Source organism: Bombina bombina, chromosome 1, assembly GCF_027579735.1.
Source record: "Bombina bombina isolate aBomBom1 chromosome 1, aBomBom1.pri, whole genome shotgun sequence".
NCBI lineage: Eukaryota > Metazoa > Chordata > Amphibia > Anura > Bombinatoridae > Bombina > Bombina bombina.
Genome location: NC_069499.1, coordinates 1,447,111,933 through 1,447,233,828, shown reverse-complemented (window position 1 = coordinate 1,447,233,828; position 121,896 = coordinate 1,447,111,933). Strand labels below are relative to the sequence as shown.

The 121,896-nt window shown below is 38.1% G+C and overlaps 1 protein-coding gene across 1 annotated transcript; it reads right to left on the bottom strand.

The window, feature by feature from the left end:
• Positions 1–12,301: 12,301 nt before the first annotated feature.
• Positions 12,302–83,630, bottom strand: LOC128652630 (cholinesterase). The gene is made up of 4 exons (XM_053705564.1): positions 83,605–83,630; positions 38,886–40,380; positions 14,374–14,540; positions 12,302–12,664 (listed from the first exon to the last, which is right to left on the bottom strand). The coding sequence occupies exons 2-4, from the start codon at positions 40,373–40,375 to the stop codon at positions 12,657–12,659; spliced, it is 1,665 nt and encodes a 554-aa protein (XP_053561539.1). The 5' UTR covers positions 40,376–40,380; positions 83,605–83,630; the 3' UTR covers positions 12,302–12,656.
• Positions 83,631–121,896: the final 38,266 nt, after the last annotated feature.

Below are 121,896 nucleotides of genomic sequence, written 5' to 3'. Positions count from 1 at the left end.
TAAGATTCGGCATTTCCCCATAGGAAACAATGGGAGTTTCGGCTGAAGAAAAACTAACACCGCAGCCCCATTGTTTCCTATGGGGAAACACTAAGTCTGCACCTAACACCCTAACATGTACCCCGAGTCTCTAAACACCCCTAATCTGACACTTATTAACCCCTAATCTGCTGCCTCCGCTATCGCTGACACCTGCATTATTTTATTAACCCCTAATCTGCCGACCGAATATCGCCGCCGCCTACATTATAACTATTAACCCCTAATCTGCTGTCCCTAACACCGCCGACCCCTACATTATAGTTATTAACCCCTAATCTGCCTCCCCCAACGTCGCCGCAATCTAACTACAAGTATTAACCCCTAATCTGCCGACCCGATATCGCCGCCGCCTACATTATAGCTATTAACCCCTAATCTGCTGTCCCTAACACCGCCGACCCCTACATTATAGTTATTAACCCCTAATCTGCCTCCCCCCAACGTCGCCGCAATCTAACTACAAGTATTAACCCCTAATCTGCCGACCGCAAATCGCCGCCACTATAATAAATGTATTAACCCCTAAACCGCCGCACTCCCGCCTCGCAAACACTATAATACATTTTATTAACCCCTAATCTGCCCTCCCTAACATCGCCGCCACCTACCTACAATTATTAACCCCTAATCTCCCGCCCCCATCGTCGCCGCTACTATAATAAGGTTATTAACCCCTAAACCTAAGTCTAACCCTAACCCTAACACCCCCTAACTTAAATATAATTTAAATAAAACGAAATAAGTTTACTATAGTTAAATAAATGAATCCTATTTAAAACTAAAGACTTACCTGTAAAATAAACCCTAAGATAGCTGCAATATAACTAATAGTTACATTGTAGCTATTTTAGGATTTATTTTTATTTTACAGGCAACTTTGCATTTATTTTAACTAGGTACAATAGTTATTAAATAGTTAATAACTATTTAATAACTACCTAGCTAAAATAAATACAAATTTACCTGTAAAATAAATCCTAACCTAAGTTACACTAACACCTAACACTACACTATCATTAAATTAATTAAATAAATGAATCATATTTAAAACAAAATACTTACCTGTAAAATAAACCCTAATATAGCTGCAATATAACTAATAGTTACATTGTAGCTATTTTAGCATTTATATTTATTTTACAGACAACTTTGTATTTATTTTAACTAGGTACAATAGCTATTAAATAGTTATTGACTAATTAATAGCTACCTAGTTAAAATAATTACAAAATTACCTGTAAAATAAATCCTAACCTAAGTTACAATTAAACCTAACACTACACTGTCATTAAATAAATTAACTACAAGTACCTACAATTATCTACAATTAAATAAACTAAAGTACAAAACCCCCCCACTAAATTACAAAAAAAACAAACACTAAATTACAAAAAATAAAAAAATATTACAAGAATTTTAAACTAATTACACCTAATCTAAGCCCCCTAATAAAATAACAAAGCCCCCCAAAATAAAAAAAAATGCCCTACCCTATACTAAATTACAAAAGTTAACAGCTCTATTACCTTACCAGCCCTGAACAGGGCCCTTTGCGGGGCATGCCCCAAAGAAAACAGCTCTTTTGCCTGTAAAAAAAAAACACAATCCCCCCCCCACATTACAACCCACCACCCACATACCCCTACTCTAACCCAAACCCCCCTTAAATAAACCTAACACTACCCCCCTGAAGATCTCCCTACCTTGAGTCGTGTTCACCCAGCCGGGCCGAAGTCTTCATCCGATGCGGGGCAAGAAGAGGTCTTCCATCCATCATACAAGTACCAAAATACAAACAAACACTAAATTACCAAAAATAATAAAATATTACAATAATTTTAAACTAATTACACCTAATCTAAGCCCCCTACTAGCTATTAATATAGCTTCAATATAACTAATAGTTACATTGTAGCTATTTTAGGATATATATGTATTTTACAGGCAACTTTGTATTTATTTTAACTAGGTACAATAGCTATTAAATAGTTAATAACTATTTAATAACTACCTAGCTAAAATAAATACAAATTTACCTGTAAAATAAATCATAACCTAAGTTACAATTACACCTAACACTACACTATCATTAAATTAACTAAATAAATGAATCCTATATAAAACTAAAGACTTACCTGTAAAATAAACCCTAATATAGCTGCAATATAACTAATAGTTACATTGTAGCTATTTTAGCATTTATATTTATTGTACAGGCAACTTTGTATTCATTTTAACTAGGTTCAATAGCTATTAAATAGATATTGACTATTTAATAGCTACCTAGTTAAAATAATTACAAAATTACCTGTAAAATAAATCCTAACCTAAGTTACAATTAAACCTAACGCTACACTATCATTAAATAAATTAACTACAAGTACCTACAATTAAATGCAATTAAAAAAACTAAACTAAAGTACAAACCCCCCCCCCACTAAATTACAAAAAATAAAAAAATATTACAAGAATTTTAAACTAATTACACCTAATTTAAGCCCCCTAATAAAATAACAAAGCCCCCCAAAATAAAAAAAATGCCCTAACCTATACTAAATTACAAAAGTTAACAGCTCTATTACCTTACCAGCCCTGAACAGGGCCCTTTGCGGGGCATGCCCCAAAGAAAACAGCTCTTTTGCCTGTAAAAAAAAAACACAATCCCTCCCCCCACATTACAACCCACCACCCACATACCCCTACTCTAACCCAAACCCCCCTTAAATAAACCTAACACTACCCCCCTGAAGATCTCCCTACCTTGAGTCGTGTTCACCCAGCCGGGCCGAAGTCTTCATCCGATGGGGCAGAAGAGGACATCCAGACCGGCAGAAGTCTTCATCCAAGCGGGGCAAGAAGAGGTCTTCCATCCATCAGAAAAGTACAAAAAAACAAACAAACACTAAATTAGCAAAAATAATAAAATATTACAATAATTTTAAACTAATTACACCTAATCTAAGCCCCCTACTAGCTATTAATATAGCTACAATATAACTAATAGTTACATTGTAGCTATTTTAGGATTTATATTTATTTTACAGGCAACTTTGTATTTATTTTAACTAGGTACAATAGCTATTAAATAGTTAATAACTACCTAGCTAAAATAAATACAAATTTACCTGTAAAATAAACCCTAACCTAAGTTACAATTACACCTAACACTACACTGTCATTAAATTAACTAAATAAATTAATCCTATATAAAACTAAATACTTACCTGTAAAATAAACCCTAATATAGCTACAATATAACTAATAGTTACATTGTAGCTATTTTAGCATTTATATTTATTTTACAGGCAACTTTGTATTTATTTTAACTAGGTACAATAGCTATTAAATAGTTATTGACTAATTAATAGCTACCTAGTTAAAATAATTACAAAATTACCTGTAAAATAAATCCTAACCTAAGTTACTATTAAACCTAACTCTACACTATCATTAAATAAATTAACTACAAGTACCTACAATTAAATACAATGAAATAAACTAAACTAAAGTACAAAAAAAACAAACACTAAATTACAAAAAATAAAAAAAATTACAAGAATTTTAAACTAATTACACCTAATCTAAGCCCCCTAATAAAATAACAAAGCCCCCCAAAATAAAAAAATGCCCTACCCTATACTAAATTACAAAAGTAATCAGCTCTATTACCTTACCAGCCCTTAAAAGGGCCTTTTGCGGGGGCATGCCCCAAAGAAAACAGCTCTTTTGCCTGTAAAAAAAAACACAATACCCCCCCCCCACATTACAACCCACCACCCACATACCCCTACTCTAACCCAAACCCCCCTTAAATAAACCTAACACTACCCCCCTGAAGATCTCTCTACCGTGTCTTCACCCAGCGGGCCGAAGTCTTCATCCGATGGGGCAGAAGAGGACATCCAGACCGGCAGAAGTCTTCATCCAAGCGGGGCAAGAAGAGGTCTTCCATCCATCAGAAGTCTTGATCCAGGCGGCATCTTCTCTGTTCATCCATCCGGAGCGGAGCGGCAGCATCCTGAAGACATCCCACGCAGAGCATCCTCTTCTTTCTTGATCCGACGACTAGGTGACTGTACCTTTAAGTGACGTCATCCAAGATGGCGTCCCTTGAATTCCAATTGGCTGATAGGATTCTATCAGCCAATCGGAATTAAGGTAGGAAAAATCTGATTGGCTGATTTAATCAGCCAATCAGATTCAAGTTCAATCCGATTGGCTGATGGAATCAGCCAATCAGATTGACCTCGCATTCTATTGGCTGTTCCGATCAGCCAATAGAATGCGAGCTCAATCTGATTGGCTGATTGGATCAGCCAATCGGATTGAACTTGAATCTGATTGGCTGATTGAATCAGCCAATCAGATTTTTCCTACCTTAATTCCGATTGGCTGATAGAATCCTATCAGCCAATCGGAATTCAAGGGACGCCATCTTGGATGACGTCACTTAAAGGTACAGTCACCTAGTCGTCGGATCAAGAAAGAAGAGGATGCTCTGCGTGGGATGTCTTCAGGATGCTGCCGCTCCGCTCCGGATGGATGAACAGAGAAGATGCCGCCTGGATCAAGACTTCTGATGGATGGAAGACCTCTTCTTGCCCCACTTGGATGAAGACTTCTGCCGGTCTGGATGTCCTCTTCTGCCCCATCGGATGAAGACTTCGGCCCGCTGGGTGAAGACACGGTAGAGAGATCTTCAGGGGGGTAGTGTTAGGTTTATTTAAGGGGGGTTTGGGTTAGAGTAGGGGTATGTGGGTGGTGGGTTGTAATGTGGGGGGGGTATTGTGTTTTTTTTTACAGGCAAAAGAGCTGTTTTCTTTGGGGCATGCCCCCGCAAAAGGCCCTGTTCAGGGCTGGTAAGGTAATAGAGCTGATTACTTTTGTAATTTAGTATAGGGTAGGGCATTTTTTTATTTTGGGGGGCTTTGTTATTTTATTAGGGGGCTTAGATTAGGTGTAATTAGTTTAAAATTCTTGTAATTTTTTTTATTTTTTGTAATTTAGTGTTTGTTTTTTTGTACTTTAGTTTAGTTTATTTAATTGTATTTAATTGTAGGTACTTGTAGTTAATTTATTTAATGATAGTGTAGTGTTAGGTTTAATAGTAACTTAGGTTAGGATTTATTTTACAGGTAATTTTGTAATTATTTTAACTAGGTAGCTATTAATTAGTCAATAACTATTTAATAGCTATTGTACCTAGTTAAAATAAATACAAAGTTGCCTGTAAAATAAATATAAATGCTAAAATAGCTACAATGTAACTATTAGTTATATGCTACAATGTAACTATTAGTTATATTGTAGCTATATTAGGGTTTATTTTACAGGTAAGTATTTAGTTTTATATAGGATTAATTTATTTAGTTAATTTAATGACAGTGTAGTGTTAGGTGTAATTGTAACTTAGGTTAGGGTTTATTTTACAGGTAAATTTGTATTTATTTTAGCTAGGTAGTTATTAACTATTTAATAGCTATTGTACCTAGTTAAAATAAATACAAAGTTGCCTGTAAAATAAATATAAATCCTAAAATAGCTACAATGTAACTATTAGTTATATTGAAGCTATATTAATAGCTAGTAGGGGGCTTAGATTAGGTGTAATTAGTTTAAAATTATTGCAATATTTTATTATTTTTGCTAATTTAGTGTTTGTTTGTTTTTTTGTACTTTTCTGATGGATGGAAGACCTCTTCTTGCCCCGCTTGGATGAAGACTTCTGCCAGTCTGGATGTCCTCTTCTGCCCCATCGGATGAAGACTTCGGCCCGGCTGGGTGAACACGACTCAAGGTAGGGAGATCTTCAGGGGGGTAGTGTTAGGTTTATTTAAGGGGGGTTTGGGTTAGAGTAGGGGTATGTGGGTGGTGGGTTGTAATGTGGGGGGGGGGGATTGTGTTTTTTTTTACAGGCAAAAGAGCTGTTTTCTTTGGGGCATGCCCCGCAAAAGGCCCTGTTCAGGGCTGGTAAGGTAATAGAGCTGTTAACTTTTGTAATTTAGTATAGGGTAGGGCATTTTTTTTATTTTGGGGGGCTTTGTTATTTTATTAGGGGGCTTAGATTAGGTGTAATTAGTTTAAAATTCTTGTAATATTTTTTTATTTTTTGTAATTTAGTGGGGGGGGGTTGTACTTTAGTTTAGTTTTTTAATTGTATTTAATTGTAGGTACTTGTAGTTAATTTATTTAATGATAGTGTAGTGTTAGGTTTAATTGTAACTTAGGTTAGGATTTATTTTACAGGTAATTTTGTAATTATTTTAACTAGGTAGCTATTAAACAGTAAATATCTATTTAATAGCTATTGTACCTAGTTAAAATAAATACAAAGTTGCCTGTACAATAAATATAAATGCTAAAATAGCTACAATGTAACTATTAGTTATATTGCAGCTATATTAGGGTTTATTTTACAGGTAAGTCTTTAGTTTTATATAGGATTCATTTATTTAGTTAATTTAATGATAGTGTAGTGTTAGGTGTAATTGTAACTTAGGTTATGATTTATTTTACAGGTAAATTTGTATTTATTTTAGCTAGGTAGTTATTAAATAGTTATTAACTATTTAATAGCTATTGTACCTAGTTAAAATAAATACAAAGTTGCCTGTAAAATAAATATAAATCCTAAAATAGCTACAATGTAACTATTAGTTATATTGAAGCTATATTAATAGCTAGTAGGGGGCTTAGATTAGGTGTAATTAGTTTAAAATTATTGTAATATTTTATTATTTTTTGTAATTTAGTGTTTGTTTGTATTTTGGTACTTGTATGATGGATGGAAGACCTCTTCTTGCCCCGCTTGGATGAAGACTTCTGCCGGTCTGGATGTCCTCTTCTGCCCCATCGGATGAAGACTTCGGCCCGGCTGGGTGAACACGACTCAAGGTAGGGAGATCTTCAGGGGGGTAGTGTTAGGTTTATTTAAGGGGGGTTTGGGTTAGAGTAGGGGTATGTGGGTGGTGGGTTGTAATGTGGGGGGGGGGATTGTGTTTTTTTTTTTACAGGCAAAAGAGCTGTTTTCTTTGGGGCATGCCCCGCAAAGGGCCCTGTTCAGGGCTGGTAAGGTAATAGAGCTGTTAACTTTTGTAATTTAGTATAGGGTAGGGCATTTTTTTTATTTTGGGGGGCTTTGTTATTTTATTAGGGGGCTTAGATTAGGTGTAATTAGTTTAAAATTCTTGTAATATTTTTTTATTTTTTGTAATTTAGTGTTTGTTTTTTTTTGTAATTTAGTGGGGGGGTTTTGTACTTTAGTTTATTTAATTGTAGATAATTGTAGGTACTTGTAGTTAATTTATTTAATGACAGTGTAGTGTTAGGTTTAATTGTAACTTAGGTTAGGATTTATTTTACAGGTAATTTTGTAATTATTTTAACTAGGTAGCTATTAATTAGTCAATAACTATTTAATAGCTTTAGTACCTAGTTAAAATAAATACAAAGTTGCCTGTAAAATAAATATAAATGCTAAAATAGCTACAATGTAACTATTAGTTATATTGCAGCTATATTAGGGTTTATTTTACAGGTAAGTATTTTGTTTTAAATATGATTCATTTATTTAGTTAATTTAATGATAGTGTAGTGTTAGGTGTTAGTGTAACTTAGGTTAGGATTTATTTTACAGGTAAATTTGTATTTATTTTAGCTAGGTAGTTATTAAATAGTTAATAACTATTTAATAACTATTGTACCTAGTTAAAATAAATACAAAGTTGCCTGTAAAATAAAAATAAATCCTAAAATAGCTACAATGTAACTATTAGTTATATTGCAGCTATCTTAGGGTTTATTTTACAGGTAAGTCTTTAGTTTTAAATAGGATTCATTTATTTAACTATAGTAAACTTATTTCGTTTTATTTAAATTATATTTAAGTTAGGGGGTGTTAGTGTTAGGGTTAGATTTAGGTTTAGGGGTTAATAACCTTATTATAGTAGCGGCGACGATGGGGGCGGGAGATTAGGGGTTAATAATTGTAGGTAGGTGGCGGCGATGTTAGGGAGGGCAGATTAGGGGTTAATAAAATGTTTATAGTGTTTGCGAGGCGGGAGTGCGGCGGTTTAGGGGTTAATACATTTATTATAGTGGCGGCGATTTGCGGTCGGCAGATTAGGGGTTAATACTTGTAGTTAGATTGCGGCGACGTTGGGGGGAGGCAGATTAGGGGTTAATAACTATAATGTAGGGGTCGGCGGTGTTAGGGACAGCAGATTAGGGGTTAATAGCTATAATGTAGGCGGTGGCGATATCTGGTCGGCAGATTAGGGGTTAATACTTATAGTTAGATTGCGGCGACGTTGGGGGAGGCAGATTAGGGGTTAATAACTATAATGTAGGGGTCGGCGGTGTTAGGGACAGCAGATTAGGGGTTAATAGCTATAATGTAGGCGGCGGCGATATCCGATCGGCAGATTAGGGGTTAATACTTATAGTTAGATTGCGGCGACGTTGGGGGAGGCAGATTAGGGGTTAATAACTATAATGTAGGGGTCGGCGGTGTTAGGGACAGCAGATTAGGGGTTAATAGCTATAATGTAGGCGGCGGCGATATCCGATCGGCAGATTAGGGGTTAAATAATGTTATTATAGGGTTTGCGATGTGGGGGGGCCTCGGTTTAGTGGTTCATAGGTAGTTTATGGGTGTTAGTGACTTAGTGTACTAAATGGGTGTTAGTGTAGTAAAAACATACCGAATTTCGGAACGGAATAGAACCGAATTCAGCCGAATCCGAATAAATCCGAAACGAATTTATTCGGATCCGAATAAATCCGAAACGAATTTATTCAAATTTTGCCGAATCAGATTCGATCCGAAACGAAATTCTAAAAGTCCGAATCGATCCGAACCGAAAACGAACCGAATTTTTTAGCGGTGCACATGTCTAGTGTATACAACCCTGAGAGACAACATTGGGCAGTTAAATCCTTTGTGAGAATGCTGTACTGAGAGGAGTGAAATTTATTTATATTTTATCTACATAAAATAAACTCTTCAGCAGCAGCCTGGAGTCCCTCACTCCATATGGAAACAAAACAGAGGCTGGCAGTAATGGGATGGTATATCTATGAGGTGAAGATGCAAATGTCTGCCTGGTTCTGTAAAAGACTCCATACTTCAATAGTACCTCTAGGATTTCAGCTCAAAATAACAATTATTTATTATTTTATAAACAATGTATGTCATACTAACATTATAACAGTGACGAGCTTGTTGTCTGCTTCTCTAAATAAGACAAATGGTGGGGGGAATTTGGCTAGCGAGAAACAATTGCTCCAAACAAGATCTTAATTTGTTTTAAAAAGCAAAAGAACAGAAATGTATTGTATACAATGTGTTTACTGTCCCATTAATAGATCATTTATATTATATAACTTAATTAATTGAGTTAAAAATACCCTTGTAGAAGGGAACTTTTCTGGTTGGTAGTTATGATAGGTTGTGATATTAAAGGGATATTCCAGCCAAAATGGGAAACCACATGGGTGCATTTCGGTATTGAACAGAAGCAATTTTGTATTATACATGCATTAGCAAAAATGCTTCTAATAAAAGCTATAGCTGTTTCAAAAGTGTATTTAAGTATGCAACGTGCACCAGCATTTTAAACTCATTATTTGCTCAGAGAGCTTAAGATGCTTGTACCATCTGGTATTGACTCAATTTGTCAATTGCTGACATGATACAAGCCCCACTGATGATATGAGCAGCTGCATTATTTAAAATGTGGGTGCAGTGACAATATCCAGCTATGCTTCACATGTACGTGCAGAGAAAAATGTTACAACTAAAACAGTGATAACTTTTACTAGAAGTATTTGTGCCAATACAAGTATATTGCAAATATGTTTCCATTCAAAGATCTAATTCATCTATGTGCATTCAAATTTTGACTGGAATGACCCTTTAAGGTTCAGCATAAGCTGTGCATAATCTTATATTTATAACAAGATTTTTATGGAGCACTTTGCCTCTGACTAAGTTCTCCCTCATTTGTAGTGACTTTTGGCTCTAGCTGGAAAGTAGTGAAATAATATTAGTACTGTACATTTCTGAGAGGTTTAATTTGTACCACTTGATATACTGACATGGCTCCTGTTGTTTCATTGCTATTTTAGGGACATCTTACACTACCTGGATTTAACTGCACTTCAAAAAATTCTTCATATATTTCTACCAGCAGCATTGGATTTTGCAACAGCAGTTACCTATTATTTTAGTACCCCTGTAACTAGTGATGGCTACAGAGGTTTGAGAAATGGACATCTTAGATTCAGCTATTGTATTAATACTTTACTTTGTCTCAAGGGAAGAAATGGCTCAATCCCTCATGTAGAGAAACACAGAATATTGTGATACTTTGAAGAATGTCCTGCTTGGTATATACACCATCTTGTGGTTTCTGCCTGTTAAGTCGCTGAATGGTAAATCTCTTGGATTCAAGCTATGAGGAAGCCGAAGTTTGCCTGATCATGTGACCAAAACCTTTTTTTATGACTTAGGGCTGATTTGGTGATTGTTTCACCTGTTCTTTGTGGCTTTGTTAAAGGAGAGTGGTCACACGATCAGGCTACACATCTCAAATGAGTGACAAACATTATAAGAGACTTACTGGAGATACAAAATTCTCCCATATGTGAAGCCTTGCTTTCTATGTTTATGATATTTACACAGTCTGTGTTTAAGGGGCTTGGCACATAGAAGTGTTAATTATGTCCTAAATTGTATTACACTATGAACCTTTTTTATTTCTTTTGTGGTATAAAGAATAAATAATAAGTTTTGAAACAACACAGGAAACAGCTGCTGATAACATCAAAGGTGAATGTTTCAGCAAATATGAACGTTTCTAAAGCTAAGCCCATTTGTGCACATGGATTTCACTATACATTTTTTAAATTGTGTGTATTACTGGTTTGTGTAACTAAAATATTTGTGTTTTTGATCACAGATTGATCTAGTACCGACAATGTTCCTTTGCCCCTTTATGTACATATTTATTTGTTTTATCACTTACTTACCGGCTATGACATACTGCAATTGTAGATTAGTTTAGGAATCTACGGTTGCATGTATATAAACAGTCACAATATTACTTAAATGGATTACATATTTCATGGCATTAAACAAAGTGTCTTTCCTTATAAAGCTGCCTAATTATTTTTCACTTTTAACCCCTCCATGACAAGGACACATCTTAATGCCAATGGGATCACATGATTCCAAAGCTGGTATCAGATCCTGGGGGACTGCCTACAATGCTAGGCACGTCCCCCAGGTGGATCTTGAACTTCATCAAAGCAGGAAGGTGCAGGACACCAATAATGGTAGGACATTCATTGTCATCCTAACAGCATTAAAGCCCAGTGCTTTAGGATGTAATGGAACGTCCTAACATCGTTAAGCTGTTAAAGTCATAGTTATATGCAAAAAATTAGGTTCAGAAATAGTCTCTATTACATGCTTTATTATTCAGTCTACAAAACATAATTGTTAGGTGTTGGTTTCAGGAGGGGGGTGTCAGTTCAGGACTGGGCATCGGGCACTCCATACCAGCTGGAAATTATCTGTTCAGGATGTCCAGGAGAATAGATTTCAGACCACGCAGCTATGATTCCAAAAGCTATTCTGTTTATTGCAAGTTGAAAGGCACTGTTTTATAGCCAAGAGTTACAGCATATAGGTTTAACAAGTGACGTATTCATAATTACATCATCTTACATAGTATTTCTATAAGAACAAAGAAACTCATAGAAAATATAAATGGAAGAAAAGGAGTGTTAGGGAGTAATTTCTACAGAAATACCTAACTACAGATAAACAGTAACTGGGCCTCCTAGCCCAGCACAAATCACAGCCGTTTGACATCTTGTAGAGATAACAATGCATCCAAGCACATCGTCAGGGTCATTCTCAGGGCTATTATATCTATGCAAGTCTCCCTAACATCAGCATATTTCTTACTACATAATAAACCACTATAATAAAAGATTCATTACACAAGATGGATGCCTAAGACAAAATGGCGGCGAAGAACAAGATGGCGCTAGTCATGCTAACAATAATTCCTAACAATAATCATATGTTAAAAACTATTTAATCATAATACTATTAGCAATGCAGCCATGCTAGCAGTGTATTTCTTAATATTTCAAAGTACTCTTTATATATTGTTTAGAATATTTATTATTGATCCAGATGCACTGAGCAAGTCGTATTGTATTAATGAAAGTATAAGAGCAAAGGCAATACAATAAATCAATCACATCTTTATTATGCTTAACATTTTTAAGCCATGTTCTCTCCTAAGGACTGACGAACAAAATCTTTGTATATATGTACTTTATGTATCTCTCATTAACATCCTGAGCTGTTCATACCTAAATAAACAACTCTTAAGCAAGAATGTGTATATCTAGATTTTATTGAGGTTCCTCGCTGTACTGAGTTCTTAGATAATCTTGTCAGAACAGAGCTTTAGATCATCAGGCAAATAGACATTTTTGTATATATATTCCCACTTCAAGCATTAAAATAATTTGGTCCATGTGATGATTCAATTTAAGTTCTGTTTAGTTCTTCAAAATATCCAAATAACTTGTAATTATGGAGCTGCAAAGAAAGCATTAAGAAATATAAGTTTCAAATTTTATCACAGGATATGAGTACATGTTGTGCAAGTATAACTATGTTAAAATATACAGTATATAAACATACATATATATATATTATGTTCCACAGGTTTTTTTTTATATATACAAGGTGGTAAACTTAGGGGGCTTACATTTAGTCTGTATTTTTAATGGAAGCAGAAGTAATGTAAAGGGGATTTACTTATAGGGGACAGTCTAGGGTGTTATTTCAAGTTGGAGGGGTTAATTAAAGGTTTAGATTCAGTGAGAGGTTCTGATGCAGAATAACCATATAGCAATGGGTTGCAATTATGGTTAGGTAGAATTGCATCAGCAGCAGTTGGGGTGATTTGCAGAAGGGAAGAATTGGTAAATGCTGGCAGAAGTCAAATCAGTGTGGAGAATAATTTTCAAGTGTCATGGGATACTGATGCTATTATGTTCTAGCAACTCCCATAGAAAGTAATAGCCAAGACTTGAGCAATGAGCATTGCTTGAACCATTCACCTTTTGAGAAGTTTAAGTGTAATGGCCTCGATGAGTAGCAACTGTTCTGTCAATATGCTTTCCCCTATCAATATCAGTACTAACTTGTGTAGAAATTGGGCTTTTATTTTTATATATAAAAATGTAACTCTAAGATGCTTAAACATTATTATAGTATGTGACTGGTATGAGCAAGGAGGTTACTTGTTTAGGGCTAGACTACAAGTGGTGTGATAACTGTAGCATGCAAGCTATGTCAGGTTTTTCTCAGCTTTTTGTGTGCAATGGAAATAGCATGCGTATTACAAGTTGAAAGTAAATGCATTTACTCAAGAGCAATCATGATTTAGTGTGACTTTAGAGCTCATGTAAAGGGTAGGGAAAGAAAAAAGAATTGCTAACTTCAATGCATGTTATTAAAACATTACATTTAAAATATTAAAATATATTAATAAAGCTATTGAAAATGACTAGACATACTGTAAAAAATATATACTGTATATATTCTATTGATTATTTAGAATATTCTACTTTATGTATAATAATTTTTAATAATTTTTATTAATATTTTTTTATCTTTTATATAAACACGCATTTAAGTTAGCAATTCTTCATGTGTGCTAATCCGACTGTGTTAGTCCTAAATTGCGAACCCCGATGTGCGTTACATTCCTATGTTCTTCCCATTGAAAATAATGTTATTATTTTTATTAATTAAATATATATATATATATATATATATATATACACGTTTGGTCTGAGGAAGGGGTCTGCAAACCCTGAAATGTTACCACATATTAAATAACTAATATTTTATCTAAATCCAGCGAGTCCAGTCCTTGAAACCTACTGATATATTGACTTTGGCACCCTGGTTGTTGACTAAGCGGAATTGTGAGTGCAGGTACACATGGGAGATATGTATATATATAATAATAATGTTAATGTAAAATATATATCTATATCTATAGGAAAATATATACAGGTATAGGTAAATATATATATGCACTTTTTACTTTCAACTTGTAATACAAACACAAGCTGACATGCACAAAAAGCCTCCATCTAGCGAAGTCAACGTACAAGCGGGAGCACAAAATAGCGCTCCACTTGTAATCTAGCCCTTAGTCAATCTTTTCTCTTTAGATTCAGTTGGACTACTTACACTTAATATTTTAGCAAAGATGAATCATGTGAGCTTACCTAGACGTCTGACTAGTTTTGGAAAGTAAGAGTTCCAAAACTGGCAATGATGACTTTTCAGCTTATGGTGAATTTCTGTATTGTTCAGCTTCAGAACAACATATTTTTGTTCTTCATTTGAGTAAAGTGGCCAAGTAAATCCTACTTCTTCATGAGCAGTTGGAGCACTGCGGAAAAAAAGAAAGAAAAAAAAAAGAAAACATTTTTGTACCTATGTGTATGAATGTACAGTACTGTCCTAAATTAAAGTTTTTGAAGGTGTAACAATATAATTTAAATGTATAAAGGAAGCACTGGCACAAGATGCAAAAGTCAATGTACATTACCCTAAATAACTACAGTATATATAAACATTTTCTATATACATAATCAATAATTAAAATGAGGATACATAATTCAGAATGCTATTCCTATTGTTTTAAGCTATATTTTGAACTGTCTTTATATTTCTTTAGACTCTTATTAACTCTCAGCAAGTGAAAGGATATCCACACAAAATCAGTATCAGAACAAAGGCAATAACATTAATTATGGAGACTGATTATATTGTATTATTTCTATGCCAATACGAATTGCACTTTTTATAAGATTTCTAGTAATATTACAAATACACAATCATTCAAATTAACTCTTTATGAGCTTAAGGATCAAATAGAATAAAAAAATGGCCTACTGATGGATAGGAACATGTTAAAGGGGCAGTGAAGTAAAAATGAAACATTCATGATTCAGATAAAACTTTCAATTTAAACAAATTTCCTATTTATTTTTATTATCTAATCTGCTTTGTTTTCTTTATATCATTTGTTGAAAAGCATACCTATGTAAGTGTTAACCCCTTTTAATAGCTTTGAACAGTTTATTATTATTTTTTAAAATAAATATGCTGATATTGTTATTGTATGTTACTGTAAAGTACTCTTTCTTTCATGTAATTGGCAAGAGTCCTTGAGCTAGTGACATATGGGATATGCAATCCTACCAGGAGGGGCAAAGTTTCCCAAACCTCAAAATGCCTTTAAATACAGCCCTCACCACACCCATAATTCAGTTTTACAAACTTTGCCTCCTATGGAGGTGGTGAAGTAAGTTTGTGCTTGATTTCTACGTTGATAGGCGCTTCTCAGCATTTTGAAGCCCGATTCCTCTCCGAGTACAGTGAATGTCAGAGGGATGTGAAGGGAGTATCACCTATTGAATTCTATGGTTTTCCTCGCAGGAAATCTTTTTCATAGGTTCTCTGTTATCGGTCATAGAGATTCATCTCCTACCTCCCTTTTCAGATTGACGATATACTCTCATATTCCATTACCTTTACTGATAACCGTTTCAGTACTGGTTTGGCTATCTGCTATATGTGGATGGGTGTTTTTCAGTAAGTATGTTTTCATTACTTAAGACACTCTCAGCTATGGTTTGGCACTTTATGTATTAATATAAAGTTCTTAATATATGTATTGTACTTATATTTGCCATGAGTCAGGTTTATGTATATTTCCTTTTGCAGACTATCAGTTTCATATTTGGGAAAAAACTTACGGCTAGATTACGATTTTTGCATTATGAGCGGCGCAGTGCGCACGTTATTGTCACCGCTCACTTACCTACAGCGCTGGTATTACAGGTTTTCATAAACCCGGCGTTAGCAGGCAAGAAGTGAGCATAGAGCAAAATTGTGCTCCATACCACACTCCAATACCAGCGCTGCTTAAGTCAGCGGTGAGCTGGTTGTACGTGCTCGTGCACGACTTCCCCATAGACATCAATGGGGAGAGCCGGCTGAAAAAAAGCCTAACACCTGCAATAAAGCAGCGTAAAGCTCCGTAAAGCAGCCCCATTGATTCCTATGGGGAAACTAAATTTATGTTTACACCTAACACCCTAACATGAACCCCAAGTCTAAACACCCCTAATCTGTTGCCCCCGACATCGCCGCCACCTACATTACACTTATTAACCCATAATCTGCCACCCCCAACATCGCCGCCACCTACCTACACTTATTAACCCCTAATCTGCCGCCCCAATGTCGCCGCAACCTACCTACACTTATTAACCCCTAATCTGTTGCCCCCAACATCGCTGACACCTACAGTATACTTATTAACCCCTAATCTGCCACTCCGGACATCGCCGCCACTATAATAAACATATTAACCCCTAAACCGCTGCACTCACGCATCGCAAACACCAGTTAAATATTATTAACCCCTAATCTGCCGCTCCTAACATCGCCACAACCTACCTACATTTATTAACCCCTAATCTGCCGCCCCCAACTTCGCCGCCACTATACTAAATTTATTAACCCCTAAACCTAAGTCTAATCCTAACACCCCCTAACTTAAATATAATTAAAATAAATATAAATAAAACCTACTATTAATAACTAAATAATTCCTATTTAAAACTAAATACTTACCTATAAAATAAACCCTAAGATAGCTACAATATAACTAATAGTTATATTGTAGCTAGTTTAGGGGTTATTTTTATTTTACAGGCAAGTTTGTATTTATTTTAACTTGGTAGAATAGTTACTAAATAGTTATTAACTATTTACTAACTACCTAGTTAAAATAAATACAAATTTACCTGTAAAATAAACCAAACCTGAGTTACACTAACACCTAACATTACACTACAATTAAATAAATTACCTAAATTAAATACAATGACCTAAATTAAAAAAAAAAACACACTAAATTACACAAAATAAAAAAAGAAATTATCAGATATTTAAACTAATTACACCTAATCTAATAGCCCTATCAAAATAAAAAAAGCCCCCAAAATAAAAAAAAAACCCTAGCCTAAACTAAACTACCAATAGCCCTTAAAAGAGCCTTTTGCGGTGCATTACCCCAAAGAAATCAGCTCTTCTACCTGTAAAAAAAATACAAACACCCCCCCAACAGTAAAACCCACCACCCACACAACCAACCCCCAAATAAGCCCCCCCTAAAAGCGCAGTTGTATGGGCATTTAGCTCTTTTTCAATTGCCCAAACCCTAATCTAAAACTAAAACCCACCCAATAAACCCTTAAAAAACCTAACACTAACCGAAGATCTACTTACAGTTTTGAAGACTGGACATCCATCCTCAACGAAGCCGGTAGAAGTCCTCAGCGATGCGGCAAGAAGTCCTCAACGAAGCGGGAGAAGTCTTCATCCAAGCCGGCAGAAGTGGTCCTCCAGACGTGCAGAAGTCTTCATCCAGACAGCATCTTCTATCTTCATCCATCCAGCGCGGAGCGGGTCCATCTTCAAGACTTCTGGCACGGAGCATCCTCTTCTTCTGACGACTAATGACGAATGAAGGTTCCTTTAAATGATGTCATACAAGATGGCGTCCCTTGAATTCCGATTGGCTGATAGAATTCTATCAGCCAATCGGATTTAAAGGTGAAAAAATCATATTGGCTGATGCAATCAGCCAATAGGATTGAGCTTCAATCCTATTGGCTGATCCGATCAGCCAATATGATTGAGCTTGCATTCTATTGGCTGATTGGAACAGCCAGCAGAATGCGAGCTCAATCCTATTGGCTCATTGGATCAGCCATTAGGATTTTGTCACCTTTAATTCCGATTGGCTGATAGAATTCTATCAGCCAATCGGAATTCAAGGGACGCCATCTTGGATGACGTCACTCAAAGGAACATTCATTCGGGAAGAAGACTTTGTTTGAAGAGGATGCTCCGCGATGGATGTCTTGAAGATGGACCCGCTCCGTGCAGGATGGATGAAGATAGAAGATGCCGTCTGGATGAAGACTTCTGTCCGTCTGGAGGACCACTTCTGCCGGCTTGGATGAAGACTTCTCCCGGCTTCATTGAGGACTTCTTGCCACTTCGCTGAGGACTTCTTCCGGCTTTGTTGAGGATGGATATCGGGTCTTCAAAACTGTAAGTGGATCTTCGGGGGTTAGTGATTTTTTAAGGGTTTATTGGGTGGGTTTTAGTTTTAGATTAGGGTTTGGGCAATAGAAAAAGAGCTAAATGCCCTTTTAAGAGGAATGCACATCCAAATGCCCTTTTCAGGGCAATTGGGAGCTTAGGTTTTTTTAGTTAGGATTTTATTTGGGGGGTTGGTTGTGTGGGTGGTGGGTTTTACTGTTGGGGGGTTGTTTGTATTTTTTTTTACAGGTAAAAGAGCTGATTTCTTTGGGGCAATGCCCTGCAAAAGGCCCTAAGGGCTATTGGTAGTTTAGTTTAGGCTAGGGGGGGGTTATTTTGGGGGGGCTTTTTTATTTTGATAGGGCTATTCAATTAGGTGTAATTAGTTTAAATATTTGATCATTTATTTTTTTATTTTGTGTAATTTAGTGTTTGTTTTTCTTTGTAATTTAGGTAATTGTATTTAATTAATTTAATGTATTTAATTGTAGTGTAAGGTTAGGGGTTAGTGTAACTCAGGTTAGGTTTTATTTTACAGGTAAATTTGTATTTATTTTAGCTAGGTAGTTAGTAAATAGTTAATAATTATTTAGTAACTATTCTACCTAGTTAAAATAAATACAAACTTGCCTGTAAAATAAAAATAAACCCAAAGCTAGCTACAATGTAACTATTAGTTATATTGTAGTTAGCTTAGGGTTTATTTTATAGGTAAGTATTTAGTTTTAAATAGGAATTATTTAGGTAATGATAGGAATTTTTATTTAGATTTATTTGAAATATATTTAATTTAGGGGGTGTTAGGGTTAGACTTAGGTTTAGGGGTTAATAAATTTAGTATAGTGGCGGGGATGTGGGGGCGGCAGATTAGGGGTTAATAAATGTAGGTAGGTGGCGGCGATGTTAGGAGTGGCAGATTAGGGGTTAATAATAGTTTACTAGTGTTTGCGAGGCGTGAGTGTGGCGGTTTAGGGGTTAATATGTTTATTATAGTGGCGGTGATGTCGGGAGTGGCAGATTAGGGGTTAATAATTTTATTTTAGTGTTTGCGATGCAGGAGGGCCTTGGTTTAGGGGTTAATAGGTAGTTTATGGGTGTTAGTGTACTTATTAACACTTTAGTTATGATTTTTATGCTACACCTTTGTAGTGTAAAACTCATAACTACTGACTTTAGATTACGAATCTTGCGGGATAGGCTGTACCACTCACTTTTTGGCCTCCCAGAAAAAGCTTGTAATACCGGTGCTATGGAAGTCCTATTGAAAAATGACTTTACGCAAATTGCGTAAGTTTAGGTGCCCCTAAACCTGCAAGGCTCGTAATATCAGCGGTAGTGAAAAAGCAGCGTTATGAGCCTTAACACTGCTTTTTCACTCATACCGCAAAACACGTAATCTAGCCGATATTTAGGAAAATATTTTTCTTACCTGGGGTATAGACTTTTTTCAAATTGACTGCTCTTTCATAAAATTTTCGTGGGCAAAATTAGGCTTGCAAGGTCGTAAAATGCTGAAGTTTATTGTGTCATTTTTGGCGAGAGAATTTTTTTTGGCGCGAAGGTACGTCCGGTGACGCAAATTCGTCATTTCCGGTACCTTAGTTGACACCGAGTTTCTTTGCACAAGGTTGCGTCTGCAATGACGTGAGAGTGTGTCTTTTACGGATGTTGTTAGCTCCAAAAAATTTCATTTTGCGTTGTGCGTCATACTTGGTGCCAAATAATATTCAGTATTTAAAACCCCATTCCTATATGCCTCTTGCCTTTTTCTATGTCAGAGGGCTATGCTGTTTGCATTTTTCCCATTCCTGAAACTGCCATATAAGGAAATTGATAATTTTGCTTTATATGTTGTTTTTTCTCTTACATTTGCAAGATGTCTCAATTTGATCCTGTCTCAGAAACCACTGTTGGAACCCTGCTGTCTGATAACAGCTCTATCAAAGCTACGTGTATCTGTTGTAAATTTGTGGAGATTATATCTCCAGCTCTGGTATATAATAGTTGTCATGATAAGCTTTTACATGCAGAGAATGTATCCATCAGTAATAGTACAATGCCTGTTGTTCCTTCAACATCTAATGTACATGATATCCGACAACATACTGAATTACCCTCCTCTGATAAGGATCTATCTGATTCAGAAGATCCTTTCTCAGATATTGTCACTGACAAATCTACTTATTTATTTAAAATGGAGTACATTCGTTCCTTGTAAAAAGAGGTGTTGATTACATTGGATATTGAGGAAACTGGTCCTCTTGATACTGAAAACTAGTAGACGTTTAAATTCTGTTTATAAACCTCCTGTGGTTACTCCAGATGTTTTTCCAGTTCCTGATGCTATTTCTGAATTGATATGATTTCTAAGGAATGTAATAAGCCTGGTACTTCTTTTATCCCTTCTTCAAGGTTTAAAAAATTCTATCCTTTGCCAGCAGTTAGATTGGAGTTTTGGGAAAAGATCTTCAAAGTTGATGGGGCTATTTCTACTCTTGCCAAACATACTACTATTCCTATGGAAGATAGTACTTCCTGTAAGGACCCTTTAGATAGGAAACGTGAATCTTATCTTAGGAAAGCTTATTTATATTCTGGCTATCTTCTCAGGCCTGTCATTTCTATGGCTGAGTATAGATCAAATGTATAGAGGCGCTGGTCTTGAATCTCGTGTATATTGACGTGCACACTGAAGAAAGAAACTTAACTTGTGATTTGCAGGAGTTAACAACAAAATAATGTGCAGTATACTCACTCCGAAAAATTTCAGAGTTCAGCTTCTTCAAAAGGATCTCTGTCCCAGTTTTCCCACACTGTGCTTTAGTATCTGTAGATAATGGAAATTGCACTGCAGGTAATTGTATCTTTTGCTGAATAAAATGTGCAATATACTCACTCCGATAAATTCGGAATCCGGCTCCTCAAAAAGTGGTAGGTAGCTTTAAATTACTTCCAAGAAAGGCAGCAAAATACTTGTTGTAACAAACAAATATTTATTAAAACATAATTAAAAGGCTCTTTTTTGGCTTGGCTCTACGCGTTTCAACGACTGAATCGTCTTTTTCAAGAGCAGTAAAAAACAATTGGAATTTACTGCTCTTGAAAAAGACGATTCAGTCGTTGAAACGCGTAGAGCCAAGCCAAAAAAGAGCCTTTTAATTATGTTTTAATAAATATTTGTTTGTTACAACAAGTATTTTGCTGCCTTTCTTGGAAGTAATTTAAAGCTACCTACCACTTTTTGAGGAGCCGGATTCCGAATTTATCGGAGTGAGTATATTACACATTTTATTCAGCAAAAGATACAATTACCTGCAGTGCAATTTCCATTATCTACAGATACTAAAGCACAGTGTGGGAAAACTGGGACAGAGATCCTTTTGAAGAAGCTGAACTCTGAAATTTTTCGGAGTGAGTATACTGCACATTATTTTGTTGTTAACTCCTGCAAATCACAAGTTAAGTTTCTTTCTTCAGTGTGCACGTCAATATACACGAGATTCAAGACCAGCACCTCTATACATTTGATCTATATTCTACTCACAGTCCTGTTGGGAGAGACTGTTAGAGGGCGGCGGTCACTTAAGAGGGGAGTATTGTGCTCTATTCTAGTCATTCTGTACATTGTGTTGTTAACATCTAACATATCTGTATAGTCTTTGTTATTTCTATGGCTGATGTTGCAACTTTTTGGTTGGAAAGTTTAGCGCAAGAGGAAATGGATCCTGATTTGTCTAGCATTGTTTGCTTGCTTCAACATGCAAATCATTTTATCTGTGATGTTATTTTTGATATCATCAAAATTGATGTTAAATCTATGTCTTTAGCTATTTTAGCTAGAAGAGTTTTGTGTCTTAAATGTTAAAATGCTGACATGGTATCTAAGTCTAGATTACTATCTCTTTCTTTCCAAGCTAATAATTTATTTGGTTCTCAGTCGATTATTTCAACTGTCACGGGGGGAAGGGAATTTTTTTTGCCTCAGGATAAAAGACCTACCGGTAAATCTAAAGCTTCTAACTGTTTTAGTTCCTTTCGACAAAATAAGGAAAAGAAACCTAATTCTTCCCCCAAAGAATCTGGTTCCAATTGAAAACCTTCTTCAAGTTGGAGTAAATCCAAACGTTTTAAGAAACCAAAGCCAGCCCCCAAGTCTGCATGAAGGTGCGGCCCTCATTCCAGCTCAGCTGGTAGGGGGCAGATTAAGATTCTTCCAAAACATTTGGGCAGATTCTGTCCAAAATCAATGGATTCAGAGTATTGTCTCTCAAGGGTACTGAATAGGATTCAGAGTAAGACATCCTGTGAGAAGATTTTTTCTCTTACGCATCCCAGCAAATCCAGTAAAGGCTCAGGCTTTTCTGAAGTGTGTTTCAGACCTGGAGCTTTCAGGGGTAATCATACCAGTTCCGTTTCAGGAACAGGGTCTAGGGTTTTATTCAAATCTATTCATTGTCCCAAAGAAAGAAAATTAATTCAGGCCAGTTCTGGATCTGACAATTTTGAATCATTTTGTAAGAGTGCCAACTTTCAAAATGGTGACTATAAGGACTATTCTGCCTTTTGTTCAGTAAGGGCATTATATGTCCACGATAGACTTACAGGATGCATAGCTTCATATTCTGATTCATCCAGACCACTATCAGTTTATGATATTCTGTTTTCTAGACAAGTATTACCAATTTGCTGCTCTTCCATTTGGCCTAGTGACAGCTCCAGAATCTTTTCAAAGGTTCTCGGTGCCCTACTCTCTGTAATCAGAGAACGGGGTATTGCGGTGTTTCCTTATTTGGACGATATCTTGGTACTAGCTCAGTCTTTACATTCTGCAGAATCTCACACGAATTAGACATGTGCGTTTCGATTTGGAACAAATCGAAATTCGGACGAATTTCTTAAATTCGGAGATTTGGATCTATTCGGATTTCCGAATTACGGTAGTACCGAATCTACTGAATAAATCTGAATTAGTTTGGATTTATTCGTTACATTCGGATGGCCATGGATTACACTAGTATTGTACAGTATATTAGGTTATACTCACTCTGCTATGGGTTACACTTAATATACAGTACATAATACTAGTCTAATACACAGCATATCCCACCTAACACATACCAAAATTCTGAATTTCCGAACTGAACTGAATCCAGCCAAATTTATTCTAATCCGAATGAATCCGAAACGAATTCATTCAAATTTTTCCGAATTCGAATCGATCCGAACCGAAATTAGAAAATATCCGAATCGATCCAAACCGAAACGAAACAAACTTTTCGGCCATGCACAAGTCTAACGCGAATCAACTAGTGTTGTTTCTTCAAAGACAGGGTTAGAGGATCAATTTACCAAAAAGTTCCTTGATTCCTCAGACAAGGGTCATCTTTTTAGGTTTCCATGACTCTGTCTCTAACAGACAAGAGATGATTAAAATTGGTTTCAGCTTGTCGAAACCTTCAGTCTCAATTATTACGTTCAGTAGCTATGTGCATGGAAGCTTTAGGTCTCATGACTGCATCATCGGACGCGATCCCCTTTGCTCGTTTTCATATGAGATTCCTCCAGCTTTGTATGCTGAATCAATGGTGTAGGGATTATACAAATATATCACAATTAATATCCTTAAATCCCAATGTTCGACTCTCTCTGACTTGGTGGTTAGATCACCATTGTATAGTTCAAGGGGCCTCTTTTGTTCGTCCAACCTGGACTTTGATCACGACAGATGCATGTCTTTCAGGTTGGGGAGCTGTCTGGGGATCTCTGACAGCACAAGGGGTTTGAAAATCTCAAGAGGCGAGGTTACCAATCAATATTTTAGAACTCCGTGCTATTTTCAGGGCTCTTCAGGTTTGGCCTCTGTGGAAGAGAGAACCGTTAATTTGTTTTCAGACAGACAACATCAGAACTGTGGCATATGTCAATCATCAGGGTGGGACTCACATTCCCCAAGCTATAAAAGAAGTATCTCAGATACTTGTTTGGGCGGAATCCAGCTCCTGTCTAATTTCTGCGGTTCATATGCCAGGTGTAGACAATTGGGAAGCGGATTATCTCAGCCGTCAGACTGACATCCAAGGGAGTGGTCACTCCATCCAGATGTGTTTTCTCAGATTGTTCAGAGGTGGGGTCTTCCAGAAATAGATCTGATGGCTTCCCATCTAAACAAGAAACTTCGCAGGTACCTGTCCAGGTCCAGGGATCCTCAGGCGGAGGCGGTGGATGTGTTAGCAGTTCCTTGGTGTTAGCAACCTGCTTATATTTTCCCGTCTCTAGTTTTTCTTGTGATCGCCAAGATCATCATGGAACAATTGTTTGTGTTGCTGGTAGCTCCAGCATGGCCTCACAGGTTTTTGTATGTCCAGTTGCCAACCTTGGCCACTTCCTTTAAGACCAGACCTTCTGTCTGAAGGTCTGTTTTTCCATTAAGATCTCAAATCATTAAATTTGAAGGTATGGACATTGAATGCCTAGTGCTTAGTCATAGAGGTTTCTCTGTCTCAGTGATTAATACTATGTTACAGGCTTGTAAGTCTGTTTCTAGGAAGATTTATTATCGAGTTTGGAAGACTTATATTTCATGATGTTCTCATAAATTTTCCTGGCATTCTTTTAGAATTCCTAGAATTTTACAGTTTCTTCAGGATGGTTTGGATAAAGGTTTGTCTGCAAGTTCCTTGAAGGGACAAATCTCTGCTCTTTCTGCTTTATTTCACAGAAAGATTTCTAAGCTTCCTGATATTCACTGTTTTTTACAGGCTTTGGTCCATATCAAGCCTGTCATTAAATCAATTTCTCCTTCTTGGAGCCTTAATTTGGTTTTGAAGGCTTTACAGGCTCCTCCGTTTGAGCCTATGCATTATTTGGACATTAAACTACTTTCTTGGAAAATGTTGTTCCTTTTGGCCATCTCTTCTGCCAAAAGAGTTTCCGAATTATCTGCTCTTTCTTGTGAATCTCCTTTTCTGATTTTCCATCAGGATAAGGCAGTTTTGCGGACTGTATTTAAATTTCTACCTAAGGTTGTGAATTCTAACAACATTAATAGAGAAATTGTTGTTCCTTCTTTGTGTCCTAATCCTAAGAATTCTTTGGAGAGATCCTTACATTCTTTGGATGTTGTAAGAGCTTTGAAATATTATGTTAAAACTACTAAAGATTTCAGGAAGACTTCTAGTCTATTTGTTATCTTTTCTGGTTCTAGGATAGGTCAGAAGGCTTCTGCCATTTCCTTGGCATCTTGGTTAAAGCTTTTGATTCATCAGGCTTATTTGGAGTCGGGTCAGGCCCCGCCTCAGAGAATTACAGCTCATTCTACTAGATCAGTCTCCACTTCAAGGGCTTTTAAGAATGAAGCTTCAATTGATCAGATTTGCAAAGCAGCAACTTGGTCTTCTTTGTATACATTTACTAAATTCTACCGTTTTGATGTATTTGCTGCCTCGGAAGCAGTTTTTGGTAGAAAAGTTTTTCAGGCAGCTGTTTCAGTTTGATTCCTCTGCTTATGTTCAAGTTTTTTCTTTTAATTTATGAGAATAAACTTATATTTTGGGTTGTGGATAAATTTTTTCAGCGGAAAATTATGTTATTATTTTTATCCCTCCTTCTCTAGTGACTCTTCTGTGGAGTTCAACATCTTGGGTATTACTATCCCATACGTCACTAGCTCATGGACTCTTGCCAATTACATGAAAGAAAACATAATTTATCTAAGAACTTACCTGATAAATTAATTTATTTCATATTGGCAAGAGTCCATGAGACCTACCCTTTTTATGGTGGTTATGATTTTTTGTATAAAGCACAATTATTTCCAATTTCCTTTTTTGATATATTTTACTCCTTTCTTGCATTTTACTCCTTTCTTTATCACCCCACTACTTGGCTATTCGTTAAACTGAATTGTGGGTGTGGTGAGGGTGTATTTATAGGCATTTTGAGGTTTGGGAAACTTTGCCCCTCCTGGTAGGATTGTATATCCCATACGTCACTAGCTCATGGACTCTTGCCAATATGAAATAAATGAATTTATCAGGCAAGTTCTTACATAAATTATGTTTTATTTTGGGGGGGCGATTGGCGCAACTTTTTTCATTAACCAGAGATCTGATCTCTGGTGAATGATTTCTTGCGCTAAGTGTAAAAGTGAGCTCACGGTAGCATTAACCATCCACTTGTAATGGCTGGTTATTTAAAGGGACAGTCTACACCAGAATTTTTATTGTTTAAAAAGATAGATAATCCCTTAATTACCCATTCCCCAGTTTTGCATAACTAACACTGTTAAAGAAATATATATTTTACCTCTGTGATTACATTGTATCTAAGACTCTGCAGACTGCCCCCATATATTTCAGTTCTTTTGACAGACTTGCATGTAAGCCAATCAGTGCTGACTCCTAGTTAACTCCACGGGTGTGAGCACAATGTTATATGACACACATGAGATAACACCCTCTAGTTGTGAAAAAAATGCCAAAATGTATTCAGATAAGAGGCGGCCTTCAAGGGCTAAGAAATTAGCATATGAGCATACCTAGGTTTAGCTTTCATTTAAGACTACCAAAAGAACAAAGCAAAACTGAATGTAAAAGTAAATTGAAAAGTTGTTTAAAAATATATCTGAGTCATGAAAGTTTTTTTTTTTTTTACTAGACTGTCGCTTTAACATTCCCTGATAAAGGGACAAATTTGCCTCTTTACCAGCGAATGTTAAGATAGTGCCTCACTTGTAATCTAGCCCTTTAAAAGCAGAACAAGAAAGTATGTTTTTCATACAAACAAACAAAGAAAAAAAAAGGGTTATGACCCCTGGAGATAGAGAGGCCTTCTGGTTTTCACATGGGTTGGTCCATGGTGTAGTGTTTCCTAACTTATTTGAGGCAGGATTTGTAGTATTCCATATGAGAAGGGCCTGAATTCTCTGTAAAAAATAAACCCATACACCTATGAGATGCCTCAGTTAAAAGAGATTATATGGTGCTGTAGAGACCACATAGTAAAAGAAAAACTGATGATTTCTAAAAAAAAAATGTGACATAAAAAATATTTTGAAAGTAGTTGAGAACATTGGTATATGTTATAGAATTAAGCAATTTAATGATATAAGTAAATTATAAAGTTGTTTAAAATTGAATGCTCTGGGGTCGAATTATCAAAGACTGGCGGACATCGCCGAATGCCGCTGCCAGCATTTAGCATTGCACAAGCAGTTCTGTTGAACTGCTTGTGTAATGCCGCCCCCTGCTGTTTCTGGCCAATCGGCCGCTAGCAGGTGGTGTCAATCAACATGATTGTATCTGATTGGGTTAATTGCTGTCCGCCACCTCATAGGCGGACTAGTTAAGGAGCATTGGGGCCGATTGACCGCTTGGTAAATGGGCCCCAGAGAGCAAGTTTGTGAGTACTGTGCGTAAGAACTTTTTATAGAAATGGTAGTTTATTCATGTAATAGGCTTACAATGTCATTGACAAATACTATAAAAGAATTAAATAATGCCTGACCTATGCACTGGGCTCTAGAGGTTCTTTCTAGACTTCATTAACATCCAGGTTTGTTTTCCTTAAAGTTATGGATACTCTATTGTGAGTGAAGATGTGGGGTGGAGTTTGACTATGATTGCTACTACATAGAGTATGGAGGTTGGAAACAGTGATAAATCAGTCTCTGGCATTATGATTTTTAATTTATTTATTTAATTATTTATTTATTTCATGAGGGAGTTCAGCAAGGTAAATTTACTAATAACGTAAAGATATTCATTTCCGCTAATTCTTTAACTAAATGAGTGATACATTTCCTGATTATTCATTTTGATAATTTCCCTTTATAATAGTCTCAGAGTCTAATGATCTAAATGTCTCCACTCAAACAAAATGATCTAAAATGATCCATCAGTGCTATGAGGTCCATTATAGGATGATTTAAAGGCACATTTTTAGCACTGTGCATCTTGATAAGGGGTGTAACTTATATTTCTGTATGCCAATGCAAGATACATTCATACAGGTTAATGCTCAACACAATTCAAAAGCACTGTAAAATTCATAATCATGTAATGCCTACAAACTTGTAGAATAGTACACATCCTAATATGTGTTAAAAAAACTGCTACAAAATTCAAATTTACTTTATGCCATACAAAGTATCCTTAAATTGCGCAAAAAAAAAAATCATATTCAATGTAAATGGTAAAACTTGTATTTAACGTACATGGTAGTAAATAAGATGTGAAGATTCAAAGGGATCTATATATTCCCATTGTGAAATATTTATTGCAGCATTAGTGAGCATGCTGAACTGGGTCGTTCCTTGGGCGTTCATGGAGTTTCCTTGCAATTGGTATTGGAATTATCTAATAATACAATGCCTGTAAGTCTCAAAGTTTTGTATCACCTACTGTAGGCTGGTGTATTTGTTTCAAAATACACATAATGCTTATTAATGTGAAGAAAAAAGACAAGATATTATTAGCATAACTGAAACCTGGTGGGATGATTCACATGACTAGGTTGGGTGGTAGGATTCTCTGAATAGAAAAGTCTTCAGTAGGCAATAAGGCCTACCTTATTTAGGGATAGGTGTAACAAATTCCGACCTTAGACCTACAATTTATAAAGATACAAGTGATAATGTAGAGATACTTTCTGTGGAACTAAAGAGTGGGGGGGAGGAAATAAATATGATTGGGTACATGGTACAAGCCCATCAACATGTGGCATGGAGGAAACTCAACTGCTAATGCAAATAGAAAAGGCTGCTAATAATACCAGTGTTTTAATTATGGGAGATTTTAATTTCCCTCCAAATAAATTGTGCCAATGAAACTAGCAATACAACTGAGGGGGATATATTTTAAAATATGCTCAAAGATCACTTCATGCCACAATTAATAGAGGAGCTAACTAGAAATAAAACTATACTGAAAGAAGATTTAGGCAACAGTGTTTAACCCTTTGGCTGCTAAACCATTTCCCACCTGGGTGCTAATATTTCCTTTTCTTGTTTTTCTTTTTGAAATTTTTTTTTTTACTTTTTTATCTTTTTTTACAGACTCTCAAGACTTAGACTGTTGGAAAGGTTAGGCGATTACCTTTCCAACAGTGGGTCTTGGGGGTCTGTAGCTGCTTAGATGCCTGAGATACAGGCTTCTAAGCAGCATGCCCCCTCCTCCTATACTTAACATTGTTAAGTATAAATAAAGTTGCACAGTGACGTCATCACGTAATTGCACGTGACGTCACCGCGCATCACGTGAAGCCCCGGCAATGCCTGTCACTCTACAGGCATGATCGCCGGGGTAGGAGCAGTAAGGAGCCCCAGATCTCCCTCAAGGTGGGAGAGTGCTCATGACGGCTCTGAGCCGTCATTAGCACCAGAGTGAGAAACTCTGTGACAGCTCAGAGCCGTCATTAGCACTCAAAGGGTTAAAACACGGTCACATTTGAAATAACTTTCCATAAGCAGTGTTATAATGGTTCAACCAAGACTTTTAATTTTAAGAAAGCAAACTTAAATAGCATAAATTGGGACAAATTATTCTCAAATAAAAATGCAGAGGATAAATGGAGAGCATTGAAAACTTTCTTAAATAAATATAAACATTAACACATACCACATGGTTATAAAGGTAAAGAAATCCATCCAAGCCAATGTGGCTGGATACAAATGTGTTAAGATAAATTACCAAAAAACGTAGGGCGTTTAAATTATTTAAAGAAAATAGTACAGACTTAACATTCCAAATTTGGGCCAGATTACAAGTGGAGCGCTATTGAACACTCCCGCTCGAGCATTAACTCTGATAGAAGTAAGTTTTTGCGCGTGTTGGGTTGTGCTCATATTACAGGTTGAAATGAAACTATTTTCCCCTGCGCGCTAACCCGATGAGTGCAAAAAGCCAAACTTACAATATCATGTGTGCGATAACCTATTTCCCCATAGATGTCAATTGAGCAAAAAGAGTGGAAATGACCCTACTTATGTGCAAACCTGATCACATATACATACATATCCATATATATATATAGTCCATATGTAGAAAGTAACAGCACCACTGCATCAATATTCTTAAAGGTGAATTATTTCTTTATTGGTGATATCACAACCATTAAAACAGCGACGTTTCGGACCTACATGGTCCTTAATCATGCATAGTTAAAACACAGTAAAACACACATTTAAAAAGGGTGGTTTGACCAATCAGATTTCAGCTCACATTATTAATTGAATTAACCCATACCTATCCAGGCATGATAATACAAGTATTTACTTTTTCTATTAGTGGCCTCTAGTGGTACCATATTGAATGTCACCCTATTTCAATATCAAAATTCATAAAAACAAATACAAATCATAGTCCCTATTCAGACCATAAGGATGTAATGTATTTAATTTCTTGATCCACCAGACCTCCTTTTGTTTTAATTTAAGTTCTCTGTCGCCCCCTCTTCTATGTATAGGAATGTGATCGATTACTTGGAAGCGCAGCTGACTAACTGTATGTCCCATTTGGGTAAAATGTGCAGATACTGGTAAAGACATGTCTTTAGATTTAATTGATGCCTTGTGCTGACTAAACCTATCCCTAGCAGCCTGAGTGGTCTCTCTGATGTAACAGAGGCCACATGGACATTTGAGTAGATAGATTGCATAATTTGTTTGACAAGTGTATAAACCATTGATGGTATACTGTTTACGCTTATCATTCTGGGCCAAAAATGTACCTCTAATTACTGAATTACATTGTGCACAGTGGAGACATGGATAACATCCTTTATTGGGAGTGGTCAAATAATTAATATCAGACTGTTTAGTTGTCCCCACATCTGCCCTAACTAGATTATCCCTTAGGTTTCTCACCCGTCTGTATGATGGCATTGGTGGTAATTTAAAAGACTCAATTTCTGGATTAAATTTTGATAGTAGATGCCAGTGTTTCCTCACTGCTTTGAAAATGTGTTGGCTTCGCTGGCTATATTCCATAGTAAGCACTAATCTGTTTACATCATTTTTGGTTTTGGGTTTAGCTTTACTTTTATCAAGATCTGTAATATTTTTATTGATAATCTCCTGAGGATAACCTCTTTGGATAAACTTATTACCCATAGATTCTAACCTGTAAGGCAGTCTATCCTGATCACTGACTATCCTCTTGGTGCGTAATAACTGACTTCTTGGGATAGAATTGTCTGCAGTTAGAGATTGACAAGCAAAAAGGATTAGTGCTGGAAGCAGAGCGGGGAATGGAAACAAAATATACGTTGGAAATGTTGAAAACCACTAAAGAAGAAATTGATACATTGTTGGCTCAATATCGCTCAGATCTTGAGGAGAGGAAAAGATTGAAGTTTGTACGCGATGAGCTTGACTACACCAATCACAGAGTATACAACTGGTCACATGACCACACGTCAAGACAACGTGAATCACGTGACGTACCACACTGGAGGAGAATGCCGAGAGCGCTAACAGAGCAGGACAGAATGGCCGAAGGATCATCTTCTGGGGAAAGTTTTTTAGATTCTGGCTCGGAAGGAGACACCGGAGGGGAGGGCGGAAGCACCCCTGATCCCAAAGAGCAGCGGATGTATACACGGAGCTCCTGGAACCAAAACCGGCAGATGCCGAGACGCCAGCGAGGAGGGAGGTTCCGGCGAGGTATGCGGAAATAGAGGTAAATGAACTGCCTGATTACATTTCCCCCATACAGGACAAGGAGAGTCTGGTAATCAATATCTCGGAATACAAGCTAACTGAGACGGAACATAGTTTGTTAATGAAAGGACTTTCCTTCTGTCCTACTACGGACTGTCATGAATTTGAAGTCGATAAGGACTTGTACAAATTTTTTAGAATGCTCAGGCTAAAAGCTATGTATGGTGGTAATAATACAAATAATGTGGGTGTTGAAAGCACAATAAATGAAGGTGTTATGCAAACAAATCCCCTTGATTTGAAATATCTTAACTTATATAAAAAGTCTCCATTTATACCTCCTACCAGTAATTATGGTGTGCAAACTTTTATTAAGTTTGTGCAACAGGATATTAGTAACTTGATGAAAAAAATGAATTTAAATCCAGAAATGAAAAATTATAACTTAACAAGAGAAGAATATAAAGCTATGTTGTCCTTAAAAAACAACAAGAATATTACAATAAAGAACGCTGATAAGGGCGGAGCTGTTGTAATATTGGACACTAAATATTATATTCAGGAAAATTTACATCAACTCTCTGATGGAGGGGTTTATGAAGTATTAGACCATAATCCTCTTGTGGAAATACAAAAAGAGTTAAAAACAATTCTTGATAGGGCATTCCAATGTAGTACTATAACTAAACAGGTATTTGATTTTCTTTATAAAAAACATCCCATAACACCAGTTTTTTATACTTTGCCCAAGGTTCACAAGAATATGTCATCCCCACCAGGGCGGCCCATTGTGGCATGTACAGAGTCTGTTTTTTCAAATGTGTCAATATTTCTGGATAGAATTCTTTTTCCAATGGTTTAAGAACAGAAGTCTTTTATAAAAGACACTAATGATTTCCTGATAAAATTAGAAAAGGTAAAAATGGAAGAAAATTGGTTTATCTTTTCTCTAGATGTGGTTAATCTATATACATCTATCCCTCACGAGGCAGGCCTTGACACCATAAAAAGTTTTTTGAACAACAGTAAATTGTATGATCTAACACAGATAGATTTTATTGATGATCTGTTAAGACTTGTCTTATACTGCAATTATTTTCTGTTTCAGGACACTTACTACATGCAGAAGAGAGGTACGGCCATGGGCTCCAATGTAGCCCCCTCATATGCCAATTTGTTTATGAGTGGCTTTGAAAATAAATTTGTCTATGCTAATAAGTCATTCAATCACTGTTGTAAGCTTTGGCTAAGGTATATAGACGATATTTTTGGCATATGGGGGGGCTCATTGGAGTCCCTGATACAGTTTGTGGAGGAAATCAATGCCTCAATGATAAACATCAAATTTACATTGACATATTCATCACATGAGATTAATTTTCTTGATACCACTATCTACATACAAGATGATAAATTGAACACTGATCTCTTTACTAAACCCACGGATAGAAATACCCTTTTGAGGTATGAAAGCTTTCATCCTGAGACAGTGTTCAATTCTATCCCAAGAAGTCAGTTATTACGCACCAAGAGGATAGTCAGTGATCAGGATAGACTGCCTTACAGGTTAGAATCTATGGGTAATAAGTTTATCCAAAGAGGTTATCCTCAGGAGATTATCAATAAAAATATTACAGATCTTGACAAAAGTAAAGCTAAACCCAAAACCAAAAATGATGTAAACAGATTAGTGCTTACTATGGAATATAGTCAGCGAAGCCAACACATTTTCAAAGCAGTGAGGAAACACTGGCATCTACTATCAAAATTTAATCCAGAAGTTGAGTCTTTTAAATTACCACCAATGCCATCATACAGACGGGTGAGAAACCTAAGGGATAATCTAGTTAGGGCAGATGTGGGGACAACTAAACAGTCTGATATTAATTATTTGACCACTCCCAATAAAGGATGTTATCCATGTCTCCACTGTGCACAATGTAATTCAGTAATTAGAGGTAAATTTTTGGCCCAGAATGATAAGCGTAAACAGTATACCATCAATGGTTTATACACTTGTCAAACCAATTATGCAATCTATCTACTCAAATGTCCATGTGGCCTCTGTTACATCAGAGAGACCACTCAGGCTGCTAGGGATAGGTTTAGTCAGCACAAGGCATCAATTAAATCTAAAGACATGTCTTTACCAGTATCTGCACATTTTACCCAAATGGGACATACAGTTAGTCAGCTGCGCTTCCAAGTAATCGATCACATTCCTATACATAGAAGAGGGGGCGACAGAGAACTTAAATTAAAACAAAAGGAGGTCTGGTGGATCAAGAAATTAAATATATTACATCCTTATGGTCTGAATAGGGACTATGATTTGTATTTGTTTTTATGAATTTTGATATTGAAATAGGGTGACATTCAATATGGTACCACTAGAGGCCACTAATAGAAAAAGTAAATACTTGTATTATCATGCCTGGATAGGTATGGGTTAATTCAATTAATAATGTGAGCTGAAATCTGATTGGTCAAACCACCCTTTTTAAATGTGTGTTTTACTGTGTTTTAACTATGCATGATTAAGGACCATGTAGGTCCGAAACGTCGCTGTTTTAATGGTTGTGATATCACCAATAAAGAAATAATTCACCTTTAAGAATATTGATGCAGTGGTGCTGTTACTTTCTACATATGGACTGTATTTGTTTGGGTTTTTGCTGATAGCCCATTGTAACGAGCACACAGCCAGGTAAAAAAGCTCAATAGTGCTGGACTCTATCTGTTTATTTTGTATATATATATATATATATATATATATATATATATATATATATACATGAACTGAGATCTCATATGTTTGAGCCCTTATAACTAAGGATGGGTGAATGTGCTGAAAGTGTAATTAGTTTTGTAGAACGAATAGTCCTGTGGACATTCGCTTTGGGCAAACGAATGTTGATAAGAATGAAAATCCATTAAAATTCGATAATCAAATGTTATTTCTGGTTTTCAAATGTTACTTTAATGTTTGAATATTCATAATTAGATACTATTCGAGTGGGGAATATAGTAAATTGATACATATAGATAGAAATATATAAATGTGTGTGTTTTTATTTTGAAAATATTGCATAATTCGAATATTACATTTAAATAAAGCATTAGAAATACTATTACAAATATATCAATTCAAATGTTTCGAATTTGAATACTGCATATTTCCAAGGCAGTTCTTTGGGACAAGAGGTCACAATGTAAGGCTAGAGGAAAGGAGATTGAATCTCCAGCAACGTAAACATTTTGTCACTGTAAGAACAACCAAAGTGTATGGCTTAGATAGATTTCTGGCTATAAACAGAATTTAGGGATATAATTGCTTGTGTTCATTTTTTTGGGCGTGAAGAAAATTGGAATGTAAAATTTACGTAACACGCTTCAGGTTGTGCTCTTTATGTCTAATGTGGCATTGAGTTAGTACACATGCAAAATTAGTTATTTTAAGGTGTGATATTTAAATATTAAATATAAAATATTTACATTAATTATTAATATTTTTCAATATTTTATATTTTTATAAATACATAATTGTTTATTGTAAGCTCAGTTGTCAGCTTCTTTAATGTAAGTCAGGTAGCCTTTATATGTTGAACTTAATGGACTTCTTTCATTATGAAGTAACTGGGTGGAGGCAGTGTAATATTTTCTAATATTATATAATTTTCTGCCATCCAAAGCAGAAATTAATTGCATAATTTAAAATAAATGTATTTAATGATAATTTCTGCAATGAAAATTGAATATGTTTAAAATTAATTAGCTAATTTTAGCTTGATATTGGCTAACATTTTAGTTGGGTGGTCAGTAAAATCAGCCGGGGGCTGCACCCGCTATAAAGGTCCTGGGGAGAACACTGTACTATGTTACAATTTTACATATTTGCAAAACTAGAAAGAAAAGCAAAGAAACACAGGTTGAGAAGAGAATAATTTGATATGGTTTTTTAAGAACAAACATCTAACAAAACGTGTCGGTCCAGTTCACAATCAAGTTGGATATTTAAGATTGGTAAAGTCCAAATATCTCCATTGGGTAACAGCTGGCAGTAAAAGGTAAGAGGAGAGGGAGGGAGAAAAGGGTTAAATAGTGGGAAAAGGAGAAGGGGCGGGGACGGAGGCAAGATATTTTAAGGGACATCTGGTTGAAGGGTGAGAGCAGTCTGTAAGTCATTTTTACTATTTTCCCATGTGAATTTAAGGTTGTGGAAGAAGGGGTAGGTTGTTAGCTTTATAGGACCCATATTCTTCTAAAGTGAGTGGATTTTCCATGTGCTCTATCCAGATATTTTTATTATATATATATATATATATATATATATATATATATATATATATATATATATATATATATATGATAATGGTAATGCAAAGTATATATCTATGCAGATGTATCTATAGGAATAGATATACAGGTATAGATATATTCAGATATATATTAGAATGTCTATTTAAAATAAAAATTCTGTATGTGAAGAACACTGGAATGTGAAATATGAATAACTCATGCGAGCGATAAGTGCTAGGTTTGTTTCCTCTTCGCTTTCCATTGACTTCTATGGGGAGAAAATGTTAGTGCGGTCATGATATCTGAAGTCCTTTAGTTAGCGCATGTTAAGTTTCGCTTGCACGCAAACGTTTTACTTTCAACTTGTAATAAGTGTGTTAATCCGCGCTTGCAAAATCTTTATTTCTGGCGGTGTTATCACTTGAGGGAAAGCCCTTAATATTTTGCCACTTGTAATCTATCCTAATTATGGATGTTTGACATGCCCTGTTCTCATACAATTTATTTTGTGAGAGTGGGGGGGGGGGGGGTAGGGGTTGGCACTGTATTTCTGCTTAGATAAATGTGGGGTGCGGATGTTACCTTACTAAACTTGAATGTAGGTGGACAGGTTCCATAGATGAGAACACTGTTTACTTGCAGATGGATAGAAGGGGGTAGATACTTACTCATATACTGTAATCATATTATGTCTAGTGATGTCGCAAATATATGCGATGTTCGATCCGCCCCCTATTCGTCATCATTGAGTAAACTTTGAACCTGTATCTCACAGTCTGCAGACACATTTCAGCCAATCAGCAGCAGACACTCCCTCCCAGACCCTCCCAGCTCCTGGACAGCAGCCATTTTAGATTCATTCTGATCCTGCATTCTTAGTGAGATGAGGGATAGTGTAGCTGCTGCTGATTTTATAGGGAAATTGATAGCTAGGCTAGTGTATTCAGTGTCCACTACAGTCCTGAAGGACTCATCTGATCTCTGCTGTAAGGGCAGCACCCCAAAAAGCCCTTTTTAGGACTAGAACATCTTTTTTTTTTTTGTCTGTGTAATTTTGACTGTGAAACATCAGTCTGCTAGTGTAATCTAATTGCTGTTGCCTGCTTGCAGTGCCACCACTCATATCTGTTGTAACAGTAGTGTAAATTTTGTAAAAAAAAACTTTTTTGACTGTGAAACATCAGTCTGCTAGTGTAATCTAATTGCAGTTGCCTGCCTGCCAGCGTGTGTGCCAGGCCTACTTGCTAAGTACCACCACTCATATCTGTTGTAACAGTAGTGTAAATTTTGTAAAAAAAAAACTTTTTTGACTGTGAAACATCAGTCTGCTAGTGTAATCTAATTTGCGTTGCCTGCCTGCCTGCCAGCGTGTGTGCCAGGCCCACTTGCCAACTAGTGCCACCACTCATATCTGTTGTAACAGTAGTATAAATTTTTTTAAAAAAAAACTTTTTTGACTGTGAAATATCAGTCTGCTAGTGTAATCTAATTTGCATTGCCTGCCTGCCAGCGTGTGTGCCAGGCCCACTTGCCAACTAGTGCCACCACTCATATCTGTTGTAACAGTAGTGTACATTTAAAAAAAAAAAATTTTGACTGTGAAACATCAGTCTGCTAGTGTAATCTAATTGCAGTTGCCTGCCTGCCAGCGTGTGTGCCAGGCCCACTTGCCAACTAGTGCCACCACTCATATCTGCTGTAATAGTAGTGTAAATTAAAAAAAAAAAACTTTTTTGACTGTGAAACATCAGTCTGCTAGTGTAATCTAATAGCAGTTGCCTGCCTGCCAGCGTGTGTGCCAGGCCCACTTGCCAACTAGTGCCACCACTCATATCTGTTGTAACAGTAGTGTAAATTTAAAAAAAAAAACTTTTTTGACTGTGAAACATCAGTCTGCTAGTGTAATCTAATAGCAGTTTGGTCTGTCACTGTGAAGCAGGCGTAACCCTTACACTACCTGAACGATACAACATCATACCTGATGTTTTAAAGCACGTTATTCCAAACAATTTAGGAATTTTAGGTGATTTATGCCCTTTATGGCTTAAAAACAGACTCTGCATCAACTATGTAATTTTCCATGGGAGTTTTGCCATGGATCCCCCTCCGGCATGCCACAGTCCAGGTGTTAGTCCCCTTGAAACAACTTTTCCATCACTTTTGTGGCCAGAAAGAGTCCCTGTGGGTTTTAAAATTCGCCTGCCTATTAAAGTCAATGGCGGTTCGCCCGGTTTGCTCGTTCGCAAACTTTTGCAGAGGTTCGCGACATCACTAATTATGTCTGCAGGTCTGGCAGTTTTATTTGTAGTGAATTTAACCTGTGTTGGAGGCAAGTTAGAAAACATTGAAAACACAATAAATTGATTCATATGTTTTTAAAAAAATTATGGTTATAAATGTCAGCTGCATCATGATTGCGTGTTTCTCCATTGCAGCTGGGACGAACATTTATGCCAATTGGGGGAATAGCAACACAAAGGTTGGAATACACATCATTTAAGGTCTTTTGAAAGAAAATTTCACAGCCTACATATTTAAAAAAAAAAAAAAATGCAGCGAGAGGAAGAAAGAGATGATTGAGGGGAAAAGAAAGCCAGAGAGTGATAGGAAAGAGAGAGATGGTGGAAGAAGAAACTGTAGATAAATATATCATACCCATATCGTGCAAAATTGGTCCAGAATTTCATGATCCTTTTGCTAAATACCTTTTCTGATTCTGTATAATTATTACTTGCAATTAAAGGTTTTCCAAAAAGTATAGGTAATTCTGCACCATGCACAGTGCCCATCCACTCAGGCCAAACTTCGTTAGATATACGATGATCATATACATAGAAGTATACACTGTTTTTATGCTCTGACAACTTGTTTGCAAACAACTTTGTAGGGCAAAGGAAGAAATGGTCTGTTACAACCTGTTCCATAGCCTTCCGATTTTTTTCTTGATTATCTACATCCTCCCAGTTTGTATACTGCAATAGTATGGACTCTGTAGCGAGGTCCCCAAATGAATGAAAGTAATGCCTCAATCCTGCCTGAAGCTGTGTAAATGTAATCAAACTCTCATTTTTTAAGCTAAAACCGGGAACCCCCATTATTGCAAACGGGTTTCCATCATCCTTTGTTACTCCTAATAAAAGGCTTTTTTCTTTTAATGTCTGGTTAATTAGTTTATTTAGATAGTCACTTAGGAAGTCCTTATCTATAACTGGTGCAAATATTAGTAGACTGTCACTATTCTTAACTGAAAGTTGCTTTTCAGTTAGTTCCATAGCATCTATATTTTGCAAACATGTCACTACTGCATCATCATCTTTAAGAGGGCATCCGAGGTATTGTGCTAATTTAAGAGTGGATCTTCTTACCTTATCATGTAATCCAAAATCTGCAAAAACTGAACCACTTTGGATAATTGCATTTGTAAAAAAAGCATGACTTCCAGAAGATATCACATGGTATGCAACAGACAGTGCTCCAGCACTATGTCCAAACAGTGTAACATTGTGTGGATTTCCGCCAAATACTTCAATATTTTCATGAATCCATTGCAAAGCTAACATCTGATCAAACAAACCGGCATTGCCAGGAGCATTTTTGTTTTCTGGCAATGCCAAAAATCCAAGTGCCCCAACTCTGTAGTTCATCGATACAACAATTACATCTTCATAATAAGATAGTATATGTCCATCATAAATATCTAATGATGTTGTACCTGACACAAAACCTCCTCCATGTATAAATACCATTACTGGGAAAGGTTTAGATTTTGATGAAGGGACCCAAATATTGAGAAATAGGCAGTCTTCACTCATTTCATTATTTACTAGCCACATTGCTGTGCCAGTAAATTCACTGTAGATGTCTTGCTTATTCTGGTAGCATGATCTGCCAAATTCTGTTGCGTTATATGTGCCTTGCCAAGGTTTTCGAGGCTCTGACTTTTTGAACCGCTGGGCTCCTGTTGGTGGTTCTCCATAGGGAATTCCTAGGTAGGCTGTTACAGAACCAGACAAAACTGGTAAGTGAATGCCACTTACTTTTCCTTGTTTTGTTTGTACAATTGTGTCATCTTGAGCTTGAGTATATAGAGCATATGTCACAAGAAGATATATCTTTAAAAATCTGACCTTTCTAAGTTCTAGCATGGTTTCTGTAATGTGAAAAGATATTAAATGGTTAGCATAATACACTAATAATTTATAAATATACAAAAATGTCTTCAGTTTATAAAGAGATAATACCCCCCCTTTAACAAAGCATGGATGGACAAGGTTCTATGAACCTGCACTGCAATGGCTACAAAAAAGCTTAATAAATGGAGCCTTATAATATTCTAAAACAGCAACAGATTTGCTAACATATTTTTCTTAAAACTTATACTGTATCAGCTAGATTATGAGTTTTGAGCTCTATAGGGAAATTAATGACCGCAACATTTTCGGCGTTATTTCAGCTCCCTATAGCGCTACTATTACAGGTTTTAAAAAAGCAGGCTAACGCGGGCTTTGACGTGCTCGTGCATGATTTCCCGTTAGACATCAATGGGGAGAACCGGCAAAAAAAGCCTAACACCTGCAATCGCAGAAACAAAAGCTCTTTAACACAGCCCCATTGATGTCTATGGATAAATAAAAAGTTACGTTTAAACCTAACACCCTAACATAAACCCCAAGTCTAAACAACCCTAATCTGCTGCCTCTAACATCGCCGCCACCTACATTACAGTTATTAACCCCTAATCTGCCGCCCCCAATATCGCCGCCTCCTACATTACAGTTATTAACCCCTAATCGGACACCCCTGATATTGCCGCCAACAACATACAGTTATTAACCCCTAATCTGCTGCCCCTAACATCGCCGCCACCTACATTACAGTTATTAACCCCTAATCTGCCGCCCCCAATGTCGCCGCCACTATAGTAAAGTTATTAATCCCTAAACCTAAGCCTAACGTAACCCTAAGCCTAAATTTAACCCTAACCCTAACACCCCCTAACTTAAATATAATTAAAATAAATCTAAATAAACCTTACAATTATTAACTAAATAATTCCTATTTAAAACTAAATACAAACTTACCTGTAAAAAAAAACTTAAGCTAGCTCCAAAATAACTAATAGTTATATTGCAGCTATCTTACGCCTAGATTTAGAGTTTTGCGGCCAAAGGGGTGCGTTAGCTACGCATGCTTTTTTCTGGCCGCACCTTTTAAATACCGCTGGTATTTAGAGTTCACAGAATGGCTGCGTTAGGCTCCAAAAAAGGAGCGTAGAGCATATTTACCGCAACTTCAACTCTCGATACCAGCGGTGCTTACGGACGCGGCCAGCTTCAAAAACGTGCTCGTGCACGTTTCCCCCATAGAAAACAATGGGGCTGTTTGAGCTGAAAAAAAAACCTAACACCTGCAAAAAAGCCGCGTTCAGCTCCTAACGCAGCCCCATTGTTTTCTATGGGGAAACACTTCCTACGTCTGCACCTAACACTCTAACATGTACCCCGAGTCTAAACACCCCTAACCTTACACTTATTAACCCCTAATCTGCCGCCCCCGCTATTGCTGACCCCTGCATATTATTTTTAACCCCTAATCTGCCGCTCCGTACACCCCCGCCACCTACATTATCCCTATGTACCCCTAATCTGCTGCCCTAACATCGCCGACCCCTATATTATATTTATTAACCCCTAATCTGCCGCCCCCAATGTCGCCTCCACCTAACTACACTTATTAACCCCTAATCTGCCGACCGGACCTGAGCGATACTATAATAAATGTATTAACCCCTAATCCGCCTCACTCCCGCCTCAATAACCCTATAATAAATAGTATTAACCCCTAATCTGCCCTCCCTAACATTGCCGACACCTAACTTCAAGTATTAACCCCTAATCTGCCGACAGGATCTTACCGCTATTCTAATAAATTTATTAACCCCTAAAGCTAAGTCTAACTTTAACCCTAACACCCCCCTAAGTTAAATATAATTTTATTCTAACGAAATAAATTAACTCTTATTAAATAAATTATTCCTATTTAAAGCTAAATACTTACCTGTAAAATAAATCCTAATATAGCTACAATATAAATTATAATTATATTGTAGCTATTTTAGGAATAATATTTATTTTACAGGCAACTTTGTATTTATTTTAACCAGGTACAATAGCTATTAAATAGTTAAGAACTATTTAATAGTTACCTAATTAAAATAATTACAAAATTACCTGTAAAATAAATCCTAACCTAAGTTACAATTAAACCTAACACTACACTATCAATAAATTAATTAAATAAACTACCTACAATTATCTACAATTAAACCTAACACTACACTATCAATAAATAAATTAAATACAATTCCTACAAATAAATACAATTAAATAAACTAACTAAAGTACAAAAAATAAAAAAGAACTAATTTACAAAAAATAAAAAAATATTTACAAACATTAGAAAAAAATTACAACAATTTTAAACTAATTACACCTACTCTAAGCCCCCTAATAAAATAACAAAGACCCCCAAAATAAAAAAATGCCCTACCCTATTCTAAATTACAAAAGTTCAAAACTCTTTTACCTTACCAGCCCTTAAAAGGACCTTTTGTGGGGCATGCCCCAAAGAATTCAGCTCTTTTGCCTGTAAAACAAAACATACAATACCCCCCCCCAACATTACAACCCACCACCCACATACCCCTAATCTAACCCAAACCCCCCTTAAATAAACCTAACACTAAGCCCCTGAAGATCTTCCTACCTTGTCTTCACCATGCCAGGTATCACCGATCGTTCCAGGCTCCGAAATCTTCATCCAAGCCCAAGCGGGGGCTAGACATCCATCATCCGGCGGCTGAAGAGGTCCAGAAGAGGCTCAAAAATCTTCATCCTATCCGGGAAGAAGAGGCGATCCGGACCGGCAACCATCTTGATCCAAGCGGCATCTTCTATCTTCATCCGATGACGACCGGCTCCATCTTGAAGACCTCCACCGCGGACCCATATTCTTCTTCCGACGACCTCCCGACGAATGACGGTTCCTTTAAGGGACGTCATCCAAGATGGCGTCCCTCGAATTCCGATTGGCTGATAGCATTGGATGGAATCAGCCAATCAGAATCAAGTTCAATCCGATTGGCTGATTCAATCAGCCAATCAGATTGAGCTCGCATTCTATTGGCTGTTCCGATCAGCCAATAGAATGCGAGCTCAATCTGCGGCTGGAGTTTGGTCGTTAGATTTCTAACGCTCACTTCAGCCACGACTCTAAATACCGGCGTTAGAAAGATCCCATTGAAAAGATAGGATACGCAATTGACGTAAGGGGATCTGCGGTATGGAAAAGTTGCGGCTGGAAAGTGAGCGTTAGACCCTTTCCTGACTGACTCTAAATACCGGCGGTAGCCCAAAACCAGCGTTAGGAGCCTCTAACGCTGGTTTTCACGGCTGCCGCCCAACTCTAAATCTAGGCCTTAGGTTTTATTTTTATTTCACAGGTAAGTTTGTATTTATTTTAACTAGGTAGACTAGTTAGTAAATAGTTATTAACTATTTACTAGCTACCTAGTTAAAATAAATACAGTTACCTGTAAAATAAAACCTAAGCTACCTTACACTACAACCTAACATTACAATAAAATTAAATAAATTAAATTAATAAAATACTGAAAATTTACTAACTTACAAACCCCCCCCCACTAAATTACAAAAAATAAAAAAACCACATTATCAAAAATAAAAAAGAATTACTCCTAATCTATTAGCCCTATCAAAATAAAAAAGCCCCCCAAAAATAGGGCCTTTTGCGGTGCATTGCCCAAAGAAATCAGCTCTTTTACCTGTAATAAAAAATACAAACACCCCCAACAGTAAAACCCACCACCCACTCAACCAACCCCCCCCCCCCCCCAGATAAACCTAAATAAACCTAAGCAAAATATTGCCCTGAAAAGGGAATTTGGATGGGAATTGTCCTTAAAAGGGCATTTAGCTATTTTACATTGCCCAAAACCCTAAACTAAAAAAAAAAACACCCAAAAAACCCTTAAAAAAAACCTAACACTAACCCCCGACGATCCACTTACAGTTATCGAAGTCCGGACATCCATCCTCATCTAGCTGGCAAAGTCCTCATCCAAGCGGCAAGAAGTCTTCATCCATGCGGCCTCTTCCATCTTCATCCAGCCGGCGAAGTCCTCATCCAAGCGAGAAGAAGTCTTCATCCAGACGGCATCTTCTATCTTCATCCATCCGGCGCAGAGCGGGTCCATCTTCAAGACATCCGGCGCAGAGCATCCTCTTCTTACGGTCGTCACCGTAAACTGAAGGTTCCCTTTAAGTGACGTCATCAAAGATGGCGTTCCTTTCATTCCTATTGGCTGAACGATTTCTATCAGCCAATAGGAATTAAAGGGGAAAAAATCATATTGGCTGTTAAAATCAGCCAATAGGATTGAGCTCTCATTCTATTGGCTGTTCCAATCAGCCAATAGAATGAGAGCTCAATCCTATTGGCTGATTGGGTCAGCTAATAGAATGAAAGCTCAATCCTATTGGCTGATTGCAACAGCCAATAGGATTTTTTCTCCTTTAATTTCTATTGGCTGATAGAAATCTTTCAGCCAATAGGAATGATTCTTTGATGTTTCTTTGATGACGTCACTTAAAGGGAATCTTCAGTTTATGGCCATGACCGTAAAAAGAGGATACTCCGTGCCGGATGTCTTGAAGATGGACCTGCTCCGTGCCGGATGGATGAAGATAAAAGATGCCGTCTGGATGAAGACTTATTGCCGCTTGGATGAGGACTTCGCCGGCTGGATGAGGATGGATGTCCGGACTATGATAACTGTAAGTGGATCGTCGGGGGTTAGTGTTAGGTTTTTTTAAGGGTTTTTTGGGTGGTTTTTTTTTTTTAGGTTAGAGTTTTGGGTAATGTAAAAGAGCTAAATGCCATTTTAAGGACAATGACCATCCAAATGCCCTTTTCAGGGCAATGTTTAGCTTAGGTTTATTTATGTAGGTTTTTATTTGGGGGGTTTGTTGGGTGGGTGGTGGGTTTTACTGTTCAAGGTGTTTGAATTTTTTATTACAGGTAAAAGAGCTGATTTATTTGGGGCAATGCCCCGCAAAATGCCTTTTTAAGAGTCATTGGCAGTTTAGTGTAGGCTTGGGATTTTTTATTTTACTGGGGCTTTTTTTTTTTATAGAGCTATTAGATTAGGAGTAATTCTTTTTTATTTTTGATAATGTGTTTTTTATTTTTTTTTATTAAGTGGGTTTTTTTGTTAGTAAATTGTATTTTATTAATTTAATTTATTTTATTTTATTGTAATGTTAGGTTTTAGTGTAAGGTAGCTTAGGTTTTATTTTACAGGTAACTTTGTATTTATTTTAACTAGGTAGCTAGTAAATAGTTAACTATTTACTAACTAATCTACCTAGTTAAAATAAATACAAACTTACCTGTGAAATAAAAATAAAACCTAACATAGCTGCAATATAACTGCAATATTAGTTATTTTGTAGCTAGCTTAGGGTTTTTTTACAGGAAAGTTTGTATTTAGTTTTAAATAGGAATTATTTAGTTAATAATTGTAAGGTTTATTTAGATTTATTCTAATTATATTTAAGTTAGGGGGTGTTAGGGTTACGTTAGGGTTTAATAATCTTTAAATAGTGTTTGCGATGCGGGAGGGCGGCAGTTTAGGGGTTAATAGGTTTATTATAGTGTCAACGATGTCGGGGACCGGCGGAATTGGGGTTAATATTTTTTTTTAGTGGTGGCGATGTTCGGAGCGGAAGATTAGGGGTTAATCATCTTAGTGTTTGCAATGCGGAAGGGCGGCGGTTTAGGGGTTAATAGGTTTGTTATAGTGGCAACGATGTCTGGGACCGGCGGAATAGGGGTTAATAAAAAAGTTTAGTGGTGGCGATTTCCAGAGGTGAAGATTAGGGGTTAATAATATTATTTTATTGTTTGCAATGCGGGAGGGTGGCAGTTTCGGGGGTTAATAGGTAGTTTATGGTTGTTAGTGTACTTTTTAACACTTTAGTTATTAGTTTTATGCTACAGCTTTGTAACGTAAAATTCATAACTACTGACTTTAGATGGCGGTACTGATCTCTGTGTTCATAGGGTGTACCGCTCACTTTTTGGCCTCCCAGGCAAACTCGTAATACCGGCACTATGGGAGTCCCATTGAAAAACGACTTTAATAAAAGTGCGGTACTGACGTTGCGTGAAAGCCAAAAAGGTGTGCGTAAGGGAAAAAGCAGCGTTATGAAGCATAACGATGCTTTTTAACTCATAATGCAAAACTCCTAATCTAGCTGTATGTTTTTTGTGTTTTATTTTTTGTTATTGTTATTTGTTTCTTTTTTATAGATATTTTATATATATATATACAATTTTTATATAATATACAGGGAGTGCAGAATTATTAGGCAAATGAGTATTTTGACCACATCATCCTCTTTATGCATGTTGTCTTACTCCAAGCTGTATAGGCTTGAAAGCCTACTACCAATTAAGCATATTAGGTGATGTGCATCTCTGTAATGAGAAGGGGTGTGGTCTAATGACATCAACACCCTATATCAGGTGTGCATAATTATTAGGCAACTTCCTTTCCTTTGGCAAAATGGGTCAAAAGAAGGACTTGACAAGCTCAGAAAAGTCAAAAATAGTGAGATATCTTGCAGAGGGATGCAGCACTCTTAAAATTGCAAAGCTTCTGAAGCGTGATCATCGAACAATCAAGCGTTTCATTCAAAATAGTCAACAGTGTCGCAAGAAGCGTGTGGAAAAACCAAGGCGCAAAATAACTGCCCATGAACTGAGAAAAGTCAAGCGTGCAGCTGCCAAGATGCCACTTGCCACCAGTTTGGCCATATTTCAGAGCTGCAACATCACTGGAGTGCCCAAAAGCACAAGGTGTGCAATACTCAGAGACATGGCCAAGGTAAGAAAGGCTGAAAGACGACCACCACTGAACAAGACACACAAGCTGAAACGTCAAGACTGGGCCAAGAAATATCTCAAGACTGATTTTTCTAAGGTTTTATGGACTGATGAAATGAGAGTGAGTCTTGATGGGCCAGATGGATGGGCCCGTGGCTGGATTGGTAAAGGGCAGAGAGCTCCAGTCCGACTCAGACGCCAGCAAGGTGGAGGTGGAGTACTGGTTTGGGCTGGTATCATCAAAGATGAGCTTGTGGGGCCTTTTCGGGTTGAGGATGGAGTCAAGCTCAACTCCCAGTCCTACTGCCAGTTTCTGGAAGACACCTTCTTCAAGCAGTGGTACAGGAAGAAGTCTGCATCCTTCAAGAAAAACATGATTTTCATGCAGGACAATGCTCCATCAAACGCGTCCAAGTACTCCACAGCGTGGCTGGCAAGAAAGGGTATAAAAGAAGAAAATCTAATGACATGGCCTCCTTGTTCACCTGATCTGAACCCCATTGAGAACCTGTGGTCCATCATCAAATGTGAGATTTACAAGGAGGGAAAACAGTACACCTCTCTGAACAGTGTCTGGAATGCTGTGGTTGCTGCTGCACGCAATGTTGATGGTGAACAGATCAAAACACTGACAGAATCCATGGATGGCAGGCTTTTGAGTGTCCTTGCAAAGAAAGGTGGCTATATTGGTCACTGATTTGTTTTTGTTTTGTTTTTGAATGTCAGAAATGTATATTTGTGAATGTTGAGATGTTATATTGGTTTCACTGGTAAAAATAAATAATTGAAATGGGTATATATTTGTTTTTTGTTAAGTTGCCTAATAATAATGCACAGTAATAGTCACCTGCACACACAGATATCCCCCTAAAATAGCTATAACTAAAAACAAACTAAAAACTACTTCCAAAACTATTCAGCTTTGATATTAATGAGTTTTTTGGGTTCATTGAGAACATGGTTGTTGTTCAATAATAAAATTAATCCTCAAAAATACAACTTGCCTAATAATTCTGCACTCCCTGTATATCATTTATTTATTTCATGGCTTTTTTAAACTTGGAATTAATTTGCTATGATGTAGAGCACAGCAATTGTATTAAGATTATTATTATTATATAATAATATTATTAAATATCCTTTTAAAATTGCTTTGTAGAAACCTATTTTACTAGATAATCAGTTTGTCAATTACTAGAAAATTGTAAAATCTAAAGTAAATTTGTCATGTAGTTTTCTATAAATGTAAAGGAGTACATTCTAAAACCTAGAAGCCTGGATTGCAATCAAAAGCATTAGAAAAGCCAGTATTTTTTTATTGTGGTTACCCACTTGTAAGAAGACCTAATGTTCTGGTTATATGGCATTAGTACTTTGGATGGCTCTTCTTATTAAAGGGCCACTAAACCCAAAACCTTTCTTTCATGATTCAGATAGAGAATAGAAATTTAAACAACATTACAATTTACTTCCATTATTTATTTTGCTTCATTTTTTAAATATCCTTAGTTGAAGAAAAAGCAATGCACATGGTGAGCCAATCACACAATGCTTCTATGTGCAGCAACCAATCAGCAGCTAGTGAGCATATCTAGATATGCTTTTCATCAAAGAATATAAAGAGAATAAAACAAATTAGATAATCTAAGTAAATTAGAAAGATGTTTAAAATTGCATTCTCTTTCTAAATCATAAAAGAAAAAATGTGGGTGGCATGTCCCTTTAAGGACTACATTTTTTTTTTTCATCATTGAGCACCCAGTTGCGCACATATTACAGGTTGCAAGTAAAACTTTTGCGTTCTTGCGGTTGCATCCTCGCACAGAAAAAAGACTTTTAAAAGTTGCAAACCCAAGATCGTATTCCCCATAGATTTTAATGGAGTCTCGAACAAAAAAAATAACAGCCGCCAGCTCGCGCAAGCACAGAATTGTATGTATTTCTATACATATGGATATCTGTATTTATTGCATATATATTTATACATGTGTTCCTATGGATCCCTATGTAAAAAGCACTTTTGCCCTGTTTTCTTTTCCAACACCTGACATCTTATATCTTTGAGTCGTTATAACTTTTTTGTGCAATTTTTATTTTAATTTTTTATTATTAGATAGTGTTATTATGAGGGTAACTGCTTTTAAATGTATTATTTTTTTAAAAAATTTTTTATTGAGATTGTTAGCATTCACAATATGAAACATACAATTTACAATAATTATAATAGTAAAAAGTATACAATCAGTTATAGGGGCCGATTTATTAAATGTTTGGGGGACCATGATGCACTCAGCGGATCACGGCTGCCAGACATCGCTGAATGCAGACAGCATACGCTGTCAGAATTTAGCATTGCACAAGCAGTACTGGTGAACTGCTTGTGCAATGCCGCCCCCTACAGATTCGTGGTCAATTGGCCGCTAGCAGGGGGTGTCAATCAACCTGATCGTATCTGAGCGGGTTAATTGCTGTTTGCCGCTCAGAGGCGACGGAGGATTAAGTTAAGAAACAGCTGTCTTAAGACTGCTGCTTCTTAACTGCTACATTGGGGCCGATTGACAGGTTGTTAAATCCCGATTGACAGATTGTTAAAATCCCGATTGACAGGTTGTTAAAATCCTGATTGACAGGTTGTTAAATCTGCCCCAAAGTGTCATGTTAGCAGAGTTTAAAAAAAAAAAAAGACTTTGCTGCACTAGGCGGAGAAGTGTTAAATACAATAACAGTATGTGAACCTCTTTTTTTTGCAATATTATTTCCTCTCAATCCTCAAGGCGTCACTCATGGGCTCATTTGTACACTGAATACATGTAGAGGAATTTAACTGAAATACACGGTCGCTCTTGGACCTTGACAGTAATATTTAAATTAGTAAAGATATCTGAAATGTAAACAAACAATTAATTAGAGGAATATCATTTCACTTAGTAACTTAAAAGAGAAGATATCTCCAACTGCAAAATAAGATAGGTGCCCTCTTGGATTTGTCCTATTGTATGGAAGTGAGGGAGCGTGGGTTACAGTAGCTTCCTTTAACCCCTTAATGACCACAGCACTTTTCCATTTTCTGTCCGTTTGGGACCAAGGCTATTTTTACATTTTTGTGGTGTTTGTGTTTAGCTGTAATTTTCCTCTTACTCATTTACTGTACCCACACATATTATATACCGTTTTTCTCGCCATTAAATGGACTTTCAAAATATACCATTATTTTCATCATATCTTATAATTTACTATAAAAAATATTATAAAATATGAGGAAAAAATGGAAAAAAACACACTTTTTCTAACTTTGACCCCCAAAATCTGTTACACATCTACAACCACCAAAAAACACCCATGCTAAATAGTTTCTAAATTTTGTCCTGAGTTTAGAAATACCCAATGTTTACATGTTCTTTACTTTTTTTGCAAGTTATAGGGCTATAAGTACAAGTAGCACTTTGCCATTTCCAAACCACTTTTTTTCAAAATTAGCGCTAGTTACATTGGGACACTAATATCTTTCAGGAATCTCTGAATATCCATTGACATGTATATATTTTTTTTTAGAAGACATCCCAAAGTATTGATCTAGGCCCATTTTGGTATATTTCATGGCACCATTTCACCGCCGAATGCGATCAAATAAAAAAATTATTTTACTTTTTCACAAATTTTTTCACAAACTTTAGGTTTCTCACTGAAATTATTTACAAACAACTCATGAAATTATGGAATAAATGGTTGTAAATGCTTCTCTGGGATCCCCTTTGTTCATAAATAGCAGACATATATGGCTTTGGCTTTGCTTTTTGGTAATTAGAAGGCTGCTAAATGCCACTGCGCACCAACCGTGTATTATGCCCAGCAGTGAATGGGTTAATTAGGGAGCATGTAGGGAGCTTCTAGGGTTAATTTTAGCTCTAGTGTAGTGTAGTAGACAACCCCAAGTATTGATCTAGGCCCATTTTGGTATATTTCATGCCACCATTTCACCGCCAAAAGCAATCAAATAAAAAAAAATTGTTCACTTTTTCAAACTTTAGGTTTTTCACTAAAATTATTTACAAACAGCTTGTGCAATTATGGCACAAATGGTTTTAAATGCTTCTCTGGGATCCCCTTTGTTCATAAATAGCAGACATATATGGCTTTGGCGTTGCTTTTTGGTAATTATAAGGCCGCTAAATGCTGCTGCGCATCACATGTGTATTATGGCCAGCAGTGAAGGGGTTAATTAGGTAGTTTGTAGGGAGCTTGCAGGGTTAATTTTAGCTTTAGTGTAGAGATCAGACTCCCACCTGACACATCCCACCCCCTGATCCCTCCCAAACAGCACTCTTCCCTCCCCCACCCCACAATTGTCCCCGCCATCTTAAGTACTGGCAGAAAGTCTGCCAGTACTAAAATAAAAGGTATATAAAAAAAAAAAAAATAATTTTTTTTAAGCATATTTACATATGCTGCTATGTAGGGTCCCCCCTTAGCCCCCAACCTCCCTGATCCCCCCAAAATAGCTCCCTAACCCTCCCCCTCTGCCTTATTGGGGCCATCTTGGGTACTGGCAGCTGTCTGCCAGTACCCAGTTTGCAAATAAAAATGTTTTATTTTTTATGTTTTACTTTTTGTTTCTGTAGTGTAGCTTCCCCCCCACAGTCCAATACCCCACCAGCCAAACCGATCACCAAAAAAACCATATTAACCCCTTTGATCCCCACTTCTAACATAAACATTTTCTGTAGCGTAGTGGTTCCCACCCGCTCCCTCCCCGTGCACGCGCCCGCCCGGCCTCCCCGTTCACGCGCGCGCGTCCGTGCGCGTCCCCCCGGTCGTCCCCGCCCCCGATCCCGCCCCCCTCCGCATCACAAAGGCCATCGATGGCCGCCACCCACCTCCCATACCGGCTCCCACCCACCAACGAACGTAGCCGTTAATGTCCGGTGCAGAGAGGGCCACAGAGTGGCTCTCTCTGCACCGGATGGCTACAAATGGTTATTGCAGGATGCCTCAATATCGAGGCATCACTGCAATAACCGGAAAGCAGCTGGAAGCGAGCAGGATCGCTTCCAGCTGCTTTCCAAACCGAGGACGTGCAGGGTACGTTCTCAGGCATTAACTGCCTTTTTTTTGAGGACGTACCCTGCACGTCCTCGGTCATTAAGGGGTTAAGGTCTATGATGAATCAGAAACAGGGTCCCTAAACTTATAGCTAATATTTCAAACATAGAGATAGTAGTAATTTTAGGAAACCCCTCAAGCACTCAGGTATACATTTTTAGCGTTCAAGACTAGTATATCTAATGCAACAGACAACTTGTATACTGGGTTAAATAGTGTACAATTTAGGAGGGAGTATAACCTGCTTATAGAGAATATAATAATCATACGCCTAGATTATGAGTTCTGCGTTAGCTTTAAAAAGCAGCGTTAAAGGGTCCTAACGCTGCTTTTTAACGCCCGCTGGTATTACGAGTATGGCAGGTGTACCGCTCACTTTTCTTCCACGACTTTTGGCTACCGCAAATTCCCTTACGTCAATTGCGTCTCCTATCTTTTTAATGGGATTTGGCTAACGCTGGTATTACAAGTCTTGGAGAAAGTGAGCGGTACAGCCTCTACCTCTAAGACTCCTACCAAATAAAAAAGTCAGTAGTTAAGAGTTTTATGGGCTAACGCCGGAACATAAAGCTCTTAACTAAAGTGCTAAAAAGTACACTAACACCCATAAAGTACCTATTAACCCCTAAACCGATGCCCCCCCACATCGCAAACACTATAATAAAATTATTTAACCCCTAATCTGCCGACCGGACATCACCGCCACCTACATTATACCTATGAACCCCTAATCTGCTGTCCCTAACATCGCCGCCACTTACATTATATTTATTAACCCCTAATCTGCCCCCCCAACGTCGCCGCCACCTACCTACACTTATTAACCCCTAATCTGCCGACTGGACATTGCCGCCACTATAATAAATGTATTAACCCCTAAACCGCCGCAATCCCGCCTTGCAAACAATACATTTTATTAACCCCTAATCTGCCCCCCCAACGTCGTCGCCACCTACCTACAATTATTAACCCCTAATCTCTCGCCCCCAACGTCGCCGCTACTATAATAAAGTTATTAACCCCTAAACCTAAGTCTAACCCTAACCCTAACACCCCCCTAACTTAAATATAATTTAAATAAATCTAAATAAAATAACTACAATTAAATAAATGATTTCTATTTAAAACGAAATACTTACCGATAAAATAAACCATAAGATAGCTACAATATAACTAATAGTTACATTGTAGCTAGCTTAGGGTTTATTTTTATTTTACAGGCAAGTTTGTATTTATTTTAACTAGGTACAATAGTTATTAAATAGTTATTAACTATTTATTAGCTACCGAGTTAAAATAATTACAAAATTACCTGTAAAATAAATCCTAACCTAAGTTACAAATACACCTAACACTACACTATAAATAAATAAATTAAATAAATTACCTACAATTATCTAAACTAAAATACAATTAAATAAACTAAACTATAGTACAAAAAAAACAAACACTAAATTACAAAAAATAAAAAAATATTACAAGAATTTTAATCTAATTAAACCTAATCTAAGCCCCCTAATAAAATAAAAAAGCCCCCCCAAAATAATAAAATTGCCTACCCTATACTAAATTTCAAAAGTAATCAGCTCTTTTACCAGCCCTTAAAAGGGCTTTTTGCGGGGCATTGCCCCAAAATAATCAGCTCTTTTACCTGTAAAAAAAAATACACGACCCCCCCAACATTGAAACCCCCACCCACACACCCCTACTATAAAACCCACCCGATCCCCCCTTAAAAAAAACCTAACACTAACCCCCTGAAGATCACCCTACCCTGAGCCGTGTTCACCCAGCCGGGCCGAATTCTTCATCCAATCCGGGCGATGTGGTCCTCCATCCGGCAGAAGTCTTCATCCAAGCGGGGCAGAAGAGGTCCTCCATTCAGCAGAAGTCTTCATCCATCCTCGGCTCTATCTTCAAGACCTCCGACGCCTTAATTCCGATTGGCTGATAGAATCCTATCAGCCAATTGGAATTCGAGGGACGCCATCTTGGATGACGTAATTTAAAGGAACCTTCATTCATCGTTAGTCTGTCGGCTGAGGAGGATGTTCAGCGTCTGAGGTCTTGAAGATGGAGCCGCGGATGGATGAACACTTCTGTCGGATGGAGGACCTTTTTTGCCCCGCTTGGATGAAGACTTCTGCCAGATGGAGGACCTCTTCTGCCCCGCTTGGATGAAGACTTCTGCCGGATGGAGGACCACATCGTCCGGATTGGATGAAGAATTCGGCCCAGCTGGGTGAACACGGCTCAAGGTAGGGTGATCTTCAGGGGGTTAGTGTTAGGTTTTTTTAAGGGGGGATTGGGTGGGTTTTAGAGTAGGGGTGTGTGGGTGGTGGGTTTTAATGTTGGGGGGTCTTGTATTTTTTTTTACAGGTAAAAGAGCTGATTACTTTGGGGCAATAGTAATTTTATTTAGATTTCTATAAACTATATTTAACTTAGGGGGGTGTTAGGGTTAGGGTTAGACTTAGGTTTAGGGGTTAATAACTTTATTATAGTAGCAGCGACGTTGGGCGGAGGGAGATTAGGGGTTAATAATTGTAGGTAGGTGGCGGCGATGTTAGGGACGGCAGATTAGGGGTTAATATAATTTATTATAGTGTTTGCGAGGTGGGAGTGCGGAGGTTTAGGGGTTAATATATTTATTATACTGGCGGCGATGTCCGGTCGGCAGATTAGGGGTTAATAAGTGTAGGTAGGTGGCGGCAACGTTGGGGGTGGAAGATTAGGGGTTAATAAATATAATATAGGTGTCAGCGCTATTAGGGGCAGCAGATTAGGGGTTCATCATAGGTATAATGTAGGTGGCGGCGGTGTCCGGAGCGGCAGATTAGGGGTTAATAATATTATGTAGGTGTTGGCGATGTCGGGGCGGCTGATTAGGGGTTAATAAGTGTAAGGTTAGGGGTGTTTAGACTCGGGGTTCATGTTAGGGTGTTAGGTGTAGACTTAGAAAGTGTTTCCACATAGGAAACAATGGGGCTGCGTTAGGAGCTGAACACTGCTTTTTTACAGGTGTTAGGTTTTTTTTAAGCCAGCTCAGCCCCAGTGTATCCTATGGGGAAATCGTGCACGAACACGTTTTGCCAGCTTACCGCTACCGTAAGCAACGCTGGTATTACAGGTAGAAGTGGAGCTAAATTATGCTCAACGCTCACTTTTCTGAGGCTAACGCAGCCATTTAGAAAACTTGTAATACCAGCGTTGTTTAAAGTAAGCGCTGAAAAAAAAAGGAGCGTTAGCCCCGCAAGTTTTTACCGACAAAACTCGTAATATAGGTGTTAGTGTCCCAATCATTAGGTGGGTTCACAGTAGTGAAATCCAATACAAATATATTAATTAGCAAGTATGCACAATAAATTGGTGATATACAGTAATGTTACCATAAAAATAAACAGATAAGGTTTAGCTTAGAATATGGCTGAGCTGAATTTTAAGCCATTATGCAAACTAAACATTTCCTAAAGATTGCTTAGCAAATCTATTCTTATACAGTATATTTGTGGGTGAACTAGCATATTTAAAATAAAGACAGTAGCTGTATAAGGACAAATATCACGCTAAATGATCCCTCTTAAGATACCTGAATCAGACCAAGTGGCCATCATTAATAACAAACCAATCGGGGTTAGAATGCTACTGCACATTGTTAAGTTATAGACTCATGAGGAGATCAAATAGGAGACCCGTTATGAATTATGATAGTTATGTGAGTTTTATAGCTGGCTATATTTTATTACGTTTAGATAGGTAAACAACTCACCCATTTTGGACATATATGGTGTATATATGATATATATAGTATACATTCGATAGGGTCTATTTACTTAAATCTGAAGCTAGGATACAACAAAAAGTTCAGTCAAATTAGAAGTAAGAGAAGTCCACTTCACATTGAGCATAGCAGAATAGGTTTTCATCCTACTCCAACTTTAAGGCAGCAGCCAGAGGAGACAAAAAACCCCCAGTGTTAATGGTTTGCTTCTCTGTAGTAAATAGGAGCCTCCATATGGTGTAGCTGACTGATATGGCATTCTGGTCTGTGACCATATGTCCCCGAAACGAGCCAATTGCATACAGGGATATGGATGATAAGCTTTTGGGGCAATGACATTCCCAAGCTTAGACCGTTGGCGTTTGGGGGTAAGAAGCAACCGTGACCCATATGGTCCCACTTTACTAACAGTGTATGATAGTTGCTGCATCCCTTGGATTAGGTTGTTCGAAGATCTCCTCGGCAGTTTCATCTGGCAGAGCCATTTTTCTAAGAGGTCTGACAGTCCACCTTGCACAGAGGTAAGTCTAGGCACTAATTGTGCTCCTGTACCTGGCTCACGTCTTGATCCCAGGGGCCGGCCGAACCTCCCGGAGTGGTGTAGAGTGAGAGATGTCTGTCACAGTCGTGATTATGAAGTTTACTTGGTAAGTGCAGCTGCAGACCTTTGCAATCAAACTGCTCGATTTCTCCTGCCAATTCTGTAGGGCATGCGGTTGTGGATCCATCTGTAGTTTGGACAAGCTTGGTCAATCAGTCAAATCTATCAGCCATAATCGCCCTTGAATTCTTCCAAGAGGGCTTGCATAATGATGTAGAAATCTTTCATTGTGAAAGATTGTTATTTATGCAGTTCCAAAGCAACTGCTCTACCTAGATTACTGGGGGGGGGGGTCAGGATCAAGAGGATAGGCCACCACCAGAAATCCTAACTGTCCGGATTAGGGTTCTAGGTTCACTTAAACAGCAATCTTGATATCATTGAATTCACAAAATTATAGTGAGTCTATGGCCTCTATTTATCAAGCTGTCTACTTACCTGCATTCGATGGCCCCAATATGCTCGCCTAGGATCGCCGCCGCGGACCTGAATACGTTTGCCAAATTTATCAAGAAAGCTGTCAAAAAACCGTGCACCAAGTACGGTACGATGAGCAGCGGACTGTTGTTAACTAACAGTCATCGATCTCGCTGCTCTTCGGCTTATTCGCAGCTTTCTTGCTATTCTGTCACTAAGCACCCACACTATACTATACAGTTTTACCCCCTAAACCACCACTCCTGGAGCCCCCCGCAACTAAATAAACTTATTAACCCCTAAATCGCCGCTCCCGGACCCCGCCGCAACTATAATAGATATATTAACCCCTAAACCGCCGCTCCTAGACCCCGCCACCACCTACATTATACCTATTAACCCCTAATCTGCTGCCCCCTATACCGCCGCCACCTACATAAAATTATTAACCCCTATCCTGCCGATCCCGGACCCCGCCACAACTATATAAATTGTTTAACCCCTAAACCGCCGCTCCCGGACCCCGCCACAACTAAATAAAGTTATTAACCCCTAAACTGCCGCTCCCGGACCCCGCTGCCACCTACATTATATTTATTAACCCCTAATCTTCCCCACCTACACAGCCGCCACTATATTAATTTTATTAATCCCTAAACCTAACTCTAACCCTTACCCTAACACCCCCCTAACTTAAATATTATTTAAATTAATCTAAATAAATATTCCTATAATTAAATAAATTATTCCTATTTAAAACTAAATGCTTACCTGTAAAATAAACCCTAAGATAGCTACAATATCATTAATAATTACATTGTAGCTATTTTAGGATTTATTTTTATTTTACAGGCAACTTTATATTTATTTTAACTAGGTACAATAGTTATTAAATAGTTATTAACTATCTAATAACTACCTAACTAAAATAAATACAAAATTACCTGTAAAATAAATCCTAATCTAAGTTACAATTACACCTACACTACAATTAAATAAATTAAATTAATTAACTACAATTACCTACAATTAAATAAAATAAAGTACAACCCCCACCACTAAATTACAGAAAATAAAAAAATAATTACAAGAATTTTAAACTAATTACACCTAATCTAAGCCCCCTAATAAAATAAAAAAGCCCCCCAAAATAATAAAATTCCCTACCCTATACTAAATTACAAATAGCCCTTAAAAGGGCCTTTTGCGGGGCATTGCCCCAAAGTAATCAGCTCTTTTACCTGTAAAAAAAGAAATACAACCCCCCAACATTAAAACCCACCACCCACACACCCAACCCTACTCTAAAACCCACCCAAACCCCCCTTAAAAAAACCTAACACTACCCCTTTGAAGATCACCCTACCTTGAGACGTCTTCACCCAGCCGGGCACAAGTTGACCTCCAGACCGGCAGAAGTCTTCATCCGATCAGGGCAGAAGAGGACCTCCAGACCGGCAGAAGTCTTCATCCAGGCGGCACCGTCTATCTTCATCCATCCGGAGTGGAGCGGGTCCATCTTCAATCCATCCGACGGGGAGCATCCTCTTCCATTGATGTCCTAACGAAGAATGAAGGTTCCTTTAAATGACGTCATCCAAGATGGCGTCCCTTGAATTCCGATTGGCTGATAGGATTCTATCAGCCAATCGGAATTAAGGTAGGAAAAATCCTATTGGCTGATGCAATCAGCCAATAGAATTGAGCTCGCATTCTATTGGCTGATTGGAACAGCCAATAGAATGCGAGCTCAATCCTATTGGCTGATTGGATAAGCCAATAGGATTGAACTTCAATCCTATTGGCTGATTGCATCAGCCAATAGGATTTTTCCTACCTTAATTCCAATTGGCTGATAGAATCCTATCAGCCAATCGGAATTCAAGGGATGCCATCTTGGATGACGTCATTTAAAGGAACCTTCATTCTTCATTAGGACGTCGATGGAAGAGGATGCTCCGCGTCGGATGGATTGAAGATGGACCCGCTCCGCTCCGGATGGATGAAGATAGAAGATGCCGCCTGGATGAAGACTTCTGCCAGTCTGGAGGTCCTCTTCTGCCCGGATCGGATGAAGACTTCTGCCGGCTGGGTGAAGACGTCTCAAGGTAGGGTGATCTTCAAGGGGGTAGTGTTAGGTTTTTTTAAGGGGGGTTTGGGTGGGTTTTAGAGTAGGGTTGGGTGTGTGGGTAGTGGGTTTTAATGTTGGGGGGTTGTATTTCTTGTTTTACAGGTAAAAGAACTGATTACTTTGGGGCAATGCCCCGCAAAAGGCCCTTTTAAGGGCTATTTGTAATTTAGTATAGGGTAGGGAATTTTATTATTTTGGGGGGCTTTTTTATTTTATTAGGGGGCTTAGATCAGGTGTAATTAGTTTAAAATTCTTGTAATTATTTTTTATTTTCTGTAATTTAGTGGTTTTTTTTTTGTACTTTAGTTTATTTTATTTAATTGTAGGTAATTAATTTAATTTATTTAATTGAAGTGTAGTGTTAGGTGTAATTGTAACTTAGGTTAGGATTTATTTCACAGGTAATTTTGTATTTATTTTAGCTAGGTAGTTATTAAATAGTTAATAACTATTTAATAACTATTGTACCTAGTTAAAATAAATACAAAGTTGCCTGTAAAATAAAAATAAATCCTAAAATAGCTACAATGTAATTATTAATTATATTGTAGCTATCTTAGGGTTTATTTTACAGGTAAGTATTTAGTTTTAAATAGGAATAATTTATTTAATTATAGGAATATTTATTTAGATTAATTTAAATAATATTTAAGTTAGGGGGGTGTTAGGGTTAGGGTTAGACTTACCTTTAGGGATTAATAAAATTAATATAGTGGCGGCGCTGTAGGGGGGGCAGATTAGGGGTTAATAAATATAATGTAGGTGGCAGCGGGGTCTGGGAGCGGCAGTTTAGGGGTTAATAACTTTATTTAGTTGCGGTGGGGTCCGGGAGCGGCGGTTTAGGGGTTAATAACTTTATTTAGTTGCGGCGGGGTCCGGGAGCGGCGGTTTAAGGGCTAATAACTTTATTTAGCTGCGGCGGGAGCAGCGGTTTAGGGGTTAATAAGTATAATGTAGGTGGTGGCGGTGTAGGGGGGGCAGATTAGGGGTGTTTAGACTCGGGGTACATGTTAGGGTGTTAGGTATAGACATTTCCCGTAGGAATCAATGGGATATCGGACAGCAGCGAACATGAGCTTTCGCTGCTTTCAGACTCCCATTGATTCCTATGGTATCCGCCACCTCCAGGGCGGCGGATTGAAAACTAGGTATGCTGGGCCGGAAAAGTGGCGAGCATACATGGTAGGTTTTTATTAACTAGCAAAAGTAGTCAGATAGTGCCGAACTTGCGTTCGGAACATCTGGAGTGACGTAAACATCGATCTGTGTCGGACTGAGTCCGGCGGATCGTATGTTACGTCACTAAATTCTACTTTTGCTGGTCTCTAGCCTTTGATAACTAAGGCGAATCAGGCTTGCCACAAATACGCTGCGGAATTCTAGCATATTTGCGGTTGACAGATTGATAAATAGAGGCCTATATCACTTGTTTTCTGTAGTTGATGGTGCTCTTGAAAGAAGATATTCGGTGGATATTTTATTCATCATTCAAAGCTCCTAATATTGCCGCCATATTGGTTCGCTGCCCAGACACACCCCCTTAAATGTATTTTTTATGTGATTTGTGACACTTTTTTGACTCGCTTAACAGATAACCAGAGCTCTGTAGTCACGGTAATCATTCTATTTATAAATCGTGACTGTGCTTATGTGTTAGCATTTAATTTCAAATTGAAATACAGGTAGAGTCATTTGCGTACAAACTGCCACAAAAAAACCTGATATCGCTGGTGTGCAAACAATAGCAGGCCACTGGTAATCTAGCACTAAATTGGCTATTTTTTTTCATGAATTCTGAAACAAAATCAGTCTGAATGAAGTGTGTTTTACAAGAGGTAAAAATGCCAGACATGAAACATAGGTCATACTTCCAGAAAGCTTAAAGGGCCAGTCAAGTCCAAAATAAACATTCATGATTCAGATAGGTCATGTAATTTTAACCCCGTAGTGACCACAGCACTTTTCAATTTTCTTACAGTTTGGGACCAGGGCTATTTTTACATTTCTGCAGTGTTTGTGTTTAGCTGTAATTTTCCTCTTACTCATTTACTGTACCCACACATATTATATACTGTTTTTATCTACATTAAATGGACTTTCTAAAGATACCATTATTTTCATCATATCTTATAACTTACTATAAAAACAAAAAATAAAATATGATGAGAAAATGGAAAAAAAAACACTTTTTCTAACTTTGACCACCAAAATATGTTACAAATCTACAACCACTAAAAACACCCATACTAAATAGTTTCTAAATTTTGCCCTGAGTTTAGAAATACCCAATGTTTACATGTTCTTTGCTTTTTTGCAAGTTATAGGGCAATACGTCCAAGTAACACTTTGCTATTTCCAAACTATTTTTTTTCAAAATTAGCGATAGTTACATTGCACCACTGATAATTGTCAGGAATCCCTGAATAACCCTTCACATGTATATATTTTTTAAAAGAAGACAACCTAAGTTATTAAACTTGGGGTATTTTGACTCTTTTCATGCAACCATGTTATCTTCAATCTATGCCAAAATTTGGAGAGAAAAAAAAGTTGTGATTTTTTTACAAAATAGCAATTTTAGAATACATTTACTGAGAACGTTAAGGGTTACTGCCAAATAACACCCCAATATGTGTTCAGCAACATCTCCTGTGTACAGTGATACCACCCATGTATAGGTGTGTTGGGTTCTCTTAAAAGGTCTTAGTTTTAGGGGGCACATTCTAGTTTTCCAACTTGGAATTTCACATCTGTCATCATGCACCCATTCTATTATGTGTTACTGGCAACAAACACCTCAATATGTGTTCATCAACATCTCCTGAGTACAGTGATACCACCCATGAATAGGTTTGTCGGGTTTTCAGGGGGCTAAAAAGCCTTATTGTTAGGGGGCGCATTCCAGTTTTCCAACTTGGAGTTTTCACATCTGTCATCATGCACCCATGTCCTATTTGGGACATTTCTGAAGCCGGCCAATGTAATTTACCCCCATCAAAACATATATTTTTGCAAAGTAGGCACCCTAGGGTATTTGAAATGCTGGTATTTTAACACTTTCCATGCACTAATTCAACCACCATTCTTTGTCAAACTTTTGGTTAGTCATTTTATGTGTTATTTTTCACACACATTGTAATTTAGGCAATGATTCTTAGTTTCTGTTATGTGTTACTGACAAAAAACACATCAATATGTGTTTAACAACATCTCCTGAGTACAGTGATACCACCCATGAATAGGTTTGTCAGGTTCTCAGGGGGCTAAAAGGCTTTATTTTTAGGGGGCTCATTCCAGTTCTCCAACTTGGAATTTTGACATCCAATGCACCCATGTCCTATTTGGGACATTTTTGAAGCCGGTCCAATGTAATTTATCCCCATCAAACTACATATTTTGAAAAGTAGACACCCTAGGGTATTTGAAAAGCCAGTATTTTAACACTTTCCATGTATGAATTTGACCACCAGTCTCTGTCAAACAATTGGGCAGTCAATTTTTGTGTTATTTTTTACACACATTGTATTTTAGGCATAGATTCTCAGCTCCTGTTATGTGTTACTGCTAAAGAAGACCCCAGTATTTATTCAGCAACAACTCCTGAGTACAGTGATACCACCTATGCATAGGTTTTTTGGCATTTTTGGGGGGTGCAATGCCAAAATTCTTCTGACATGTTTGATTTTTTTTTTTTAGTTGAAAGTGAGAGTATTTCTTCTGATAGGCCTATCTTTAGTTTGAGGCCTATTGCATAACCCAGTTTTATTTATTGCCATGAAAGTGTATATATTTGAAATGTTGACACCCCAAGGTATTGTATATGGAGTGCTTTGATGCCTTTGATGCAACCGTTTAAGCCAAAAAAAAATGGAGAAAGTGTATGGTGGTAATTTTTGAATTTTCATTTTTACACACACCTTGCTTTTTGATTATGATTTAGGAGATCCTGTTGTAAGTTATTGCAAGAAAACACTCCAGGTTGTTTTCTGCAAGACCCCCTGAGTACACCCATACCCCCCATGCATATGTTTAAAAGGGTTTTTGGTAAAATACAGCACCAATTTTAGAACTTTTAAAAAATAGAACAGTGGAATTGAAAAATCTGGCACAGTAAAAGTAAAAAAACAACTCAGTAGCAGTAAATATAACCAACCCCCCCCCCCCCCAAAAAAAACAAAAACAAAAAACCCAACACAATGGCAAATGTAAAAAAATAAATAAATACCCGTGCATGATACCGCTTGAAGCAGTCCCCAATGCAGAGTCCAGGCTGTCCAGGGCAATCAGGACAGTAAAAGTGGTGTCCTTTCTCTGCCCCCCCCCCCCCCCTTGGTACAGACTGCATTTTTTCTGAGGATTCTACTTCACTGCAGTAGGGGGGATTTTAAAAATAAAATGGGTAGCCCCAACTCTGCTCTCTCCCATCACTGCCCGGGGAGCAGGTGCATCTTGGTACAAAATCCGCCAAATAATCTGGAGCTGAAACTGTAAAAAAGTCAGTTTCATTTCGGGGTTTGCTTTTTTGAACAACAAAAAAGTGTTGTGGGTTATAATCCGCATTAAGTAAATTGCAACCTTTTTGTACCAGGTCGTTGTTTTCCACATAATTAGGAGGGGCTGCAGCAGCTGATCTTCTAGATCAACCCCACCATATGCCGGTTATAAGTCTTGATGCACACTGTCTTCATTGTGCTCTCAGCTCTGCCACGTACAGAGACCTCCACAGTCCTCTCTGTGAGGATGGTGATAAGAAGATATACATCCTTCTTGTCTTTGTACTTAACTGCCAACAGATCCTCCTGGCCGCAGAGCTGAAGTTTCCCCCCTTCATAGCCGGGTGTGTGGAAGTTGTCCTGGGAAACCTGCGTGGTCCTTTTGAATTGTAATGCAAGCTGCTCTATCAAAACAATACAGTAGCTTGAACGAAAGGACACTTGTATAAAAATTGTCTACATACAAGTGGTACCCTTTGTTCATCAGGGGTAAAATCAGGTGCCAGATAATCTTGTCAGTGGTTCCCATATGTTCTGGGCAGCTTGGAGGGTCAAGGTGGATATCCTTTCCCTCGTACACCCAGAAGACCTGACTATACCCAGTCTCGCTCTCACAGAGCTTATACACCTTTACTCCATACCTGGAGTGCTTGGAAGGAATATACTGCTTGAATCCCAGCCTCCCCTTATACTTAATCAGGGATTCATCCATGCATATATTCCTTCCAGGTGTATAAGCCTCTGCAAACCTGGCAGTAAATTGGGAAATCAGGGGGCAGATTTTATACAGTCTGTCAAACTGGGGATGCTCCCTAGGGGGGCACAGGCTGATGTCGCTGTAGTGCATGAAATGTAGAATCATTTCATACCTCTTCCTCGACATGGAAAATAGGGGTAGAGCAAATGGGGCTACTGCTCCAGTATGAGCGGATGGAGAGATTCTTTATGATGCCCATCAACATTGTCAATGCCCAGAATGTTTTAAATTCTGGCACATCAATGGGGGCCCATTGCTGCTTTGCCAAAAAAGTGTCAGGCTTTGCAGCACAGAACTGATGGGCATATACAATAGTTTGGGCAACAATTTTCCCTAATACATCATCACCCAGAAACACCTCCATTAACTGTTGGGGCTAAATCCTGCCACATCCACATTGATGCAAGGATCTGCAGTGAAGGGTGGGATATCTGGCCTCTGGTGATGAGGCATTATCCACTCTTCAGCAGCAATGGCAGCAGGAGCAACATGTCTCCTTCTGGCAGGGGGACTAGCATGGGGCTAGCAGAGGGGTGGCAGCCACAGATACATCACTATCAGTTGAGACTGTATCTAATGATGCACCTGAGCATATGGCAGCTTCAAAATTGGGGTCTGGGTCAGATATAGAATCATCTGACTCTGATGCAAGGAAGGCATACACCTCCTCAGCACTATATGTTCTTTGTGACATTATTTATTTTTATCTGTCACTAAAAAGAAATCAACACAAAATTGAAATTGAAATTAACTAAATGGCTCTGAAAAGAGCCTTTGGGTCTAAAAAAAAAATTACTAAAATATATTAACCACTAAAAAAATGCACAGAGAGCAAAAAAGTGATACTGTGCTACTGCCAGTGATTTATAGTGATCACTGGCAAGCTAGGGGTTAATGGCTCTGAAAAGGGCCTTTGGGTCTCACAATTTTTTACAAATATATAAGCTAAATCTCTCTCTCTCCTAAACACAGATCTCTCTCTCTCCCACAAACACGCAAGTGAGGAGAGGGAGGGAGATCCACACTGGTCAGAGTCAATATTTACAAATATTGACATGATCAGACAAATGGAATATTTTATAATATTTTTTTTTATTGTGGCAAGGTCAGATTGGATGACCCTAGCCTGCCCCTATGATGAGGCAGGCTAGGGACCCCCCAGAAGCCCCATGATGCACTGGGCATCACCATCTTTGAAGCCATATGGCGGTGGGGGGCTATATGGGGGCTATTTTATTATTATATTTTTATTTATATGTTTTTTACTAAGTGCCTCAGCCCACCGAGGCACATAGCACACTTACAGAGCATCAGAAGCCTGCCCGATGGCTTCCGCTGCTCTGTCTGACTGCTGGGCTCCACATGGAGTGATCGCTCTGTGGGAGCGATCAAAATGGAGCCCAGCAGTCAGGAATAGTATTGCAGGATGCCTCAACACTGTTTGAGCGGCTGGAAGAGATTTAGATCGCTTCCAGCACTCAGATTACCTGAGGACGTGTCAGGCACGTCCTTGGTCCTTAACTGACACCCTTTGGAGGACGTCCACACATCCTCAGTCGTCAAGGGGTTAAAACAACATTCCAATTTACTTTTATCACCAATTTTGCTTCATTCTCTTGGTATTCTTAGTTGAAAGCTAAACCTAGGTAGGCTCATATGCATATTTCTTAGACCTTGAAGCCCACCTCTAATCTGAATGCATTTTGACAGTTTTTCACCACTAGAGGCCATTAGTTCATGTGTGTCATATAGATAACTTTGAGCTCACGCACGTGAAGTTGCCTAGGAGTCAGCACTGATTGGCTAAAATGTAAGTCTGTCAAAAGAACTGAAATAAGGGGGCCGTTTGCAGAGGCATATATACAAGGTAATTACAGAGGTAACAAAACAAAGGGAAGTGATCCCAGATTTGCTGGAAAAGGCAAAAATTCTATTATCTCCCAGCTGACCTTGTTGTCTATATTATAGAAAGAGGTAACTGGCTGGGAGTGTGCTTAGAGCATATTACAACATTTAAATCAAGGAAAAAACCCTATTAACCCCTTAGTGACCAGAGCACTTTTCCATTTTCTGTCCGTTTGGGACCAAGGCTATTTTTACATTTCTGCGGTGTTTGTGTTTAGCTGAAATTTTCCTCTTACTCATTTACTGTACCCACACATATTATATACCGTTTTTCTCGCCATTAAATGGACTTTCTAAAAATACCATTATTTTTCATCATATCTTATCATTTACAATAAAATAATTTATAAAATATGAGGAAAAATGGAAAAAAACACACTTTTTCTAACTTTGAACCACAAAATCTGTTACATATCTACAACCACCAAAAAACACCCATGCTAAATAGTTTCTAAATTTTGTCCTGAGTTTAGAAATACCCAATGTTTACATCTTCTTTGCTTTTTTTGTAACTTATAGGGCCATAAATACAAGTAGCACTTTGCTATTTTCAAACCATTTTTTTTTTTCAAAATTAGCGCTAGTTACATTGGGACACTGATATCTTTCAGGAATCCCTGAATATCCATTGACATGTATATATTTTTTTTTAGAAGACATCCCAAAGTATTGATCTAGGCCCATTTTGGTATATTTCATGCCACCATTTCACAGCCAAATGCGATCAAATACAAAAAATCGTTCACTTTTTCACAAATTTTTTCACAAACTTTCAGTTTCTCACTGAAATTATTTACAAACTGCTTGTGCAATTATGGCATAAATGGTTGTAAATTCTTCTCTGGGATCCCCTTTGTTCAGAAATAGCAGACATATATGGCTTTGGCATTGCTTTTTGGTAATTAGAAGGCCGCTAAATGCCACTGCCCACCACACGTGTATTATGCCCAGCAGTGAAGGGGTTAATTAGGAAGCATGTAAAGAGCTTTTTGGGGTATTTTTAGCTTTAGTGTAGTGTAGTAGACAACCCCAAGTATTGATCTAGGCCCATTTTGGTATATTTCATGCCACCATTTCACCGCCAAATGCGATCAAATTAAAAAAAATGTTACATTTTTCACAATTTTAGGTTTCTCACTGAAATCATTTACAAACAGCTTGTGCAATTATGGCACAAATGGTTGTAAATGCTTCTCTGGGATCCCCTTTGTTCAGAAATAGCAGACATATATGACTTTGGCGTTGCTTTTTGGTAATTAGAATGCTGCTAAATGGCGCTGCGCATCACACGTGTATTATGGCTAGCAGTGAAGGGGTTAATTAGGTAGCTTGTAGGGAGCTTGCAGGGTTAATTTTAGCTTTAGTGTAGAGATCAGCCTCCCACCTGAAACATCAGACCCCCTGATCCCTCCCAAACATCTCTCTTCCCTCCCCTACCCCACAAATGTCCCCGCCATCTTAAGTACTGGCAGAAACTCTGCCAGTACTAAAATAAAAGGAAAATTTTGTCTTTTTTGTGCATTTTTTTTAGCATATTTACATATGCTTATGTGTAGGATCCCCATTAGCCCCCAACCTCACTGATCCCCCACCAAACAGCTCTCTAACCCTCCCCCTCTGACTTAATGTGCGCCATCTTGGGTACTGGCAGCTGTCTGCCAGTACCCATTTTAGTGAAAAATATGCTGTTATATATAAAAAAAATGTCCCTTTTCTGTAGTGTAGCTTCCCCCCCCCCAATACCAACCCCCCACCCCTTCCTGATCCCTTAGATGCTTTTAAAAAAATAAGTTTATTTTATATTTTTTTACAATTAACTTGTAACTTTTTTCTGTAGTGTAGCGGTTCCCACCCGCTCCCGCCCCGTGCACGCGCCCGCCACCCCCGTGCACGCGCCCCCGGCGATACCGCAACCGATCCCGCCCCCCTCTCTGACTAAGAAGCCATCGATGGCCGCCCACCCACCTCCCACTTCAGCTCCCACCCACCAACGAATGCGGCCATCGATGTCCGGTGCAGAGAGGGCCACAGAGTGGCTCTCTCTGCACCGGAGGGGTAAAAAATGTTATTGCAGGATGCCTCAATATCGAGGCATCCTGCAATAACCGGAAAACAGCTGGAAGTGATCAGGATCGCTTCCAGCTGCTTTCCAAACCGAGGACGTGCAGGGTACGTCCTTGGTCGTTAAGTGACTTTTTTAAGAGGACGTACCCTGCACGTCCTCGGTCATTAAGGGGTTAAGAGAATAGGGAAAAGCATGCTTTTTCTACACATAAAGTATATATTTTTTCACTTAAAATTTAACTTTTACTAGTTGTAGTTAAAAAGGCAGCAGAAATAGCAGTTGTATCTAGCGTGCCAGAAAAATAGTTAAAAACACAACTCTGTAACTGCGACTTGTATAAAGTACTTCAATGTTGCTGATTTTAGGTTGTCTATCACATATGTGGAGGAGGGCAAAAATCAACGATATTAGGTAAATGTAAGAGACTCTATTTAGGAACTGTGTCCTGTATTGCCATATCTTAGTGTAGATAAGCCACTTTTTTTACACTAAATATGCTATATATCCCTTCCCCATCCTTAAGGGATATTATTATCAAATATTTAAACTAATTACACCTAATCTAATAGCCCTATCATAATAAAAAAGCCCCCCAAAATAAAAAACCCTAGCCTAAACTAAACTACCATTAGCCCTTAAAAGGGCCTTTTGCGGGGCATTGCCCCAAAGAAATCAGCTCTTTTACCTGTAAAAAAAATACAAACAACCCCCCAACAGTAAAACCCACCACCCACACAACCAAACCCCCCAAATAAAATCCTATCTAAAAAAACCTAAGCTCCCCATTGCCCTGAAAAGGGCATTTGGATGGGCATTAGCTCTTTTTCAGCCCAAACCCTAAGCTAAAAATAAAACCCACCCAATAAACCCTTAAAAAAACCTAACACTAACCCCCGAAGATCCACTTACAGTTTTTGCAGACCGGACATCCATCCTCAATGAATCCGGGAGAAGTCTTCATCGAAGCGGCAAGAAGTCCTCAACGAAGCCGGGAGAAGTCTTCATCCAAGCGGCAAGAAGTGGTCCTCCAGACGGGCAGAAGTCTTTATCCAGACGGCATCTTCTATCTTCATCCTTCCGACGCGGAGCGGCTCCATCTTCAAGACATCCAGCGCGGAGCATCCTCTTCTTGCGACGGCTCTTCAAGAATGAAGGTTTCTTTAAGGGACGTCATCCAAGATGGCGTCCCTTGAATTCCAATTGGCTGATAGAATTCTATCAGCCAATCGGAATTAAAGGTGAAAAATTCCTATTGGCTGATGCAATCAGCCAATAGGATTGAGATTCAATCATATTGGCTGATCCGATCAGCCAATAGGATTGAGTTTGCATTATATTTAGTGATGTCGCGAACCTAAAAATTTTGGTTCGCGAACGGCGGACTCGAACTTCCGCAAATGTTCGCGAACCGGCGAACCGGGCGAACCGCCATTGACTTCAATAGGCAGGCGAACTTTAAAACCAAAAGGGACTCTTTCTGGCCACAATAGTGATGGAAAAGTTGTTTCAAGGGGACTAACACCTGGACTGTGGCATGCCGGAGGGGGATCCATGGCAAAACTCCCATGGAAAATTACATAGTTGATGCAGAGTCTGGTTTTAATCCATAAAGGGCATAAATCACCTAACATTCCTAAATTGTTTGGAATAACGTGCTTTAAAACATCAGGTATGATGTTGTATCGATCAGGTAGTGTAAGGGTTACGCCCGCTTCACAGTGACAGACCAAACTCCCCATGTAACGCACCGCAAACAACCGCAAACAGTCCATTTGCACAACCACCAGATAGATAGATTTGATAGATAGATACATAGATCAATAGATGCAATATACATATGATAGATACAAATTACATAGATCAATAGATGCAATATACATTTGATAGATACGAATTACATAGATCAATAGATGCAATATACATTTGATAGATACGAATTACATAGATCAATAGATGCAATATACATTTGATAGATACGAATTACATAGAGCAATAGATGCAATATACATTTGATAGATACGAATGATAGTTAGATAGATTTGATAGATAAATAGATAGATTTGATAGATATATAATTTCACCAGACAGAGAATTACAAGACGTGCGGTCTGGGATCCATGGTAAGGTTCCCAGAGGCAGTTGCGGCACCAGGGGATGTGTATATGGCATGGATTTTCGGAACCGGGAGATGGAAAAAGATGCTCGGTCGGTCCTCCTGCTTCAAATTTGGGGCACTGCCCGTGCAATCTAGTGTGCCACCAGATATGAGTGGTGTGTTAAGTAGTACTATTCTTAGCAGTTTAATACCTGTTACTCCCCCTATCGGGGGAGGTGTATATGGCATGGATTTTAGGAAGCGGGAGATGGAAAAAGATGCTTGGTCGGTCCTCCTACTTCAAATTTGGCTGAAACACAAGTGGCTGTCACAAAACAGTCCGGCCACGAGATAGATAGATTTGATAGATAGATAGATAGATAGATAGATAGATACATAGATTACATAGATCAATAGATGCAATATACATCTGATAGATATGAATTACATAGATCAATAGATGCAATATACATTTGATAGATACGAATTACATAGATCAATAGATGCAATATACATTTGATAGATACGAATGATAGTTAGATAGATTTGATAGATAAATAGATAGATTTGATAGATATATAATTTAACCAGACAGAGAATTACAAGACGTGCGGTCTGGGACCCATGGTAAGATTCCCAGAGGCAGTTGCGGTGCCAAGGGACGTGTATATGGCATGGATTTTCGGAACCGGGAGATGGAAAAAGATGCTCGGTCGGTCCTCCTGCTTCAAATTTGTGGCACTGCCCGTGCAATCTATTGTGCCACCAGATATGAGTGGTGTGTTAAGTAGTACTATTCTTAGCAGTTTAAGGAAGTAGGCACAGTATATGCTGTGAGTCTGACATATAGGCTGGCACTAGTGGCAGGCTGGCCTGGCAACTAAAATTAAATAACACTAGCAGACTGATGTAAAAGTTTTTTTTTTATAAATTTAAACTAATGTTACAACAGATATGAGTGGTGGCACTGAGGATGGAAGTAGGCACAGTATATGCTGTGAGCCTGACACACAGACTGGCACTAGTGGCAGGCTGGCCTGGCAACTAAAATTAAACAACACTAGCAGACTGATGTAAAAGATTTTTTTTTAAAAAATTACACTAATGTTACAACAGATATGAGTGGTGGCACTGAGGATGGAAGTAGGCACAGAATATGCTGTGATCCTGACACACAGGCTGGCACTAGTGGCAGGCTGGCCTGGCAACTAAAATTAAATAACACTAGCAGACTGATGTAAAAGTTTTTTTTAAAGAAAATGTACACTAATGTTACAACAGATATGAGTGGTGGCACTGAGGCTGGCAGTGGCAGGCTGGCCTGGCAACTGAAATTAGATTACACTAGCAGACTGATGTAAAAGTTTTGTTTTTTTTTTAAATTACACTAATGTTACAAAAAAAAAAAAACGACTGAAGTTCTAGCCCTAAAAAGGGCTTTTTGGGGTGCTGTCCTTACAGCAGAGATCAGATGAGTCCTTCAGGACTGTAGTGGACACTGAATACACTAGCCTAGCTATCAATTTCCCTATAAAATCAGTAGCAGCAGCACTAACCCTCCTCTCACTAAGAATGCAGGATCATAATGAATCTAAAATGGCTGCTGCCCAGGAGCTGGGAGGGTCTGGGAGGGAGTGTCTGCTGCTGATTGGCTGAAATGTGTCTGCAGACTGTGAGATACAGGGTCAAAGTTTACGCAATGATGACGAATAGGGGGCGGATCGAACATCGCATATGTTCGCCCGCTGCGGCGAACGCGAACAAGCTAAGGCCTAGATTTGGAGTTCGGCGGTAGCCGTCAAAACCAGCGTTAGAGGCCCCTAACGCTGGTTTTGGCCGCTCGCTGGTATTTGGAGTCAGTGATTAAAGGGTCTAACGCTCACTTTTCAGCCGCGACTTTTCCATACCGCAGATCCCCCTACGCCATTTGCGTAGCCTATATTTTCAATGGGATCTTTCTAACGCCGGTATTTAGAGTCGTTTCTGAAGTGAGCGTTAGAGCTCTAACGACAAGATTCCAGCCGCCTGAAAATAGCAGGAGTTAAGAGCTTTCTGGCTAACGCCGGTTTATAAAGCTCTTAACTACTGTACCCTAAAGTACACTAACACCCATAAACTACCTATGTACCCCTAAACCGAGGTCCCCCCACACCGCCGCCACTCGATTAAAATTTTTAACCCCTAATCTGCCGACCGCCACCTACGTTATACTTATGTACCCCTAATCTGCTGCCCCTAACCCCGCTGACCCCTGTATTACATTTATTAACCCCTAACCTGCCCCCCACAACGTCGCCGCCAGCTACTTAAAATAATTAACCCCTAATCTTCCGACCGCAAATCGCCGCCACCTACGTTATCCCTATGTACCCCTAATCTGCTGCCCTAACATCGCCGACCCCTATTTTATATTTATTAACCCCTAATCTGCCCCCCTCAACGTCGCCGACACCTGCCTACACTTATTAACCCCTAATCTGCCGAGCGGACCTGAGCGCTACTATAATAAATGTATTAACCCCTAATCCGCCTCACTAACCCTATCATAAATAGTATTAACCCCTAATCTGCCCTCCCTAACATCGCCGACACCTAACTTCAATTATTAACCCCTAATCTGCCGACCGGAGCTCACCGCTATTCTAATAAATGTATTAACCCCTAAAGCTAAGTCTAACCCTAACACTAACACCCCCCTAAGTTAAATATAATTTACATCTAACGAAATAAATTAACTCTTATTAAATAACTTATTCCTATTTAAAGCTAAATACTTACCTGTAAAATAAATCCTAATATAGCTACAAAATAAATTATAATTATATTATAGCTATTTTAGGATTAATATTTATTTTACAGGCAACTTTGTAATTATTTTAACCAGGTACAATAACTATTAAATAGTTAAGAACTATTTAATAGTTACCTAGTTAAAATAATAACAAATTTACCTGTAAAATAAATCCTAACCTAAGATATAATTAAACCTAACACTACCCTATCAATAAAATAATTAAATAAACTACCTACAATTACCTACAATTAACCTAACACTACACTATCAATAAATTAATTAAACACAATTCCTACAAATAACTACAATTAAATAAACTAGCTAAAGTACAAAAAATAAAAAAGAACTAAGTTACAGAAAATAAAAAAATATTTACAAACATAAGAAAAATATTACAACAATTTTAAACTAATTACACCTACTCTAAGCCCCCTAATAAAATAACAAAGCCCCCCAAAATAAAAAATTCCCTACCCTATTCTAAATTAAAAAAGTTACAAGCTCTTTTACCTTACCAGCCCTGAACAGGGCCCTTTGCGGGGCATGCCCCAAGAATTTCAGCTCTTTTGCCTGTAAAAAAAAACATACAATACCCCCCCCCCAACATTACAACCCACCACCCACATACCCCTAATCTAACCCAAACCCCCCTTAAATAAACCTAACACTAAGCCCCTGAAGATCTTCCTACCTTGTCTTCACCATCCAGGTATCACTGATCCGTCCTGGCTCCAAGATCTTCATCCAACCCAAGCGGGGGTTGGCGATCCATAATCCGGTCCAGAAGAGGCTCCAAAGTCTTCCTCCTATCCGGCAAGAAGAGGACATCCGGACCGGCAAACATCTTCTCCAAGCGGCATCTTCGATCTTCTTCCATCCGGAGCGAAGCGGCAGGATCCTGAAGACATCCAGCGCGGAACATCCATCCGGACCGACGACTGAACGACGAATGACTGTTCCTTTAAGGGACGTCATCCAAGATGGCGTCCCTCGAATTCCGATTGGCTGATAGGATTCTATCAGCCAATCGGAATTAAGGTAGGAATTTTCTGATTGGCTGATGGAATCAGCCAATCAGAATCTAGTTCAATCCGATTGGCCGATCCAATCAGCCAATCAGATTGAGCTCGCATTCTATTGGCTGATCGGAACAGCCAATAGAATGCGAGCTCAATCTGATTGGCTGATTGGATCAGCCAATCGGATTGAACTTGATTCTGATTGGCTGATTCCATCAGCCAATCAGAAAATTCCTACCTTAATTCCGATTGGCTGATAGAATCCTATCAGCCAATCGGAATTCGAGGGACGCCATCTTGGATGACGTCCCTTAAAGGAACAGTCATTCGTCGTTCAGTCGTCGGTCCGGATGGATGTTCCGCGCTGGATGTCTTCAGGATCCTGCCGCTTCGCTCCGGATGGAAGAAGATCGAAGATGCCGCTTGGAGAAGATGTTTGCCGGTCCGGATGTCCTCTTCTTGCCGGATAGGAGGAAGACTTTGGAGCCTCTTCTGGACCGGATTATGGATCGCCAACCCCCGCTTGGGTTGGATGAAGATCTTGGAGCCAGGACGGATCGGTGATACCTGGATGGTGAAGACAAGGTAGGAAGATCTTCAGGGGCTTAGTGTTAGGTTTATTTAAGGGGGGTTTGGGTTAGATTAGGGGTATGTGGGTGGTGGGTTGTAATGTTGGGGGGGGGGTATTGTATGTTTTTTTTTACAGGCAAAAGAGCTGAAATTCTTGGGGCATGCCCGCAAAGGGCCCTGTTCAGGGCTGGTAAGGTAAAAGAGCTTGTAACTTTTTTAATTTAGAATAGGGTAGGGAATTTTTTATTTTGGGGGGCTTTGTTATTTTATTAGGGGGCTTAGAGTAGGTGTAATTAGTTTAAAATTGTTGTAATATTTTTCTTATGTTTGTAAATATTTTTTTATTTTCTGTAACTTAGTTCTTTTTTATTTTTTGTACTTTAGCTAGTTTATTTAATTGTATTTATTTGTAGGAATTGTGTTTAATTAATTTATTGATAGTGTAGTGTTAGGTTAATTGTAGGTAATTGTAGGTAGTTTATTTAATTATTTTATTGATAGGGTAGTGTTAGGTTTAATTATATCTTAGGTTAGGATTTATTTTACAGGTAAATTTGTTATTATTTTAACTAGGTAACTATTAAATAGTTCTTAACTATTTAATAGCTATTGTACCTAGTTAAAATAAATACAAAGTTGCCTGTAAAATAAATATTAATCCTAAAATAGCTATAATATAATTATAATTTATATTGTAGCTATATTAGGATTTATTTTACAGGTAAGTATTTAGCTTTAAATAGGAATAAGTTATTTAATAAGAGTTAATTTATTTCGTTAGATGTAAATTATATTTAATTTAGGGGGGTGTTAGTGTTAGGGTTAGACTTAGCTTTAGGGGTTAATACATTTATTAGAATAGCGGTGAGCTCCGCTCGGAAGATTAGGGGTTAATAATTGAAGTTAGGTGTCGGCGATGTTAGGGAGGGCAGATTAGGGGTTAATACTATTTATGATAGGGTTAGTGAGGCGGATTAGGGGTTAATACATTTATTATAGTAGAGCTCAGGTCCGCTCGGCAGATTAGGGGTTAATAAGTGTAGGCAGGTGTCGGCGACGTTGTGGGGGGCAGATTAGGGGTTAATAAATATAATATAGGGGTCGGCGGTGTTAGGGGTAGCAGATTAGGGGTACATAGGGAGAACGTAGGTTGCGGCGGTTTACGGAGCGGCAGATTAGAGGTTAAACAAAATATGCAGGGGTCAGCGATAGCGGGGGCGGCAGATTAGGGGTTAATAAGTGTAAGGGTAGGGGTGTTTAGACTCGGGGTACATGTTAGGGTGTTAGGTGCAGACGTAGGAAGTGTTTCCCCATAGGAAACAATGGGGCTGCGTTAGGAGCTGAACGCTGCTTTTTTGCAGGTGTTAGGTTTTTTTTCAGCTCAAACAGTCCCATTGTTTCCTATGGGAGAATCGTGCACGAGCACGTTTTTGAGGCCGGCCGAGTCCGTAAGCAACTCTGGTATCGAGAGTTGCATTTGCGGTAAAAATGCTCTACGCTCCTTTTTTGGAGCCTAACGCAGCATTTGTTTGAACTCTCGATACCAGAGTTAATTTTATGGTGCGGCCAGAAAAAAGCCTGCGGAGCGTTAACAGCCCTTTTACCGCCGAACTCCAAATCTAGGCCTAAGATCGCCGGGAACTGTTCTCTGGCGAACTGTTCGCGACATCACTAATTATATTGACTGATTGGAACAGCCAATAGAATGCAAGCTTAATCCTATTGGCTGATTGGATCAGACAATTTAATTGAATATTAAATAATCTAGACATTTCTTTAGTTTGCTTATATTTTAATATTGTAATAATCAATTAATATATATCTGGTCATAAGTGATATTCTGTTTACTGCATAGATATAATCACTGTGTTTATAAAAATTACCTTATCAGAACTTAGGAATTATTTTAATATTAATATTTGATAATGATTATATTGTCATTAATTGCTAAATTGCGTAATAGTGTTATTTTGAAGTGCATTACAGAGATTATATAACATTTTATTGGGTTCACTGCTAAGATTCTACTATATTCATTAGAGGTATTGCTGACGATGATTTTATTATTGTTATAAATTTTTAATATTCATAATCCATAAACTTTACAAATATGTATTGGAATACACCACTGAGATATTCTAATAAACAAAATAACTAATATTTACTGGAGGACACTCCTGAGATGTACTAATACGGTCAACCACCATCCCCCCACCGCAATAACTAAATAAAATGTATTAACCCCTAATCCACCAACCCCCCACATTGCAAACTACCTATTAAAACTATTAGCCCCTAAATCACTAACCCCCCACAACGCAATCTACCTAATTAACCTATTAACCCCTAAATCCCAATCCCCCAACAATGCAAAGTATTGATCTTATCACTAAGCCCCCTAACCTAAAAAACCCTAAATTGACCCCAATTACATAAAATAAAATAAAAACTCTTACTACAAATTTATTTTAAAATACCAAAATGTAAAAATCCCAATTTAAAGGTACAGTCTACACCAGAATTTTTATTGTTTTAAAAGATAGATAATCCCTTTAATACCCATTCCCTAGTTTTGCATAACCAACACAGTTATATAAATACACTTTTTACCTCTGTAATTATCTTGTATCTAAGCCTCTGCAAACTGCCACCTTATTTCAGTTCTTTTGACAGACATGCATTTTTTTTGCCAATCAGTGCTGGCTCATAGGAACTCCACGTACATGAGCACAGTGTTATCTATATGACACACATGAACTAACACCCTCTAGTGGTAAAAAACTGTCAAAATGCCACGAGAGAAGAGGCGTCCTTCAAGGGCTTAGAAATTAACATATGAACCTCCTAGGTTTAGCTTTCAACTAAGAATGCCAACAGAACAAAGCAAAATTGGTGCTAAAAGTAAATTGGAAAATTGTTTAAAAGTCTTGTGCACTTCTTCGGTATCTCAATTGCCAGAGGAGTACCGAGAGTTCCTAGACATTTTTGACAAAGTGTTTGCCGGTACATTGCCTCCTCACCTGTCTTACGATTGTTCCATAGACCTGCAACCCAGAGCTATTACTCCTCAGTCTGCTGCGGAGAATTGTGCTATGGAGGAGTATGTTGCCGATGCTCTGTCGTGGGGGATCATCTCCAAATCCTGCTCTCCTGCAGGGACTGGCTTCTTCGTAGTGAAGAAAAAGGGTGGCGAGTTAAGACCATGCATCGATTATAGGGGTCTTAATTGTCTTACCATTAAGAATGCTTACCCTATTCCGCTCATTACGGAACTCTTGCCTCAAGGGAGCTACGGTCTTTTCTAAACTTGATTTGAGAGGAGCATACAATCTCGTTAGGATTAAGGAGGGCCACAAATGGAAAACAGCATTTAACACCAGGAGCGGGCATTATGAGTATCTTGTAATGCCCTTTGGCCTATGTAATGCCCCAACTGTTTTCGAGGAACTTATTAATTATGTCCTACAAGATATGTTGCAACAGTGAGTTGTGTTGTGGTGTACTTAGATGATATCCTCATACACTCACCCACTCTTGAGGTTCATCATTCTGATGTTACACGGGTACTTCAGAGATTACGTGAGAACGGCCTGTTTTGTAAACTCGAGAAATGTGAGTTCAATCAGACTCAAGTAACCTTCCTATGTCTATGTGTATTTTCTGTGGATGCCTCTGTGAGGGTGGGTGTGTATGTCTTTGTGTGTTTTCTGTGGATGTCTCTGTGAGGGTATGTGTGTGTGTGTTTGTATGTATGTCTGTGTGTTTTCTGTGGATGTCTCTGTGAGGGTGTGTGCATATGTCTGTGTGTTTTCTGTGGGTGTCTCTGTGAGGGTGTGTGCATATGTCTGTGTGTTTTCTGTGGATACCTTTGTGAGGGTGTGTGCATATGTCTGTGTTTTCTGTGGGTGTCTCTGTCAGGGTGTGTGTGTTTATATATGTCTTTGTGCATTTTCTGTGGGTGTCTCTGTGAAGGTGTGTTTGTGTGTGTGTGTGTGTGTGCATGTCTTTGTGTGTTTTCTGTGCATTTCTCAGTGGCAGTGTATGTATGAATTCCTTTGTGTGTTTTCTGTGGGTGCCTCTCTGGGTGTATGTCTTTGTGTGTTTTCTGTTGGTGTCTCTGTGTGTGTATGTCTTTGTGTGTTTTCTGTGGGTGTCTGTGAGTGTGTATGTCTTTATGTGTTTTCTTAGGCTGTCTATGTGGGTGTTTTCTTGGGTGTATGTGCAAGTTTGTGTTTATGTTTGTGTGTGTGTGTCCATTGTCTGTTCCTTTTTAGGACATTTTAACCTTACTACTGATTATTCACATCTTTCTACAGACTTTGAGACTAATGAGACCTTTCCAGAAGTCACCAATACACCTTTAAATTTTTGTTTAGGGTCTTTCCTTTCAGCCACTGCATACTGTTGTCATCATATAGTTGTCATCTTCCTTGACAAAAAGATAATCAGCACTCCATATTTTGTCTTGTAAATCTGCATTTTTGACAAAACTATAATCTACCTCATTAATTGTCAGGTGAATGTAAACAAGTGCTGGGTATCTGTGTGGGTGCCCGTGTCTGAGTGTGTTTGTGTGTTTCTGTTTTTGTGTGTTACTACCTTTATAACATTTCCAAGTTTGACTACACTTAAGATTAAAGTACATATACGTTTTAGTCACTTGGTCAAACATTACACATGTCAAGAGGGGGAGCCCTGATCAATGGTTAAGTAAGGGACGTGTGTATCTGTATATATCTATATCTATATATATATATAGATATATATATATATATATATATATATATATATATACACACACACACATATAAAATAAAAAGTAAATTGTTCTGTATGGGAAGAACATTGGAATGTGATATTTTCATAACTCCTATTTTTTAGTTTGCACTCTCCATTGAGTTCTAGGGGTAGAAGAAATTAAAATGGTCGCAATAATTTGTTAGCACACGTCGGGTTTTGCTCGCGCATAAACTTTTTACATTCAACTTGTAATATGAGCATCACCCAACGCATGCAAAAAGCCTCCGTCTAGCGTAGTTTACACTTGTAATCTAGTTTATAATGACTTAAACTACAGCTATGTTGGTGGCCCAAATGGGTTTCGACCCTACTTCATGTGTTACTTGCACAAATAACTTAAATCATTGCTAAAGTGATCACAAACAATGAAACAGTCACAATGAAAATAAAATAAAACATACAAACAGTCACTGAGATTACAAGTTGTGCGCTACACCCGGTGCGTAAATAACGTTGAAAATTTAGAGCTGCCGCACTTTCCATAGTGCTTCCATTGCAAGTTACTGAAAAACCTTCTTTTGTTGTGCATTAAGCTCCATACCGCACAAAAGCCAAGGCCTGACTTTTTTTTCCCATAGACAACAATGGAGACAAAGTGCTAGAAAAAAACTAACACCTGGGATTACGGAATGGCGATCGCTATAACACAACCCCATTAATGTCTATGGGGAAAAGAAAGTTATGTAAAAACACCCTAACATAAACCCCTAGTCTAAATACCCCTATTCCACGGGCTCCCAAGTCCCAACACTAAATAAAGCTATTAACCCCTAAACCTCTGCCCCCCGCATTGCTAACACCTAAAAAAAGTTATTAACCCCTAATCTGTCGCACTGCCACATTGCAAATACTAAACTAAACCTATTAACCCCTAATACTCCTCTGATTTGAACAGCCAATAGGATTTAAGCAGCTCTCATCCTATTGGCTGATTTGAATATTTCAGCCAATAGAAATGCAAGGTACCCCAAATATAAAAGGGGTAATTTTTGTGGGGTTTTTTGTGATCTTAGATTATTTTTAATTTTTGTAATTTTAGTGTTTTTTATTTTTTGTAATGTTAGTTTTGTTTTGTTTTTTTCTTCGTAAGTTTAGGATTTTATAATTTTGTACATTTAGGTTTCTTATTTTTCATTTATTTGTATTTATTTAACTAGTTAGTTTTTTTATTTCACAGGTATGTTTTTATTTAGTTTAAGATAGTTATATTGTAGCTTTAATTTAAAGTTAGAGGATGTTAGGTGTAGGGGTTAATAGCTTAATTTGGTGTGTCGTGATGTGGGGGGCCAGCAGTTTAGGGGTTTATAGGTTTATTTCAGTAGTTGTGCTGCGGGGGGCCGGCAGTTAAGGGGTTAATAGGTTTATTTAGTGTTGGTGATGTGGGGGGGTCAGCGGTTTAGGGGTTAATAGGTTTAATTAGTGTTGGTGATGTGGGTGATTAGGGGTTAATATGTTTAAAATAGTATTTGTGATGGGGTGGCGGCTTAGGGGTTAATAGTGCAGTTTATGGGTGTTAGTGTACTTTGTAACATTTTTGTTATGAGTTTTGTGAAACATTTTTGTTTCACAAAATCCATAACTACTGGTCTCTAATCGCGGAACGGATCGTGGTGATATAAGCCATAACACTAGCATTATAGCCGGTCTGCACAACATGTAATAGAGTCTCTGTGAAAATTCCACACTCAAAAGCCATTTTTTCAGTGCGGAATGGAGAGTTGCGTTACAGGCTAAAACGCTTGCAGTTTAACTGTACCACGTGCAATGGTCAATTTTTCAGCGGTATAGCCGTACCGCAACACTTGAAGTTTTTTTGCCCATTGTGAGTAAAATTACTGTGCACTGAAGCAAGTAAGAAAGGTCCAAAATCTGATGGTAATGAAATCAGGGACAGCTAAAGTATCTTTTGCACTGTATACTTCAAAGAGGTAAAATAAATATAGTTCAATGCGGTAACAAAATCAGAAATATAATTCAGTCAAGTTAGTACTTTTGTAGTATAGATGCTGCTGTAGCTCTAAGACAATAGCCCAAATCAGAAAACCTCCTGTAAAAACTGGAACTCTTCCAAACTTGAAACATTTATTAAAATTAATAAAAACAATATCATCTGAATAAATGTTGTTCAGAGTGTCACTGATAATAACCACTGTCTCCAATTTAGAAGTCCAAACTCCAGTTTAACATTCACTTTTTAAGCCCAGCTCTGTAGATCTAGTATAGATAATCCTTCCCTGTAACTTGCAGCAGATTTTCTTTCCTCCAGATTTTGAATCTTTGGAAGTTTCTACCTTGCTTCAGTGCATGGTGATTTTTATTCACAATTGTTTGGACAGATGGGTTAAATATTTGCTTTATTTGTTACTAGAACAGGGGTGAATCATTAACTTGTGTGCTTAGTTTGTGTAAAATACATATGGTAGTTTGGGATGGAGCTTAGAGTGAGTATTGCTTTCAACTAATGACTGAAGTTTCTGTTTTTCAAAGCCTAGTAATGCCATTGATCATATTTGTATCACATATATCTAAGGCTACTACTTCGGCCATGTTTTCATGGACACTTATGAGTTACACATGCTGCAGGGTGTGCAGAGGAGAAAATGAATTTTACCCCTGGACAGCAAACAAATAGCACTATTCATGTTGCTCCCTGAATACCCTCAAAAGTGTCCATGAAAACATGGCTGAAGTGGCAACCCTACATATATCCTTACTGTCTTTGTAAGTACTGCTTGTTTTGTGAGGAAAAATGTTTTCCTTTGTTAATTACTTTTGAATCTTTAAAATAATTATACAACAAATCAGTTCCACTTTGGTTAAATATCATACAATATGGTACAGAAACAAATTATATATATATATATAGGTAAGAGAAATAAACTTATGCTGTGTCTGTATAAACACAGCCTGCCCTGGTGTCTCCAATGCCGTACATTGTGGATATTTCTCAAGTATGGGGAAACAGTTTTCTCCAGATTCGTGGGTTTTCCTTGTCAGGAAAAGTCCTTACTCAGTGGAACTGCATGGGGCAAGGTGGTGACAATTTCTTTAGCTGGAAAACCTGCCTCCGTCACAATGGTTCACATAATGCTAGTAGAAAAAATGCACTCATTGAGCTCCTTGTAATGAGAAGAGCCCTCTTAATAGACAGTGGAGATCAGCTGTTGTTTGTAGATATGCACTCCTACTATAAGGCACTATAAACAATGCAACTTTGGTTAGCTCCTTGCTGCCGGAGAATGCATCATGCATCGCTTTGCTAGTTCATATGGTTTCCTTTAAAAGTCATAGCGGTTAAGACCAGTGTTCCTTCTAAGGACAGTTTTATGAGTGACCCAGCAGTGAAACAGTTAATTATAGCAATTAGCAAACACTATGCCTTGCAGACTGCATTGTCTAGTGTTTGCTAATTACTCTAATTAACTATTTCACTGCTAGGCAGCTAACAAAATGAGCCTTAGAGGAAAGCCTGGTTAAAACTTATGTTATATGTGTCCAAAAAAGGTCATAAACCTGCTGATGGAGTTAGCAGCCATAAGGAACTGTCATTAATTAATGACTCACTAAAGCAAGAATACTATAACAGTAGAGATATAAGAATGATAAGTTCACAAAAATATTTCTCCTGTTAATAGTTATTTTTATAGTGGCTTTGCATATGTTCTATTATTTATTTGATATGCATAAGGAAATGTTAAAATATAAAGCAGATTAAGAGTTTTTGCACTGGCCTTGAAAACTTCTAGGCTACTAAACACCTGTGATACAACACATTTAAATTCCTGTAACAATGCAATAATATTCTAAGTTTCCATGATTTAATTAAACAAAATGGCTTTTTTAAAACATAAGAAAACATGAAAATTTGAAGCACTTACCAAACTGATGGGGTTTTTTGTGTGTGTGTTGGCAGCACAGGGTTGTTTAGTAATCATGTTAAATTTGAACTCCTCCTTTTACACATTTTTAACCAATAAACTTCATTAACTAAAGTTCAGAGACACAACATAATGTTCAGAATGTTGCTAAATGTTATTAGGCAACAACTGCAAACATCCAAGAATAGCTAATATGTTAAAAGTCAAACTTACAGCTGTCTGAATCTACAGAAGATACAATTAAATATTTGCTTGTAGCACGGATATATTTTACATGAACTAGACAATGGCCTCTATTTATCAACCTCTCAACATACCTGCATTTGACGGCACCAATACGCTCCCCTAAGATTGCCTAACATCGCTGCCGCGGACCTGAATACGTTCTCCAAAATTATCAAAAAAGCTGTCAAAAAGCCACGCACCAAGTACGGAGCGATGAGCAGCGGACTGTTGTTAACTAACAGTCAGCGATCTCGCTGCTCTTCGGCTTTTTTACGGCTTTCTTGGTACCCTGTCACTAAACACCCACACTATACTATACTGTTTACCCCTATCCCGCCGCTCCCAGACCCCACCGCAACTCTAATAAATATATTAACCCCTAAACCGCCGCTCCCGGACCTCACAGCAACTCTAATAAATATATTAACCCCTAAACCGCCGCTGCTGGACCCCGCCGTAACTAAATACAATTATTAACCCCTAAACTGCAGCTCCCGGAGCCCACCGCCACCTACAATTATACTTAATAACCCCTAATCTCCCCCCTACACCGCCACCACCTACATTATATTTAATAACCCCTAATCTCCCCCCTACACTGCCGCCACCTACCTACATTTATTAACCCCTAATCTGCCCCTACACCACCGCCACTATATTAAATTTATTAACCACTAAACCTAAGTCTAACCCTAACCCCCCTAACTTAAATATAATTTAAATAAATGTAAATAAATATAACTATCATTAACTAAATTATTCCTATTTAAAACTAAATACTTACCTGAAAAATAAACCCTAAGCTAGCTACAATATAACTAATAGTTACATTGTATCTTGCTTAGGGTTTATTTTTATTTTACAGGTAAGTTTGTATTTATTTTAACTAGGTACAATAGTTATTAAATAGTTATTAACTATTTAATAACTTCCTAGTTAAAATAAAGACAAATATACCTGTAAAATTAAACCTAACCTAATTTACAATTACACTTAACACTACACTATAATTAAATACATTAACTAAACTAAATACAATTAAATACAATTTTAAAAAAATTATCTAAAGTTCAAAAACAAACAAACACTAAATTACAGAAAATAATAAAATAATTACAGGTTTTTTAAACTAATTACACCTAATCTAATCCCCCTAATAAAATAAAAAAGCCCCCCAAAATAATAAAATTCCCTACCCTATACTAAATTACAAATAGCCCTTAAAAGGGCTTTTTGCGGGGCATTGCCCCAAAGTAATCAGCTCTTTAACCTGCAAAAAAAAATACAATACCCCCAACATTAAAACCCACCACCCACACACCCAACCTTAATCTAAAACCCACCCAATCCCCCCTTAATAAAACCTAACACTAACCCCTTGAAGATAACCCTACCTTGAGAAGTCTTCACCCAACCAGGCCAAAGTCCTCAACGAATCCGGCAGAAGTGGTCCTCCAGACGGGCAGAAGTCTTCATCCAAGCCGGGAAGAAGAGATCCTCCAGACAGATAGAAGTCTTCATCCAGACGGCATCTTCTATCTTCATCCATCCGGAGCGGGTCCATCTTCAAGACATCCGACGCGGAGCATCCTCTTCATTCAACGGCGACTGAAGAATGAAGGTTCCTTTAAGTGACGTCATCCAATATGGCGTCCCTTCAATTCCGATTGGCTGATAGTATTCTATCAGCCAATCGGAATTAAAGTAGGAAAAATCCTATTGGCTGATGCAATCAGCCAATAGGATTGAAGTTCAATCCTATTGGCTGATCCAATCAGCCAATAGGATTGAGCTCGCATTCTATTGGCTGATTGGATCAGCCAATAGGATTGAACTTCAATTTTTCCTACCTTAATTCCGATTGGCTGATAGAATTCTATCAGCCAATCGGAATTGAAGGGACGCCATCTTGGATGACGTCACTTAAAGGAACCTTCATTCTTCAGTCGCCGTCGAACGAAGAGGATGCTCTGCGTCGGATGTCTTGAAGATGGACCCGCTCCGCTCCGGATGGATGAAGATAGAAGATGCCGTCTGGATGAAGATTTCTGCCCATCGGACCTCTTTTTCCCGGCTTGGATGAAGACTTCTGCCCGTCTGGAGGACCACTTCTGCCGGATTCGTTGAGGACTTCGGCCCGGTTGGGTGAAGACTTCTCAAGGTAGGGTGATCTTTAAGGGGTTAGTGTTAGGTTTTATTAAGGGGGGATTGGGTGGGTTTTAGAGTAGGGTTTGGTGTGTGGGTGGTGGGTTTTAATGTTGTGGGGGTATTGTATTTTTTTTACAGGTTAAAGAGCTGATTACTTTGGGGCAATGCCCCGCAAAAAGCCCTTTTAAAGGCTATTTGTAATTTATATGTATAGGGTAGGGAGGTTTATTATTTTGGGGGGCTTTTTTATTTTATTACGGGGATTAGATTAGGTGTAATTAGTTTTAAAAACTTGTAATTATTTTATTATTTTCTGTAATTTAGTGGGGGGGGAGTTGTACTTTAGATAATTTTTTTAAATTGTATTTAATTGTATTTAGTTTAGTTAATTAATTTAATTATAGTATAGTGTTAGGTGTAATTGTAACTTAGGTTAGGTTTTATTTTACAGGTGTATTTGTCTTTATTTTAACTAGGAAGTTACTAAATAGTTAATAACTATTTAATAACTATTGTACCTAGTTAAAATACATACAAACTTGCTTGTAAAATAAAAATAAATCCTAAACTAGCTACAATGTAACTATTAGTTATATTGTAGCTAGCTTAGGGTTTATTTTACAGGTAAGTATTTAGTTTTAAAAAGGAATAATTTATTTAATGATAGTAATATTTATTTACATTTATTTAAATTATATTTAAGTTAGGGGAGGTTAGGGTTAGACTTAGGTTTAGTGGTTAATAAATTTAATATAGTGGCGGCGGTGTAGGGGGGGGCAGATTAGGGGTTAATAAATGTAGGTAGGTGGTGTCGGTGTGGGGGGGGAGATTAGGGGTTAATAAATGTAGGAAGGTGGCGGCGGTGTAAGGGGGAATATTAGGGGTTATTAAATATAATGTAGGTGGCGGCGGTGTCGGGGGCAGCAGATTAGGGGTTAATACGTTTATTTAGTTGCGGCGGGGACCGGGAGCGGCGGGATAGGGGTTAATCATTTTTATTTAGGTGACGGCGGTGTAGGGGGGGCAGATTAGGGGTTAATAAGTATAATGTAGGTGGCGGCGGTGTAGGGGGGGCAGATTAGGGGTGTTTAGACTCAGGGTACATGTTAGGGTGTTAGGTGTAAACATTCCCATAGGAATCAATGGGATATCGAGCAGCAGCGAACATAAGCTTTTGCTGCTTTCCGACTCCAATTGATTCCTATGGCATATGCCGCCTCCAGGGCGGCGGATTAAAAACCAGGTACGCTGGGCCGGAATAGTGCCGAGCATACCTGGTAGACTTTTGATAACTAACAAAAGTAGTCAGATTGTGCCGAACTTGCGTTCAGAACATCTGTAGTGACAGAACATCGATCTGTGTTGGACTGAGTCCGGCGGATCGTATGTTACGTCACTAAATTCTACTTTTGCCGGTATGTAGGGTTTGATAACTAAGGGGAATCAGGCTCGCCACAAATACGCTGCAGAATTCCAGCGTATTTGCGGTTGACAGCTTGATAAATAGAGGCCAATATGTATTCATTGTAAATATTTCACATTGTAATATTCTTCACATAGGGGAATATGCTCTATGTATTTTTAAACAGATATCCCTATATGTATCTGTAAATATATATATATATAATGGTAACAAAAACTTGCACTCACTGGACTTTTTCAAACACCAAAAAAAAATTTTAATGTAACATTTCGGAGATAAAGTATCCCTTTCCTTCTGTCTGAGGAAGGGTATACTTTGTCTCCGAAACGTTACATTAAATTTTTTTTTTGGTGTTTGAAAAAGTCCAGTGAGTGCAAGTTTTTGTTACCATTATCTACTACCTACTAGCACCCTGGCTGATGAAATTTGAAGTGAGAGTGCTCATCCTGGAACTATATATATATATATATACATACATAATCAAGTTAGTGCACTTGAGAAAATGCGATCAGGTTTACGCGCGAGTAGAGTGTTAGTTTTTTTCCACTTTTCCTGATCTATTGAAGTCTATGGGGGAATACATTAACACTGTTTCAATACTGTTGCAAGAGTTTAAGAGGCACATACAGTTATAAGTTCCTTATAAACTACACACACAAAATATAATAGTATAATATTGCAAAAAAACAGCTTATTAGGCAGATCTAAAAAGTCCAGATTTACAATGATATTCTAAGACATACAGCAAAGTGTTTAATAAATGTTAGATGGTGTTTTCCAATCGTTGTATCGGTGCCCCAGAGGGTATCTACTTACATTCTTTTACTCCAATCCTATGAGGTAAGTGACCCACAGTGCAATCAGAGCTCAGAGGAGCACTCAGTTCTCTTCACTTGCTTCTTGGATTATGGAAATCTTTTAACTCTGTGTCCTGCAGACATACAAAAAAAATAGAAGCAGAGAGATCCAAAAATAGTGCAACACTGTATATTTATATATATATATAAGCGAGGTATAAAAGTCGTTACGCTTACATTTAAAAACTCAAACTAATACGAGATATTGGATAGCATAAAAAGTCTTAAAAAGTAGTATTACAGTTCGTATATCAATGGACACTCTCCGTGTGCGTGTATCGAGCCATATACTATACGACCTGTCAGTTTAAGCGGTTGTAACGCCCTATGGGGACGATTTATCAAGCTCCGTATAGAGCTTGATGCCCCTGTTTCCATACAAACCTTCAGGCTTGCCGGAAACAGCAGTTATGAAGCAGCAGACGTTAGGTAATAAAACATATATTGTTTACATAGTCTGTGTACCGGCTTGGGTAAAAGTAGTGGATTCTAATATTGAATGCTGCTAATAAGCTCTGACCCAGTCTAATATATTTGGAATAATAAGAAGAACCTTGTTGTTTTTATTCCTTATGTACTGTCAATTCCATGTAGACTGGAAGGTTAATAAATACAACAACTCTGATTGTTGTTGCGTATACCTGCAGTATACTCTGCTCAAGATAGACTCTTATATAGATACTTGTGGTTAAGTAATTGCGACTGCGGTCTAAGACCATTAAACCGGATCATTAGTTTGTTACTGTCACATTATATCTACCTTGTCTATGTTATTTGTAACAAGAGAGATTTGCAGTTCTATTAATGTACTGCTGTTTAACGATGACTGGCAGATAATATGTTACAAAACCTTCAAGTATTGCAACGTGATTTACATACACCTCTAAATAGCGTAACTGGCTGCAGTCACTAAATATGTGCAACAGTTTAAACAACTGGGCGATTGAGTAAGGTTGCATTAACATTCTAAGTGCAACAGTTTGAATAACTGGGTGATTGAGCAACGTTACATTAACATTCTAAGTGCAACAGTTTAAATATCTGGGCGATTGAGTAAAGTTATATATCAGTGCACTAACAGTATTTTACTGAATTATTGGGCTGTGCATTAAAAAATGCAAAAGGCATTAAAACAAGCCTTTTGTTTAAACTGTTGTATTTAGAATGTTAATGCATCGTTACTCAATCGCCCAGTTGTTTAAACTGTTGCACTTAGAATGTTATCAACTTAAGAACTTAAGTTACGCTATTTAGAGGTGTATGTAATTCCCTTTCCAATACTTGAAGGTTTTGTAACATATTATCTGCCAGTCATCGTTAAACAGCAGTACATTAATATAACTGCAAATCTCTCTTGTTACAAATTACATAGACAAGTTAGATATAATGTGACAGTAACAAACTAATGATCCGGTTTAATGGTCTTAGACCGCAGTCACAATTACTTAACCACAAGTATCTATATAAGAGTCTATCTTGAGCAGAGTATACTGCAAGTATACGCAACAACAATCAGAGTTGTGGTATTTATTAACCTTCCAGTCTACATGGAATTGACAGTACATAAGGAATAAAACCAACAAGTTTCTTCTTATTATTCCAAATATATTAGACTGGGTCAGAGCTTATTAGCAGTATTCAAATTTAGAATCCACTACTTTTACTCAAGACGGTACACAAACTATGTAAACAATATATGTTTTATTACCTTACAGTTGCAGATAATATTTTCAAATGCAGATTGAGTAAAGAGTGTAATTTGACTCTGTTTATTAACAGCATAAAAAATCACTACGTCATATCCCAATGTGACTCACACTCTCCTCTAGTACTGCAAGGTTTTCAGCATACTAGCAACCTAATTTAAAATTCCTCTATCTAATAATTATTACAAGATGATATAATCTTAACTATGGATTAATACATCCTAGGTTTTAAGATTAAACCACTTATAATACTATTCAAATAATTATATCAAGTGCACTGGAATCTAAAACCAGACAACTACCCTGTGTTTTTAATGTTTATGTTTGTATGTGGACATTATTTTAATTTCCTAATAAAGGTTATATTTTAAATATTCTCAGCACACTATTCCCCTGTGGTCTCCCCTTACAATTTTGATTCTAATTCTAAGCCACCCCCTTTTAGGAAAGTGAGCGCTATATAGGTGTACAACTCATCAATTCTAGGATTGATATTTTTTTCTTTTTCAGTGTCTTTACAGTACACAGCACCTTTGCCCTTCACAAATTACAGTGATTCTGGATTATTTATCATTTATTATTATATCCAGTGAAAGATAGGCAATCCTATCTACGTTATTCTAGTAGTGTCATTAGTACCCTGTTCTTCTTTTTCTCTGTACCATCTAACATTTATTAAACACGTTGCTTTCTAGATGCTTAGAATATCATTGTTTATCAGGACTTTTTAGATCTGCCTAATAAGCTGTTTTTCACAATATTATACAGTTATATTGTGTGTGTGTGTAGATTGTAAGGAACTTATAACTGTATGTGCCTCTTAAACTCTTGTTTATATATATATATATATATATATATATATATATATATATATATATATATATATATATTTATATGTAAGTTTCTCAATGTTAAAGCCCAGTCCTTTGCCTTTTTTTCTAACACCTCGGACCTCATATCTTTCAGCCCTTATAACTTTTTAATGCATTTTTTAAAATATTTTTTATTAGGTAGTGTTATAATGATTGTAACTGTACTTTAAAATGTCTTTTTGATATGTTTTGTGATTTTTTATTTGTTTTGCTTAACAATTAACCAGAGCCCTGATTCTCATTCTAGTGTAAATCACACGTTCACATTTACTTTCAACTTGTAATACTAGTGCTCCTTCCGACACATGAAAACAGCCGCGATTAACCCAATAACGCCCGCACATAACTATTAGCATTCCATTCATAATCTGGCCCTAAGTGTTTTGAGTATTTTGGTTAGACATGTGCATTTCGTTTCGGACAAATTCTGCTGAATTTTGACCGATTCGGCAATTTGGATGCATCCGAATTGCCGAATCGGCACATCCTGAAAAATTCCGAAAATTAATAAATATGTTTCCTAATTTTCGGATCCATTATTCATATTCAGAATTTTTCATTGATCCTTCCTAAATGCAGTTCCGACACTAACTCTAAGTTTATATTAAAAGGTATAACCACTAAACCACCATTCCCTGACATCGCTGAAACTAACTAAACCTATTAACCCCTAAACCACCATTCTGACACATCGCTGACACAAACTAAACCTATTAACCCCTAAACCGCCGTTCCGAAACATCTCTGACACAAATTAAACCTATTAACCCCTAAACCTCCCCTCCCCCACATCACCAACACTAACTAAACCTATTAACCCCTAAACCGCCATTCCAAAACACAGCCGACACTAACTAAAGCTATTAACCCCTAAACCGCCGTTCACAAACATCACCAATACTAACTAAACCTATTAACCCCTAAACCGCCAGCCCCCACATCGCAACAACCTAATTTAAACTATATTAACCCCTAAACCTAACAACCCTAAACCTAACACCCCCTAACTTTAACATAATTAAAGTTACAATTATTAAAGGGACAGTCTAGTCCAAAATAAACTTTCATGATTCAGATAGGGCATGTAATTTTTTCCAATTTACTTTTATCACCATTTTTTCTTTGTTCACTTGGTATTCTTAGTTGAAAGCTTAACCTAGGAGGTTCATATGCTAATTTCTTAGACCTTGAAGGCCGCCTCTTAAGAATGCATTTTAACAGGTTTTTCACCACTAAAGGGTGTTAGATCATGTGTTTCATATAGATAACACTGTGCCCATGCACGTGAAGTTACCTGGGAGCCATCACTGATTGGCTAAACTGCAAATCTGTCAAAAGAACTGAAATAAAGGGGCAGTTTGCAGAGGCTTAGATACAAGATAATCACAGAGGTAAAAAATATATAAATATAACTGTGTTGGTTATGCAAATGGGTAATAAAGGGATTATCTATCTTTTAAAACAATATCAATTCTGGTGTAGACTCTCCCTTTAACTAATAATACTTATTTACATCTAAATACAAAGTAACTTATATTAACTTCTAAACTTAACACCCCCTAACTTTAAACCTAACCCTAACACCGCCTAACTTTAACATAATTTAAATATAACTAAATTAAAGTTACAATTATTAACTTAAAATACTTATTTAAATTTAAATACAAAGTAACTTACCTATATTAACCCCTAAACCTAACACCCCCTAACCCTAAACCTAACACCCCCTAACCCTAAACCTAACACCCCCTAACTTTAACATAATAATTGTAACTTTAATTCAGTTATATATATTTTTTTTTATTTTTTTTTAAATCAAAGTTTTTTTATTTAGGTATTGAGCAATACAATAATCAGAACATGGTGATAAAGATAACATTTTCCTTCTAAGATGACATACTTTTATATAAAACATAAAATACAAGAGAAATCTCAGTATGAACAGATCCGGTATTACAAAAAAAGACTCCTTAACCTTGCCAACAACCAAAAAAGTGTAGCTTAGATAAAATACTGAGTTCAGTATAAGTGTGGTATTGTAATAAACATTCTGATGGCCAATATGATATATGAAAATAATCTCATGAAATACACTTGTATATTACAACGCTTACCTTGGAACCTTTAATTCTAACATACTATGATTCTAGTACATCATTTATATGCGCAGTTCAGTGTTTATAATGATACCTTAAATTTTTATTTTTATTTATTATTACTTTAATACCTCTTTAGTAAGATACTCTATCTTTTAGAATGATACTTTAGGCCATACATTTTAGATCACAAACCACACGTATGACAGGTATGATTTTCAAACATCTATTCACACGTCTCAACAATATTCTTATGTGTGTAGGTGCAAAATGGTGGGTAAATACCGCTGAAAGAGATCACCAGATTGGGTGAACAATAATGAAATAATATAGAAAAAAAAGAAGGTGAATGTATTATTAATGATATAATATAAACTATGCGTCTGGAGTCCCCACCTCAAGCTCTATCGTTGTTACTAAGGGATATTTGAAGAGGATGAGCTCAAAAAGAATTATGTGCTATCACTGAGAAATATAGGAAGCTGTTTTAAAACACAACATCCCTAACAGGGTTATAGCTCTCCAACACCGCTCTAACTACATAAATTGCCACTCATATGGTCATGTATGGGAATAGTATTTAGTGTGCTTATAGGAGTAATAATAGTTAACAAATATTCTCCAGCTGCTTAAGTAGTGGGCCACCTCGGCTATGAGAGAGGGCTGTGAGACCTGGTTAATTCCCTTACTTCGTGCCTTGATGTCCATTCTGAGCACATGGTAATCAAGTGCTATTTACATCCCCTCCCCACAATTACTTCCCCAACTACATGTCTTAATAGCAAATGCACACCCAAGCAATGTGATATAGAAATGCTAAACAGCAGACATATAAATGCTAAATAGTCGAATGTTATCCTCTGCAAGCTGACATATGCTTAGATATCTAAGAATTTAATACTAAAGCTGCCCAGAGGACAGAAGGGGGAGGGAAGGGAGGCACCATAAAAGCCGTTACACATATCTTGAGGAACAGACAAGTACATTTTTAACCCCCTCTGCACTGCAAGAAACATTACTACTCACTACCTTGCGAAATACAATTAAAGGTTCATCTCAGACTATTAAAAGTCATCATCAAATCAGTACGATTAACCTTTGTCCCCATACATGAGTCCAGGGTTTCTTAGTAACACTATCCTATCCCACTTGCAGTGATGGTATAGATCGTGTTCCCCCGACAGGCTGGGCTTCCTTTGATGTATACACTCTGCGCGAGCTGAGCAATGTACTCCTTAGACAAGGCATCCCCAGTATAGTCCAGTGTCGATAATTTAGAGCTAGCATATTGGGGCTGAAGAGTCCCGGCATCTCTCGCTACTGCAGGTCTTAGCCTCTGGCCCTCCATGTTCTTCCAATTGAGGCCTGCTCCAGACCCCCCCTCGACCGGCCGCATCTCGAGGGAGTCCAAAACCAGCCCCCTTCCTTTCATAGTAGGCCCCGCGGTAGTGCACTTACCCGGGACCGGGAGTTTAGGTGTAATGTCTGATAGGGCCAATCCATCTGTGCCTGGTAAAGTGTCAGCATACTCCTCCAGACATACAGGATCTCCCTCCTGACTCTCGTCCGATGTAGTCAGGAGATTTAAACATTCTGAGTATGGCATGCAAGAGATGCGTTCATCCCCCCTTACTGCTCTCAAATGACTTGTGAGGGATTTGCGTTGAATCTCCAGCCTGTGAGACAGCCACTGCAGGAGAACTATAACTTCCGCTTCCATTTGCAAGCTGTGAAGTAAAAGAGTCAGTTTGCTACCACAAAAACCCTCTTCTCCGATCAAACAGATGAGGTCTCCAATGTGATTAAATACATTTTAGTCGCTGCCCCCGGCCATCTATCTAGCCGGGGGGGGGGGGGGGGAAGGATGGTAATAAGTCATAGGCCGCAGTCTGGGTTGTAGCTTAGTTCAGGTCACCTTTTTGCAGAAACTTAATAAAGTTGAAGTAATCTTGTTCTGAAGTAGTTCAGTAACTGTTATTTAACAACATAGGTTAGGATGTATTAAAATAGTGGATATATTTCCAAGCTTATTGAAAATGCAAGCAGAGCAACCATTTTACACGTCTTGTCCCGGCTGCGGCTTGGACACGCCCCCCTAATTCAGTTATATTTTAATTAACTAATAATACCTATTTAAATCTAAATACAAAGTAACTTACCTATATTAACCCCTAACCCTAACACCCCCTAACTTAAAAGCTAACCCTAAACCTAACACCCCTAACTTTAACATAATTAAAATATAACTTAACTAAAGTTACAATTATTAACTAATAATACCTATTTAAATCTAAATACTTACGGCTAGATTTAGAGTTCTGCGGCCAAAGGGGTGCGTTAGCTACGCGTGCTTTTTTTCTCCCGCACCTTTTAAATACCGCTGGTATTTAGAGTTCACAGAATGGCTGCATTAGGCTCCAAAAAGGAGCGTAGAGCATATTTACTGCCACTGCAACTCTAAATACCAGCGTTGCTTACGGACGCGGCCAGCTTCAAAAACGTGCTCGTGCACGATTCCCCCATAGAAAACAATGGGGCTGTTTGAGCTGAAAAAAAACCTAACACCTGCAAAAAAGCAGCGTTCAGCTCCTAACGCAGCCCCATTGTTTACTATGGGGAAACACTTCCTACGTCTGCACCTAACACTCTAACATGTACCCCGAGTCTAAACACCCCTAACCTTACACTTATTAACCCCTAATCTGCCGCCCCCGCTATCGCTGACACCTGCATATTTTTTTTAACCCCTAATCTGTCGCTCAGTATACTGCCGCTACCTACATTATACCTATGTACCCCTAATCTGCTGCCCCTAACACCGCCGACCCCTATATTATATTTATTAACCCCTAATCTGCCCCCCACAACGTCGCCGCCAGCTACCTACAATAATTAACCCCTAATCTGTCGATCGGATCTCGCCGCTAGTCTAATAAATGGATTAACCCTAACCCTAACACCCCCCTAAGTTAAATATAATTTAAATCTAACGAAATAAATTAACTCTTATTATATAAATTATTCCTATTTAAAGCTAAATACTTACCTGTAAAATAAACCCTAATATAGCTACAATATAAATAATAATTATATTGTAGCTATTTTAGGATTAATATTTATTTTACAGGCAACTTTGTAATTATTTTAAACAGGTACAATAGCTATTAAATAGTTAATAACTATTTAATAGCTAAAATATTTAAAATAATTACAAAATTATCTGTAAAATAAATCCTAACCTAAGTTACAATTAAACCTAACACTACACTATCAATAAATAAATTAAATAAACTACCTACAATTACCTACAATTAAACCTAACACTACACTATCAATAAATGAATTAAATAAAATACCTACAAATAACTACAATTAAATAAACTAACTAAAGTACAAAAAATAAAAAAGAACTAAGTTACAAAAAATAAAAAAATATTTACAAACATTAGAAAAATATTACAACAATTTTAAACTAATTACACCTACTCTAAGCCCCCTAATAAAATAACAAAGACCCACAAAATAAAAAAATGCCCTACCCTATTCTAAATTAAAAAAGTTCAAAGCTCTTTTACCTTACCAGCCCTGAAAAGGGCCATTTGCGGGGCATGCCCCAAAGAATTCAGCTCTTTTGCCTGTAAAAAAAACCATACAATACCCCCCCAACATTACAACCCACCACCCACATACCCCTAATCTAACCCAAACCCCCCTTAAATAAACCTAACACTAAGCCCCTGAAGATCTCCTTACCTTGTCTTCACCTCGCCGGGTTCACCGATCGGTCCAGAAGAGGGTCCGAAGTCTTGATCCAAGCGGCGGCTGAAGAACTCCATCATCGGGCTGAAGTCGGAAGTCCATCATCGGGATGAAGTCTTCTATCAAGCCGCATCTTCAATCTTCTTTCTTCCGGAGCGGAGCGGAGCAATCTTCTTCCCAGCCGACGCGGATCCAACCTCTTCAAGCGACGCCTACTCGCCGAATGACGGTTCCTTTAAATGACGTCATCCAAGATAGCATCCCTCAAATTCCGATTGGCTGATAGGATTCTATCAGCCAATCGGAATTAAGGTAGGAATATTCTGATTGGCTGATGGAATCAGCCAATCAGATTCAAGTTCAATCCAATTGGCTGATCCAATCAGCCAATCAGATTGAGCTCGCATTCTATTGGCTGTTCCGCAAATGGCCCTTTTCAGGGCTTGTAAGGTAAAAGAGCTTTGAACTTTTTTAATTTAGAATAGGGTAGGGCATTTTTTTATTTTGGGGGTCTTTGTTATTTTATTAGGGGGCTTAGAGTAGGTGTAATTAGTTTAAAATTGTTGTAATATTTTTCTAATGTTTGTAAATATTTTTTTATTTTTTGTAACTTAGTTCTTTTTTATTTTTTGTACTTTAGTTAATTTAATTGTAGTTATTTGTAGGTATTTTATTTAATTAATTTATTGATAGTGTAGTGTTAGGTTTAATTGTAGGTAATTGTAGGTAGTTTATTTAATTTATTTATTGATAGTGTAGTGTTAGGTTTAATTGTAACTTAGGTTAGGATTTATTTTACAGGTAATTTTGTAATTATTTTAACTATTTTAGCTATTAAATAGTTATTAACTATTTAATAGCTATTGTAACTGGTTAAAATAAATACAAAGTTGCCTGTAAAATAAATATTAATCCTAAAATAGCAACAATATAATTATAATTTATATTGTAGCTATATTAGGGTTTATTTTACAGGTAAGTATTTAGTTTTAAAAATGATTAATTTATTTAATAATAGTTAATTTTTTTCGTTAGATAAAAATTATATTTAACTTAGGGGGGTGTTAGTGTTAGGGTTAGACTTAGCTCTAGGGGTTAAAAAATGTATTAGAATAGCGGTGAGCTCCGGTCGGCAGATTAGGGGTTAATGTTTGAAGTTAGGTGTCGGCGATGTTAGGGAGGGCAGATTAGGGGTTAATACTATTTATTATAGGGTTATTGAGGCGGGAGTGAGGCGGATTAGGGGTTAATACATTTATTATAGTAGTGGTGTGGTTCGGTCGGCAGATTATGGGTTAATAAGTTTAGGTAGGTGGAGGCGACGTTGGGGGCGGCAGATTAGGGGTTAATAAATATTATGTAGGTGTTGGCGGTATTAGGGGCAGCAGATTAGGGGTACATAGGGATAATGTAGCTGGCGGCAGTGTACGGAGCGGCAGATTAGGGGTTAAAAAAATTTAATAGAGTGGCGGCGGTGTGGGGGGGCCTCGGTTTAGGGGTACATAGGTAGTTTATGGGTGTTAGTGTACTTTAGAGTACAGTAGTTAAGAGCTTTATAAACCGGCGTTAGCCCAAAAAGCTCTTAACTACTGACTTTTTTCTGCGGCTGGAGTTTTGCCGTTAGATTTCTAACGCTCACTTCAGCCACGACTCTAAATACCGGCGTTAGGAAGATCCCATTGAAAAGATAGGATACGCAAATGGCGTAGGGAGATCTGGGGTATGGAAAAGTCGCGGCTGCAAAGTGAGCGTTAGACCCTTTCCTGACTGACTCCAAATACCAGAGGGCGGTAAAAACCAGCGTTAGGAGCCTCTAACGCTGGTTTTGACGGCTACCGCCCAACTCTAAATCTAGCCGAAAGTAATTTACCTGTGAAATAAAACCTAAGCTAGCTACAATATAACTAATAGTTATATTGTAGCCATCTTAGGTTTTATTTTTATTTCACAGGTAAGTTTGTATTTATTTTAACTAGGTAAACAAGTTAGTAAATAGTTATTAACTATTTACTATCTAGTTAAAATAAATACAAACTTACCTGTGAAATAAAAATAAAACCTAAGCTACAATATAACTATTAGTTATATTTATTTACCTCGGCCAGATTACAAGTTTTGCGTTAGGAGCTATGCGGTGCTAACGAGCAGTTTTTACTCACCGCTCACTTACCTCCAGCGCTGGTATTACAGGTTTTTACAAACCCGGCGTTAAAAGGCAAGAAGTGAGCGTTGAGCAAAATTTTGCTCCATACCGCACTCCAATACCAGCGCTGCTTAAGTCAGCAGTGAGCTGGTCGAACGTGCTCGTGCATGATTTCCCCATAGACATCAATGGGGAGAGCCGGCTGAGAAAAAGTCTAACACCTGCAAAAAGCAGCATAAAACTCATTGATTCCTATTGGGAAATAAAAGTTATGTTTACACCTAACACCCTAACATGAAGCCCGAGTCTAAACACCCCTAATCTTACACTTATTAACCCCTAATCTGCTGCCCCCAATGTCGCCGCAACCTATTGTAGCTATCTTAGGTTTTATTTTTATTTTACAGGCAACTTTGTATTTATTTTAACTAGGTAGAATAGTTATTTACTATTTAATAACTACCTAGCTAAAATAAAGACACATTTACCTGTAAAATAAAACCTAACCTAAGTTACAATAACACCTAACACTACACTACAATTAAATAAATTCCCTAAATTAAATACAATTAAATAAATTAAATTAAATTACCTAAATCACAAAAAAAACACTAAATTACAGAAAATAAAAAACAAATTACAGATCTTTAAACTAATTATACCTAATCTAATAGCCCTATTGAAATAAAAAAGCCCCCCCAAAATAAAAAAAACCCTAGCCTAAACTAAGCTATCAATAGCCCTTAAAAGGGCCTTTTGCGGGGCATTGCCTCAAAGTAATCAGCTCTTTTTTCTGTAAAAAAAATACAAACAACCCCCCCCCCAACAGTAAAACCCACCACCCACACAACCAACCCCCCAAATTAAATACTAACTAAAAAAACCTAAGCTCCTCATTGCTCTGAAAAGGGCATTTGGATGGGAATTGCCCTTAAAAGGGCATTTAGCTCTATTGCAGGCCCAAAGCCCTAACCTAAAAAATAAACCCACCCAATACACCCTTACAAAAATCCTAACACTAACCCCCTAAGATTCACTTACCAGGAGAAGTCTTCATCCAAGCGGCAAGATGTCCTCAATGAAGCAGGCAGAAGTGGTCCTCCAGACGGGCAGAAGTCTTCATCCAGGCGGCATCTTTTATCTTCATCCTTACGGCGCAGAATGCGTTCATCTTCAAGACATCCAACGCGGAGCATCCTCTTCAAACAATGGCTTCTTCGTAATGAATATCTCTTTAAGTGACGTCATCCAAGATGGTGTCCCTTAGATTCCGATTTTTCTATCAGCCAATTGGAATCTAAGGGACGCCATCTTGGATGACGTCACTTAAAGGGATATTCATTACGAAGAAGCCGTCGTTTGAAGAGGATGCTCCGCGTCGGATGTCTTGAAGATAAACCTGCTCCTTGCCAGAAGGATGAAGATAAAAGATGCTGTATGGATGAAGACTTCTGCCCGTCTGGAGGACCATTTCTGCCGGCTTCGTTGAGGACATCTTGCCGTTTGGATGAAGACTTCTCCCGGTAAGTGAATCTTCGGGGGTTAGTGTTAGGATTTTTTAAGGGTGTATTGGGAGGGTTTATTTTTTAGATTAGGGGTTTGGGCTGCAAAAGAGATAAATGCCCATTTAAGGGCAATGCCCATCCAAATGCCCTTTTCAGTGCAATAGGGAGCTTAGGTTTTTTTAGTTAGCTTTTTATTTGGGGGTGTGGTTGTGTGGGTGGTGGGTTTTACTGTTGGGGGGTTGTTTGTATTTTTTTTACAGGTAAAAGAGCTGATTACTTTGGGGCAATGCCCCGCAAAAGGCCCTTTTATGGGCTATTGATAGTTTAATTCTGTAATTTGTTTTTTATTTTCTGTAATTTAGAGGGTTTTTTTTTAGATTTAGCTAATTTAATTTAATTTGATTGGATCAGCCAATAGTATTTTTTCTACCTTAATTCCGATTGGCTGATAGAATTCTATCAGCCATTCAGGTTCTAAGGGATGCCATCTTGGATGACGTCACTTAAAGAGATTTTGATTATGAAGAAGCCGTCGTTTGAAGAGAATGCTCTGCGTCGGATGTCTTGAAGATGGACCCGCTCCGTGCCGGAAGGATGAAGATAGAAGATGCCATCTGGATGAAGACTTCTGCCCGTCTGGAGGACCACTTCTGCCGGCTTCGTTGAGGACATCTTGCCGCTTGGATGAAGACTTCTCCTGGTAAGTGAATCTTCGGGGGTTAGTGTTAGGATTTTGTTAAGGGTGTATTGGGTGGGTTTATTTTTTAGATTAGGGGTTTGGGCTGCAAAAGAGCTAAATGCCCTTTTAAGGGAAATGCTCATCCAAATGCCCTTTTCAGGGCAATGGGGAGCTTAGGTTTTTTTAGTTAGCTTTTTATTTGGGGGTTGGTTGTGTGGGTGGTGGGGTTTACTGTTGGGGGGGTTGTTTGTATTTTTTATTACAGGTAAAAGAGCTGATTACTTTGAGGCAATGCCCCGCAAAAGGCCCTTTTTTTATTTTGGGGGGGCTTTTAGGTGTAATTAGATTAAAGATCTGAAATTTGTTTTTTATTTTCTGTAATTTACAGTTTTTTTTGTGATTTAGCTAATTTAATTTATTTAATTGTATTTAATTGTAGTGTAGTGTTAGGTGTTAGTGTAACATAGGTTAGGTTTTATTTTACAGGTAAATTTGTCTTTATTTTAGCTAGGTAGTTATTAAATAGTTAGTAACTATTTAATAACTATTCTACCTAGTTAAAATAAATACAAACTTGCCTGTAAAAATAAACCCTAAGATAGCTACAATGTAACTATTAGTTATATTGTAGCTAGCTTAGGGTTTATTTTATAGGTAAGTATTTAGTTTTAAATAGGAATAATGTAGTTAATGATAGTAATTTTATTTAGATTTATTTAAATTATATTTCAATTAGGGGGTGTTAGGGTTAGGGTTAGACTTAGTTTAGTGTTTAATAAATTTAATATAGTGGCGGCGACGTTGGGGGCGGAAGATTAGGGGTTAATATTTATATATATATATAATGTAGGTGGCGGCGATATTAGGGGTGGCAGATTAGGGGTTAATAATATTTAACTAGTGTTTGCAAGGCGGGGGTGCAGCGGTTTAGGGGTTAATATGTTTGTTCTAGTGGCGGTGATGTCCGGAGCGGCAGATTAGGGGTTAATAATTTTATTTCAGTGTTTGCCATGCGGGAGGGCCTAGGTTTAGAAGTTAATAGTTAGTTTATGGGTGTTAGTGTACTTTTTAGCACTTTAGTTATGAGTTTTATGCTACAACGTTGTAGTGTAAAACTCATAACTACTGACTTTAGAATGTATTACGGATCTTGGAGGTAGAGGGTGTACCGCTCACTTTTTGGCCTCCCAGGACAGACTCGTAATACCGACGCTATGGAAATCCCATAGAAAAAAGGGTTTACAAACTTTACGTAAGTCGGTTTGCGGTAAGGCCAAAGAAGTGTGCGGTGCCCCTAAACCTGCAAGACTCGTAATAGCAGCGGTAGTGAAAAAGCAGCGTTAGGAGCTGTTAACGCTGCTTTTTCATCTTACCGCAAAACTCGTAATCTAGCCAACTAAAATAAAAAAAAATTTTAAAAAATAGTTTTGTTTTGTTTTGTAGCAAAAGAGCTGTGAACTTTTGGGCAATGCCTACAAAAGGCCCCTTTAAGGGCCCCCAAAAGGCCCTTTTAAGGGCCCTTGGTAGTTAATTATACAGAAGGTTTTTTTTTTCCTTTTTTAAAGGGAATTAGAATAGGAATATTTTTTATTGTTTTGGATAATTTCGTTTTTTTTTTGTGATGGTAGTTTTTTTATTTTCTGTAATTTTAGTGGGGTTTTTTTTGGAATGGTAGTTTTTTTTTATTTTGTAATAGTATGTTTTTGTGCAAGGCAGCTTAGGTTTTATTTTTATTTCACAGGTAAGTTTGTATTTATTTTAACTAGGTAGTTAGTAAATAGTTAATAACTATTTACTAACTAGTCTATGTAGTTAAAATAAATACAAACTTACCTGTGAAATAAAAATAAAACCTAAGCTAGCTACAATATAACTATTAGTTATATTGTAGCTAGCTTAGGTTTTATTTCACAGGTAAGTTACTTTTGGCTAGATTACGAGTTGTGCGTTAGGGTAAAAAAGCAGCGGTAAGAGGTTCTAATGCTGCTTTTTTATGCCCACTGGTATTACGAGTCTTGCAGGTTTAGGGGCACCGCACACTTTTTTGGCCTTACCGCAAAACGACTTACGTAAACTTCGTAAAAGTCTTTTTTATTTGGGACTTCCATAGCGCTGGTATTACGAGTCTGTCCTGGGAGGCCAAAAAAGTGAGCAATACACCCTACCCTGTCAAGAGTCCTACCGCATTTAAAAGTCAGTAATTATGAGTTTTACACTACAACGCTGTATCATAAAACTCATAACTAAAGTGCTAAAAAGTACACTAACACCCATAAACTACCTATTAACCCCTAAACAGAGGCCCTCCTGCATGGCAAACACTAAAATAAAAATTTTAACCCCTAATCTGACACTCTGCACACCGCCGCCACCTACATTATATTTATGAAGCCCTAATCTGCTGCCCCCAACATTGCAGACACCTACATTATATTTATTAACCCTTAATCTGCCGCCCCCAATGTCGCCGCACCCTACCTACACTTATTAACCCCTAATCTGCTGCCCCCAACGTCGCCACCACTATAATAAACATATTAAACCCTAAATCTAAGTCTAACCCTAACCCTAACACCCCCTAACTTAAATATAATTTAAATAAATCTAAATAAAATTACTATAATTAACTATTATTTATATATACTTACCTATAAAATAAACCCTAAGCTAGCTGCAATATAACTAATAGTTACATTGTATCTAGCTTAGGGTTTATTTTTATTTTACAGGCAAGTTTCTATTTATTTTACATAAATAAAAAGAGAGAAGCGCTCAACCTGGAAACGAACAATAGCATAATAACTTGTTCTATGGCTAGTTACCACCCAAAAAGCAGCCTCTTTGTGCTCAACATGTGCCTTTCACAGAGAAGAACTTTCCTAAAGCATATCAGTCTGATCCTGACTTCACAGTACAATCCAGCCCCGAAATACCAGGTAAGCCCTCTCTGAACGAGAGTAACAGCAAAACCCCAAATGTATGTTTCAGCCTATTGTGGGCCTCATCAGTGAGGTGCAGCCATATCCCTCTAGGCACACTGAGCAACGGGTCCACATCTGGATTCCCGCATCACACTTAGGGAGACTTCCCAAAATGTCATAATTTGCATAAATAAAAAGAGAGAAGCGCTCTACCGGGAAACAAACAATAGCATAATAGCTTGTTCTATGGCTAGTTGCCACCCAAGAAGCAGCCTCTTTTTGCTCAACATGTGCCTTTCACAGAGAAGAACTTTCCTAAAGCATATCAGTCTGATCCTGACTTCACAGTACAGTCCAGCCCCGAAATACCAGGCAATCCCTCTCTGAATGAGAGTAACAGCAAAACCCCAGACGTATGTTTCAGCCTATTGGTGGGCCTCATCAGTGAGGTGCAGCCATATCCCTCTAGGCACACTGAGCAACGGGTCCACGTCTGGATTCCCGCATCACACTTAGGGAGACTTCCCAAAATGTCATAATTTGCATAAATAAAAAGAGAGAAGCGCTCAACCGGGAAACAAACAATAGCATAATAGCTTGTTATATGGCTAGTTACCACCCAAGAAGCAGCCTCTTTTTGCTCAACATGTGCCTTTCACAGAGAACTTTCCTAAAGCATATCAGTCTGATCCTGACTTCACAGTACAGTCCAGCCCCGAAATACCAGGCAATCCCTCTCTGAACGAGAGTAACAGCAAAACCCCAGACGTACGTTTCGTAATTTGTTTATTAGAAAAATAATCATATATGCATATATACAAAATAAAATCATAATATCAAATGCAAACAAAATATCTCTTGTTACAAAACAACTGAAATATTGACCCAAACTTTTGTCATCAGAAAAAAAATCAAAATGCAAACATAAAACTTAAATAATCACACAGAATAAAATTAAACATATTTCAAATACAGACAAAAACAAACTGGAGAAAAAAAACCTAAAAACTAAATAATCCAATCCTTCCACTTCTTTGTCTTCCAAATGCCTTCAGAATCTAATTCCCCATATTGCCTCTTATCACAAGAAAAATACAAAAACAACTTTGCACGGATTATACCCACACAGTTACCTACAGTAACTACCTCTTTCTTAAAAAATCAAAATATTACGCACATCCCACAACACCTCCTTCACACAACATGCCAACAACCATATCAATCTTGCTTTCTCATTTTCAACACCACTTCCACACAAACCATACATCATCCTATTAAAAGTAAAAAACTGCACTCCAGTCAGACCCTTAATCATCCTTTTCAAACTTCTCCAAACATCCCTAGCATACTCACAATTCCAAAACAAATGAATAACACTCTCGCTTTGACAACAACCATCTCTTGGACACACTTCTGAAGCCACTAAATGACGCACTCTCTGAAAATCCCTTATCGGCAAACACTTATGCACACTCATCCAACCAATATCTTTCTGCCTATTCATCAAATACTTATTACACACATTTTTCCATACCAACACGCATTCATTCTCATTTAAACCCCCAATCAACTCAAGACCTTCCTTCTTCTCCAACATTTTCAACACCATTCTGTTTGCACACCACATCTCCCTACTAACATTCTCCAAACCATATTTTTTAATCCAACATTCCACCCTTACATAAAACCACGGAAGAGCAAAACATATCGGTTTCTTTCTATCAATCTCAAACAAACCATATTGTCTTAAAACATTTCCACAAGCATACTTTACCATACAACCAGCCATGCTATCCTTACCACTCAGAACCACACACCTACTAACATATTTCACAGCCAAATATCTCTCCACATTTGGAAAACCTTTACCACCAACATTCTTACTCTTAACAACAACATCTCTTTTCAAACTCTCCATACCAGAACTCCAGAAAAAAGAAAACACTCTAAAAATTCTCCGAAAAATCCTCTCATGAGGCGGAAAAACTAACGCCAAATATAACATAATAGGGATCAAAACCGATTTAATAACAAACATTTTTCCTTCCAAAGATAAAGTCCTTAAAGACCAAAACTGAAGTTTTCTACTCACTTTATCAAAAACATTCTCCCAACTTTCTAAGCCTTTCAAATCCACATCAAATTTCACACCCAACACCTCAATTGCACCATCAGTCACAGGCCATCCACAGGAATCAATCTTCCTATCATTACCAAAAACTTTAACTTTACACTTATTCCAATTAACTCTAAAACCACTTGCCACACAAAAACATTCAACCAAAGTTTTCACCCTCCTCAAACCAGCCTGAGTCTCACATACCACACTCACATCATCCATATACCAAATCATTTTTAAACACCTTTAATTACTGTCAGGAGCACTCACACATCTAACTAATTTATCCTTTATCAAACTAGTTAACAATGGCTCAATGACACATACAAATAACACAGGAGACAAAGGACATCCTTGACGCACTCCAGATTTAACACAAAATTCCTCAGTCAAAAAGCCATTAACCTGAACTTGACTCACAATATCACAATACAAACATTTAAACCATCCAATAATCTTACCAGAAAAACCTAAACATTCTAAAACATAAAACATAAAATCATGCACTACCCTATCATATGCTTTTTCAAAATCCATAATAGCAACAGACCTCATCCTCTCCCTCACATACCACAGTACATCACGCAGTAGCAACAAACTTTCAGAAATCTGACGCCCAGGAACAGCACACACTTGCTCTTCACCCACAACCTTACCAATCATTACAGGTATTCTATTTGCAGCACCTTTGCAATAACCTTACAGTCAACATTCAACAACGTAATCGGCCTCCAATTCCTCAAATCTCTCTTATCACCCTTTTTGAATAACAAAACAATCAAACCTTTCCTCATTGAAACAGGCAAAACATTCATTCTCAAAACAAACTTACAAACATCCAACATATCCACCCCAATCAAATTCCAAAAACAAGTATAAAATTCAACAGGCAAAGCATCACAACCAGGTACCTTCCCATTCTTAAAACTCCTAACAACCTCTGCGATCTCATCCAAACTTAGATCCCTTTCTAACAAATCATTATCATATTTTTCCAACTTAACCTCAATGTCTTCCAACAACTCCTTTTCCAATAAAACATCTCTTGTCTTTTCTTTATACAGCTAACTATAAAACTCATGAACTTCACGCAAAACACCATCTGTACCATAAATTTCACACTCAACCTTATTAAAAACATTAACAAAACCAGTCTTTCCTTCAAAAGCTTTCTTAAAAAAATATTTACTACAAGACTCATCCTTTTCCATTTTCTCCAATCTAGCCTAAAAAAATATTTTCTTTCCTTTTTCATGCATACACTTTTTAATTATCTTTCTTGCTTCAGCAATTTCCTCATGCACATCAATACCACAATTTCTCAATTCATACAAATACAACAACCTCAGATTCCATTTATCATACAACTCCCTTTCCATTCTAGCTTTCTAACAGCCTTTCTTAATAAAAAAAAACACTTTATTTCCACCTTCAACCATTCCCACCACATAAGCACATTACTAAAATCACACTTTCTTTCACACCACCTTTCATACCTCCAAATAAATTGATGGTTAATCTTCTCATCTTCTAACAAATCCACATTCAGTTTCCAAACACCCTTACCATACTTGATCTTCAAATCACAATTCACCTTACACATCAAAAGGGCATGATCCGTAAAGGGCATCCGCTTTAAAGAAAAATCATCAACACATAGAAATTTAGATAAAAAACAAAAAACAATTCGAGATTTTATCCCACCACTATCACTAAAGAAAGTAAAACCCTCCCCTGAAAATGAAACAGACCCAAAGGCATCCTTCAAACCGAAAGATTTAAGCAGATCAACTAAAAACTTCCCTGAGCTATCCACCCTAAAATCACTCCCACCCTCTCTGTCCCCATTCTTAATAATACAATTAAAATCCCCAACTAAAAAAGTTGGCTCTCGACCTGGCAGAAAAAACTTTAATGTTTCAAAATTAAGCAAACGTTCTACCCTATTTGGAGAAGCACATGCATTACACAAACGAAAAACAGTCCCACAAAAACTAAAACTAACCAAAAGAACCCAACCTGGGACAATATGAATTACATTAAGTATAGAAAAGCAAAACCCCTTAAATAAACCCCCACCCCCATTCCTATCAGAAGAACAAGACCATACTTTAGGACCATATTCCCAGTCAGCATATTATTTAGGATGTTCAGAGAGACCACATTCCTGCAAACAAAAAATATTAGCAGAACATACAGATAATAACTTAAAAATTGCAGCTCTCCATGCTATAGTTTTCATACACCTGACATTAAGGGAAGAAATGGTCAGAAACATCACAAAAATAAATTAAAGAAAAACAAAAAAACATCAGGACTTCTTCTTTCCTTTCTTTTTATTAGGACTCAAAGGAGATCCTTTAAATCTGCCTCTGTGATGTCCCGACCTCCTAGGCTCCCCCTTGCCATCCTCATAACCAGTAACTTCAGCAAGTGGGTTCACATCTCTTTTATCTAGGTAACCAAAAGAAGAGGCATCAGAAAAGTCACATATACACTGGCTTTAATAGAGACAGAAGGAAACTCTGAAATTAAAGAGTTAGCATCGCTTGCAGTATCTGGATCTGCAATCTTAACTACTGGAAGATTTTTTCCCTGCAGTGTCCATATCCTCCTCAGAACAGGAGGACACAACAGCAGACCAATCAATGTTCTCCCTTTCACCAAGAACAGCATCAGGAGCAGGATCACAAGATGACTCAGTGAAGGAAAAATTCTCTGTCCCAGGAACAGCAACAGTATCCTCCACAGAATCGAGCAACAGGGCTTCAAGAACATCGGAAGAAGCTATTACATTAGATGTAGCAAGATCCTCCTCCTGAAGATTAGATTGGGCTTCCTCCACCTTCTCAGCTACAGGAACCACCACAGGAGCATCAGACACCTCTCCGACAGGAACCCCAACTGCAGTTTTTTTACACAAAAGAGGTAATATAGAATTAAATGCCTCATCAGAGACCTCCTTCTCATTCACAGATGGCTCAACCGCAACTGAAGATGGTTTTCTTTGCAACATCAGCGTAGGAAGGCTTCACTCTATCAAGCCCCTGCAACATCATCAAAGGACACATCCTGCACAGATGACTTGAAGAACCACACAGATCACAGGTCCGGCGTTTACTACAGTGGGCAACAAGATGATTCTCCTCACCACAATTTCGACATCTGGCACCTGGGCAATTTTCAGCAATGTGACCAAACAGGTTGCAACTAAGGCAAAACAGAGGCATGTCATCATAGTATAGGAAACCTCTATTTCCGACAATGGCGAAAGTCTGTGGAGGGTGTTTCTTTCCACCAATACCTAATTCATCTGGCACAAACCGCACCCAGAACCTGCGCTTTCCATTGAAATTCCCAAATTGATTCTTTAGCTTGCTACCTCCTTGAACATCATCAAAGTAGCGACAAAGAAACAGATGAATTTCGACATCAGTGACCCAAGGGTTGTACATATGTACGGTCACCGAGATTCTTCTCTCCCTCTGCACACAGGCAACGAATCTCATGCCCACCAACTCTGGAGCAACAGCCATATCAATAATCCATTGATATCAGGTCTGTAAATGATGCTCATCGGTGAAAGCCACATCAAAAATCCCTCTTGAAGGGAAAGACTGAACACAATGCAAACTTGCTCTTGGCATCTTCAAAACACCCTCCAAAACAACCTGCTGGACATGAGCCAAACCAATATTCTCATGGAATTCCTCAGAAATTAACACTCGAAGTGTATGGGGAACGTTTGGCACATTGGTAGCCATAATTGTCCTATTGCCTCTTTAGGCTGGATTTCAGAGCGCCCCCCAAAAGCAGTATGTGGCTGAAGTCCAGGGACGATGCCACAAGGCCAAGGGGATGGCCCTACTACCCAGTTGCTCTACGCCTAAGGAGTAACCAACCCCCCAATAGCAGCAGGAGCCTAAACCCCAAAGGGAAAGGACCCCAGGCCAAATGAGCAGGTCTCCAGGCAGAAAATCTTTCAACCAAGAACAATTACAGAAAACTGCACTTGATCCCAGCCAAAGGCCCGAGAAGCGACCTTAGACGATCGTTTCGGCCTATTGTGGGCCTCGTCAGTGAGGTGCAGCCATATCCCTCTAGGCACACTGAGCAACGGGTCCACATCTGGATTCCCGCATCACACTTAGGGAGACTTCCCTAAGTGTCATAATTTGCATAAATAAAAAGAGAGAAGCACTCAACCGAGAAACAAACAATAGCATAATAGCTTGTTCTATGGCTAGTTACCACCCAAGAAGCAGCCTCTTTTTGCTCAACATGTGCCTTTCACAGAGAACTTTCCTAAAGCAAATTAGTCTGATCCTGACTTCACAGTACAGTCCAGCCCCGAAATACCAGGCAGGCAATCCCTCTCTAAACGAGAGTAACAGCAAAACCCCAGACGTACGTTTCAGCCTATTGTGGGCCTCTTCAGTGAGGTGCAGCCATATCCCTCTAGGTACACTGAGCAACGGGTCCACGTCTGGATTCCCGCATCACACTTAGGGAGACTTCCCAAAATGTCATAATTTGCATAAATAAAAAGAGAGAAGCGCTCAACCTGGAAACAAACAAAAGCATAATTGCTTGTTCTATGGCAAGCCAAGAAGCAGCCTCTTTTTGCTCAACATGTGCCTTTCACAGAGAAGAACTTTCCTAAAGCATATCAGTCTGATCCTGACTTCACAGTACAGTCCAGCCCCGAAATACCAGGCAATCCCTCTCTGAATGAGAGTAACAGCAAAACCCCAGATGTACGTTTCAGCCTATTGTGGGCCTCGTCAGTGAGGTGCAGCCATATCCCTCTAGGCACACTGAGCAATGGGTCCACATCTGGATTCCCGCATCACACTTAGGGAGACTTCCCAAAACGTCAAATGTCAAAAAAGTGTATAAAGGGTATAATAAAGAGTATTAGAATAGGAATCATTTTTATTGTTTTGGATTATTTCTTTTTTTTTGTGATGGTAGTTGTTTTATTTTCTTTAATTTTAGTGGGGGGTTTTTTTGGAATGGTAGTTTTTTTTTATTTTGTAATAGTATGTTTTTGTGTAAGGCAGCTTAGGTTTTATTTTATTTCACAGGTAAGTTTGTATTTATTTTAACTAGGTATTTACTAACTAGTCTACGTAGTTAAAATAAATACAAACTTACCTGTGAAATAAAAATTAACCTAAGCTAGCTACAATATAACTATTAGTTATATTGTAGCTAGCTTAGGTTTTATCTCACAGGTAAGTTACTTTCGGCTAGATTACGAGTTGTGCGTTAGGGTAAAAAAGCAGTGTTAAGAGGTCCTAACGCTGCTTTTTTACGCCCGCTGGTATTACGAGTCTTGCAGGTTTAGGGGCACCGCACACTTTTTTGCCCTTACCGCAAAACTACTTACGTAAACTTTGTAAAGTCTTTTTTTCTATGGGACTTCCATAGCGCCGGTATTACGAGTCTGTCCTGGGAGGCCAAAAAGTGAGCGTTACACCCTACCCTGTTAAGAGTCCTACCGCATTTAAAAGTCACTAGTTATGAGTTTTACACTACAACGCCGTAGCATAAAACTCATAACTAAAGTGCTAAAAAGTACACTAACGCCCATAAACTACCTATTAACCCCTAAACCGAGGTCCTACCGCATCACAAACACTAAAATAAAAATTTTAACCTGCCGCTCTGGACACCGCCGCCACCTACATTATATTTCTGAAGCCCTAATCTGCTGCCCCCAACATCGCCGACACCTTCATTATATTTATTAACCCCTAATCTGCTGCCCCCAATGTTGAAGCAACCTACCTACACTTATTAACCCCTAATCTGCCACCCCAACGTCACCGCCACTATAATAAACATATTAACCCCTAAATCTAAGTCTAACCCTAACCCTAACACCCCCTAACTTAAATATAATTTAAATAAATCTAAATAAAATTACTATAATTAACTAAATTATTCCTATTTAAAACTAAATACTTACCTTTAAAATAAACCCTAAGCTAGCTACAATATAACTAATAGTTACATTGTATCTAGCTTAGGGTTTATTTTTATTTTACAGGCAAGTTTGTATTTATTTTAACTAGGTAGAATAGTTATTAAATAGTTATTAACTATTTAATAACTACCTAGCTAAAATAAATACAAAAGTACCTGTAAAATAAAACCTAACCTAAGTTACAATAACACCTAACGCTACACTATAATTAAATAAATTAACTAAATTAAATACAATTACCAAAATTAAATTAAATTAGCTAAAGTACAAAAAAACCCCACTAAATTACAGAAAATAATAAACAAATTACAGATATTTAAACTAATTTCACCTAATCTAATAGCCCTATCAAAATAAAAACAGCCCCCCCAAAATAAAAAAACCCCTAGCCTAAACTAAACTACCAAGTAAGTAATTAGCTCTTTTACCTGGAAAAAAATACAAACAACCCCCCCAACAGTTAAACCCACCGCCCCCATAACCAACCCCCCCAAAAAAATACCAACTAAAAAAACTTAAGCTCCCCATTGCCCTGGAAAGGGCATTTGGATGGGCATTGCACTTAAAATGGAAGTTAGCTCTTTTGCAGGCCCAAAGTCCCTAACCAAAAAATAAAACCCACCCAATACACCCTTAAAAAAACACTAACCCCTTGAAGATTGACTTACTGGGAGAAGTCTTCATCTAAGCCAGGCCAAAGTCATCAACAAAGCCGGGAGAAGTCTTCATCCAAGCCAGGTGAAGTGGTCCTCCAGACGGCAGAAGTCTTCATCCAGACGGCATCTTCTATCTTCATCCATCCAGCGCAGAGCAGGTCCATCTTCAAGACATCTGACGTGGAGTATCCTCTTCATCCGACGACTAAAGTTGAATGAAGGTACCTTTAAGTGATGTCATCCAAGATGGCGTCCCTTAGAGTCCGATTGGCTGATAGAATTCTATAAGCCAATCGGAATTAAGGTAGAAAAAATCCTATTGGCTGATGCAATCAACCAGCAGGATTAAAGTTCAATCATATTGGTTGATCCAATTGAGGTTGAGCTCGCATTCTATTGGCTGATTGGAACAAAAAAAAACACCCATGCTAAATAGTTTGAAAATGTTGTCCTGAGTTTAGAAATACCCAAAGTTTACATGTTCTTTGCTTTTTTTGCAAGTTATAGGGCAATAAGTACAAGTAGCACTTTGCTATTTCCAAACCATTTTTTTCAAAATTAGCGAAAGTAACATTGTAACACTGATATGTGTCAGGAATCCCTGAAAAAACCTTCACATGCATATATTAATTTAGTAGAGAACCCAATGTATTGCTCTAGGCCCAATTTGGTATATTTCATGCCACCATTTGAACGCCAAATGCAATCAAACAAAAAAAATTGTTCACTTTTTCACTAACTTTAGGTTTCTCACTGAAATTATTTACAAACAGCTTGTGCAATCAAGGCACAAATGGTTGTAAATGCTTCTCTGGGATCCCCTTTGTTCAGAAATAGCAGACATATATGGCTTTGACATTGCTTTTTGGTAATTAGAAGGCCGCTATATGCCGCTGCGCACCACACTTGTGCCCACCAGTGAAGGGGTTAATTATGTTAATTATAGCTTTAATGTAGAGATCAGCCTCCCACATGACACATCCCACTCCCTTATCCCTCCCTGACCCTTCTCAAACCGCTCTCTTCCCTCCCCCACCTCACAATTGTCACCACCATCTTAAGTATTGGCAGAAAGTACTAAAATGTTTTTATATATATATATATATATATATATATATATATATATATATATATATATAATTTTTTTATATATATTCTGCAGTGTTGGATTCCCCTTAGCCCCCAACCTCCCTGATCTCCCCCAAACAGCTCTCTAACCCTCCCCCTTCTACCTATTTTTTGCCATCTTGAGTACTGGCAGCTGTCTGCCAGTACCCAGTTTGCTAAAAAAAATTGCTTTTTTATAAATTAAAACAAACAAACATTTTCTGTAGTGTAGCTTCCCCCCCTCAATATGCTGCCCCCTACACCTTCCAGATCCCTTTACCAATACTTATATAACCCCCTCTTCCTCCTTCCCTTTCACTAAATATGTACCATAGTGTAGCGGTAATACCCACCCAATCTCTCCCCCCCGAGCACGCTCCCAGACCCATCAGCCCCATCTAACAGTAATTCCATCAGCGATGGGCTGCCCACCCGCCTCCTTCCTATCCCGACCACACCACCAACAATCGGCACCAATGCTGGCCGATGCAGAGAGGGCCACAGAGTGGCTCTCTCTGCATCAGTTGCTTACCAGAGTGTATTGCAGGATGCCTCAATATCGAGGCATCACTGCAATACCCTGAAAGCAGCTGGAAGAGATCACAATCACTTCCAGCACTTGAAACCCCTGAGGACGTGCCAGGCACGTCCTTGGTTGTTAACGACCGTTTTTTGTAGGACATGAAAGGCACGCCCTTGGTCGTTAAGTGGTTAAAATAAGATTTATGCTGTTTATATTTAATTTGATTTATTCCTGTGTCATTTACTGTAAGTGTACTTACCCTTGTCGGTTTGGCAGGACCCAGTGTCGGCGAATGCCGAGTGCCACTCTCCTCATGGAGAGACGCTGAAACCTCTGCTTTTTGGCAGCTATGGATGCAGCTCTCTAGGTACACGGTTGCGAGCTGTGTTAATTTAAAGTCCCAATTATAGGAACTCCCACCTGGAGGACTGGGCTGAGTTATAACCTTCTTACCTTACTCTCCTTGCTCCTAAGACCAAAGCATACTTACCTGATACCTGTGTTTGCTCACCTTGCTCCTGAAAACCAAAGCATACTTACCTGATACCTGTGTATGCTCTTTTTCTCCTGAAACCAAGCATTCTTACCTTGCACCTACATATGCTCACTTGGATTCTGAAAGTCAAGTAGAATAACCTGATACTGGTATATGATCACCTTGTTCCTGAAGCTTTGTCTGATGTACCTGTCTGGTATCCTGCGACAGTCTCATCAACAGTACCCGCTGGGTATCCTGTGCCTGCTGAGAAATCTGTGTCTACCATACTAGTGACAGCCTTTGTTAAATCAGCTGTGCCAACTTTACCTATCTGGTATCCTGCTACAGTCTCACCAATAGTACCCACCTGGTATCCTGTGCCTGCTGAGAAACTTTTGTCTACGATACTATTGGACATTTTTAATCTAGAAGATTTGGAGAGTTAGAAACAGGAGGTGAGGACTGCAAGGGTTAAAATTATGTTAATACAGAGTTAGATAAGGGCAATTATTAGGTAAGTGGAATCAATTTGTTACTGAGTTAGTTGGTAGGCTTCCATAAACAAAAATGCCTTTAGGCAAAAGAAACAGATTAGGGGAACATATTATAGCGTGAGGGAGAGCGTTTCAGAGGGCAGGTGCTGCATGAGAGAAGTCCTGCAGTCTAGCATGGGAAGAGGTAATAATTAAAGATGCAAGGAGCAGGTCCTTGTTGGATCTTAGTGGGCAGGCTGGAGTATATTTGTTGATTAGTGGGGATATATTTACCTTAATGCAATATTATGAACATCTTATATTCTACTGTACAATGCTCACACTTTTCTAAAATATAGGGTGTTCCATCACAGACCTAAACAACACATATATATATATATATATATATATATATATATATATATATATTCCCCTTTGAACTGCATTATATAGCATTACAGAAAAATATCACATGATCATCATATACATCTCTCAAGCCAATGTCACCACCCTTTCTTGTATAAAAGATCCAGCATTTTACTTTTATAATATTTCATATCATACAGCCTGTCATGGAATCGTGTCGCTAGTTCACATAATTTCATTCTTGCAAAATCAGATCCTACCATACACACAATCCTATATCCCTGATTCCCTGTAACATTTTAACCTCTCAGTATAGCTTCCATCCTGCAGAGCCATACCCTACTTCAATGTACTTCTAAAAGCTGAACCTAACTACAAAAGTAACATTCTATTCCAAAAAAATAAATGTGCTATATTTGTATTACAGCAAAGGGGGTTAAACACATATGCAAGGTTCACTCAAGAGACAGTGCCAGAAGCATTGCAGTTCCTAAACAGACTAACACTAGGGAGTGGCTCATCCACCACATCCTGTCCAGGATCTGCAATACTCTGGCTCCCAAGCTGGTCATTATCTATGTGCTTAAAGGGACAGGAAACCCCAAAATGTTCTTTCATGATTCAGATTGAACATACAATTGTAAACAACTTCCCAATTTACTTCTATTATAAAATTAGCATCATTATCTTGTTATCCTTTGCCGGAGGAACAGAATTGAACTACTGGCAGCTAGCTGAACACATCTAGTTAGCCAATCACAAGAGACAAATGTGTGCAGCCACCAATCAGCAGCTAGCTCCCACTAGTGTATGATATGTGTTTATTCTTTTTCCACAAGGGATACCAAGAGAACAAGTACATTTAAAAATAGAATTTAATTTAAAAGTGTCTTAAAATGACATGATCTATCTGAATCCCGAAAGTTTAATTTTGACGTTCCTAGCCCTTTAACCAGCTATAATCAGCTGTACTGTACATACAAAGTAAATGATCATTAGATTGCACTACCTATGAATGAAACTCTCAGTAGATTAATACTCAGTAGGTGTGTGTAGCAGTTTTGCCAATATTCTGTCTCTTTGTATTAGGGAATTTTTGTGTGGCATATTCTTTTTTTCTTGCATATCTTCAGTATTTTATGTATGTCTTTTTTTCTTGCAGAGCAGTTCTTTCCCTGCTTTTGCTGCACTGCACATATTTCTGCCTTCTCTCTTTTTATTTATATCTGCAGAAGTGTCTGCCTCACTCTGCAGTGCATTATGTGCATCAGTAGTGTCATTGCACTGCATGTTGTTGTGTTAGCACATCATTCAGTGTTTGCTGATATTAAACACCTTTCTATACTGGGGCTGCACACCTTCTAAATCAATACACTATTTCTTTCAGTAATGTTGTGGACTGTGGAATCTGTCTGTGACTAACTGGACCTGAATTAGCTTGACCATTGGCATTCTGTGTGTATCTATCTCTGACTGCTCAGTACAGAGCAGACAGTGATTACTGCTACTGTGCTCACTGCAGTGTTAACTCCACAAAGCAGAAATCTACCAGTCTGTCACTGTACTGCACTACTAGTAGCTACTGTGCTCACTGCAGTTAACTCCACAAAGCACAAATCAAGTAGATTTCTGCTTTGTGGAGTTAACACTGCAGTGAGCACAGTAGCAGTAATCACTGTCTGCTCTGTTCTGACCAGTCAGAGATAGATACACACAGAATGCCAATGGTCAAGCTAATTCAGGTCCAGTTAGTCACAGACAGACTCCACAGTCAACACTAGGTACACAACATTACTGAAATAAATAGTGTATTGATTTTGAAGGTGTGCAGCCCCAGTATAGAAAGGTGTTTAATATCAGCAAACACTGAATGATGTGCTAACACAACAACATGCAGTGCAATGACACTTCTGATGCATATAATGCACTGCAGAGAAAGACAGAAACTTCTGCAGATATCTGCAGTGCAGCAAAAGCAGGGAAAGAACTGCTCTGCAAGAAATAAATACATACACAAAATACTGAAGATATGCAAGAAAAAAGAATATGCCACACATAAATTCACTTATAGTTAGTATAACCCACAGAGAGTTTCATGGGTAGTGCACTCCCCAATGCTATGACTGGTGAGTAGGGGCTTAAACAGGTATGACAGGAGCTTAAAGTGCAGTACAGAACAAAATTAGCTGTATTCAAGGCAGGGCCCTACCAAAGTGAGGAAACAAGCTAAGAAACGTAAGAAGAGAGGTTAAAAAGTTGAAGTTCATATTATTAGGAGTACAGAGAGCCTCCACCATCAGGGTGATATAAAGGGCAAAAACATTATGGGCCATGGGTGGGTGGCTCACCTAAAAAGCTGTCACAGCCTGCCCTCAGGAGGTCTGACAACACAGTCACTGACTCACTGCCACACTAACTACGTGACACGTGTCCCAGACTCCCGGCCTGGGCCCTCTCTACTACTTATGTCATAAACACCGGTGATTGGTGTTACTGAAGGAGACAACAGAATACAGCCATGTGAAACTGGGGGAAGGTTGTGCAGTCGGTGTACTGTGCATAAGTTAATAAAACACCTTACTGCTATTGTAAAATGACTTGCTTCCTTTCCAGAGGAATAACGACCGAGCATACATAGTTCTAGTGATGCATTAGAGATTTTGCTTGACCCAAAACATCTCTTGAGTATCAAATATGCGGGCTGCTTATATCTATATTCTGAGAGTGCTCAAAAACAATGAGTTTGTGGGTAAGGAGCATTAAAACGTTATTATCAAGCTATATCCTGACCTCCTACCTCCTCAACCTCCAGTCCGACTCCCGTCCTCAGTGAAGTCCTCCTCACTCAGTCACTCGCTGCCGGACAGTGTGGGACTCCTCCTTGCTATTCTCGCTTCTCAACTACTCAGTCTCCCATGTGGCTCCCGGCTTGTCTACTGCACATCAGCTTCCTCCTGCTGTCTGTGTCAGTGTCTTCCGAAAGTTCCAGCCAATGCAACGTCAGTTACGTCACTCAGCCAAGAGCAGCAGGCACGCCTCCTGATGCTGCTGATTGGCTGTTGAGCTGCTCCATCATAGAGGCGGTTTTGAGAACCGCCTCTATTAGATCGTGTATGGGGCCCGGTGAGCCACCACAAGGTGGCACTAGCTCATACTAAGCGAATAACAGTATTCAGCATCTAGGTTGCGCAATGAATGGAGGGCAGCGTAGCGGCTCACTGCCACCTTATTGCGCAACAATGGATGCTGAATGTTTTGCCTAGCAGCCTAATGGATGATGGGATGCCTATATAAAATGTGTATCGGGTGGTCGGCGGGCGGGGGGGGGGCGTGGCCCAAACAAAACAAAAACAAAAACTGAAAAAATAAAAAAAATAAAAAAAAATTTTATAAATCAGATTTAAAAACTTTTTTTTTCTTTGATTTGACAGGGGAGGCACTGGCTCCCCTGCCTCCTATTACTGCACGTCACTGGGGAGTGGATTATTTGCTTTGTGGTGTCAGCACACAGAAACAGGCGAATTTTGGAAATATTGAATAGGTGGTTGCAGCAGGATGAAGACAGTGATTGAATGTGGGGGTTAAAGGACAGATTGGAGTCAAGTGTAACTCCCAGGCAGCAGACTTGGGTGATGGGGAGATAGTGATGCTGTCGATGGGGATAGAAAAGTAAAAAATTAGAATAGAGGTAGAGGGGGGGGGGGGGTTAGAAGGAGCTCAGTCTTGGACATGTTAATCTTAAGGTGGTGTGAGACCATCCAGGAATAAATGCCGGATAAGCAGTCGCTGATGTAAGAAAATATAGCGGGAGAGACAGAAGGGGTAGAGAGGTAGATCCAAGTGTTTTTCAGCATAGAGGTGATATTTAAAGTCATAGTTGTTGATACGTTTACCCAGTGAAGAAGTATACATGGAAAAGAGTTTTTCTCAACCGTGGTCCTCATGTACCCCCAATATTCCAGGTTTTCATTATAGCTGAACTAGAGCACAGGTAAAATAATCAGCTGATGGATGAGAGCAGGTTATTAACCATAGTTACTGATTATTTCACCATTACTCTAGTTCAGCTTAAATGAAAACCTGGTCTTTTGGGAGTACTTGAGGTATGTGGTTGAGAAATAATGGACTAGAGGACCCAGAACAGAGTCTTGAGGTACTCTAACAAAAGAGGCATTTAAAAAGTAACCAGCAAATGGCACAGAAAATGATCTGTGAGAAAGATAAGAGTGTATCCAAGAGAGAGCAGTGTCGCAAAGACCAAGAGAGCTGAGGGCCAGAAGGAGGAGGGGGTCTACTTCGCCAAAGGCAGCTGATAGGTCAATTAAGATAAGTATATAGTAGTGGCCTTTACTTTTAGCAGAAAGATGATCATTAGTAACCTTGGTGAGGGCAGTTTTAGTTGAGTGTTGTGGATGGAAGCCAGATTGCAGGGGGTCAAGCAAGGAGTTGGAGGATAGGAAATGGGTTAGACGGTCGTAAACTAGTTTTTCCTGGAGTTTTAAAGTTAGTGGAAGCAGTGATATGGGGAGGCAGTTTGCAGGAGAATAAGGGTCAAGGGAGGGTTTCTTGAGTATTGGAGTGACCTTTGCATGCTTGAAAGAAGATGGAAATGACCCATTAGAGAGGGATAGGTTGAAGATTGATACATACAGTGTGCGGTACACCCTCTACCTCCAAGATTCCTAACGCATTCTAAAGTAAGTAGTTATGAGTTTTGCACTACAACGCCGTAGCATAGAACTCATAACTATAGTGCTAAAAAGTACTATAACACCCATAAACTACATATTAACCCCTAAACCAAAGTCCTCCCGCATCACAAACACTATAATAAAATTTTTAACCCCTAATCTGCTGCTACAGACATCGCCGCCACTAGAATAAACCGCCGCACTCCCGCCTCGCAAACACTAGTTAAATATCATTAAGCCTTAATCTGCCGCCCCTTACATCGCTGCCTCCTACATTATACTTATTAACCCCTAATTTTCCACTCCGGACATCGCCACAACCTACATTATATTTATTATCCCCTAATCTGCTGCCCGCAACATCGCTGCCATCTACCTACATTTATTAACCCCTAATCTGCCGTCCCCAACGTCGCCATAAATTAGATTAAAAAAGGGGGGGTATTTAAAGATGCTACACTCTAATCTCTTTATTACTAATTCCAAAGAAGTGATTAGGCCTCCAAACTAGTCACCAAGCAACAGATAAGAAAGGGGGGAGCTGGGATAGCACTAACAAAGCAAAAGAGAAAAAAAATCAGAGGCTACTCCTATAGAAAGTAGAGTTAGTAAGATATGGTCAGGAGTCAAAAGACTCTAGATAGGTGATAAAAATAGAAAAAAAGGGTGGTAACGATCCTTATATAAGTGAATCTTGTAACTGTGAGTATTAAAGATTTGTGTCCTAACGACTATGTAGGATAGTAAAAAAAATGTGTGAGGTATGTAATTGATGGGTAAAGTATAATATCTTAACAATGGTGAGAAATATTACAATAAGATAAAAAGTATGTAAAAGATTATATATTTATTACAGTATGAACATAAGATGCCGGCATCAAAGAAACAATAAATTGGTCACAATAAAATTATAATAATTAGTCACGATGGAATAAAATATATATATATAATATCTATCATGAAAAATAGAAATACATTAAAATGAAATGCTATTGTACAATATTCTATCTATAACAATAACACATTACTAAGTGCCAAAGATACTGCAGCTTAGTATAAATACCTGATAACGTATAGAGTAAAAGTCAGTCCAAAGTTAGAATCGGGAATCTCAAGGCTATAATGTGCAGGGAGGACAGGGTCATAGAGACTTCTTCAGACAATAGAATATAATTCTATCAGCCAATCGGAATTAAAGTAGAAAAAATCCTATTGGCTGATGCAATCAGCCAATAGGATTGAGCTTGCATTCTATTGGCTGTTCCAATCAGCCAATAGAATGCAAGCTCAATCCTATTGGCTGATTGGATCAGCCAATAGGATTGAAGTTCAATCCTTTTGACTGATTGCATCAGCATATAGGATTATTTCAACCTTAATTCCGATTGGCTGATAGAATTCTATCAGTCAATCGGAATCTAAGGGACGCCATCTTGGATGACATCACTTTAAGTGATATTCATTCCGAAGAAGACGTTGTTTGAAGAGGATGCTCTGCGCCGTATGTCTTACAAATGGAGCCGCTCCGCGTTGGCAAGGATGAAGATAGAAGA

What these genes read in the sequence shown, in the direction of transcription:
- LOC128652630 (XM_053705564.1), bottom strand. Translation starts at nt 40,375, where the DNA reads ATGCTAGAACTTAGAAAGGTCAGATTTTTAAAGATATATCTTCTTGTG. An exon ending in ACCAATTTTGCACGATATGG is followed by an intron (nt 14,541 to 38,885) that starts GTATGATATATT and finishes TTTTTTCCGCAG; the next exon opens with TGCTCCAACTGCTCATGAAG.